This window comes from Canis lupus, chromosome 36 (assembly GCF_011100685.1).
Source record: "Canis lupus familiaris isolate Mischka breed German Shepherd chromosome 36, alternate assembly UU_Cfam_GSD_1.0, whole genome shotgun sequence".
Taxonomy (NCBI): domain Eukaryota; kingdom Metazoa; phylum Chordata; class Mammalia; order Carnivora; family Canidae; genus Canis; species Canis lupus.
In genome coordinates this window covers 20,040,030-20,158,786 of record NC_049257.1, presented here as the reverse complement: position 1 = coordinate 20,158,786, position 118,757 = coordinate 20,040,030, and the positions used below count along the sequence as shown (strand labels likewise).

General features: G+C 35.6%; 1 protein-coding gene, 1 long non-coding RNA gene and 1 pseudogene across 6 annotated transcripts; 2 read left to right on the top strand and 1 right to left on the bottom strand.

Annotated features, from left to right (window-relative positions):
* Positions 1-20,680: 20,680 nt before the first annotated feature.
* Positions 20,681-21,984, bottom strand: LOC111094301. Its single transcript, XR_005384766.1, has 3 exons — positions 21,492-21,984; positions 21,263-21,383; positions 20,681-20,867 (listed from the first exon to the last, which is right to left on the bottom strand). It is a non-coding gene; the product is annotated as an uncharacterized LOC111094301 (long non-coding RNA).
* Positions 21,775-99,657, top strand: LNPK (lunapark, ER junction formation factor). 5 transcript variants are annotated; one of them, XM_038584924.1, is made up of 14 exons: positions 21,775-21,866; positions 22,043-22,107; positions 28,455-28,543; positions 30,172-30,213; positions 31,228-31,415; positions 49,565-49,623; positions 57,121-57,161; positions 63,824-63,907; positions 63,986-64,037; positions 79,271-79,483; positions 88,238-88,343; positions 89,594-89,664; positions 90,475-90,645; positions 98,595-99,657. In XM_038584924.1, exons 3-14 carry the CDS (start codon positions 28,517-28,519, stop codon positions 98,828-98,830), a joined length of 1,290 nt encoding a protein of 429 aa, XP_038440852.1. In that variant the 5' UTR covers positions 21,775-21,866; positions 22,043-22,107; positions 28,455-28,516; the 3' UTR covers positions 98,831-99,657. The 5 variants fall into 5 exon arrangements, with proteins under 5 accessions (XP_038440852.1, XP_038440854.1, XP_038440853.1 ...); XM_038584926.1 differs by lacking the exons at positions 21,775-21,866; positions 22,043-22,107 and adding exons at positions 22,295-22,451; positions 92,187-92,269 and having other exon boundaries at positions 98,595-98,738; XM_038584925.1 differs by lacking the exons at positions 21,775-21,866; positions 22,043-22,107 and adding an exon at positions 22,295-22,451 and having other exon boundaries at positions 88,253-88,343.
* LOC106558278 lies at positions 36,763-41,095 on the top strand (annotated as a pseudogene).
* Positions 99,658-118,757: the final 19,100 nt, after the last annotated feature.

The following is a 118,757-nucleotide window of genomic DNA, read 5'->3' as shown; positions in this document are numbered from 1 at the left end:
ATAGTATAACAACTCATTTATTCTTAGTTTGAAGATTTATTTACATTCAATACAAAATTATCTTCAACTTCAAAATGTAGAATTAAGGCAATTCTAACTTTTTAAAAACTGCTCACACTTTCTGTATGGGTTATAATTATGCATTATAATTAATATTTAAAATATTAAATAAAATCTTAAAAAAAAAAGGGACACCTGGGTGGCTTGGTGGTTGTGCATCCGCCTTCAGCTCAGGGTGTGATCCCGGAGTTCTGGGATCGAGTCCCACATCGGGCTCCCTGCATGGAGCCTCCTTCTCCCTCTGCCTTCTCCCTCTTCTGTCTCTGCCTCTCTCTTTCTCTCTCTCTCTCTCTGTCTCTCATAAGTAAATAAATAAAATTTTAAAATATGAAAACACCACAAAACAATTTAAAAATATGCTCTATGTAAAGAGCACAAGAAATCATTCTTTTCTCCTTTATCCTTGAAGTATGAGATCCTTGAAGCCAGGAACCCTGTACCTGTTCACCTAGAAGGATAGAATGGGAAAAAAATGACTTCTTTAAAAAAGTATTTTAATTATAAAAGTAATATGTATTATACACATTTCAAATTTGGTAATTATTTTCAAATTGACCTTAAGCAACTGCCAGTTTATACTTCCACTAACAGTGTAATGAGCATGCACGTTACAGATCATACCTCAGGTAGACAATTCCAAGTGTTTTACTTCACCATCTCAGAGAAATAGTCATAAATAAATTTGGCTAAATAATTTAGATGGAAAATAAGAAACAACTTGCATATATATGGGAAGAATTCCTAAAGGAAGCATAAGGTCTCTGAAGTCCTCTGAAAGAGCCATTCTGCAAGAGATTGAGAGTGAAATTTAAACAGCGTCAGTATACAAAAAAATGGAGTAGCTCATTCTCCAGTGATATCATCTCAATGGAAATTATTGTAAGATTTCCAAAACAGGAAGTTACTTTTCAATTATACAAACACTATTTCTAAGATATGACAAAGGTAATTTGCTCATATTCATCTGTTGTGGAGGGTCAAGCTTTAATGCTAGAAACATTAATATTGGAGGCATTGAAAGATGGCATCTATGAAGACAACTGAATGTAACAATAATTTAAATTTTCTATGACTAATTATAAGGGGAAATAATATTCCAAAGTCTTCCATAAAATGTTTCTTTCTTTTCTTCCATCAGGTTTTGATCACCAGTACCAATGTGAGCCATACTGTAGCCTAAGGCAAAAGGAAAAATCAATAATACTGATCCTGTCCTTATTTAAAATTTTGATATTTTATTCATCGTGAATTCTTTTGGATTGATTTTTTTAAAATATTGAATTAAATTGTTATTTATATTGATTACTGGGTTCTTTAACACTTCTTTGTATTTTGGACCTGAGGCGAACATCTCACTTATTTCACTCTGGTCCTGATGATCACCCAAATCATAAAATGATGTCAGAAGAGAAATAAGTAATTTAAAACTTCTCTTAAGCACATTTTCTTCATGATCCCAATGTTCTATGGAAAATATTAAAATAAAAAATAGAATTAATAAAATGCTAATTAAAAAATTTATTTACTAAGTCAGGAAGGTATCCATATTTTATAGATGAAGAAATGGAGGCTCAAAAGAATTAGTAATTTGCTTGTGACACCCAAACAGTATGTGAACTCGCTACAACTGAAACCTAGATTTGTCTTTTACCAAAGCCCCGTTTCTTTCCAATGCACAAGGTTCTTTCTCAGGGAGAATTATTGACATTTGAATTAAGCCCTGGAAGAAGGATAGGGATTTGCCAGGAGCAGAAAAAGGGATAAGATAGTATAGGCAGTGGGAGAAAGTGTGGATAATGCCTGGAAGTAATTAGTGTCCATGGGCAGATTTACCATGAAGCTAAGGAGGCTGATGTGTCATGACTCTTTGGGAGAAACTGTTACAAAGAGAGGGACTGTGATGATGCGTTCGCAAGATCATATGTTTTCTGCGAGATTTGCCCAAGCAAGACATTTAATGTCATCAATGAAGATTGCTGTCTTTCCCTTCTGGTTTTCCCTCCAACACATTTCCCCTTGTATTAGGTGGCTTTGCAATAAATTGCTCAGGGATTTTTGGGGATCCAGCTTATGGATAGTTGGAGACATGCTTTTGGGGGTTAGTGGGATGAATTTACATTTTCTCTCTGTTTTGCTTCTTAAATTCCACAAATGACTGAAATCATATGGTATTTGTCTTTTTCTGACTTATTTTGCTTAGCATAATACTCTTTAGCTCCATTCATGTCATTGCAAATGGCAAGATTTCTTTTTATTTTATTTATTTTTAATTTTTTAAAAGATTTTATTTATTTATTCATGACAGAGAGAGAGAGAGAGAGAGAGAGATAGAGGCAGAGACAGGCAGAGGGAGAAGCAGGCTCCATGCAGGGAGCCCGACATGGGACTCGATCCTGGGTCTCCAGGATCAGGCCACGGGCTGAAGGCAGCGCTAAACCGCTGAGTCACCCGGGCTGCCCGATTTTTCTTTTTAAATGTTTTTTTTGTTGTTTGTTTTAGAGAGAGCAAGCATATTCAAGAGTGTAGGGGGAGGTGGAACAAAGGGAGAAGGAGAGATAGAATCTTAAGCAGGTCCCATTCCAATTGTGGAGCCCACCCTGGGGCTCAATCCCATGACCCTGAGTTCATCATCTGAGCCAACATCAAGAGTTAGATGCTTAGCCAACTGAACCACCCAGGCGCCCCAAGATTTCATTTGTTTTTATGGCTGACTAATCTCATCGTATGTATATACCACCTCTTCATCAGTCAATAGACACTCGGGCAGTTTCCACAGTTTGGCTGTTAAAGATGATGATGCTATAAACAGTAAGGTTCATGTATCACTTTGAATTTGTATTTTTGTATTATTTGGATAAACATGTAGTATTGTAATTGCCAGATCATAAGGTAGTTCTGTTTTTAACTTTTTGAGGAACCTCCATACTGTTTTCCAGTGAAGAGACATTTTTCCAAAGAAGTCATACAGATGGCCAATAGATACATGAAAAGATGCTCAACATCACCCATCATCAAGGAAATACAAATCAAAACTACAATGAAATATCACCTCACACCTATCAGAATGGCTAAACTCAACAACACAAGAAATGACAGGTTTTGGAGAAAATTTGGAGAAAATTTGGAGTAAGGGGAACACTCTTGCACTGCTGGTGGGAATGCAAACTGGTGCAGCCACTGTGGAAGACAGAATAGAGGTTCCTCAAAAAGTTAAGAATAGAACTACCCTATGATTCATTGATTAAAAAAAAAAAACTATTTATTCATGAGAGACAGAGAGAGAGAGAGGCAGAGACACAGGCAGATGGAGAACCAGGCTTCCTGCGGGGAGCCCAAAGTGGGACTTGATTCCAGGATCCCGGAATCACACCCTGAGCCGAAGGCAAACATTCAACCACTGAGCCACCCAGGTGCCCAGATTCATTGACTTTAATAAGGACTCTGGTCTTTTGTTATGGCCTGTTACAAAAGGAATGTCATTCAATACTTTAATTAAAGACTTTTTTTTCCCTTCAAAATTGTGATTCTAATAATATTTACATAGAATCAAACAGAATATAAAATGGGCAAAGAGATGTTTCTCAAAAGGATATTTTAAAAATATTTTAAATAGTCATACTCTTATGAGTTTATTCTAAGGCAAAAAAAGGTCATAAATATTGTTTTGCCTATAGATTATTTTCAAAAAGACAGACCTCACACTGGATGGATTTTCAGACTTAATGAATATGTTGAAAGCCCTCAAAAGCTGTGATTCTTCTATGTACCATAAGACAACTAGAGATAATAGGAAAATATATGCATAATGAAAGTGTTAATAGATAAATAAACCAGACAGCAAATACTGCTCCATTACCATGGAGTCTACGCTGGATGTGTCCAACGCTGACTAGCTGGCCATTGTTCTCTACCGCTGTGATTGAAAACTCTATGTATAGTTTTAAACTTTTTTACCAAGTGAAAACCAGGCTGTGGTTTTATTCAACAATGGGAAATAAATAACTTTTGGACAACAGTGACCTGTGGTCTAAAACACCCATGCCGCGCTGTCCCACAATATGGCTGCTATGAAAGGTGAGGAAAAGAGCTCCTAGCAGTCTTTAAAGGTATTAATAAGTGTGCAGGATGTACACCATGTGCAGCTCATTCCTTTAATCTGGGGAGAGAAAAACCTGCCTCCACAGTTGTTAACCACATTGGCATTTACAACAGTTATTTTCCTTTCAGGTTCCTCTCATAAATGGAGTATTTTACATACATATATCAACTTGGATTAAAAAAAAAGTCTAAGTATAATATAAGGAGTTATCCATTATACAGCTGTTTAAGCCTTGCAACACAGGACAAAGACATTTTATGCACTCTAAGACATTTTTTCTCAAAGATCGGGAAGAAAAACCTCAACACACACAAAAAAGCTAAATACTTATTCAAAAAGTTGATAAAAATAAAATATATAGTTTTAATTGTAAATCAGAAGGAAACTCTGAAATGTTTCCATGAGATATTCAAGAAATTGCAATCCCCTGGTGTGCCCGGGTGGCTCAGTATTGAGCATTTGACTCTTGATTTTAGCTCAGGTCATGATCTTAGGATGGTGAGATGGAGCCTCATGATGGGCTCCAGGCGCAGCGCAGAGTCTGCTTGTCCCTCTTCCTCTGCTCCTCCCCTTGCTCATGCTCTGTCCGTAAATAAATAAATAAATAAAATCTTAAAAAAGAAGAACTTGCCATCTTTTAAAAAAGATTTATTTGACAGAGAGAGAGAGAGAGAGCGCGCGCATGGGGGAGAGGACCAGGGAGAGAGAGTAGAGTCTTATGCAGACTCTCATGCTGAGCATGGAACCAGACATGGGACTCAATCCCATGACCCTTAGATCATGACCTGAGCCAAAACCAAGAGTCAATGGCTTAACCAACTATACCACCCAAGTGCCCCTGAAGGACACTATCTTTTGTCACCTTTAAATCTATTCATAAAAGAACAAAGAAAAATTTCAGATAAAAAATTACTGGAATATAAAACAGAAGTAAAAAACGGTATGCAATTAATCAATAGAAATTATTCTGACAAAAAATAAAAAAGATTTCAAATGCAGGAATTCACTAGAAGGAAGAGATACATTTCAAATAGATATATCTAGATACCAATATATACAAGAAGAGATACATTCAAATAGCATTGAATATGTTCTAGGATTGTCTGATAATCCAGTTAATGAGAGGAGGGAACTATATAAACACATTGAAAAAGGTTTTAAAGTTCTTCTTGATTTGACATGAAATGATTACTCTAAAAACATGATATAAAACTCATAATATGCCATTACAACAAGGACATCAAGGATGGGTAATAAGTGTCATTGATTAAAACAATATTTCAGATTAATTAGTGCACAAGGAAACTTTAAAGTCTAACAACCTGATAGTACTTTCTCCACGTTTGACAGCCATTCTAAAAATTTATGATGTTAACACAAAGCTGAAATATTTGCCTAAACTGTCAATAATACAAAGAAGTTTTTTAATCAACCAGAAGACTGAATTATCTTTCTACTTTTTATAGAAAATATTGAAAATCATTGTCACATGGAGAGGCAATTAAAAGTATACAGCCTGAACTGATGTGGCCAAAATGGAGAGACCCTACCAAATCTTTTTTTTTTTTTTTTGAGCCTACCAAATCTTATCCCTCTGATGATTACAACTAAAATCTCTCTCTAGACAAAATTAAAAAAGCAACTATCTAGGGACTTTGAAAAGTAAAAAGCAGACAGATTGGGGAAGAGAGTCAAAACCTGGAGAAGTAAGCTGTATGGGGGTTAGCTTCCCAGTTTTTCCTCTTTTTGCTCATAGTCCTAAGCCAAGGGTGGGCCCCCGGCAGACCTGGGGCATCCATACAGCTAAAACTTGGGAGAAATATTTCCTGTCTAGAAGATCAAGAAAGAGGATCTCTGTGGGCCGGAGAATGTGGGAGTAATATTTTTTGTTTCACATTTCCCCTTTTTTATTGTTTGTGACTTAAAGAGGGTTGGCCTATGGTGGAGCTAAAGCAGTAGGTTTCCTATCCTTCTATCCTTCTGTTCAGAGGAGTTGAGAAAAGGGGCCTGAGGGCCAGAGAAGGTAGAAAGAACTCCTGATTTGGTAATCTTTTTTTTTTTTTTTTTTTCTCCTCCCTGCCTTGCCCCATGGGCGGCCCCAATTGTGAGAACTGTGCAGCAGCATGGGCATCTACAAATCCAAGAGGAATCCCATCTTTCAGGATGGAATATCAGTAGGAAGGACCTCTGTGGTCTGGAGAATGTGGGGGAAGTTTTGGAAGTGAGACTCGGAGAAGACGATCTCCAAATTCTGTGATAAACCAGCATAATGCCAGGCTCACTGCTGAGCTGCACATGTTGGTGAGCTGCTTTTACGCACAATATTTCTGGCAGCTAATATGTGGGTTTTTCCTCACACCAACCAACTATTCATCTCTCTGGACATCGGTTAGGTGTTCTACAATTCAATTCAATTCTGACACTACCTACCTGGACTTAGTGTCAGACTCCATAGATGTCAGGACTCAATCCCATAAGACTGCCATCACTTCAGATGCCATCCACAAGTATTGGGTCCCCGGGTTACCCACTCTTCTGTCTGACTTAGCTACAAATCTGGAGTTCCCACAACCTGCTTCTCTCAAGTTCAGTAATTTGTTCTGACAGCTTGTGGGGGGGTGCCTGGTGGCTCAGTTGGTTAAGCAACTGACTCTTGATTTCAGCTCAGGTTATGATCTTGGGGTTGTAAAATTGAGCCCTAGGTCGGGCTCCATGCTCAGTGTGGAGTCCACTTATCCCTTTGCCTTCACTCCTCTCTCTCAAATAAGTAAGTAAGGAAGTAAAATAAATAAAATCTTAAGAACTGCTTGTAGAACTTAGGAAAGTAGTTTACTTTCTATGACTAGTTTATTATAAATGATACAACTCAAGATCAGCCAAAAGGGAGAGATGCATAGGGCAAAGTATGGGGCAGAGGAGATAGCACAGAGATGCCATGCCACCCTCCCAGCACCTCCATCTGTTCATCCATCTGGAAGCTCTCTGAACCCTGCAGTTTAGGGGTTTTTATGGAGGTTTCATTATGTAGGCACGATTGATTAAATCACTGGCCATTGGTGATTAACTCAATCTCCAGTTCCTCCTCTCTCCTTAGAGGATGGGGAATAGGGCTGTAAGTTCTAAACCTCTATTCAATGTTTGGTTTTTCTGGTGACCAGCTCCCATCCTGAAGCTAGCTAGGAGCCTCACAGCCAAGAGTCACTCCATTAGCATGCCAAAATCACTCTTATAGAAGTTTTCTGTTTTTTTTTTTTTTCTCTTATAGAAGTTTTCAAGGGTTTTAGTAGTTCTTTGCCAGGAACTAAGAACAAAAACAATATATATATATATATATATATTTTTTTTTTTTTTTTTAATTTTACCACACTGGAACAGACCTAAAGTTACATAGCCAAAGCTTTGAGAATGGAACTACAAATCTCAAATCTCAGACTAATCTTTATGTGGTACATGAGACAAATATAAAAGAGCCCAGCAAATAAATTTAAAACCAAGCAATTGGGGGCACCCGGGTGCCTCACCCAGGTAAGTGTCAGACTCTTGATTTTGGCTCAGGTCATGATCTCAGGGTCATGAGATTGTGCCTGAGTCAGGCTCCATGCTGGGGGGAGTCTGCTTAAGGTTGTCTCTTCCTGGGCAGCCCTGGTGGCTCAGTGGTTTGGCACCACCTTCAGCCCAGGGCCTGATCCTGGAGATCTAGGATCGAGTCCCACATCGGGCTCCCTGTGTGGAGTCTGCTTCTCCCTCTGCCTGTGTCTCTGCTTCTTTCTCTGTCTCTCTCATGAATAAATAAAATCTTAAAAAAAAAGATTGTCTCTTCCTTTCCCTCAGCTCCTCCCCCATCTCTCTCTCTCTTAAAAAAAATCAATCAAAACAAAAAAACCTTGAGCTAACCTTGGAACCATCGCCTACAGGAGAGATGAAACTTGTATTCCAAACCTACACAGATTGGTTGAATGTTACCTAGAATTAGCCAGACTCTGAAGTTTGAGGGTATAGTTCTCCAGACTGCTAAGTCCACCAAAGACATCTGACACCAGTTGACAGTTCAAAGGGGTTCTCAGAATCACACTCAGATTTGATAATTCACTAGAACGACTCATAGAACTCACTGAGAGTTGTTATACTCACGGTTACAGTTTATTACAGGATTCAAGACTTGAAAATCAAGATTATTTATATCAACTCACTAAAGAAGAAAACTACATGATCATCTCAATAGACTCAGAGAAAGCATTTGCTGGCATTCAACATTTATTCATGACAAATACTTAAATTTAGAACTAAGAAGGTACTTAAAAATAGCTTTATTGAGATATAACTCACATAACATATAATTTATCTGTTGAAAGTGTATACAATTCCTTGGTTGCAAGTATATTCACAGGATTGTGCAAACATCATCACAGTTAATTCTGGGACATTTTCATTATCCTCAAAAGAAACTCTGTACCCTTTAGTACTCACTCTAGTCCCAGGATCCCCTGGAAAGCACTAATTTGCTTTTGGTCTCTATGGATTTATCTACTCTGATCCACTCTGGGTATTTTATAGAAATAGAATAATACAATATGTGTCTTTTGTGACAGGCTCTTTTCACTTAGCATAATGTTTTCAGGCTTCCTCCATGTTGTTGAATGCATCAGCACCTCATTTCTTTTTCTAAAATTCTGGTAAAATTGGTACACCTGGGTGGCTCAGCAGTTGGGTGCCTGCCTTCAGCTCAGGTCATGATTCCGAGATCTGGGATGGAGTCCCGCATTAGGCTAGGATCAAGTTTCACATCGGGCTCCCTGTGAGGATCCTGCTTCTCCCTCTGCCTATGTCTCTGCCTCTCTCTTGAGTCTGTGTCTCTCATGAATAAATAAATCTAAAAAAAATAAAATTCTGGTAAAATATGCATAATATAATATTTACTACTTTCACCATTTTTTTAAAAGATTTTATTCATGAAAGACACACACAGAGAGAGGCAGAGACACAGGCAGAGGGAGAAGCAGGCTCCACGCCAGGAGCCCGATGTGGGACTCGATCCCAGGTCCCTAGGATCACGCCTGGGGCCAAAGGCAGGCACCAAATCGCTGAGTCACCCAGGGATCCCCCCACTTTCATCATTTTTAAGTGTACATTTCAGTGGTAGTAAATATTTTCATGATGTTATGCAACTTTCACCATTATCCATTCTCTAAACTTAAAATAATTCTTTTTTTAAAGATTTTATTTATTTATTAAAGACACAGAGAATGAGAGAGACAGAGACAGAGGCAGAGGGAGAAGCAGGCTCCATGCAGGGATCCCGACGCAGGACTCGATCCCAGGTCTCCAGGATTACACCCTGGGCCAAAGGCAGCGCTAAACCGCTAAGCCACTGGGGCTGCCAAAACTTAAAATAATTCTAAACAGAAACTCTATAGCATTACTCAATTCTTCTTCCTAGCCCATGCTGACCATTGTTCTACATTCTGTCTCCATGAATTCACCTATTCTAGGTACATGATATAAATGGAATCATTCAGTACTTTTTAAAAAGTTTTATTTATGAAACACATACATACACACACACACACACACAGAGAAAGAGAGAGAGAGAGAGACAGAGACACAGGCAGAGGGAGAAGCAGGCTCCACGCAGGGAGCCTGATGTGGGACTCGATCCTGTGTCTCCAAGATCAGGCCCTGGGCTGAAGCCTGCGCTAAACCGCTGAGCCACTCAGGCTGCCCCAGTATTTTTTTTTATCTGCCTTATTGCACTTAGCATTTCTTCAAGGCTGATCTGTTATAGCATTTATCAGAACTCAATTCCTTTTTAAGGCTGAATAATATTCCATTCCATGTATGTGCCACATTTTTCTTATGTATTCAACTGGTGATGAGCGCTTGGGTGGTTTTCCACTTTTTGGCTATGGAGAATAGTGGTGCTTTGAACATGGGCATACAAGTATCCATCTGAGCTCATGCTTTCCTTCTTATGGGTATATATATATACCTAGGAATAGTGATGATGTGTGTGTAATCTGGAGTGATAATAGCCATCTAGTAGGTGCAAGGTGGTATCCCATTGTGTTTTAATTTGTATTTTCCTAATGACTAGTGATGTTGAGCATCTTTTCATGCCTTTTTTTTTTAATTTTTATTTATTTATGATAGTCACAGAGAGAGAAAGAGAGAGAGGCAGAGACATAGGCAGAGGGAGAAGCAGGCTCCATGCACCGGGAGCCTGATGTGGGATTTGATCCCGGGTCTCCAGGATCGCGCCCCGGGCCAAAGGCAGGCACCAAACCGCTGTGCCACCCAGGGATCCCTCATGCTTTTTTTTGAAAAAATTTTTTAAAGTAATCTCTATACCCAGCATGGGGCTCAAAGTCACAACTTGGAGATCAGAAGTCACATATCTCCTGGTTGAGCCAGTCAGGCACCCCTGGACATTTGTATATGTTTTTTGGAAACATAACTATTTAAGACCTTAGACCCTTTTTTGAATTATGGTGCTCATCTTTTTTGTTCTTGAGTTTAGAATTTATATTTTCCATACATTAAACCCTTAAAAGATACATAATGTACACTTTCTCCATTCTATGGGTTGTTTTTTCACTCCTTCGATATTGTACTTTGACATACAAAAGTTTTATATTTGGACCATAGGTTTTCTTCTAAGAGTTGCATAATTTTAACCCTTAAGTTCTTTGATCCATTCTGAGTTTTTGAATGTTGTACAAAGTGAGGGTCCAAAGGCAGCACTTCTTTAACCTGATATTTACAAAATACTTACACCTAATATACTAAAACTGAAAAAAAAATGCTTTTCCCTAAGATTGGGAACAAGATGAGGGTGTCTGCTTTTACTATCCCTATTTGATAATGTGCTACAGGTATTAGATAGTGCAAGAAGACAAGAAACATAAAAGAAAAAAATACAGACTATAAAGGAAGAAATAAAACTCTGTTTCAACTATGTGATTTTCTGCATAGAAAATCCCAAGGAATTTATCAAAAGTTCCTATACCTCCTAAATCATTTTAGAAAATTCACATGATAGATCAACAAAAGTAATAGAAATTTTATTTCCACTTATCACCAACAAATATTTGGAAATTAAAATGTAAAGCATAGTATCATTTATAATAGTACCAAAACAATGAAATAAATCTAACAAAAATATGCAGAACCTGTATTTTAAAAATTATAAAATACTGAAAGAAATCAAAGACATAAATAAATGGAAAGAAATACTACATCCATGGATTGGAAGATTCAATATTGTTAATACATCAATTTCCCACAAACTGATCTATACATTTAATGCAATCCTTTTTAAAAAATAGTTGTAGAGGTTGTTTTTGAATAAGCATTCCAGGGGATCAGGTGGGGCAGAGATTCAGCTTTGCTCCATTAGGCAAATCACTATTTAATGCAATCTTTTTTTTTTATTTTTTTTATTTATGATAGTCACACACAGAGAGAGAGAGAGAGGCAGAGACACAGGCAGAGGGAGAAGCAGGCTCCATGCACCAGGAACCTGACGTGGGATTCGATCCCCGGTCTCCAGGATCGTGTCTTGGGCCAAAGGCAGGCGCCAAGCCGCTGCGCCACCAAGGGATCCCTATTTAATGCAATCCTAATAAAAATCCCAGTAAGATTTTTCTAGAAATTGCAGATTTAAAATTTCATATAGAACTAGGATAGCTGAAACAATTGGGAAAAAAAAAAACAAACAAAATTGGAGGACTCACACCATCTGACTTACTATAAAGGGATAGTAGTCAAGATGGGTGTGGCAATTAGAAATATAGAAGGTGGATCAATGGTAAAGAGTAGTCAACCCAGAAACAGACTGACAAATATATAGTGAATTGATTCTTGATGAAATTCCAAAGATAATTTACTAGAAAAAAGGATAATCTTTTCAATCCTTGGTGCCAAAACAGTTTGACATATATATGCAAAGAAAATTAAGAAAATGAATTTTACCTCATACTTTACACTGTATACAAAATTATTCATGATGGATCATAGACCTAAAAGCAAAACCTTAAGGCATAAAACGCATAGATGAAAACATTGGAGAAAATCTTTGTGATCTTGGGTTAAAGATTTCTTCGGTATGATACCAAAGGTGTAACCCATAAGAAAAAAAATTCCTTTCATCAAAATTAAGAACTTTTGTTGGTCTTTGACAGACAGTTGGGAAAATGAATAGACAAGTCATAGACTGGAGAAATATTCGAAAATCACATTTGTGGGGTGGCTGGGTTGCTCAGTCAGTTAAGTGTCTGCCTTCTACTGAGGTCATGATCCCGGCGTTCTGGGATTGAGCCCTGCTTCAGGCTCCCTGCTCAGCGAGGGGTCTGCTTCTCCCTTTCCCGTGCTTGTGCTTTCTCTCTCAGATAAATAAAATCTTAAAAAAAAAATCACATATTTGAAAATGAACAATATCTAGAATTTATAAAGAATATTCAAGACTCAATAAAAAGAGAATACCATTAAAAATGGGTAATTCCTTGACTATGACCTATTTGGGGAATATAGAAAAGTCTGTACAGCTGCCATGTCCACAAGGTAGTTCCTGGAAATGGTTTGAGCCCTGAATACACTATATAGGAAGTTGGTCTTGCAGGAAAATATTGGGTCTGAGTTCCGTATTGCTATAGCATCAGGACTCTTCTAGAATATATGCATATAAAGAAAAAACAAGTGCTTTTGAATATATCTTCTGAAGTGAAGTTCCTGCTACAGTAGAACCCCAAAATATCCTTAAACTTTTTTTTTTTTTTAAGATTTTGACAGAGAGCACCAGCCAACAGGAGAGGAACGGGGAGAGGCATATTCCCCGTTGAGCATGGAGCTCAACTCAGGGCTTTATCCGGGAGCCCTGAGATCATGACCCTAGCTGAAGGCAGACACTTAACTGACTGAACCACCCAGGCGCCCCTCCTTAAATTAAATTAAATTCTTTATGTTGTTCACAATTCAGCTGCATTTAGATTTACACGGGGTTTTATTTATATATTCCATCTGTTATAGATGGAATAATACGGCTTGGATGAGAGGTTTGGTTCAGTATCTACTGTTTGGGAAAATTAGCTCAAGTTTTATAAGAAATGAAATGAGTTGTATTTGCCAATCGTCTAATTTCAGAGGTTTGTCAAGGAAATCTATCCTACATTCTTTCTCATGCAGTGCTTCATGTCTCACAGCTGCAAGTCTTTCCCTCCATCTTCATCTTCATTTTCCCTCCTTCATTTCTTAGAACTTTTTCATTTCTCTCATCTTTCTATTCTTCCTTCAAACTTTTGCAATCTTCTTTCTCCCCACAAATTCCTGACATTTTCCAATTCTCTTGTTTTTTTCTATACCCAGTTTTCCTTTGGTAGTCACTTTATAAATCACGACTTAATATTTTTCCTGTTAGCTACTGCTTACACGTTTTATTAAGCTCCTGAGAGCAGAAAATTTGTCTTCCAATATTTTTTTGCTTTGTAAAACACCTTGTACTCTTATGACTCCTATTAACAATAAATCTCAGTATAAGTTAGCTAATGTTACATCTTCTTTATGTGTAAGCTTTAAGTGCATAAGAGCGAAGACTCAAGTTTCACCAGCTATGATTTGTCATGTGTATCATTAACTTTTAGGTAGCATTAGAATGCCACCTTTTGGAATTACCGGGCACCAAGACAAGAATTTATTTTAAACCACTTAGTTTATATATATTTTGTTCCAGAACAAGCAAAATAATTTTTTTCCATTCTAAGAAAATGCTCCTCTCTTTTTCAATAATTAGATTGAACTCACATGGAATTGTCTACGTGCCAGGATACCTGTTCTAGTCTTAAATCATGTTTTTCAGAACAAATGGTCTCTGGAATGATGTATTATTGATAATTGGAATCTTTATTATTAGACTTGGTAAGTGTATCAAAAGATATTGATATTTCCCAAGTTATTTCACACCAGCCTAGACTTTATTCCCTTCTTTTATTGGAACATGGGAACCACACTTAGCACACATTTACTTTAGAAAAGTGTGATGAACAAGTCTCACTCTGAAGTGAGCAGTTGAGGTGCACCTGCTATTCATTCTGCTGTACCCCGAGCTCTTGGCTTTTGGTGCTGTGCTTTCCCTGATTTGTTGTTGTCCCATTCCTCCCAAGTACTATTTATTTTGTCTACCAAACCCACCTTCAGGAGGTAGCTGAGAGTCCTTCCAGGGCCACCTCTCTCTTGGACACATTTAGTCTGGATTCTAGAAGGTGAAACAATCTCGGCCACAGGATTCGAAGCTGTGACCTTCCTCGTATCATTATCAAGGCTTACTTGAAGATCCACCAAAAATATTTTGCTTAATGAGAAAGGTGTGTATTAGCTTTCTTTTGATGCCATAAAACGTTACAACTTTAGCATCTCAACTTTCATTTATTCTCTCACTGTTCTGTAAGTCAGAAATCCAGGCACACTGTGACTCAGCTGGTCCTCTGCTCTGGGTTTTACAAGGTTGAAATCAAGGGATCAGCAGGTGTGTACCTTTCTGGAGACTCAACAGAGAATTTGTTTCTAGGTTCACTCAGGGTGTTGACAGAATTCACTTCCGTGTAGGTGCAGGACTGGGTTCTCAGGTGGCTTGCCAGCTGCCAGCCAGGAGGCATTCTCAGAATCTGGAGCCGGCCTACATTCCTTGGCTCATGCATCTTTTCCTCCATTTGCAAAGTCAGCCACAACAGGTCAAATCTTTCTTCTGCTCAGAATCTCTGACCTCCCCTTCTGCCTCATCTTTTGCCTCAGCTTCCCTTTTCTGCCAAATCTGATTCCACCTAGAGAAATTTCCCTTTGCAAGGGCTCAAGTTGTTAGATCGGACCCACCTAGGTTATTCAGGATAATTTTTCTTAATCTCTACACTCAGTGTGGGGCTTGAACTCATGACTCTGAGATCAATCTGAGATCAAGAGTCAGATGCTCTACCAACTGCGCCAGCCAGGTGCCCCTATTTAGAATAATTTATAACTTTAATTATGTCTGTAAATGTCTTTCACAGCAGTACCTGGGTTAGTGTTTTAATAACCAGGGGATGGGAATTTTGGAGGGCCGTTTAGAATTCTGCCCGCTGTAAGGTACAAGACCTGTATGATGAAAGGACTATTTTTGGAGAATGTGTAAAGACACTTGCACAAATATGGAGTTATACTATAGTCCAGGAAGGAAAGGCTCATGTGGAAGGAATTAATATACACAACTAAAGAAATTTTTATAAAAATCTCAATGGTATTTTGGGGGTGGGTGTTTCTTGATAATCTGATTTCAAAGAAAGGAAGAATGAATAAAAATGACATAGGGGTAGGAAAAAAAGTATATCCCCCAATTCATTTTATGAGGCTAATTAATATAACTTTTATGCCAACCCAAAGAAGGATATCACCAGAAAGAAAAACCACAGATCGATTTTATTCTTTCTCATCTATTGGTTGGTGTCTCACAGTAGCAATTCTTTTCCTGTCTTTCAGTGTTTTCCTCTTTCCTCAGTCCTTAAATATGAGATCTTCTCAGATCTTAAAAAGCAGGGATATACAAAAAAAGAAAATAGACCGTGGAACAGAATATCAAAGTCAGAAACAAACCAACACATAAGTGACTACTTACTTGGTTTATGACCAAGGTAGCACTGCAGGGTAGGGTAGAGAGGACCACCTGTCAATAAGTGGTGACAGTTTATTTTTCCACACTGAGGGTGGGGGTAAGGGAATGGGGACAATAGGTGCCTCTCTTTCTCCATTAATAAAAAAGTTGATTTTAGGTCTGCTTAGGAGTAGGATGTATCTCTTAAATGGGATACAGACACCACTACTTATAGAGGAAAAGTGATAAATTTGACTCCATTAAGAATTTTTCATCAAGAGACATTAAGAGAGTGAAAAAGGAAGTCAGAATTGAAAAAAAAAATTTGTAGCACAGGTAATCAACTATAGGCGTGTTTCCACATTATGTAATCAATTAATAGAAATCAGTAAGAAAAAGACAAAGAACCCAAAATAAAAATGGGAAAGCACCTGAGCTTATAAGCCAGTGCTTATATGAAAAGAGGCTATTCTTCACTAAAGTAAGGAAATGCATAACAGTAGCACAGTAAGTATTACATATCCATTGGATTGGCAAAAATTAAAATGTTGGACAACTCAAGTGTTGATGAGGATGGGAAGCAAAAGAAATGTTATATGTTATTGTTGGTTATATAAACTGGTAGAGTTTATTTAGCATGGCCTTGAAAAGCTAAAAATAAACATGTTCTATGAATCAGGACTTCCATGCCAAGGTAAAGATGCTATAGAAATCTGTGTTTATACACTCCAGGATAAACATACACACACAACATGCACACAGACACACGCAGACAGCAGCATTGTTTATAATAGCTCAAAGCTAGAAATAGCCTAAATCCATGGAGTAGATAAATTATATTTCCATGTAATATAGTAGCCTACAGCAATGAAAATGAATAGACACGTCTACATGGGTGAATCTTAAAACATAACCTTGATCAAAACAATTCAAGACATGAAAAAAACTTACCCTATGATTCTATTTACGTAGGAGTTCAAAAATAGGCATAAGGTGTATTTTTAAAGAATGAGTAGTTAGGCAGAAAGAACATGAAGAAAAGCAAGAAAGTGAATATGCTAATAAACACCATAGTGGTTATCTGCAGGCATTTGGGGGTTATAAGGGAACAGGTTCATTGGGGCCTTTTAGGGTATTGGTATTTTGACCCAGTGGGATCACATGAGTGTTTGGGTTATAGTCTTTAAGTAGTACCCTTCTTTTTTATGAGCTTTTCTGTTTGCTCTATTTCCCATCACAAAAAATAACTCCAATCTTCTTTCTTCCCCATACTTCCTGATTCTTCCTCTGGTGAGAAGCATCTATAGTGCCTCATAGAGACTTAGAGTTGTTACAGCAAGACAACAAAGAGAACCATGTAGTCTTCAAAAACGAAAATACTTCCAAAGTAGGTTCTCAAGAATAAAAAAAGCTCTGACAAGAGTAAAACATAGCATTTGACCCTATATCCTTTCTAGTCCTGCCTGGCCAGATTAGCTAAAAAACCCCCACAAAAAACAAAAAACGAACCCCTGAATTGGGAGGAGTATATGCAGCATAATTCTGAAGAAGGCTGGGCAGGGGTGGGCAGGGAAGGATGGGTTTGATGGCAGTGGTGGAAAAAGAGCAGTGTGGTGCCTGGGCAGCTCAGTTGGTTGAGCGTCTCACTCTTGATTTTGGCTCAGGTCATGATCTCAGGGTCGTGGAATGGAGCCCTGCATCAGGCTCCACCAGGTTTGAGATTCTCTCTCTCCTTCTGCCCCTCCCCCTACTTGCTCTAAGTAATAGTAATTACAAATTATCATTAATAGATTTTGTTTGAGAGAGGATGTATGAGCGGGAGTGAGGGGGTGAGAGGCAGACAGAGAGGAACAAGCAGACTCCCTACTGAACAGAGAGCCTGACATGGGGCTTGATCCCAAGACCCTGGGATCATGGTCTGAGCTGAAGGAAGATGCTTTTTTTTAATTTATTTAAAAAAAAATTTTTTTAAATATTTTATTTATTCATAGAGATGCAGAGACAGAGAGAGAGGCAGAGACACAGGCAGAGGGAGAAGCAGGCACTATGCAGAGAGCCTGACATGGGACTCAATCCAGGATCTCCAGGATCACGCCCTGGGCTGCAGGCAGCACTAAACTGCTGCGCCACCAGGGCTGCCCTGAAGGAAGATGCTTAACTGAACCACCCAGCTGCCTCTAAAATCTTAAATAAAAAAAAAAAAAAAAAAAAAAAAAAAAAAAAAAAAGAGCATCAGAGTTGGTGGAGTGCCATTTTGGTAGACACTGCAGGAAGCCTGGCCTAGGAGCAGGAAAGCTGTTATTCCGTGAATCACTTGGGACAGAAGCCTGCAAGGGCTGTCTGCTTCTACATATGTGTCATCTAGCAAAGGACACTAGCTGTCCTTGGAACTGCCTGGTGGAGAGCCTAGGACACCTGTCAGAGATGGAGGGTGAAATCTTAGAGCACCTGGTACTGTAGTATCTCCCTCCTTCCATTCCTTTCATCCCCTTTACCTCTAGGGACTTACTTTTTAAAAATATTTTGAGACAGAGAGCAAGAGAGACCATGAGCTAGGGGAGAGGCAGATGGAGGAGAGCCAGACTCCCACTGATGCAGGGCTCGATCCCAGGACTCAGGGATCATGATCCAAACCAAAGGCAGATGCTTAACCGACTGAGCCACCCAGGTCCCCCAACCCATAGGGTTTTTAGTATGCAAGGCCCTAGACCTTGTATTTTAATAAGCGCCTTGGTAACTCTTATGCAGGTGGCCTTTGGCACTGAGTAGCATTGCTCAGAGAAACTCCCTGGCAAGAATCACCAGAGGCACTTGTTAAAAATCCAAATTTCTGGGCTCCATACCAGACATGTGGAATCAGAATCTCCAGGGAAGGGGCCTGAGAATTTGTTTTTTTAACCAAGTCCCAAGTGATTCACAGGGAATTCTGGGGAAGAATTTTAAAGACTTCCACTTTTAATTTTGTTTTTTTCCATAGTGTATTTAAAAGCAAAATGTTTATAATAGTTTTTTTTTTTGCATTTTGATAAAAAGTAGGTACCTTGTTGTAAAGATTACAAACTGTAAAATATTTTTTTCCCTCTATACATATCCTCTCCTTGAAGTCACCAAAACATCTTAAACTCAACATGTTCAAGTTGAAATCCCCATCTTCCTTCAAAACCAACTCTATTCCAGTGTTCCCCATATCTCATTGATAGCATTACTATCCACCCGCCATGCCTGATCCCATCATCTCAGACTCCTTTTTCTTCAATTCCCAGTTCATCCCACTGATGTGGCAAACAAAAGCAGAAGAAAAATTAAGTTTCCTTACTACTTACAGCCCATTGAAACAGGCAGGGTGACCTTCCTCTGGGAGCTCAGCTGCCTCAGTGTTGGCACTTTGCTAAAGGCAATCTTAGCCCCCGCCCCAAGATCCTGTGTGTATACTTTATACAGAAATTCCTTTGGAAGCTTCCTTTATCTCTACCCCTCAACATATATGTTAGCAATCATACTCCAAGCATATGGCCCAATGATACACACCTGAAGGATCTCATGACTGAGTTTTTACTAAACAGTAATAACCTTTTCCTAACAATAGCTAGCCCCCTCAGAGTCCTGGAAACCTTGTTTGCAAAATACCTTGGAGGCTTGTGCTGTCTGTCCTTAATGCCCTCCCAACTTGAAAGTATATAATCAGCTATGACTCACAACCCCCCTGCGGCTCTTTCTGCCCATGGGTCCTGTCCCCATCCTTTAATAAAACCACCTTTTTGGTGGTCTGAAGATGTGTCAAGTTCTTTCTTGACCATTTGCTCCTAACCCCAACATTTCCAGATCACCCACCATATCTGAATCCATCCATCACCTAAATCTCCCATGTTACTTCCCAAATTGTTCCATTTCTCCCACTTGTCTCCATCTCCTTATTCCCAGCCCGATCCATTTGAAATACCACTAAATACCACCTGGGGACCCTAATTGGCTCTATTCATATTCTCACACTACAGTTGGAATGAACTTTTCAAAACACAGATATGATAGTTAAATCCCCTCTCTGCTTCTCAAGAAGATACAGGTTCTCAGTATGGCCAACAATGTCTGGTCTCCAGCGTACTGTGAACTCTGTATGGTCTACGTTCTAGCCACATTGGTCCTCTGTTCCTCAGGCTTGCAGTGTTCCCCTCTGACAAAAGGTCTTTACGCATGATGTTCCCGGTTTCCATTTCTACTTTTTTCAGTATCTCATTTTTCAGGTTTCCATTCCAGTAGGACCTCCTTTAGGGAGATTTCTCTCACCTTTCTGACCAGGTCAGTGAATGACCCTATTGTAAGCTCTCATAGCAACTATTTCTTGCAGCTTTCATTTATTCCTTTGAATAAATGTGGGTTTACTTATTTGTTGAATTAGACCTTTTAGCATTCCTTTGACTAGTTTATTTCCTTTGTCATCTTCTCTGGTGCTTTTCTGATTTCACTTCCTTAGAATCTATCACAGGAGAAATTTAGGATTAGTAGGCAATAATTCTTCAATATTTGGACTCGGCTAAAGCACCACCTTCACTGGCTTTCCCATACCCCTTCTGGCTGCTGTTGCCTTATCCTTCTCCAATCTCTTGAACACTTGCCTTTATCATGGTTATTTACCCTATTATTTTTGTGTGTTTTCTTGAAGGTTTCTCTCACTAGTGTCAGTTACTTTAGGACAGCTGTTTTATTTATCTGTATGTGTACATAGGGTCTTGTCCTCGAGAAATATTTGGTCTTCTCTTACTGTGCCTGACAAACTCTTACCAGGTAGTGGTACAGTGTTACCTTCAGCAATATACGTAATATTTCTAATCAATTTCCTCATTTCTAAAATGATACTTACCTTAAGAAGTTGTTTGGTAAAAAAAAAAAAAAAAAAAAAAAAAAAAAAAAAGAAGTTGTTTGGTTAAAAGAGTTAGTGATTCCATACATCTCACCCTCCAAGTGTCTCCTCTTCCAGAGTAATTATCTATGGAATTTTGTCTCAGGATCAGGTTTTTGGGATGCCTGGCACCTGGCTAGTTCTTGTCTTCTCCCTCCTGTTTTTTTTCCCCTTTACAACAGACCTTGATGGCCCAGTTAAAACTAGAGAACAAAATCAGTAGCAACTGGTAAACATTTCTTTCCTGTTCTCTTAGGAAAATATATTCCTGAGGTGAGGAGATATGTTTTGCATTAACTTCACAGGCCTTTTAAAAATATATACTTCGAAAGAGCAAAGGATGAAAAATGAAATGGTTAAATTTCTGTAATCAAAATAGATGAAATGTTTCTATTCATATTTTCTTCGATAGATTTTTTTTTTTTAAACAAGGCCAAGGGGATTCACAGGGAATTCTGGGATACAGAATTTCAATCTATAAAACTCTTCTATTTTCTACTAGACCCAGAGTGCACAAGTAAACTCTGGTTCCCTTGCCTTCGTCCTTTCAAGCTTACACAGCTGTAACGAAAGATTCTAACAGTGAGGACGATCTCACCTCACAGCGAATCACCTGGTAGCTTCCGGTACCCTATGCTCGGCTTCGTCAAAGTTTCCATGTAGCGCCTTAAAGCAATGACAGACACTCACGGATGCATTATTTTAAAACTCGGATGTAACTAAACAGAATAGAAAAATATCCCGTGAAAAATGTTTGCACAAGCAAGTCACGGAGGTAAGCCACTACCAAAGCTTTTGCTTGCTTTTCACCCCTTCTGCACGGTTACCTCACACGGGTTCACGTTATCTCTGGCTATTTAGACTGGTCACGTGCAGTGGACTAGGAAACGCTTTCAAATCTGAGGTGAACGCAGCCCGTGTGTGTGTGTGTGGGGTCATCCGTGGGCCCGGAGATCAGGACCTGGGAAGGGCGTATTCGCGAGGTGAGAGTTTTAAGAGAGAAAACTCGGCCTCTGTGACCTCCACGGGTTTGAGAACAACATCCTCCGGCGTGTGAAGCTCACCCCCCACGGGTGAGGTCAGCGTCCTGTCATCAAAATGACCCTTTTTGACGTTCAGCAGTGACGAAGGCCTCCGGCACTCAGTCTGCTGGATTTTCTCCACGGGCTCGTGTGGGGAGCGGGCCTTGGCTGCGCTGTGAGGTAGGGTTAAGTTCCTCCGCTGCCGGCCGCGGGAGGCTGACCCTGGGGCTCTTCAGGGCCGAGTCCTTTCCAGACGCAGCCATCTGCACCCTCAACCCCACCCGTCCCTCTCGCGGCGACCTAGCACCCCCCCTCCCCCCCCCCCAAGGGTCAATTTCGGGGTTTTCTTTCTCCAGTGAGAGTTGGCAGAACAGGCTTCAAAAGAACGAGAGGAGGCCGAGGAAAAGAAGTAGCCGTGCCGGTAAGCCTCCCAATCAATGGCAGTCCCGCCCCGCCCCGCCCCGAGATGCGACGACGAGCCCCCTACCGAGCCGCGGAAGCCCCAGGGCCGGCGTCCTCCGCCAACCGCCCGAGCGGCCCGCCCCAACTGCCCGCCCCCGGCGCAGTCACGTGACCGGGGAGCGGCGCGCGCCGGCCGTGGCGCTGATTGGCCGGCGGCGGGAGCGCGGGGTTTGATGGGAAGGAGTTGGCCGGGCCCACCGCTCTGTCAGTGGCGGCTGCCGCCTGCTGCGGAGACGGGCTGCGCGGTGGCGCCGAAGCTGGCAGACGTGGACGCAAGCGCCGGGCTTTGCCCGCTTCCTGCAGGTAAACCGTCGGAGTGAGGGCGGCAGGGAGGGCTCGGCGGAGGGGAAGCGCGCTGAGCCTTCCGCTGGGGCACGGGCTCCCGGGTTCCCCGCCCGCCTCTGCCCGGCGCGCCCGCCCCGGTGCCTGGTGGCCTAGGAGCTCCGCGGAGGTGGCGGGTCCCGGGCTCGCGCCGCGCCGCGCGCCGAGCAGCCTCGCCTCCTGCTGCCTCTGATTTCCCAGGGCCAGGGGCGACCCTGGAGTAACCGGGAGCCCGTTCGGCCACCTCCCCCCTCCACCCCCCGCGTGTCCTCGGGGAGTCCGGGGTGGGGAGGTGGCCGGGTGGAGCAGAGCATCGGCTCTTCGGCCGGCCCGTGTCAAGGCGGGGGGTCAGGAGGTTCGACGCTGAGCTGTCGCTGAGTGTTGTGTGTCCGTCTCTTTTTTTGCCCCCCCTCCGAGTTGTGCGGAGGCGCCACGAATTGGACAGATCGGGAGGACCGAAAACTGTCAGTGTCATGCTGGTCGGCCCAGGCATGTGGGCGTGGATTACGTGCTGCTTGCAGGAGCCTCTCCACCGACGTTGTCCTTGTTTGAGGGAAGGTGGGCGGTGTAAGGGGTGGAGGGAGCGAGGTTGCCGGGGTGACCGAGGCTCGGCCCGGGGGGGAAGAGCAGATCTGAACTGTTATCAATAGTTTTAATTCTTCGGCGTGCCTGGCTTGGCTCTCGGTTTGGAGGAGCCGTGCGACTCTTGGCCTGGGGGTTGTGAGTTCTGGCTGCATTGGATATGGAGATGACTTAAAAGGAAAATAAAAATCTTAAAAAAAAATTAGTTTGATTTTTTAATATTGTGTATGGAGATTGAGAAAGTTGGGATCACTGAACTCAGTTTTGCTGATGGTGCCCTCATGGTAATAAAACTGGTGACTCACTGAGTTTTTTCCATGTTCCGCCTTTTCCCAGTTGGCTTCTGGTTTATGTCAATTGTTTTCTATCTCTCTGGCCTGCGTGTCACCATCAACCTAAGTGACCCTGTTCAGCAGCAGCGTGTGGCAGGCGAGCAAGCTTGGCTTCAGGCATAGGTTCGGACTGGCAGGGAGTGCTCATCCCTTGTTCTCAGCAGCCCCCGTGGTTCCATTTTTGGAGGAAGTTGATCTTAAACACGTTTTTAAAAACAAAAGTGGTGCATTTAAAATCAGAATTTTTTAAAAAAAGATTTTATTTATTTATTCATAGACACACACACACACACAGATAAAATTAGAATTTTGTTTCTGTCACCTAAAATCCGCCCAACACTCTTTATAAGCTTAGTGTTTATATATTATTAACTTGACAAATAATATAAGCAGTTATAGAGCTATCCGCAAGGTATGATTTAATATAGAGATCTTTCTACCGAAATAGTCATTTCTTGGTAGTGTTTAGTTCAGATTGAACATCAGCTTACCATGAAGATCAGCTTTAGCATATAATAAAAGTGCTTTTAGAGGTGTACTTCTTTTCAGTAATTTTATTTTTGAGCAATAAATGTGGTGGTTTGGGATATTTCAAAATTGCCTTTTTGGCTAGAATATTTGAAAGAATTCTGGAGCAAAATCACTTTTAATTTTAAATTGAAGAGTACATTATAGAGCCTCTAAAAGGCCTGCAAGAACATTTTAATGGAAGAGTCTGAAGAATATTTTGTTTTTATTTTTTAATACTAGAGCAAATGAGGGCAATACAATTTCAGTTAAAATACAAATTGTAATTTATTTTTCCAAATTTAAAATTATGAAAATGGGTACTTTCTGAGAAGTTAGGTGTATGAGTAGTATTGTCTGCACTACATGTGCTTTCTGATAATAGTAATAATAATAATGGCTATAATTTATTATGTGCTCACTACTTGTTGGACACTGTGCCAAGTAATATATAATTTCATTTAGTTCATACAGCAGTTCTGTGAAGTGTTAAGTTTTTTCACCACTACATAAATGTGGAAACTGAGGTTAGAGAGTTTAATTTACCCAAGATCACATTGCTGGTATGCAGCAGAGGCATATTTTGATCCAGACCTTTTTTGACTCCATTATTCTATTTTTTTAAAAAGTTTTTATTTTAGAGAGAGAGAGTGGGGTGGAGGAGTGGGTTAGGAGCAGAGGAAGACAGAATCTTAAGCAGACTCCATACTGAGTGGCCCCACAGGGGCTTGATCTCATAACACTGAGATCATGACCTAGCTAAACCAAGAGTCAGATACTCAACTGACTGCACCACTCAGTGCCCCTCTATTATTTTAGTATGACTTGAAATGAGCTGAAAATTTAAGAACGACATGACCCAAGATTTTAAATTCTGACCCCCAAACCTGTGTGTGAATATCAGTCAATAGGAAACATTGAAATAATGTGGTGGGCATTATTATTTATTGAAAACACGGTAGATGCATCCAGCTCTTAAGGTCATGTCAGGTCCCGTTGTAATATCAGAGTGGAAAGACTGTACACATTCATGGAAGAGCTCTTGGGGACAAGCCACTTGAGATTGAGCAATCTGTCCACTCAAGGGCATACACTGATTTATGCTTCAGAGAGAAATGCTAGTTATTTGCTTCCCATATATTTTGCGTGTGTTAGAAGAGATGGACTAGGAAATGGCAATGACCACAGCAGTAAAAACAGTTTGTATTGAGAAATTAGTTATGTGTGGGGCACTGCTGAATTATCTCATTTAAGGCTTTCAACATTTAGAAGGTCCTTAACTATCCCTCTTTTGAAGATGAAGATAATGAATAACTGAGAGGTTAAGTAACTTATTTGCCCAAGGTTTCATAGTAAGTAATGGGCCACAGGAATTGGAGTTGAGATGTTTGTGTCAAGGAGGGTAAAAGTGTTTGAACATAGAAGAGGTATGAAATTAAAGCTATGTAGAAAAGTTGATTAATTTTGTTATGCTTTCATATCTCTTGGAAAGTACTACCATTACATGAGTATTAATAGCAAATCAGTTTCTTTGAACAAATACTGGAATTTGGAATTTTAGGAAAATTACTGGAACAATGAGGGTTAGCTCGTTCTTTGATTAGAGCCTGAAAGCATGGATAGGCATTTAATGACTGTTTACCCTAATGTTGTTTTAGAGGACAAATTTTAAAGCATAATACCCTGCTTCAGGGATCTTAAAGGTTAAGCATAGTTTGTTTCATTAACATCAAAACAAGTCTCCAAGCAAATAATTGATGTCAACATTGATATTAATTGCAATATTATGCATATATTTCATATTACATTTAAAAAGTGATGTGCAATGGACAAGTAAAGGCAGTGCTTGCAGACTTCCAGTCTGCCACTAGCTGAAGCTAGCTGCCAAAATGATTTGGCAAATCATTTAGCTGCTCTTCCATGCAGATTTAAGCATTCAGATTTAATCAAAGGAAGGAACTGGGCCACATGATACACTGTACCAACACTGTCTCTTGTGTTTATAACTTACTTTCCACTTCGGTAGCTCTGTTTACCAGCTATTTGAGAATGTCAGAGGTGTTTTCATGTATTTATATGTAAATATTCCAATCTTATTTATATAAAGCAGACTTTATTTCTGATTTTGTGTTATTGGGAATAACTACTTGCTTCATAAAAAAAAATCAAAACTAAAATACTGTGTCTGGCTATGCTACTTAATATTTCTGGGACCAAATTACTTCATTTCCCTAGCCTCAGTTTCTGACATTTATAAAATGGGATGATAGTAGTATCTAAATGAAATTCATGTAAAGCATTTGTTTTAGGGCCTACCAGAGATAAAGTATTTATCAAATATTTAACTGGTATCTTTATTGCTGTCATTACTTTTTTTAAATGTTATTTAAAAAATTATTTATTTATGCATTTTAAAAAAAGATTTATTATTTATTTATTCATAAAAGACAGAGAGAGAGGCAGAGACACAGGCAGAGGGAGAAGCAGGCTCCATGCAGGGAGCCCGATGTGGGAGTCGATCCCGGGACTCCAGGATCGCGCCCTGGGCCAAAGGCAGGCGCCAAACCGCTGAGCCACCCAGGGTTCCCCTATGCATTTATTTTTAAGTAATCTCTACCCCCAACATGTGGCTTGAGCTCACGACCCCAAGATCAAGAGTCCCATGCTCTATCAACTGAGCCAGCCAGGTACCCCCGTTGTTATCTTTAAATTATAAGAATTCTGAATTGTGATGGCTACAAACTTAACTCAGAGGCATATAAATGTTACAAACCAAAATGTGTAGGTCAGTTGTGTTCAAAACACTGTGCTAGACACTATACAATTAGGGAACTACTATATACTTTGAAAGTACCAAGTTAATGATTTGTATAAATCCTCCCTACCCAGTCACCTTTCTTGGTGAGTATTTTTAGCATCTTAAAACCTTAAGATAGGTTTAGAGACCTATTTGATGTTTTAACTAAGAAATTATACTTCTATTCATTAAAGTTCCTGGATTTCCTACAATTGCATCTTAGAAATTTGAATACTGACTTAATATTGAAGGATTAATAGTACTTAGGTTGCAACTTAATTGTGGCTTGTAACATTCATTTATAAACACCAGAATTTTTTAGGATAGCTTATAGGTATTTCTGGTCCTAGAAATCACTTTGTATGTGGAAATATTTTATAATATGGATCTTTGTTACTTCTCTAATCGAGAAAGTCCAAGATGGTATGCCTAATGCTAATTCCAATCTGTGACTAGTGTTGCAGAGTAGATGTATTTACTTGGTACTGGTGTCATTTTTGATTGCATTAATGGTTTAAAAAAATGTGAGAATTATCGCCTTTTTTGTGTGTGGGAGGAAGTAGTTTTATACACGGACAGTATGTAACTATTCCTGGTAAAAATATGTAAATTTGAAAGTATACTTTCACTATTTCAGGTTAAAAGAATAAGAACTTATATAATTATTGACTAATAAATTGATTTAGAATCTAAGATGGCTGATAACATTTTCATCCATATAGTAATATAATACATTTGAGAGTCATAGAGAAACAACTAAAAGAAGGACACAGCTAGCTGACATACACAGCTAGCTGACATGAAGGTCAGTTGACTTGAGGGACTTAGACACAATTTCAGAGAGAAATGTTTATTTGGGTATTGGAACAGTAGTGAACAGATTAGAAGTCTGAAGATAGCTTCGTGTTTTTTTGTTTGCTTTTTTTTTTTTTCTAATTAGAGAGGCAGAGGAAGAGGAAGAGAGAGAATCCCAAGCAGGCTCCACACCCAGCATAGAGTCCAACTCAGGGCTCTGTCTCACAACCCTGAGATCATGATCCAAGCTGAAATAGATGTTCAGCCCACTGAGCCACCCAGGTGTCCTTTAAGATAGTGTAGCTTTGACTCATGCACCATGAAGATAGAGTAGCTTTGAGTCATGTTTTTTCCGAGCTATTGGGCAAATCACTGAACGTCTTTTCTCTTAATTTTCTTATCTGTAAAATGGTAACAATGAAGACTATCCTGTGAAAAGTGCTGATATATTAAGTTTAATTTACAGAAAAGAAAATTAAAGCTCAGAAGCATTAAATGACTTGCACAAGGTCTATTGGTTTTCTGTTACTTTTAAAATATTATTCTAAACATTGTAAAACACCCCTAATTCCAAATAACTAGTTTAGTTGAGAGACAGCTGAATGATAGATATGTTGTATCTAAGCATGTAGAATGAAAGTAGTACAGTAAAACTTTTCTTAGGACATTAGGGGACCTACTTGAAAGAACAGTAAGTTGCAAAGCAATAAGAATATATACTGTTAAAATGCCTTGTCATTTAAAAGCCTTTCTAGCTTTATTTTCACTTTTAAATATGTACTGGTGTGGAAGAAGGGATTTGTTGAGGGGTAGACTCTGTCTCAAGAATATCTGAACTAAAATTCCATGTAAGTGGAGTTCAAATAAATTAATATTTTATAGTATTTTTAGGCAGTATTGCAACATCTACGTTTTATAGTGGGTATAGTATGTATTTAACCTAAAAATTTTAAATACTTGCTTTATTTCTAGCTGTGAATTCCTTTGGACGATTGATGATATTTATCATTGTGCCCAGTTTCTACACATAAAAGATGGGTGGATTATTTTCTCGATGGAGGGTAAGTTAGTTTTCTTTACAGCCAGTTCTTAGTCAAATATAAAGTGTCACATAAACCTACTTGTAAAAGTCTCCTTTGTGGTGTAGACTTGAGTATAGCTTGATATTATCCCTAATTCTATTTAATTTTCTTCCTCCTCATATGAATTAGTTGTATATTTGGACTTTAATATTCACTTGCTGTATAGGTATGCAATGTCTCTTTTTAATATCATTATTTCACTTTGACTTCTGAGTATTTTTATTTATTTATGCATTCATGTGTAAATGGTTATCTTTTCTTGTTTTCTTCTGCTTATTGCCTCTATTTCAATCTTATTTGAAGAATAGTTAAAATTATTGTTATTGAACTAATTGAAATTATAGTTGTATGCTATATAATACTTATGTTTTTATGGGCTATATCGTTTTGCTTATCATATGTATTTGTTGAAGTCATACTAAATATACTTTTAGGAATTAAACAAAATTTGGAATGCATTTTAATTTTATTGGGTAGAGCTTTAGAGGAAGTATCTCCAATTTAGTGCTATAAATTTAAAATATAGTGATAAATGTTCTATTCTAATATGAGAGGAGATAATGTAGTCTCAGACAAAGCTTATTTTTAACCTCTTTTGCCATATAATGGAGTCTAGCAATATTTGGTAGACTCATTTTTTGACTATTGCTGGAACTGCTTTGTTTTGGACTTTGTCCTCCCTTTAAAACTTTTTGATAGTTCTGCTTGAGGATCAAATTTATCTTTGTCTTTGTTAGGTTGAACCATATGAGGATTAATTTTGCTTTGTCTTTGTTAGATTGAACCATATGAAATTGCTTTTTATGTAAGTCAAAACAGTTGAATATTGGCAATTTCATATGGTTCAACCTAATGTTAACAACTTGTGGGAACTACAATGAATTGATTGATGTCCACTACTTTCTTACATTATTGAGTATGTAATTGGTAAGTACCTTCTCAAGTGTTGTAGGAGACATTTTGGCTGGTTTTTATTCTGGATATATAAAAAATATTTTTAACAAACAACTCTGCTATAATGAAGTATTCTTAGTTGCCTTTTAAAAATCTAATCTTCAGAAAAATACGTTAGGAATTCAAAATGAAGATAGCCTATGGATTTTGACTTTCAGAGTCCTAAGTGAACTTTTAGCAATAGTAAAGCAGACCATCTTTAGTCTTGATGTTCAACCACTGAGCCACCCAGGTATCCCTAGTCTTGAAATTTCTAATATATGATATGTTTTTGATAATCATATCTAAGAAAAGTTGTCTTGGAGGGAAAATTTCTCTATAAAATTTGATTAAGAATGATAGAAATAAAAAAACGTGGTAGAAATTGAGTGGTCAGAGTTGAAAGTACTTCTAAGACTAAAAAATCAAATAGGAAAATGCTTATTTCTTTAATCATGTAGTTCTGTTTGTAATTGTAATTTTATTTAAATCTAAATCTCATTAATAAATAGGAATACATATTGCTTGACATTTGAAAAAAATTTGAATTAAAATGTCCCTTTTTACTTTATTTTTATTTTTTGAGTTAAAATGTTCATTTATGGTTTTATAAATCAAGTGTTTCTAAGTTTTCAGGAACAAGTTTTAATGTCTCATATCTGTTTTGATAACAGACAAAACCTTCAACTGTAGAAGTTTTGGAAAATATAGATAAGGTATGTCTTTGGGCTCTGGGGTGTTTTAATTCATTTTAAGTATTGCATAAATATTATTATTTTAATTTTAGTATATGTATATTATTTTGGAGACTGGATCTGGTTTGGGAATTTAGAGATCAGATAGAGTAAGCCTGAGAAGTTTATTGTTGTATTATCTCAGAAAAATATCTGAAGTCTCTCAGTCACTTAAGTCTGTGTCAATAGAACCTGTTAGAATGAAAGTTGATGTATAGCATGGTGTAAAGGATAAAGTAGATTATAAGATAGTCTGCAACAGTTTTTATCAGTCTGAAAACTTCACAAACTTCATTATCAAAAATGGTTATTTCTTAGGAATACTGAGTGATGAATAGATTGAAAGAATCTAGTATGGTTATTGTTGCAATTTTTATTAATTCTTTTTATAGTCAGATTTAAAAAACGAATTAACTTATTTTTAGCCAGACTTTTTTTAGACCTTATACAGAGAGAATTATTTAGATTATTAAATACTATATATTGATGTCAATTTCATGCTTGATCTTTGCTAATTTGATAGTCGAAAAGGGTATCTTAAGTTTGCATTTATTTATTTATTTTTAAAGACTTTATTTTTATTTATTTGAGATAGAGAGAGAAAGAAGGAGAGACATCAGAAGCAGGGGGGAAAGTGCAGGGGGAGAAGCAGACTCCTCACTGAGCAGGGAGCTTGATGTGGGGCTCCATCCCAGGATCCTTGGGATCATGACCTGAGCCGAAGGCAGATGCTTAATGGACTGAGCCACTCAGGTGCCCTTTAATTTTGCATTTAAAAGACTGACTTGTCAGCATAGGCATTTTCATATGTTCTAACTTCATTTCTAATTTTTTTTCAAATTATGTTCTTTTTAAAATATTAAAGTATTATATTTAATTGACTTTTAAGAGTTCTTCCTATATAATCTATCATGTTAAAATTTTTTGTTGACATTTTGATTTCTTTATGAAATTTGAGATTCAATTAAATAATATAGAATAATTTTCTCTTAACAGGAAATTCAAGCATTGGAAGAATTTAGGGAAAAAAATCAGAGATTACAAAAATTATGGGTTGGAAGATTAATTCTCTACTCTTCAATTCTTTATCTGTTTACATGTTTAATTGTATACTTGTGGTATCTTCCTGATGAATTTACAGCAAGACTGGCCATGACACTTCCATTTTTTGCTTTCCCATTGATGTAAGTAAATTGTTCATTTAGTTGACCTTTCCTCTTTTTGGCCGGTTAAAATATAGTCAGTCTCTCTATATTGTGAAATAGTAATGTCTCAGATTGAGTAAATTTGCTTTTGTTTTCATTTTGCAAAGTTACTTCTTTAAAAAAGTAAACTAACTGTATTGAACCTTAATTTACAATTCAGCAGAGCTGAGGAATATCACTCAGTGACATTAGTAATAATGGCTCTATGTGGGAATCTTTTGTGATCCTCTAATAGATGATCACATTCCCCTAGGGATATAGGGCAAGGAGTAGGCATTTCAGATTGTGGGTAGTCGTAACTGAGGGAGGATTTGTAAAACAAACAAATAAAAAACCCAGCTGCCCCAATGATTCTGAATATGTTCCACTCATCCCATCTCTTTTCCCCCTTATTTTAATCACTGCTATAAAGCAATTGACTCTTATTATAGAAATATTTTATAATATAGCACTTTACTGAAGGTGTGTCATGATTGACAATTTTGAGAGACAATTTAATAAAAAAATTGGTTCATTCACTCTACAAACTTTTGTGGGTACATTCTGTAGATGTTGGATTTTGTAGATGTTGGAATATAATGGTGTATGGTATACAAAAATATAAAGTCTCTGTAGATTTTAGACTGTATATATTAAAATAAGTAATAAGTATGATGAATATTATCAAAGAGAAGTGTCAAATGCTATGGGAACATTTAACAGAGGCTCTGACACTATCTGTGGTGGAGGTGGGAGTCAGGGAAGAGTTTGTATTCATTTTCTGTTATTGTCACAAATTTAGCAGCTTAGAGCAAAACTCATGTTGTATCACAGTGTAGGTCAGAAGTCCAGGTGACTTGACTGGACTCTCTGCTTAAAGTCTAGCAGGCCTCAATCAAGGTAGCCATTCATCTGGACTAGGATCTTATCTGGTTTCTAGGGGGAGAATCTTTCAGGTTTAGTCAGGTCATTTGCTGATTGTGCTACATCTCTCTGACTTCTGATTCTGCCCTCAGCCCAGAGAAAGCTCTGCCTTTCAGGGTTTAACTGATTATATTAGACCCACCAAGATAATCCAGGATAATCTCCCTTGAATAAAGTCAGCCGAGTAATACTTAATTATATTTGCAGAGTCCCTTCATAGCAGTTCATAGATTACTGTTTGATTGTATTACCAGAGGATGGAAATCTTGGGGAAGAAGAGAGACAGCTTTAGAATTCTGCCTACCACAGCCTCCCTGAGGAAGTGACTTTGAATTTGAGACCCAAGGATGATTATGTGTTTTAAGAGTGGTGTGACGTGGTGGATAATCTTTTAGGCAGAAGGAACAGCATATATGAAGGCCCTGGGGGGAATAGAGCATGGTAGGTTTAAAAAATTGAAAGAAGGCCGAAGACTGATTTATAGGGAAAGTCTAGATAGTTAGGCATGGGGTATTCTTGTGGGCCTTATAATCCATGATAAGGATTTTAGGATTTAATCTAAGAGTAATGGGAAGCCACTGAAGATTTTTAAGAAGGAATATAATGTGATCATATTGTTATTTTGAGAATATTGAGGCTAGACCATGGAGAATAAATTAGAGGGGAGTAAGAGTGGATCTGAAGCAGCAAGTTAGAAGGTTGTTACAGTTGTCTAGGGGAAAAATGATTGGCGGTGATTTGCAATTTGGGTGGAGGTAGCAGAGTAGAAGAGAAGCAGATGGGCTGAATGAGGTGGATGTATTGAGATTTAGGAGACAGAACTGAGGTAATATGGAGATGCTCTTGGTGATTGGGTGGGTGTGAGGTGAGGGGGAATAGTTGTAACAAGGATAAAATTTAAGAGTATGGCTTGGGAAATTTGGTTGATGGTAGTCTCATTCATCTAAATAGGGAATCCCATGAGGAAGAGCAGGTTTGCTCACTAAGACTAAAATACCTGTGTTCTATCTAGAGAGAGCTGCCAAGTGGGATGGTTAAGTATGAGTATGAAGCTCAGGAGAGAAATTTGAATGGGAGATTTAAATTTAGGATTTGGCATTTTATAAATGTTAATCAGAACCAGCATCTGTTCATTCAGTAAATTTTGGGCATCTGCAATGTGTTAGGTACTGGGCTAGACCCTAGTGATTGAATGAGAAAGTAGTGACAAGATCTCTGCCTTCATGGAGCTTACATTCTGTTGGGACTAGACAGATAAAAGATGAGAGACCAATAAGCAAACAAGTGTAATGAAGAAAATAAACAGGGTGATGTGATAGAGAGGAACTGTCCTCTTTTGAGAAGGCAGTATTTGAGTTGAGAACTAATGTATGAGAAAGAACCAGCTTGGAAAGAGTTGGAATTTATGGAAGATTATTTTTATATATACAGTGTACAATAGCATATGTGTCTATAGAGAGATGTAGGAAAGGATTAACCTCAAAATATTAATGGAAATTCTCTTTGGTGGAATTTTTGTAGTTGTTTCTTTCCATTTTTTTTTTTTTTGTATTGTTTGAATTTTTTACCTCAGTGTGTTCTTCAAATCCTGAAAACAAAAACAAAAATCCAAGTGTTGAGAGGGAAGATCTCAGACAGGAAGAGAGAACAGAAAATAAAAGGACTGTGAGGTAGGAGAGATCATGACTTATTTAAGGTCAAAAAGATCATTATATATGGAATGTGTGATGTAGAGAGTGATAGGTGTGCTTGCACAATCAGATGGTATCTGGATCATGGGAAGTCATGGCTAAGGAGTTTGTGTTTCATTTTGGGTGAATTGGGAAGCTTGTAAAGGTTTTAGTGGAAGAATGTCATGATGAGATTTATTTTATTTTTTTAAAGATTTACTTATTTATTACTGAGAGACACACACAGAAAGAGAGAGAGAGAGAGAGAGAGAGAGAGAGGGGCACAGGCAGAGGGAGAAGCAGGCTCCATGCAGGGAGCCCAACGCAGGACTCGATCCCGGGTCTCCAGGATCAAGCCCTGGGCTGACAGGCGGCGCTAAACCGCTGAGCCACCGGGGCTGCCCTCACAATGAGATTTAAGTTAAGAGGATCACGTGTGTTGCCTGTGGAGATTGAGTAGAGGAGGACAAGAGTACAAAACAGGGAGGTCAGCTAGGATGCTGTTATAGGAGTTTAAAGGTAAAGATGGATTGGGCATCCCAGTGGCAGTGGAGATGTATAGATAGATGACTTGGTAGTATTTCAGAAGTACAACTGAGGCAACTTGATGGGAGAAATTGGGAAGGTAAGGGAAAAGAATGAATTGGGTGCTATTTAGGTTTTTTGGTTTGACATTTGGCAGGTGTAGGATCTCTTTTTTTGGGACTGCTAGAGTAAAATAATTGTGTTTAGTCTTTAGTACAGGACATATTTTCCAATTGGAACTCCTGGAGATCATAAAATTTTAGCTTTGTATGTAGGTAAAAAGCAAAAAATCGAGTCCATGCGTATTACCAAATAAAATCTCTGTCATTTTCTTTCTCTTTTTGGAATGTTTTGGAATGTTCTTATCCGAGGTGTAGCAGATTTTATAAAGCCGAGCTCCTTTCCCTTGTTCATTTCTGGTTTTTTATAAAAAGAGAGGAAATTTAGAAAGGGAATAAGTGTGATGTTTATTTGATTGAACATCTTTAAAAAACTTAAAGCTCACTTGACATCCATTTCTATATCAAAATTGATCTTTTGATTTTGAAAGATTTCTATCTAGTTACAAAAGAATGTCTGACCGGAAACTACTGTGCTAATTCTAATGGCTATTCAAAACTTGTGATCTATTGGATCTGCTATTATGCTGCAGACAACTTTGTTTTGGGGGGCAAATAAATCATATACTGATTGTTCTTAAAAGGAAAAACTTTAACTTCTTTAAAAATTTTGTTATTTTTTTCAGTTTGATCTTTCTCTTATTTTGAGTATGAGACTGTAGTATCCTCACTGTCCTGCCTCTTCTGCATCACCTGCATCCAGTATTTCTTGGTTTGTTAAGCTTCAGAGTCATTTCTCACTTTGTCTCACTCACATTTGTGACCTGGTTCTTGACTGCCGCTGCTTCTATTTCACTGAGCTCTCCACTTTTGGAAGCATAGACCAGTTATCAAACAAAGAATAGAATTGTCCTTCTGATTGATGACAATCAAAAAAGCATGAAATAAAATACAACAACGTGAAAGTGGATGTTGTGGTATGTAGAAGGAAGACTTACCGCAGGACATTTTCTTTTGTGTGAACTATTGCCTTAGTTTATTCCTGGACTTTTTTCCTTTGGAAACAAAAATTTTAAGGTCTGGACCAGGGTTTACTTAAAGAAATGGAAGCAGAAAGAACAATAAAATGTATTGTTTTTACTTATCACTGTCTACACTGATTATAAAGCTTAGAAATCTACCTGATAACTGCAAAAAGTGACTGTTATCTCTGCATTCCAAGTTTCCCAAATGCTTTTACTGGACAGAGAGGTCATGGAATCGGGACTGAGCATATACTACATAATCATAACTATCTTAAAATGATCTTTAATGATAGAATATCAATACCCTGTATAAGATGCTTTGATATTTTATTATATCTTTTCATGATGTAATATGGAGAAAGTTGGTATGATTCCAACCTATTATTTTTCTGCCTTTCAAATTCAATAATATTGATTATTGAATAAATGATTTTTCAACTATTACTGAAACAAATTATCTAAATGCTGAACTTATTTCATAGGAGTCATTAAGCCAATGTTCCATGGTGAAGGAAGGTTTGGATTATAGTTTAAAATTTGTATGTCTTGATTATGCTGTCAAGTATGCATTACCTTGGGAATAGGTTCATTTTCTGAGAGTGAACAACCATTAAGCTTTGTCTCTACCCTTAACTAACTCTGCAAGCAATCTTAGACTTCTATTCCTGGGTACTTTATTCTTACAGATGATAACTTTCTAGAAATTTCATTCTCTAGAAGATCATTTCAAAGGCTTATTAGTGTAAGACATTGACCTTCCCAGAGTACTTAATTAACCATATTTTCCTTCTGGGTTTCTTTTCTTTTTTTTTTTTAATTCCTGTTAAAATGGGGTTAGGGAGGGGGAAAAGTTAAGCAAAGAAACTGAGGAAGTTTGTCACCCAATTTTTTAATGTTTGTTTGTTTTCCTACTTAAATTGAAAGCCATTTGAGGATAGGGCTTTGATCTTACACAGTTTTAAAAGCCTTCTTCCCACTCCCCCACCTCCCAACTAACTGGTAAAAGATATTTCTTAGTCCACCTAGAAGAGTTGAAAAGCATACTTTGTAACCTTTTGAGGAAAGTTAAACATTTCTTTCATGGCACTCTGAATAAGAATACAAAGTATCTCTCATCAACTATAGTTGGCTCTTAAAGGAGATGATGTCTGAATATCTCTTGGTATTTACTCAAGGAGAATATTTACTAAGAGGTTTTGGTAGGTAAGAAATCATTTTGCAGGCATCCTTTTTGCAATGTTTATAGATATTTGAATAATCATAGTTATTCGATTTATAGAATTCTGTACTTAAAGAATGATGTACTGAGACATAATTAAGAGATCCTATTCTTGGTTGGGAAAATTTGGTATTGTTATGAGCTCAGTTCTCCCCAAATTAACATAAAAATGTGTGGTCACAATAAGAATACCAACAGTACTTTAAAGATTTTGGCACAGTTATCCTGTACTTAAAAAAAGGGGGTGGAGGATCCCTGGGTGGTGCAGCGGTTTAGCGCCTGCCTTTGGCCCAGGGCGCGATCCTGGAGACCCGGGATCGAATCCCACATCGGGCTCCCGGTGCATGGAGCTTGCTTCTCCCTCTGCCTGTGTCTCTGCCTCCCTCTCTCTCTCTGTGTGACTATCATAAATAAATAAAAAATTTTAAAAAAAGGGGGTGGATTTATTTATTTATTTGAGAGAAAAGCGGGGAAGGGACAGAGGGAGAAGGGAGAGAGAAAGAGAATCTCAAGCAGACTCCCTGTTGAGCATGGAGTCCAACTTGGGGCTTGATCTCAGGACCCTGAGATCCTGACTTGAGTTGAAATCAAGAGTCGGACACTCAACTGACTGAGCCACCCAGGTGTCCCTCCATACGTTTTAATGGAAAAGTAAACACATAAGAATAGTCCTGAAAATTCTAAAAAAGGAGAGGGATGAGAAGCAGAGGTCTGTCAGGCATCTGACATCTGGCTTTCAGACTAATAACAGTGATTTATTATAAGTAAATGCATTATAAAACTCCATTAATTAAAAGTTTGGCACAGTGTGTAACTAGTATATGAATTTAAGTTTGACACAAACCAAGAAGGACACAAGAATCCAGAAATAAATCCTAAAAGGAATTTTTATATATGATATGGTATGATATGTATGGTTTTTATTTATGATGACATTTCAAATCATTGGGGGAAAGTGGTGTTGAGTTATATATATAAAAAAATTAAAAGTCCATTCAATTAAAAAAAAAGTTTGATTCCTGCTTTATTCCTTATACCAAAGTAAATCACTGTTATTAGTTTGTCTGAATGTGAAGGTAATTCTCACTAAAGCCTTTGATAGTTAAATAAACTGACAAAGTAATCAACGTAGTTATTTGGTACATCTTTTCATTTTTAGCTTTATATATTGCTAAATCTCATCGAAAAACAATAAATTGGGTAGGGTTATGAGGTTGTTGGAAAGACAGCACTTAAGTTTGGCAGAAAATGTTTCATACATGAAGGTTGGTGAAAAACCTTCAGGTTTGGTTGGAAGTTTATGGAGTGTTAATCCTTTAGTTAAAAGTGATGAAGGTTTGATTATATTGATTGAGTTTTAGATATTCTGCTATATTTTAACTTTTAGCATTTTTTAATTTTAGTACAGTAAAACACCAAATATTAGGGTTTTAAAATATTTACCATAATTAAAATGTGATTCTGTTATATTGAGGTTCCAAGTATTTCCTCTTTGTATACCTTTAGAATTTTATGGTGCAAGTCACTAAATTATATTTAACAGAAATTCATACTGTACTACTGTTTCGAATAGTATCAGTTTCATTCAGAAAAGAACAGCTGGGATGATTTGATGAATTAGGTTAAGAGAGGGTTTTTAGTATGTTTTAGAACTGATTGCATATTTGAATTTATTGATTTTCCATACAATTTTGTATTCAACTGCAAGAATTATCTTGTTTTTAATAAATTTTTTGGTTGATTTTTTTGAGTTTACAAGTATTGGGGCACCTGGGTGGCTCAGTGGTTAAGTGTCTGCCTTTGGCTGAGGTCATGATCTCAAGGTCTTGGGATCAAGCCCAGGCTCCCTGCTCAAAAGAGTTTCTCCCACTCCCACTGCTCTTCCCTCTCTCTCTCTTGCTCATTTTGCTCTCTCAAATAAAAGTCTTAAAAAAAAAATTAAAGTATTTTTAAAGTATTCAGACATCATTTGTGAACAGCAATAATTTTACCACCTCCTTACATACTTTTTGTCTGATTTTTTTTTTTCTTTTGGCTAATTATGTAGGCTAATACTTTCAGGACAATGTTAAGTTATTAGAGAAAATAGTGGACATTCTGGACTTGTTCCTTGGGAATACTTCTAATATTTCCCTATTGAACATTTTTTGACTTTTGGATCAGAACATTTTATCATGTTAAGGAATTTTCCATTCACGTTTAGTTTTCTTTTAAGCCAAGAAAGATTGTTGAATTTTGTTAAATACTGTTTCATTATCTATGGAAATAGCCATTTGAGTTTTTCATCTTATATCCCTTAATATGGATTATATTAAGTTTTGTTTTTTTTTTTAATTTTTATTTATGATAGTCATACAGAGAGAGAGAGAGAGAGAGAGAGGCAGAGACACAGGCAGAGGGAGAAGCAGGCTCCATGCACCGGGAGCCCAATGTGGGATTCGATCCCGGGTCTCCAGGATTGCGCCCTGGGCCAAAGGCAGGTGCTAAACTGCTGCGCCACCCAGGGATCCCTATATTAAGTTTTGAATTCAAAGATTGAAATCCTGAATTCCAGGAAAAATTCTAATTTCATAGTTGTAATCATTTTATAAAAACATCTAAAAGCTTGTCTTTATTTTCTAATGCTCTAGAATACATTAAATAGAACTGTCATCTGTCCTTAATAAGTTTGGTAGTATTCTGTTGGATATCTTCTGAACATGGTGCTATTTTTGGAGGGTAGCTCTTAACTTTTTAAATTCAATAGTAGTTAATCTTTTTGGTTTTCTGTCTGTTCCAAGGGTAGTTTTGTTAAAAACTATATATATATAAAATATTATATATATAAAATATATTGTTTATCTTTAAGACATATTTATATTTATGTAAATTATATATAAAACTATAAAATTTTATATATATAATTCTGCAATTTAAAAGATCTATTTATTTTGTGTGTGTGTGAGAGAGAGAGAGAGAGAGAGAGAGGGAGCATGAGCAGGAGGGGGAGAGGGAGAATCTCAAACAGACTCCACACTGTGCCTGAAGCCTGATGTGGGGCTCATCCCACAACCCTGAGTTCATGAGCTTGAGATCATGACTGGAGCAGAAACCAAGAGTTGGACTGTCAATGGATTGCACCACTGAGAGGCCCACTCATTCTACAGTTTTAAAAATGAAGTAAGTGAAGAAAAGAAGAAGATGGAGATTCAGACTAAGAGAATTCAAGCTCCTTTAGATAATTTACAGAGGAAGTATGAGTTTTACAGAGATTGAAAGGAAGTTCACATGTTGCCAATGAAGTGAAAAGTTTAAAATAAGAAAAAAGTACCAGTCTCAGAAACTCACAAGGCACTATTTAATGCACAAGTTTATGAACTTTTAATTGTTTTCATTGACTGGATTTCAGATTACCTTAGTAAAATAAAAAGTAAAGAATCTGGAATGGACAATGGAAAGCTGCTACTCAACTTTGCGTGAAATGGAAATGATATTCAGAAGTGTATAAAGCTTTTGCCTGTGATAACAGAGCAGCTCCAGTGCATGCTATTTGTGAATACCAAACTTCGTGAGCCTTTTGTAAAATTTATATATTGGTCTCTAAGCTAGATGCAGGAACATAGCATTCGACCATGACATAACATTGAGGAGACTGGTAAACACATATTCAGAGGAGTAGTGACTAAGGGAATTCAGGATTCTTTACAACATTCAGTGGAAAACAGCTGCTTTCTTTAAGAGCTTCAATTTACCACTGAGGTTTTTATAAACTATATTTGTTCTCAAAATGGTTACTCAGGCTGACTACGTGCTCAGGCATTTGATTGTCTTTGGACTTGAAGACAGATGAAGGAAAAGTCTTGTTTTTGGACTGTCAAGCTGTCCCAGTAATACTAAATCATCTAAGAATATCCAGTAAAGGACTCCTCTCTACTGTCATTGATAGTTTGCTTCAGATGACAGTGGAATCTAAATCCTTGCAAGCCGTTCCTGGAAGCCTATAGCAACACTTTATTTTTTTGTACTTGCTCTGTGCTGCTTCAAACCCCTAAGCTTGATTTTAAGATACTAAAAAAGCTCAGTATCATTCTGCAAGAAGCTTTCCAAAATCAAGAGTAATAAGAAGCTCTTTGAACTTTTTACTATTCATCTGATGCTTCAAAAATTATGAAGGACAATACATCTAAAACTTGCTTTTCTCTGTATTAACCTAAATTCAACTCTGTTCAATTTGGGTTTGACAAAATGCAACTCCTTGGCCTCCAATGCAAGCGATTAAGCTACCTTGTTATTTTATTTTATTTTATTTTATTTTATTTTATTTTATTTTATTTTATTTTATTTTATTTTATTTTATTATTTTTATTTATTTTTAAATTTTTATTTATGATAGTCACACAGAGAGAGAGAGAGAGGCAGAGACATAGGCAGAGGGAGAAGCAGACCCCATGCACCGGGAGCCCGACGTGGGATTCGATCCCGGGTCTCCAGGATCGTGCCCTGGGCCAAAGGCAGGCGCCAAACCGCTGCGCCACCCAGGGATCCCTAGCTTGTTATTTTAGATATATTATGTATGTGTTGCTTATTTGTAAGAGTGTAAAAATTAGCAAACTAAAAGTCCACCAAGTAATCAGTAGCATCATTTATCATGAAAAGTAGAATTCTTTAAAACTTTTGAAATGAAGTCTATAAGAAGCTATGGAAGTTTTGGATTGTTTCAGTTCAACTAAGTACATTAGAACTACTAATGTACAAAATGGAATTTCCAGAATTAATGACACTGGGTTACTTTTTATATGAGTGTTTTAGGAAGATTTTAAAAATTATGTGATTATTTGGAATAAAGTTGGTGTTTGTGTGGGGAAAAAATGTATTTCTGTAGAGTGTTTAATAGTTGTAGTCATCACTACATCAGTCTTACTGATTTAAAAAAGATTTTTTTCGTGGGGCACCTGGGTGGCTCAGTTAGGCTTCTGACTCTTGATCTCATCTCCGGTCTTGATCTCAGGGCCATGAGTACAGGCCTTACATTGGGCTCCATGCTGGGTGTGGAGACTACTTAAAAAAAAAACAAAACTTTTTTTGTATCTATGATTATTTTTTTGTATATTCCTTATTCTTATTTTATATATTGTACATCTCTTTTGTGATTGTTTTTATTAGTTGTTTATATATCTTTTCTCTCAAAGAACCAGCTTTTAAAAAACTACTTCTTTTTTTTTTTTTCATCTTAGGCTTATTTTTATTTTATTCCTGAAACTTAAATTGGATACTTAATATATTTTTCATTCTTTTTTATTAACACAGTACACTGTATGTGTATTTGAGGTCATGCTATATTCTGATCACTGCTTAATTTTATTCCACAGGTCTTGATATGTAGTGACTTACTTTGGTTATTTTCTAGATATCATGTCTTTTTTTTTTTTTTTAATTTAGTGTTTGTAATTTAAGCATTATTTCCAGGTGACAAATGTGTGTTTGGATGTTTGGTTTCTGGTTTAGTTACTGTTTCTAGTTTTGTTGTATTGCTTTTATAGCATATTGCTTAAAAGTATTTCTATTACTTTGAATTTATTGAGTTTTTTTTTTTTTTTTTTTTGGTGCTGTGCTATTTGGTTAGTTGTTGCCTTTCACAAACACTTGAAGTTGTTTTTTTTTTGGTACATAGAATTTAATATCAATGAAAACTACTTTATTATGTTATATAGTTCTTCTGTATCCTAGTAATATATTTCAACTTCTCTGCTTTATGAATGTTTCTTTAAAAGAAACCCTTTTATTTTGAGATTAGATTCATGTGAAGTTGCAGAAAAAACACAAAAAATGTTCAAGCAGATCTCATGCATTCTTTACCTAGCTTTCCCCAGTGGTAACATCTTGCATAAAGTACAGTAAAATATCACAATTAGGAAACTGACATGCATTGGGCTCCATGCTGGGTGTGGAGACTCAATTCACAGAGTCTGTCAGATTTTACCAGTTTTACCTGCACTTTTGTGTGTGTGCTTTATATTTCCATGTAATTTTATCATATGTGTAGCTTCATGTCACTATCCCACAATTCAGATTCAGGACTGTTCTAAAACCACAAGACTTGGAGTTCCTTGGCTGGCTTGGTTGGTGGAGCATGTGGCTCTTGATCTCAGGGTCATGAGTTCAAGCCCCACATTGGGTGTAGAGATTACTTAAGTTAAATAAATAAAATAAACCACCAGGCTCCTTCTTGCCATCCCTTTGTAGTCATACCAACTCTCTTCCACCTACTCCATTCTTAACCCTTCCACCCACTAATCTGTTTTATATCTCTGTAATTTTATTATTTCAAGAATTATAAAATGAGATCACATAGCATATAACCTTTTGAAACTGGGTTTTTTCATTTACCATAATCTTGAGATCCTTTCAAGATGTTAAGTGTATTAATAGTTTCTTTGTGTTGTTGGGTAGTATTCCATGGTAATGACATACTTCAGTTTGTTTAACCGTACACTTGTTGAAGGACATTTGGATAGTTTCCAGTTTTTGGCTATTACAAATAAGACTTCAATAAGTCAATCGGAGAAGGACAAACATTATATGGTCTCATTCATTTGGGGAATATAAAAAATAGTGAAAGGGAATAAAGTGGAAAGGAGAAAAAATGAGTGGGAAATATCAGAAAGGGAAACAGAACATGAGAGACTCCTAACTCTGGGAAACGAACAAGGGGTGGTAGAAAGGGAGGTGGGCGGGGGGAGGGGGTGACTGGGTGACGGGCACCGTGGGGGGCACTTGATGGGATGAGCACTGGGTGTTATTCTATATGTTGGCAAATTGAACACCAATAAAAAATAAATTAAAAACAAAACAAAAAACAAGTAAGACTTCAATGAACATTTATATATAGGCATTTGTCTGAACATAAGTTTTTATTTCTTTGGGAGTATATCCCTAAGAATGTAATTTCTAAGGCATATGGTAAGTACATGTTTAGTTTTTAAAGAAACTGCTAAACATTTTTTCAGGGTAGATGTACCATTTTACATTTCTACTGGTTGCATATAAATGTGCCCTTGCCAGCATTTGGTATTTTGCTATTTCCTGTTTTGATTATTCTGATAGATATGTAGTGATATTTCATTGTGGTTTTAATTTACATTTCCCTAAGGGCTAATGATATTGAACTTTTTTTCATGTGTTTATTTGCCATTTATATCTCCTCTTCTGTGAAATGTCTGTTCATGTCTCCTAATTTTCTAATTGGATTTTTTACTCTTTTTGCTGTTGAGCTCTGAGAGTTCTTTTTATATTGTAGATACAAGTTATTTACTGGGCATGTGGTTTGCAAATATTTTTTCCCAGTCTGTAGTTTGTCTTTTATTCTCTTAATAGGGCTGTTGCAGAACAAAATTTATTTTTCCTTTTATGGATTGTGCTTTTGTTGTCAAGGTTCTCTAACTATAGGTTCTAAAGATTTTCTTCTTTCGCTTTTTTCTATGCTTTTTTTTTCTTCCAACATTTTTAAATTCATGAGCCATTTTGAGTTAATTTGTATATAAGGTGTGAGGTTCATGTTGAGATTCATTTATTTTTTTCTTTCCTTCATTTTGTCCATGGATGCTCAGTAGCTCTAACACCATTTGTTGGAAAGGAACTGCATCATTTTTAACACTATGAAATGACTTTCTTTTTCTAGTTTAAAACTTTCTTGGTGGTGGTGGGGGGTGTCTTGATTTCAACCTTGTGGGCTATTAAGATAACCTTGTTTTGTGAGTATTTACCTAGTATACTTTTGCCCATGGTTTTATTTTCTTCAACTTTGAAACACTCTTATTTTATTTTTTTATTTTATTTTATTTTATTTTATTTTTTATTTTATTTTATTTTATTTTGAAAAACTCTTATTTTATTTTATTTTATTTTTTATTTATTTATTTTTTTTGAAAAACTCTTATTTTAGATGTTAGTTTATATTATAGAGTTGGGTTTTGTTTTTATGATCCAGTCTGAAAGTTTTTTGCTCTGGTTAGTTTAGCTCACTTACATTTATTGAGAGGAAAGACATTGGTCTAGTTTTTGGAACATAATTTTGTATTTTGCTTTTTTTGTTTTAACTTAAAAATATAGATTTCTCTAGCTATGTGGTATTTTACTTTACTTTTGCCTGTTTTTTTGTAGGAGATTTGTGTGAGTATCAGGGCATATATTCCCACATTCCAGGCTATCTAGAATTTTCCTTATGATCCAGGATTGAATGTGCTAATTTGTTAGCTTTTATCTTTCCCCAGCCAATAGGGTTAGGCAACTGTGTGTTTTTTCCTAATACAAAACCTCTTTTCTCTCCTGCTGCCATAAAAACAATGTTCTTTGTAAACGGTATTTCCGAATGGTTTCTCTTTAAGCTCTGCCTTTTCTGTTTCATTGTTGGAACCAAATTGAGGAGTTTCTGCCTATAGCATGTGTGTCTTATTCTTGTTATAAACAGGGGCTTTAGGCTTTACACTTTGAGAAGTTTGTCTTGCTACCCCTTTGTGAGATAAATAGATTTCCTTCTGTGTTTGCACTTTTGATCTTCATGATCTCCATTACTTTTGGGAGTCTGCCCACACGTTTTGAGAGTTGGGTTTTAGCTATATCTTATTTTATACCAGGACAGGAATTTTTATTTTTCTTCTCCTTGTTGTTTGGAATATTTCTAAGAAGAGAAGAGGAAATGGAAATTAGGCAGCTATTGTCAAAATAGGAGTCAGTAATAGTATCTTTAATATCTTCACAAAACATGTTGCTCTATTTTCATAAATTATATTTATTAGGAGAGCAAAAACCTTCATTGGAATAACTAGAACTAGATTTATTTTCTCCCTAAATTTTGTTTTAAAAATACGAAAGAATTTCAGTTAATTTGGTCCTAAAGATTAACTATATATGTTCTGTCTCTTCAAGTCTTGAAGGAAATGTGTATTTTATGATAGCTCATTTTCTCCAGCAGTAGTTCTGATAAAAACCAAAAGAAGAACTTCTTGTCCACAAAGGGGGATTTCTGTGCTTTATTTTGGAGTAAGGGAGTATATTTCAATATTCTGCTTTTGTTTTCCTTCCCTTGGAGGCGTGTTCTAGCGAGTTGCTGTGACAGGTCAAAGAGCTTGCTGCCTGTGTTCTTTTCTTGGATTTTGATGAATTCTTGTCTCACATTTATGTCTTTCATTCATTTTGAGTTTATCTTTGTGTATGGTGTAAGAAAGTGGTCCAGTTTCATTCTTCCACATGTGTTTGTCCAATTTTTCCAACACCATTTGTTGAAGAGACTGTCTTTTTTTCCATTGGATATTCTTCCCTGCTTTGTCAAAGATTAGTTTACCATAGAGTCCATTTCTGGATTGTCTATTCTGTTCCGTTGATCCATGTGTCTGTTTTTGTGCCAGTACCATATTGTCTTGTTGATTACAGCTTTATAATACAGCTTGAAGTCCAGAATTGTGATGCCTCCCACTTTGGTTTTTTTCAACATTCCTTTGGGATCTTTCCTGGTTCCATACAAATTTAAGGATAGTTTGTTCCAACTCTGTGAGAAATGCTGCTGCTATTTTGATAGGGATTGCATTGAATGTGTAGATTGCTTTGGGTAGTATAGACATTTCAATAATATTTGTTCTTCCAATCCATGAGCATGGAGTGTTTTCCCATTTCTTGGTGTTTTCCTCAGTTTCTTTCATAAGTGTTCTCTAGTTTTCAGAGTATAGATCCTCCACCTCTCTGGTTAGGTTCGTTCCTAAGTATCTTAGGGGTTTTGGTGCAATTATAAATGGGATCGATTCCTTAATTTCTCTTTCTTCTGCTTCATTGTTAGTGTTTAGAAATGCACCTGACCTCTGTAAATTGATTTAATATTCTGCAGCTTTGCTGAATTCCTGTATCAGTTTTAGCAATTTTTGAGTAGAGTCTTTTGGGCTTGCTTTCTTTCTTTCTTTCTTTCTTTCTTTCTTTCTTTCTTTCTTTCTTTCTTTCATTCATTCATTCATTAATTTATTTGAGATGGAGAGAAAGAGCAAGTGTGTGTGTTGAGGCAGGAGGAGGGTTAGAGGGAGAGGGAGAAGCAGACTCTGCTGAGCAGGGAGCCCAATGCAGGGCTCGATCCAAGGACCCTGAGATCATGACCTGAGCCAAATGCAGATGCATAACCAACTGAGCCACCCAGTCTGTTGGGTTTTCCAGAGTATCATGTCGTCTGTGAAGAGTAAGTTTGACTTGATTTCTTCTTCTTCTTCTTTATTTTTTCTTAAGATTTTAGTTATTTATTTGACAGAGAGAGAGAGAGTACAAGCAGGAGGAGCAGCAGAGGGAGAGGGAGAAGTAGGACCCTGGGATCATGACCTGATCCGAAGGCAGCTGCTTAACTAACTGAACTACGCAATCTCCCCATAAAGTTGACTTCTTCTTTGCTGATTTGGATGCCTTTTATTGATTTTTGTTGTATGATTGCTGAGGCTAGGACTTCAAGTGCTATGTTAAACAACGGTGGTAAGAGTGGACATCCCTGCCATTTTCCTAACCTTAGAAGAAAAGCTCTCAGTTTTTCCCTGTTGAGGATGATGCTTGCTGTGGGTCTTTCATATATGGCTTTTATGATACTGAGGTATGTGCCCTCCATTGCTACACATGGAGAGGTTGTTTTTGTTGTTGTTTTTGTTTTATCAAGAAAAGATGCTGTATTTTGTCAAATGCTTTTTCTGCGTCTGTTAGAGGAACATCTAGTTCTTGTCCTTTCTTTTATTAATGTGTATCACATTGATTTGAGTATGTTGAACCACCCCTGTAGCCCAGGAATAAATCCCACTTGGTTGTGGTGAATAATTTTTTTAATGTACTGTTGGATCCTGTTAGCTAGTATCTTGGTGATAATTTTTGTATTCATGTTCATCAGGGATATTGATCTGTAATTCTCTTTTTTAGTGGGGTCTGTGTCTGGTTTTGAGATTAAGGTAATACTGGCTTCATAAAATGAGTTTGGAAGTTTTCCTTCCATTTCTATTTTTTTGGAACGGTTTCAGAAGAATAGACATTAATTCTTCTTTAAATGTTTGGTAGAATTCCCCTGGGAAGACATCTGACCCTGAACTCCTATTTTTTTTTTTTTTTTTTTTTAAACTAATTCAGTTTCTGTGCTGGTTATGGATCTGTTCAAGTTTTCTATTTCTTCCTGTTTCAGTTTTGGTAGTTCATATGTTTCTAGGAATTTATCCATTTCTTCCAGATTGCCTAATTTGTTGTCATATAATTACTCATAATACTCTCTTATAATTGTGTTTCTTGAGTGTTGGTTGTAATCTCTCCTCTTTCATTCATGATTTTATTTATTTGGGTCCTTTCTCTTTTCTATTTGGTAAGTCTGGCCAGGGCTTTATTGATCTTATTAATTCTTTCAAAGAACCAGCTCAGTTTCAGTCAGAACCAGGCCAGTTCATTGATCTCTTCTACTGTTTTTTTGATTTCTGTATCATCGATTTTTACTCTAATCTTTATTATTTCTCTTTTCCTGCTGGATTTAGGCTTTATTTGCTGTTCTTTTTCTAGTTCCTTTAAGTGTAAGGTTAGGTTGTGAATTTGAGACTTTTCTTGCTTCTTGAGGAAAGCCTGTATTGCTATGTACTTTCCTCTTAGGACCACTTTTGCTGTATCCCAAAGGTTTTGAACTGTTGTATTTTCATTTTCATTTGCTGCCATGTATTTTTTTTAATTCTTCTTTAATTTCCTGGTGTACTTGTTCATTCTTCAGTAGGATATTCTTTAACTTCCATATATTTGTGGTCCTTCCAGTTTTTTTCTTGTGGTTCATGTATTATAGCAGTGTGGTCTGAAAATATGCATGATATGATCTCAATCTTTTTGTACTAGTTGAGACCTGGTTTGTGAACCAGTATGTTATCTGTTTGGAGAATATTCCATGTGCACTTGAGATGCAGCACAAGAAAATATTTGGAAGGACCACAAAGGTACCCTTGCAATGTATTTCTTTTATAAAATTATGAATAATGTTTGTATATGTATTCTGCTATGTTCTTTGAAGAAAACTATTGTGCTGTATTTACATTGAATTTGAGAGATGACCTTGACAAGTTTGTGATTAGGATCATTCTTTGATTTACTTTTAATATCATTTCATGTCTTACTAATGTAAGGCCCAAAGAATTCTCATAAAATCTTTGAACGGAAGTGTTTAGCTAAGTTTACTTGTAAAGTACTTCCTTGAAGGTAAGTTTTTTTCTCTTCTAGATAGCTTATTCTGTTTAGTAGAGAGGATCCTTCCAGTGTTAAATAATAGGGAAGTAATAGCAGCTTATATTTGCACAATGTGCTGGATTTGTGAAATGTGCTTTTCTCTCAATGCATGGGAATAGACAAATTTTTGGAGTTGATGCTTACTTAGTAAGAAGGGATTCTATAATTTTTGGGGGGGCTGGTTTATAGACCCCTTTCAGAGTGATAAACACAGTGCTCTTTCCAGAGAAATGCACTTATACACAGAAAGGTAATTTCATAATTCTGGGGAACCCTCAGAAGGTCCATGTGTTTTATCTTGAGAACTCTTGAAAGCAGAGGTAGACCTCTGATAGTCTCAAACACAGAAATACTTTCTGATTTTCAAAATATAAAGGGAAGCAATGTACTGAACTCTAACTGGAAATGTATATTTGTTTTCATTTTATATGGCTTTTAATTCACTTACCCTAATGTTGGTTTTTGTTTCTGAATTTTGCTTCCTCTGTAGCATCTGGAGCATAAGAACAGTGCTTATTTTCTTCTTTTCCAAGAGAACAGAAAGAAATAGTAAGTTTAATTTCTAAGTTTTTATAAATACATTTTAAAAAACACCTTCTTATAGTACATTGGTTTGTAACTGAATGGCAGGTTGTGAAATGGTGTATTGAAATGACAATCTTGTAAATACTGAAGGGATTCTATTTACATTTGTGTTATGTTCATCTTGTTTATTCAGAATTTTTTTATACAAAATAGTTCCTTTCATTAATTCATCTTTTAAATTGAGAGAAATTATTTATTAATCTTCACACAAAACTTATGTTATTATAGAGTAGACATCTTTTAATTTGTTAATTAATTGCACCATTCTCTTTAACCTCACAGTTCCTAGGCTTTTGTTTTTATGAAAATATGCAAATTATGATGTTTCCTTCTGTATCTTGTGTACAGATTTTAAAGATTTTCAGGTATAAAAGTATGAGTTATAATTAAGCAAATATATGTGAATTTCATCATAAACGAACTTTGAATGTGACTTCTTTTTTTTTTGTTTTAACTTTTCATTGTCAAAAACTTCACATACAAAATTATATACACAAAAGGAAAGTGAATAGTATAAGTGCTCATATACTTATCACACAATGTAAATAACTATCAGCTCATGGTCAGCCTTGTTTAATTTTTATCCCCACCCTCTTATCTACATACTATATTTTTTTAAGTATATCCCAGTTATATCTATCCATGAAAGGCCTTTAAGAAAATACATTATACAATGATTATCATTAACGTAACGTAATATATTATCATATCATATCATACCTAATATCATAAAATATTAAATATATTTTGTTTGTTTGATTCAAATCCAAGTAAGGTTCATATATGACTTTCAAATTGCCCCCCTCACTTATGACTTCTCTTTAACCCAGTGTATGTTCATGGGTTAGCCCAGCGACCATTCCTTGCAGATACTCTTGACACCTTTGCCCCATTTTCCCATTCTATTTGGCAGAAACTGTACCTTATTTAAATACAATTATATTCTTAATCTATGACTGCAAAACTCTTCTGGTTAAAAACTTTTATAAGCTTGGTCTATCCCTGCATCAGAAAAGCTAAATTTCTTTCAAAAGAAATCATAGAAAGCATACTGACTAGACTTATTTTATTTTTAAAAAAGATTATTTATTTATTTATATAAGAGAGAGAGCAAGGAGGAGGGGAGAAGCAGAGGAAGGGGGAGAAGCATGGAGGCTGGATCCCAGGACCCCGGGTTCATCACCTGAGCCAAAGGCAGATGCTTAACTGGCCGAGCCACCCAGGTGTCCCTGACCAGACTTATTTTAAATCTATGATAGTAAATATTAAATGTATACTCTGTACTACTACATGGTCCTATTTCATAGTTCCCTAGAAAATTCACTTTTTTCTCTTTGAGAGTATTTCTTGATATTGTATTTCTCTTCAGATCACTAATACCTGCCTTCCTGCAAATAAACAAAAACCAAACCAAAATAAAACCAACCAATGAGTCAACTAAATAAAAATTCAAAATTCACAAACAAACAAAACCCACAAAAATCTACCTGGCAACTCATGGAGAAAATAGATGTAAATAGATGAGAGCTACCGCCACCACCAAATATATCCAGTTAGCTCCATCTGATACTCAGTATGTTAGCATCCTTCAGTGGTAGTCTGGAAGACTGAACTTGATGCCATCTATGGCTAAGCTCTCCATTTATGCTTTGGATTCTGGATACTCTGGCCATCTCAAGGACTTTGTTCTTGCAGTTATCTCTTCCTGCAATTACCTTCTTTTGTATTATCTCTTTCTCTTGGGTTGTCTCTATTGGTGTATAATCTCACTTCCACATAGTTGTGGGGGGAAGGGTGGGCAGGACTCGATTTTGACTTCATATTCCCTTTAATCTACTATGCATTTCTCTCTCCCCTTCAAAGTCCTATCATCTCTACCTCCACAATTATCTTGCATCTGACCACTTCTAATATGCTTTACTACTACTACTTTGTAATTCACGTCATTGTCCATCTCCTACCTGTAATAGGAATGACTTCCAAACCAGTCTATTTTTAAGGTATAAAATAGTTGTATCTTTACTGCTTCAAATTTTTATTTTTATTATTTTTTTTAAGATTTTATTTATTTACTCATGAGAGACACAGAGAGAGAGAGGCAGAGACAGGGAGAGGGAGAAGCAGGCTTCATGCAGGGAGCCCAATGTGGGACTTGATCCCAGGTTTCCTGGATCACACCCTGGGCTTAAGGCAGCGCTAAACCACTGAGCCACCTGGGCTGCCCATTGCTTCAAATTTTGTAACGGTTTCCCGTGACAGCCAGAGTAAATCTGAATTCTTTACTCCTACTTTCTGGCGTATGCCTATTCTCTAACTTCATCTCTTTCTACTCTTCGTCTTTCACTTATGCTCCACCACACTGGCTATCTTTTTGTCCTACAGACAAATTTTAATTCTCTGAACCTCAGTTTCCTAATTTGCAAAGTGGAAACATGTATTATCATCATCATCATACACATGAAATATTTGTTTTAGAAGGATTATTATGAGTACTAAGTGAAACTATGCCAACGTATATAAAAATTGCGAAGTGTTAACACACGAGGGCTGATGGTACTGATTTTTCTTTTCTATTCCTTATTCTTTTTTATTTTTCTTGTCTTTTTAATTTGTCTTGTTTTAATGGATTAGGACTCAGTATAATAGTGAGTTGAAGTGGAAATAGCAGATTCTTTGTCTAGTTTCTAATTCTCAGTGGAAAAGCTTTTATTTTTTTACCATAAAGTATGATATTTGCTGTGCTTTTAAAAAATATTGGTACTTACTATCATATTAAGGAAATTAAGCTTATGATGTTGTTTCCAGTGATATTTGGTAATACAGCAGAAGGACAGGAAGAAGTTTAAAACAAAATGTTCTCTGACCTCATGGAACTAACAAAATAGTGGAAAATACAAAAAAATCTCTTCTTAAAAGAGTGCTTGGAAACACTTCTCTAAGCAAATTAAATGTATGAATATTTTAACTTCTAAATAGACACATCAGGACATAGTTATTATATAAAAGGGTTGCTTTAAAAATTATTTCAGGGATCCTTTTATTTAAAAAAATTTAATTCATTTGAGTATGTATTACATGTACATTTAAAATAGAACTCATAAAAGATTATCTTACAGTCCTACATTTATTTTTTTAGCATAAAAACTCATAGCATAAAGTCAATTGTAGTATATATATATTTAAGCCTGAAGCTATTGATTGTGTTCTTGCTTTCTTTTTTTTTTTTTTTTTAAAGATTTTACTTATTTATTCATGAGAGACAGAGACAGAGAGAGAGAGAGAGGGGCAAAGACACAGGCAGAGGGAGAAGCAGGCTGCATGCAGGGAGCCTGATGTGGGACTCAATCCCAGGTCTCCAGGATCAGGCCCTGGGTTGAAGGTGGCGCTAAACCGCTGGGCCACCAGGGCTGCCCCTGTGTTCTTGCTTTTTGTTCTCTTTTAGTTTTATTTCCTTTTTTTCTATACCTTGGACCTAGTATAGAATAAGAGTTGGTAAACCATAGCCTGTGGGCCAAGTCCTGCCCACCACTTTTACATGTCATGATTTAAGAATGATTTTCAAATTTTTAGATCATTGAAAAATTCAAAAGAATATTTTGGGATATTACATTTATATTAAATTCAAATTTCTGTTTTTATTGGAGCAAAATGCTGCCCATTCACTTAAATGTTGTCTGTAACTCCTTTCATCCTACAATGGCAGAGTTAAGTAGTTGTGATAGACTATGTGGTGCTCTCAACACTTCAGACTGTTGCAGGATGTACTACAAATCACAGTGACACAATTATAACTTGACATTTCATGTGCCATATATAGTGACAATTTTATATTTTCAAAATTACCACTGTATACTCATCATGAAAAAAACAAAAGAAGAGAAGATTTAACTTTGAATGTTGCATTTTTAGGGCATAGTAGACCGTGGGTTGTTTTGTTATCAAAACATAAAGCATTGTGTTTATTATTCAATGACATTATAGTTGTGTTCGAAGAATAAAAATATACATTGATAGTACCAAACCAAGTACTCATAATATTCCCAACTCACAGAATAGCAATGGTCATAAGAATTAGAATTTTAAAAATGGAATATCTCATCATAGCTGAATTCTTCATAAAAATAAAAAGTGAGAGGTGCCTGGGTGGCTTCATACATTAAGTGACTGTCTTCTGCTCAGGTCATGATCCCAGGACTGTGAGCCCCGTATCAGGCTCCTGGCTCAGTGGGGAGCCTGCTTCTCCCTTACCTCTGCTACTCCCTCTGCTTGTACTCTCTCTCTCCTTCTCATAAACAAACAAACAAACAAACAAACAATCTTACCAAAAAAAAAAAAAAATGAAAATGGAGCTTCAACCAAATAAGTTTCTGATTGGCCTATTAGTGAAGCAGAGAAAGTCATTTATTTACCAATAGTGAATTAATTATTGTTTGATTACAGCAGCTGAAAAAAATATATTCAGAGAAAGTATATTTGCTTAGTTAGTAAGTAGCCTTTTGGCAAGAATAATTGCTTGAAGAACAGAATATTGGAAGCAAGATAGTTTAAAAATATGGCAAATGATTTTGAGTGATCTTTCTTGGATCTGATACTGCTTAATTGTAGTAGACACAGGAAAAAGACACAGGAAAAGATACTCAGCATCACCAATCATCAGGGAAATGCAAGTCAGAACTACAGTGAGATATCACCTCATATCTCTTAGAAAGGCTAAAATTAAAAAAGATAATTTGGTTAGGATGTGGAGAAAAAGGAACTTTTGTGTACTGTTAGCTGGAATGTAAATTAGTACAGCCACTGTTGAGAATAGTATGGAGATTTCTTGAAAAATTAAAAATAGAAATACCGTATGATCCAACAATTCAACTATTGGGTATTTACCCAGAAAAAATGAAAACACCAACTTAAAAACATATATGCACCTTGTGTTTATTGCAGCACTATTTACAATAACTGCAGAAGTAATCTAAGTGTCCATCAGTAGACAAATAGGTAACACACACAATGGGATATGAAGGATGAGATTGTGCTGAGACATTATGGATAGACTTAGAGGGTATTATGCTAAGTGAAATAAGTCAGACTGATAAAGACAAATAACATAATTCCATTCATAGGTGGAATCTAAGAAACATGAGTAAACAAAAAGCAGAATCAGATTTGTAAATACAGAGAATAAACTGATGATTGCCAGAGGAGAAAGGAGTCGGGGATTGGGCAAAATGGATGAAGAGGGGTGAGGGACATAGACCTCCAGTTATGGAATGAGTAGGTCATAGGACTAAAAGGCACAGAATAAAGAATACAGTCAATGAAATTGTATTAGTGATGTAATGGGACAGATGGTAGCTACACTTGTGAACATAGCATAATGTATAAACTTGTCAAATTAGTTTCAGTATACCTGAAACTAATGTAGCATTGTGTGTCAACTATAATAAAAAAAAAAATGCATGAAGCAGAAAAAGGCCTATTTGGATTAATTTGCAAACTTGTGAAACTGTAAGGTGTTTTCATTTTGTGGTTATTCATTGTGTTATGTGGCAGCAGGTACTTTTCCGAGCGTATTTGAACTACCATAAGTTAGTAGTGTCAATGGAGAATTTTATTTACTCTCAAGAACTTAACCATTGTCAGTTATGTGGACTTTAATCATAAATAGAAGCTGAATATCTTAACCTGCCAGTACAGTTTTATTGTGATGTTTTGAGCTCAGGGCATAGATTGTAGTATTTGTGTACGAGAAGAACCACCTTTAACCACTATGATTGAATGTTGACTGACTTTGGAAAATTAGCTTTTGTTGCAGAGTTGACAATGGTTCTTAAGGAGTTCAGCCTAAGATTGCAAGACAAACAATCCTTATATGCAAATCCTATAGTGCTATAAAGTCATTTAGAAAATAAATGTCATTGTATTGACACAAAATAATTTTTTTAAAAAGACTTGGGGGCAGCCCGGGTGGCTCAGCGTTCAGCGCCGCCTTCAGTCTAGGGCGTGATCCTGGAGACCCAGGATCCTGTCCCACGTCGGGCTCCCTGCATGGAGCCTGCTTTTCCCTCTGCCTGTGTCTCTGCCCCCCCCCACCCCCCCACCCCCGTGTCTCCCATGAATAAATAAATAAAAACATCTTAAAAAAGTAAAAAAGACTTGGAAAAGCAAGAAGCAAGATCCTCATTCCCCCTGAAATTTGTAGTAAATACATGATCTGAGCTGAAACTATAGTTCCAGCAGTGTTTTTCACACTTGATCTTAGCCAAAAGAGAAACGACCCAACAGTGTTTTTCAGACTTCAAGAAGTACAAAGGAAATTTCTGTATTTCAAAATTTGTTTAACTATACAATTGAGGAGCTTCCACTTATCTTCAATTGAAAGTGATTAATTTGCAATATAATGACAAGAAAAGGCGAATATCAATAGACGAGTTAAGTAGTCTATAAATGCCTTCCAAACAATGAATTTACTCAATTAAAATCATGGTCTTGTGGACTGCTTTCAGTATTTAGCAGTACCTATATGTCTGAAAAACCATTTTCAAAGAATCAAATGTATAAAATCTCATGACAGATCAACATCAACGTGCTAATATTTGCAATCATTTTTGATGATAGAGAACACTAACTTTGAACCTCATTTAAATGTTATCTCCCCACCCAAAAGAAAATAATTCGATTCTTTTAAGTGATAGATTTGTGTTACAAAAAAAAATTTAACTCAATTATTATCGTATTGAATTTTGTCAATAAAGATTTGTGGAAATCTGTTTACTTTCTTGTTTTATTTTTATTTTTATTTTTTTTACCTTTTTGTTTTAAAAAGTACTGACTTAGTTTTGCCTTTTGGCCCATAATGCCTAAAATATTTAACTGTCTGGCCCTTTTAGAAAAAGTTTGCTGACTTCTGGATTAAGGGATAAATATTTGGCTTGGCCTTATATAACTATAGATGTCTATTCTCTTTAAAGATGTTAGCAGGCTTTCCCCCCCCATTAGTAATAAGTCTGCTAGCACATTAAAAACTAAAATATTAAAATATAGTACAGTCTTTGTATAAGTTTGTATTTGTATTTTGCATAAATAATATACTTTGATTTGATTTGAGTATTCAGATATTTGCTACCCCAGAACTTAAATGAAGAAATAATAATTTTATCTATAAATTTAATTAAATTAAGAATAATTATTTAAATTCTATTTGATAAAATGTATAGGTCTTTTTAAAATTTGAAAGGTGTTTTATTCTATATAAAGTCAATTTTTTCTCTACTTGTAACATAGGCAACAATATGAAATATATATGTATAAAGTTTGAGATAATTTTTATCTGTACATGTCAGTAAAAAATTCTAAAAGTTTTCTTGTGGATGCTTAATGTATATCATTTGGCATACTATTTTTAAGATATCTAATCTTAATACCTGATTTAGCTTTGATTTATTAATTAAATCTTTTTTTTTCTAGATGAAGCACTGGATGATTTAAAATCCCAGAAGAAAAAAATAGTAAGTTAACTTATTTAAAATTAATTTACATAGGACAAATATATTGAGAACTGAATAAGTAATGTTTATCTGTTTAAGTAATGACGATCCAAGTAACAAGTATGCTTTTAGATAGTGTTTTAATGATGAAGCTAAATTCTGAATATTTTTGCTAGTTAATAATGATGGGAAAAGTAGTTATATGGACTTTTTTGAATTTGAGAATCTATGCAATTGGAAGTCAGAAGCAAGTAAATAATATTGGAGGACTCAATGAGGCACATGGGTAAAAAATGGGTATCCAGATTATTAGGATTGAAAAAGTATCAAACATCTACTTATGTCCCTTCTCAGGTTTTCTGGACAGAATAAGGCTAAGTAAGGCTAGGAGAGAGAGAGAATAAAAAAGATTGGTTGTAAAAGTCAAATTTTACATGAAAAGAGTGAAGAAAGGGTGAAAGAATTTTTTTCTTTCATTTTCTATAAGCAGCTCTGATCACATGGGTATCTCTTATGGGGCCAGTTATATGTGTTCTTAAGATGTTTGGAAAGGGGGCCAAGCATAAGAGAAGAAGGGCTTTAGATATTTAGAGGATGATATATCATACTCACTAATAAGCGAATTGAACTTGGTGTTTGACTTAAATTTACATTTTTTTAATATAATTATTTTTGAAGTATGAAAATGGTAATTGATAGCAAGGGCATGTTATGTAGAAACTTATTTAACAAAATTTAATCAGATGCATATGACCAATGTATTTTAGTGTAACATGTAATAAGTAACAATTATATATGAAACTAATAAAAATTATGAAATTTAAGATTAATGTTAAAAGTTGTTCTGTGAGGGTGCCTGGCTGGCTTGGTCAGTAGAACTGACTCTTGATCTTGGGGTTGTGAGTTCAACCTCCACATTGGACCTAGAGCTTACTTAAAAAAAAAAATGTTTTGTGAAATGGTAATAAAGACACTGGTCTTGAGGACTTAAGTACTTGAAAAGTATAGAACTTTAATCCCGAAATGATTTCTTACTTGTTTGAGCTTCTTCAGTGTTCAGTGAGTTATTTATAAACATTGCATTGACATTTTTCCTGGCTCTGAAACATGGAAATATTATATCTTACTATATTTCTTGCATTCTGTACATCATATAACAGCCAGAAATTCAAAGTGAGGAAATACCAATGGTTCTCAGTAATATAGAAGTTGTGATGTGATTGGTTTGGTTTGCTAATGTGATAAAAGGAAGAGCTGATAGAGGTGGTTGGAGCCAAGCTCCACTTTGTACCAAAATGGAGAATTTTTTATTAAAGTAGAAAATACAGGGAGGAAGACAAAGAAAAAAGAAGAAAATTAAAAAAAATTTAAGTGAGGAGAAGCTGACCAAATGTCAGTTCAATTATATCACTAGAAAGCGAATCTTGGAGAGCAGGTGATTGGGCAAAAACTTAATAGAGTAACAGAGCAGACTTGGAAAACTCTGTGAAAAGACAAGCCGAACAATCTGCTTCTTTAATAGCCTTTGAAGGAATCACGACATAAAGATGCTTCATCTAGGCCTAACAGTCGGAAAATTCAGTTCAGGTGTCAACACCTGTCTATATTTAAATGGTTCAAGAGGTGTCAATATTACAGAATAGTTTAGTATGTCATATTTCTTGCAGTATAATTAAAGAAAAAATAAATTGGTTGCTCCAACTCATTTTATTAATTAGGGAACACAATTTGCTTTGACTTGATTGTTGTTAGTTATAATACTGTTGCTACTGGGAACTAGTCCCTGGCCTTTCTTACTCAATCTCTTAACAGAGCTGCTTTGTTTGAGTTGCTTTATACTTTGTTTGTACTTTGTTTACACTTTGTTTAGAACAATAGGTGTTAAGGGTGAGTTAGTAAGGAGCACAATGCTTGTTTATGATTGTGCTGGTAATGAGAGGAAAAAGAAGGGGCACTCTGATCTTATTCATTGATATTTCATTTTAAACTCCACATTTTTTAGCTTTAAAAATACTTTTATTATTGAAATGCGTCTAAGAAAATAACTGTCAGTCTAAAATTGTCCAATTCCTATCCCTCCTCTTTCTTCCTTTTTAAAAATTTTTATTTATTTATTAGAGAGAGAGAGAGATCACCGAGAGAGGGGTAGAGGGAGAAACAGACTCCCCACTGAGCAGAGAACCCGATCAGGGGCTCAATCCCAGGACCCTGAGATCATGAGCTGAGCTGAAGGCAGATGCTTAACTGACCAAGCCAACCAGGCACTCCTATCCCTCTCTTTCAATAATAAAATGAATACAAATTATATTTATTACATGACATTTTATGAAAGGTCGTTTCCTTAGGGATCTATCTTTATTTTGAAAAGGTTTGCAATATGATTTGTGTAAGTGTAATGTGTAAGAATGAACATGAGTTATCAATTGATTAAAAAGTTAAATTATTTTAGGAAAATTGGTATCTTGACAATATTTTAAATTTAAGAACTTAATGTAAGTATTATTAAAATAAAGCTAGGAATTAATCTTTAATTAATCTTAAAAACTCCCAAGTCTAGATGTGTATATTTTGCTACTAAAACAAACATTCAGTTTTTTAAAATTACTGTTTAATAGATAATCCTTTTGCATCCGTGAGCATTTCATGAAAACAGTTCAAAATCGGATCCATCAGAACACATGAGTTTAAATTAAGTGGCTTCATGAAAATGCTGTACTTTGTCAAGCATAGTATTTCTTATTTTTTAAAGATTTTATTAATTTTTTTTTAGAAAGAGAGAAACTGCGCTCATGCATGCATGAGTGGGGGTGGGATGGGGAGTGGCAGACTAGCAGAGTGGGAGGGAGGAAAAGGAAGGGGAGAGAATCTCCAGCAGGCTCCAGAGGCGGGCTGGATCTCACAACCCTGAGATCATGACATGAGCAGAAACCAAGAGTCAGTCCCTCAACTGACTATGGCACCCAGGTGTACCTTAAGGAGAGTATTTTGCGTGGTAATTCCTTTCTGGCATTTCTCAGGAAATTCATGTTTTTCTAAATTCTGAAGGGCACCTTGGTGGCTCACTGGTTGAGCATCTGCCTTTAGCTCAGGCCGTGATCCTGGGGTCCTGAGATCCAATCTCCACATTGGGCTCCCTGCAGGGAGCCTGATTCTCCCTCTACCTATGTCTCTGCCTTTCTCTGTGTGTCTCGTGAATAAGTAAATCAAATCCATCAGTCAATCAATCAATCCTGAGAAAAATCAGTTGAGATATTAGAACACGGGAGGAAGTGTTATAATTCTGAGTATTATAGCTTAACAATTAACTACAAAATGTTACTGGTTCAAAGGAATCTACTAACGCTGGTTGAAGGAAAGAGCAAGAAATGCTGACATTCTGAGCTCTAGGTTAATATGGACATTTGTGGGAGCAGGACAGGAGCATGTAGTAGAGAAATCTTACAATCTAATTAATCTGTCTTGCTTTTGTGGCCATATTATGTTTTATGGGCCCTGTCTCTTGTTAATGGTGAAATTTTTTTGCAAATAAGTAATAATAACCTTATACTCATGGTATGTTTTATGTATAATCCTGTTAATGACATTACATGAAATAAATTTTGGAAGCAAAAAAGTCCTTAAATTAGCAAGTTCAGCATGTAATTCTGTGTAGTGCTGTTCACCTCACGAGAAGTTTCAAATGTTATATTTTTATATTACCCAATAATGTTTGCTGCCATTTTCTAGTATTTGAATATTCACTCTAGGCTCCAGATCTTTGTAAATACTTTAACAGAAGAAATGCAGAGAGAAAAGATGGGACTATTATTGTGGAATACTGCTGTATGAAATCAGAAAATGATATAAAATCTGAACTAGTAAAAACAGTATTGATTTCAGCAGTAGAACCAAAATCAGGGTAAGCAGACAGTATTTTCATAATTGTAAAAAGATGAGTTTAAATAATGCAACATGTACCCTAATGCTCTGAGTTGAATATGCTTTGGGGCACACTCCTAATAATTTGACCGAAGTTAATATATAACAAAATAAATTTTTCTAAATCTAGAGTTTTTGCCATGCAGCAAAGATGAAGAATATTGGATAGAACAATTGATGCTTTGTGTGTTTTAAAATTTTAAGAATGATAATTTAAATATTAAATATTTGTATGATTACCTTTTAAAATTAAAAATTTTTTTCTGACATTTGTGTTAATGTTCCCTTCTTTTAGTGTTGTCCATGATGGAATGTCTTAATCAAGTAGAAATAATTTTTACATGTTATTGAAATATATAATCTTGGCAAAATATTGATTCATAATGAAATGTGATTATTTTGTTTTTTAAATAAAAAGCTCAGAAACTTTTATTTTTTTATTTTTATTTTTTTTTCAGAAACTTTTAGTATAATGTATCACAGAAGAACAGTTCATTCGTTGTTATATCATTCATTACTATTTAACATATAAAAAATATTATGAAAAACAGAGTAATGTGTTTTAGGGGATTCTGAGTATCAAATTTTCATTCCTAAATCCTGGGATTAATATGTTGGGTATTTGGAAACACTGCTGTTTTCAGACCCATTCTGAATAATCTGAGTATATTAAACAAAGATTATGTGTTATTGTATTAGGTACTATTGTAGATTCTTTCTCTTACATTATTATATATTTAAGTGCCTAACAGTGCTATGAAGAAAATATTAATGTATTTGCTTTATAAAAAGAGAAACTGAGGCCACTTAAATTGCTCAAAATCTTTTTAAGTAATTAAGAATGGGGATGTGCTTTGAACCTAGATTTTTTTTTCTGACTTCAGAGTTTCAAGTTTTTTTTTTTTTTTTTATTCTATCAGAATGTCTCTATTTGAAACAAGTTATTCACTTAAAATGTATGGATGGATACATGTGTGTTAAGCTATTATGTGAAAAATTTTTGTTAGAAAAGGAGAATAGTTTACATCTTTTAGTGCTTTAGTTTATTGAAGATACTTTACATGAACATAGATATAAATATTTGCTGAATGATGTACCAGGTATTACATTCATTTGATGAAGTGGCATTTTGATTTTGAGTTTTGTGTGTTGTTTCAAAGATCACAGTTGTATCTAATCTTTTTAAGCCTAGCAGTCCTCTTCATCTAGAACTGTGCTGTCCACATCAGTAGCCAAAAGCCCCATGTATCTTTTGAATTACATTGTTTAAAATGGAATAAAACTACAATTCCATTCCTCAGTTGCATAAGCAACATTTGTTATATATGGCATAGTGGTTACTGTATTAAGAACATATAAACCATTTCCATCATTATGTAAAGTTCTATTGCTAAACATTGGCCTAAAACATCAAAAATTAATTTGTAGAGATCAGGGTTGTAGTTCATTGATATTCCATGTAGATTATGTTGATTTAGGGATATATGGTATCATGTCCTCTTTCTATCTTGATTCCCAGTTTTTTCTCAACTCTAAAGTGAACTGCAAACATTTCCTTTACATCAGAACATTAAACCTGTTTGTTTAGAGAATTTATCATGATTTTGAAATAATTAGGAAAATGTTTTAGTTTCACTAAACCAAGGTTAATAAATCATTCATCTAAGTACTTAGCTTCTTAAATGTTGAATTGAGTTTTTAATGAGGAATCCATTAACTATGATTGGGTAACATATTTTTAACTGTATTCTTAACTTGGTAAATGTGCTCTGTGTTGTATTCTAAAATAAATGACCTTTGGAATAAATATGACATTTAATGAATCTAAGTGGCTATCAGTGGTCACTGAGAAGGAAAAGATCCCATTCCAATTTTTGCAAAGCATTTTCTTCTATACATTAGCTATTTGTCATAATATGACTGCCTTGTACTAAAATTAAATTTTTTCTGATATTGGGCCATAACTGCTAAAATGATACTTTACTAGTTATTGCTTTTTAAATTAAACCCTGTATTTAGCCATAGAGTGACTTGTGTGTATTGTAAATAAAATGCTGTAACAATGAACTGTTTTAATTACAGTCCCTAGTGTGAGTATAGAACTCAGTAAAATTTTTACTTAAATTCTTACTGTGTTTTTTTTCCCTCTAAAGTTGTTTGAATCTAAGTAAAAAAGGGGGAGCTTCAGCTTTTAAAGTCATTTGTTCAAATTCCATGGCTGTTCTCCCAGCTAGTGAGTTTTCACTGCATTTGCAGCAAGCTAATTGCTTCTGCTAATAAATAATCTAAAATCGATGCTGACAGCAGTTAATTGGCACAGAGATTTTATTTTGTAAAGCTCTTGGCTAACGACCTTCTTTAAATTAATAGCATTAAGTGCTATGAGGAAATAAATCTGAGGAATTGCCTGTCATTTGCTTGTCATGTCTAATAACTTCCAATAATGATGGCTGATAGATTTTTGCACATTCCATTATTGAAGTTGGTGCATGTAATTATTCTCCTCATTATATGTAAACAATTAGCTGTATTTGGTATTTCCTTGCAGTAAAGCTGTTAAATACAAGTAACATATTAGGGGTTAGAAGCCATTTTAAAATCTGGATTTTAATTATTTGAATGTAGGAAGTATTTGATGCTGTCTGGATATATTATATGCTGTTTATTTTAACCATTGTACTTGAATACTTTCGGAATAGGACTTATAAAAATAAGTAGTGTGTATGTTTTCAAGTGTGACAATTTATGGAAATTTTTGTTCATAGCTTGAAGAAGTCATGGAAAAAGAAACTTATAAAACGGCTAAATTAATTCTTGAAAGGTTTGATCCAGACTCAAAGAAAGCAAAGGTAAGACTGTTATATCAGTGCTATTTATAAATAGTGCATTGTAGTAGGTCACTGTAATAACATTATTGTAATTGACAGGAGTTTGAGCCGCCATCTGCTGGAGCAGCTGTAACTGCAAGACCTGGACAAGGTAAATAACTTTGTAGAAACTGCTGCTGCTGTTGGAAAGATCCATATTTATCCAAGTGAGTTCAAAAGTGTGATAGAGGTGTGTAAAAACTTATGTAGAATGCTTTTATGTTAATTTATATTTGGTAATATGAGTTATGACTTGGAGTGGATGGCAATAAGTTCATTTCATTTTGATTTTTCAGGAATATGTTGATAAGTAAAAGATGTTATCCATTGAGATTAAATATTAAATATATAATTGGTTTTAAGCTTTTGAAATTAAAATAATTTCAACAGTATTTTATAAGTTTTTTTCCCCTGTTCAAATAAGGATCTTTTAGAATACCTTATGAAAATTCTTACAGGGCACCTCAGTGGCTCAGTCAGTTAAGTAGGATTTGGTTTATAAAAATATAAGCCTGATGTTTTGATGAGTGTAAAAGTTTATGTATGATTAAAATAAATTAGGCATAGATACTTGCACTGAACTCCTGCCTTCATAACCGATTTAAGTTTTTTACAATTTATACTTCTTTTTAGTAATTTTTAAAAGAGTTTGGTCTATAGGCCAGGTTTCTATCATTTTTACAGTATTTTGTATAACTGGCACTAACTTTTCAAAAATACTTTTTAAATAACTTTAGGAAATAATATTTTTTAAATGTGATATTTTGTGGAAAGCAGTTGCTGTTACTTAAAAAAAATCTGTTCTTTCAGTAAAAAAAAGAAAAGTATGACCTCTTTACTGACATTCTTTTTTTTTTTTTTTTTTTTTTACTGACATTCTTAAGTACTTATTAATATTTAGGCAACATCATTTCCTTGAAGAATTTAAATTCATTTTTCCTTAGAAGCTTTTGAAATCCAAATACATTTTTTCCTTCTGATGTCGTATTGTAGTTATAGAAAAACCATTGCTGGTCTCTCTGCTCTTGATCCCTGTGGCATTGCTTTTGGATATCCTTTTAGGGAGAATTAACTCTTAGCTATACCATAAATGAGCTATTCGTTTAAAAGAACGTGTTAAATAATTCTTAAGTGTAAACGCCATGGGGAACACAGAGATGAATATAATATGGTTTTTGACCTTAAGCTTATAAGCTTTTTTTTTCTTTAAAAAATATTTCTTCTGACATGAGAGACTCCTAAGTCTGGAAAACGAACAAGGGGTAGTGGAAGGGGAGGTGAGTGGGAGGAGGGGGTGACTGGATTATGGGCATTGAGGGGGGCACTTGATGGGATGAGCACTGGGTGTTATACTATATATTGGCAAATCAAACTCCAATAAAAAAATATACAAAAAAAAATTCTTCTGGAGTGTCCTATTCTAGTATTACTAGTTCTTCTAGGTCTGTAGTAATTAATTGCTGTTTGGAATTTTTTCCTTATTTTAAAAAATTCTAAACTATATCTCAACTTCATTCTCCTTTTTGAGAGTTATAATTGAGTTTTGTTGTTTAATCTTTTCAGATCTCTTTTAGGTTCCTTTCATTTTGTAGGTGACTTAGTCATACATTCTACTAATGTTTAAGTTCTGCATTCCTGTGAGTTTAGTCAAATATTTATGTCTTTGCTTGAACCATTGTTCATTTTTTCCTTCCTTCCCCTCTTTCTCTTCTCTCCCTCTCTTTTCCTTTTTTTCTTGTCTTGTTTTTGAACTGAAATAGAAAGGGGAAAAAAGGTACTAAATATATATATGTGTATGTATATGTATATATATATGTATCTCATGCAAGAAAGCTAGTAAAAATTATATATGTTCTTATTTTAATAACTCTTGCTTGATTGCTGAACCAGAACTGTGAATCATGTATAGACGATATCTTTTATTTTTTATTATGTAGTGTTAATGATATATTACATTGATATTGATTATAAAATTTGAAAATAGTATTCATCGATTTGCTTAAGTTTATTACTAAAAGGAGTATAATATGTACTGGAAATAATACTAACCTGACCATCTCTTCTTTTTTAATAAGGTTAATATTTTAGAATATTTTTAGATTTACAGAAAAATTGCAAAGCTAGTACAAAGAATTCCCATATAACCTTGTACCAAGTATCCTCTGTTACCATCTTACATTAACATTTGCTAAAATTAATGAACCGATATTGATTCACTGTTATTAACTTAAAGTCCAGTTTATTCAGATTTCCTTAGGTTTTTTTTTTTTTCCTTTTAAGATTGATTGATTGATTGATTGATTCATTCATTCATGAGAGACACACAGATAGAGACAGAGACATAAGCAGAGGAAGAAGCAGGCTCCCTGCCGGGAGCTGGATGTGGGACTCAATCATAGGACCCCAGGATCATGACCGGAGCCAAAGGCAGATGCTCAACCACTGAGCCACCCAGACACCCATTTCTGTAGTTTTTTTTTTCTTTAATTTTATGTCCTTTTTCTGCTTCAGTATCTCATCCAGGACACCATCTTACATTGAGTTGACATGTCTTCTTAGACTTTTTTGGCTGTGCCAGTTTCCCAGACTCCTTGTTTTTCATTGATCTACAGTGTAGCCCTGACTCCTTTTTAAATAATTTTTTCTTCTTAAATTCTTTTTAAAGAGTTTTTATCGGTGGGTGCTTAGTCTTAGAAAATCCGTGTTATCATTTAGTATGAAGGAATAAAAACATAAAAGTAGATATATGTGTATATATATATATTTACATTTAATAGAATGATATGGTGCTTAGGTGCATAGCATTTATTCTAGTTCTGGAGGAATCATAGACTGAGAGATGGGAAAGCTTTGTCCTTAGTAAATTAAAGAAATTTGGGGCATCTGTGTGGCTTAGTTGGTTAAGCATCTGACTCTTGGTCTCAGCTTGGGTCTTGATTTCAGGGTTCTGAGTTCAAGCTCTGTGTTGGGCTCCATGCCAAGCTTTTAAAAAAAAGTAATGAAGTTTGGATTTAATGAAAAAAGGTATTTGCCAGTAGAATTTTCTGAATAGATTCTATAGAATAAAGAAATTGAGATATTTGGGGTTGGTAAGAAATTACATTTCTTTTCAAAGTTTTAATTGGCATGCAGGAATAAATCTGACTTCAGTGTACTAATCTCGGATTTGTTTTTTTCTGTTTTTTCAATAAATGTTTACTTAAGTGTGTGCTCTCTGCCAGGCATTGTTTAGGCCCTAGGAACATAGTAGGGAACAAAACAGACAAAAAACTTTGTATGTGTGCATGCATATGTGTGTGTGTGAGAGAGAGAGAAATACATATATATATGTTATCTAACATATATATATTAGAGGAAGTAAATAACGGTGAATAGGGAGTGCCTTGAGTAAGGGTGGGTTGAAGTTTTAAATAAGGTTTATCAGGGAAGGCCACATTGGTAACTTGACATTTGATTAAAGATATGAAAGAAGTGAGGGAATGAGCCATGCAGATATCTGAAGGGGAGAACATTGTAGACAGAAGAATCGGCAAGTGCAAAGACTGAGTAGAGAGCATACCCAGATTGCTCTGGAAATAACAAGACCAGTATGGCTGCACTGGATTGAACAAAGGGAGGACTAGTAGGAGGGGCAGTAAGAGAGGAAAGAAAGGATCATACCTTGTACGGCCTTATGGAATGTAGACCATTTTAAGAATTTCAGTTTTCACTTTTTAAAAATTTTTGTTTTTTGTTTTGAGCAGAAGATTGACATGATCTGTATTATGTTTTAATTGGAAGGTTAGGGATGCCTGGGTGGCTCAGTGGTTGAGTATCTGCCTTCGGCTCAGGGCGTGATCCTGGAGTCCTGGGATTAAGTGCCACATTGAGCTCCCTGCATGGAGCCTGCTTCTCCCCTTGACTGTGTCTCCGCCTCTCTGTGTGTCTCTCATGAATAAATAAGTAAAATCTCAAATAAAATAATCGGAAGGTTACTTTGTTGAGGCTGTAAAGGGAGCAACGGTAGAAGCAGGGAGACTACTTGGGAACCTACTCTAGTAGTCTAGGAAAGCATTGATGTTGGCTTGGACCTTGGTTCAGTAACAGTGGAAGTGGTTTAAGAAGCAGTCATATTCTGCATATATTTTGAAGTTAGAACCCAAAAGATTTCCTGATGGGTTGGATATGGGGTAGGAGAAGGAAGGATCAGAGAACGTAGGATTTTGGCCTGAGTAATTGGGAAGATGGAGTTGCCATTTACTAAGATGTTAGAAATTGCAAGAGGAGCACTTTTTGGGGAAAAGGGAAAGTTTGAGGTGATATGAAGAACTGGGTTTGATTTTGGACATGTACATTTGAGATGCCAGACATTCAAGTAGAGATTTTAAGGAAGCAATAGAATATACGTCTGGCAAACAGGAAATATCTAGGTTGAAGATATAAATCTGGGTATCCTCAATATGTGGATGGTATCAAAACTGTGAGACTATTTGAGATTACCAAAGATGTAAATTTGGAGAAAAAAGAGAAAAGGACCAAGCCTGCCCTGGGGCACTCTAACCTTAAGATGTCAGGAGTAATGAGAAACCATAAAGAGACACTGAGAAGTGGTCAGTTAGAGGAAACCCAGGAGAATGTGGAGTCCTGAATGCTAACTAAAGAAAGTGTTTCAAGGTGTGATCACTGTGAGAAATACTGCTATGTAAGTTGAGAGTTGAGAATTGAACATTGATTTTTAACAATGTTGAGGCCCATAGTGACCTTGAAAATAATAGTTTTGGTGGAGGAATGAGGCAAGAGCCTGATTAGAGTGGGCTTAAGAAAATAGGGGAGTAGAGAAGTTGGAGACAGAAGAGACTCTTGAATAAGAGGGAGTAGAAAAATGGGTAGCTAGACAGGGAAGCTTTATGTGTATGTGGGTGAACATGCTGTATGAAAGAAATAACATGTTTGTATGCTACTGGAAGTGGCCTAGAGGACACAGAATAATTGATGATGGAGAGAGTGAACGTAATTGATGGAAAACTGTCCATGAGGAGGCAAGAAGGGATAGGATTTGGTATACAAGTGTGGAAGTTAGCTTTTGATGGGACTGTGCATAGTTTGTCAATAGTAAGGAGCGAAGACAGAGAACATGGACAGATACTGGTAATTGGTGGGAATTGTCTTTTGATTGTATTTATATTCTTAGAGTGAGAATGGGGAAGATCTTGTTGGGGGCCTGAAGAGAATGCATAAAATAAATCTCCAGGGATGTGAGAGAGCAAATGGATTAGGAAAATGTAGGAATGCCAGGGGATGCTAATGCCCACTTAAAGTTAACAGTCATAAATTTGGAATGCCCAGAAGGTTCAATTAGTTAAGCATCCAACTTTTGGTTTCAGCTCAGATCTTAATCTCGAGGTCATGAGTTCAAGCCCCACATTGGGCTCCACGCTGGGCATGGAGCCTACTTAAAAGTAAGCAAATAAATTAAAATTGACAGTCATCAATTTAAAATATGATTGTGCATGTTTTCTAGTTGTGTTTAGCTGTATGGGTACAGCTATGAAGTAGGAAGAGAGTTGGTTTTAACCAGGGTTGGGGTTTTACCTAATGGATTAAATAAAATGGTTAAGGTGCACGGGAAGTGAAAGTGTTTGCAAGGTAGTGATTGTAACAATGTATATAGAATCTAAGATGATCATGAGGGAAATAAGGACATGAGTGGAGGATGATGGACAAAGATGTTGATAGTATTAATATAGAAGTCTGCAAACTACAAGATCCGTTTTATATAGCTCTTGACCTTAGAATTGGTTTTACATTTTTAAAGTGTTGCAAGAAAATTAGAAGAATAAAAATATGCAAGAGAAACTGTATCCGGTCTGCAAAGCCTAAAATATTTACTGTGTAACCCTTTATAAAAGAAAGTTTGCTGACTCCTTTAATAACTAATGGATTATATAGATCCTCTTGGAGTTGAAAGAATAATAGAGGAATTAATCTGGAAAGATAACTTTTCAGAGTGGGATGCTTGAACTTGGAAAGGCTGCAGTTATCCTTAATGGCAAGGTCCTAGAATTGGGTTATGACTATAAATCCTTAACAGACTTCCCTATATTTGTTTCAAAAGGAAGCTACATATGCATTCTTTTTTACCTTTGTACATAACCCTGCATCTCTACTAATGAAATTAACAAAAGAAAAGTCAATTGTATCCTGCCACAGCTAAATTTGAAATCAATAAGTACTGCAGAAAATTTTAATGGCTCTAGAAAATGGATTATAGCTTCTTAAGTAGGTTTTTAGAGTTTACTCACTTGTGTTCCATGGTATATTTGGAAGATTAAAGTAGAAATCACTAATCTTTTTGATCTTGACAGCAAAGGGAATGATACTCCATATTTTGCTGTTTTTTGGGATGTAGGTTTGATTAAGAAAATATGGAAAACACTTGTAAAACAGTAAGCTCATTTTTGGGTGTTCTTAAGTGTCATATCTGTACTGTTTTTTTTTTTTTTTTTTTTTTTTTTAATTTTTTTTTTTTAATTTTTATTTATTTATGATAGTCACAGAGAGAGAGAGAGAGAGAGAGAGAGAGAGAGAGAGAGAGAGAGGCAGAGACATAGGCAGAGGGAGAAGCAGGCTCCATGCACCGGGAGCCTGATGTGGGATTCGATCCTGGGTCTCCAGGATCGCGCCCTGGGCCAAAGGCAGGCGCCAAACCACTGCGCCACCCAGGGATCCCCATATCTGTACTGTTAAATAATCTGTTATATAACAAACCACCCCAAAACTTAGTGGCTTAGAACAATATTAATTTGTTTTGCTCATGAATTTGCAGTGTTGGCAAGGTTTGGCAGAGACTGCTTATCTCTGCCTCACATCTGTTGGAGCTGGAAGATCTGCTACCAAGATAGCTTACACACATGGCTAACAAGTTGGTGCTAGCACTTAGTTACTCTCCACATAGACTTCTCTCATGGGGTCACTTGGACTTGCTCCACCATGGTGTCTGAGTTCTAAGAGGAAGAAGCCCAAGTGACAGTAGTTGGAAAACTGAGGCCCCTACATTTTCTTGGTCAAACAGTAACAGAGCACAGATTCAAGGGAGAAGACATAGACATCCTCCCAACCCCATTTGATGGGAGGCAAATCAAAGAATTTTAGACCTGTATTATAAAACTGCTACATGTACCTTAATACAGAAACAAAGGCGTTTAGATCCCCATCCATTTTTCAATATTCATCTTAAATACCACCATTACTATGAACCCTTCCTTCATTCCATCGCTGACTTTAATCGCTCTATGCTTGGACCCTCCATGGTACTTTGTTGGCTTCCTTTTTTTATGGCACTTACCTGGTGTTTCATGATTTTGTTTTATCTTTGCTTGCCACCTCTATATGTAACTCTGCATTCCATTCATTAGTGCTTTGCTCATAGTGGTTACTTAATAAATGTGTTGAGTTGAAGAAAATAAAACTTTTTTTAGAATGAATGAATTTAGTTAAATGTTGTAAAGTAGTAATTTACCAAATGGGACCTTGGTGAACTGCAAGGTGTAGGTTGTTTAAAACTGAAAGAGATAGGAGGCAGTTAAAGTAGAAATAAATCATGAAGGTGATGAAAAAATGTAAATGTTGAGATAAAGAACTATAAAGCAAAACATATTCTTTTTTTTAATTGAAGTATAATTGACATACAACATTAAATTAGTTTTAGGCAAGCAACATAGTGATTTGACAATTGTGTGCATTATAAAAGACTCTCCAAGCTAAGTGTAGTTACCATCTGTCACCATACAAAGTTATTGCAATATTGTTGACTATATTCCCTATGGTATACTTTTCATCCCAGTGACTTATTTGTTTTATAATTGTAAATTTGTGTCTCTTAATCCCCTTCACCTATTTTACCCATCCCTCTATTCTGGCCCCCTTTATGGCAACCACCACTTTGTTCTCTGTATTTATGAGTCTTTTTTATTTTTTATTTTTATTACTTTTTTATTTTTTTATTTTTTTAGATTCCACATATAAGTGAAATCATATGGTAACTTGTCTTTTTCCATATAACTTATTTCACTTAGTATAATACCCTCTAGGTCCATCCATGTTGTTGCAAAGGGCAAGATCTCATCCTTTTTGATGGCTGAGTAATATTCCATTGTATGTATATGTGTGTGTGTGGGTGTATATCTATCTATCTATATCACATATTGATTCATTCATCTGTTGATGGACACTTAGGTTTCTTTTATATCTTGTCTACTGTAAATAATGATACATTGAACATAAGGATGCATATAACTTTTCAGAAAATTGGTGTGTTTGTTTTTTTCCTAGTAAATACTCAGAAGTGGACGTTGTGTGGTATTTCTACTTTTATTTTTTTGAGGAACTTCCATACTGTTTTCCATAGTGACTGAACCAATTTACATTCCTACCAACAGTTTTCTAGGGTTTCCTTTCTTCCACCTCCTTGCCAACACTTGTTATTTCTTGTCTTTGATACTAGCCATTTTGACTAGTGTGAGGTGATCTCTCATTGTGGTGTTGATATTCATTTCCCTGATAATTAGTGACAGTGAGTTTCTTTTCATGTGTCTCTTGGCCATCTGTATGTCTTCTTTGGAAAAACATCTACTCAGGTCCTCTGCCCATTTTTAATTTGGATTATTTGTTTATAAATAATATAAGCAAAATGTATTATTAATTTAAAATATAGGACAACAAAAGAGTAAACTAAAGGCTGGCAAGTGGTATATATGACTAGCATATTTTCTGCTCGAAGGTGGCTTATTTGTATGGTCTGAAGTTAGGCTGAAATGTAGTAGGCAACACAAATTAAGCTGATTAACAATCTTAATTCTAGCTGCAGCCTTAATTTACTTTGCATGTAGCATAACATTTATAGGCTCTGAGTATGAGGATGTGGACATGTTTGGGAGCCCACTACACCATCTAAGTAGGTAGTTGGAAATTTGATATTGAAATGCAAGAGGAAAGAATTTATTTCATGGATGTTTATTAAGTTCATCTATGCTGGTTACTTGCCAAATCTTGGGGCTACAAAGATGCAGTTTTTCTTTAGGAGATCTTGGTTCAAAAGAGTACACACATGTAAATAATCTTAACACACTAAGGACCACAATGAAGGTAGGCACAAATCATAATGCATTATAAATTCTAGTAGCAATTTGCTTTGAGAACACATTGGGAAAGGACTCTTCAGGTCTACTTCACATGCAAAGATAAGAAGAGAGAAACCAGGTGGTACTCTGAGGGACTGCATATAGTGCTATCTGCCTGAACAAGGGAGTGTTTATGTGAGGGAGGGTAATTTTGCATGAAACATTATGGAGTTTGGGACTTTATCTTATATGCAACATGATAAGCCACTAGAGACTTTGCATTTTAGAAATAACACTTTTTTTTTTTTTTTTTTTGGTAATATGGAGAATGGATTGGAGAGAGCAAGGCTGAGGACAGCAGATTGATTAGGATATTATCTAATCCAGAAAAAGAAATAAAGGCTGGCACTACATAAAATTGTGGCAAAGGAGTCGAAAAAGGAGTGATTTAACAGATAATTAAGATTTAAGAGTAGAATGACAAGATTTGATGACAATTAGATTTGGATAGGGGAGAGTGGGAGGAGGGGTCTAGATATCATGTAGGTTTTTGGCAACTGGTTAGATGTTAGTGTTTTCAGCAAGATAAGAAACATAAGAATTGGAGTGGTAAGTTTATATAGAAGATAATAGATTTGCTTGTGGATTTGTTGAGTCAAGTGACATCCAGGTGGTATGGTTTATAGGTAATTGATTATTTTATACGGAGATCAGGAAAAAGGTTAAGGTTATAGGTACAGATTAGGAATCATTGGGATGTATAGATGATAGTTCTTTTTTTTTTTTTAAAGATTTTATTTATTCATGATAGACATAGAGAGAGAGAGAGAGAGAGAGGCAGAGACACAGGCAGAGAGAGAAGCAGGCTCCATGCCGGGAGCCCGACGCGGGACTCGATCCCGGGACTCCAGGATTGCGCCCTGGGCCAAAGGCAGGCGCTACACCTCTGAGCCACCCAGGGATCCCCTAGATGATAGTTCTTTAAACCATGGAATTGAGTGAAATTGCCCAGGAAAAGAAAATAGAGTAAGGTTTATGGCCAAACGCCAGGGAACATTGAGATTTAAGGATAGGAGAAAGGAGGAACCCAGGAAAAAGAAGAAATGCTTAGACTTGAAAGCAGAACTAAACTAGCATCTAGAAAGTTGAAGTGTAGTAGGGATGGCATCTGCTGTCATAGTCTACAAAGGGTCAAGTAGAAGACAAATGAGGTCATCAAATCTGAGGTTGAACAGAGTTGAGGACATTGTTATAATAACTGGAATTTGTGTCCTATGTCCATCTCTTAATTACTGTGAGACTTTTGGCAAGTTATTTAGCTTCTGAGCTTTGGTTTCTTTTGAAAACTGATGGTAGAAGTTACCTCAGAGTTGGTCTAAATATTAGATGACATTAGTAAACTCACATTAAGCATCTGTTATAGTTCCTAGCAGATAATAAGGATTTCATAAAGAGTAGCTATAACATTAGTGGTAACCAAAACAATGGTGCCTTCAGCAGTAAGTGATACTATGGTAGCTAAGAAGGAGGACGAAAAACAAATTGTGTTAAGTTGAGGAGTGAAATGTTGGGGAAGTTTTTTCTTTCTTTCTTTTTTTCTCTCTCTCTCTCTTTCTTTCTTTCTTTCCTCCCCAAGGCTTTGCCTCTATGAGAGGGAAGAGGTTATGGAGTCATTTTGATACTAAAAAGCCATCCACCTATTGAGAAAATTTACTTAGGGAAGTAGGGCAGAGGCTGAATTTAAAGTAGCTTATTATGAGTAGGATACGTAGAAGATTATACAGTGAATAAAGACCTTCAAAAAATTTTTAAAAGTAAAAAGAAGAGATGCAAGATGCAATAGTCTTTATTATTTTGATTATTTAAAGGAATCATATAAATTTAGACAATTGAGACCAGAATTTATATGAATTTAAAAATAGAAACTCTCCTGAAGATATCTCATGCCTCTTTTACCTACATTTAATAATCACTTATAAAGAGCCAAATACACCCTAAATTTAAGAATCTCCACATTTGTATATGTGAATCATTCAAAGACTTTTGCTTGATGCTTTTTCTTATGAGGCTTAGAGCTAGACATAATGTTGAGAAAAACTTTGACCAATACTAGGGAAAATATGAGGATTGTCTTTGTAGTTTTGCCAACACTCTTTAAAGAAATTTGAAACCCAGAGTGGATAAAAGACTTTAGTTTGCATAAGGAACTGGTGTTATCCCTAGGATGAAAATCCAAGTCTTCTAACTATAGTGTACTATTCTTCCCATTACAGCTTAATACCAAAAATGAAGACAAAACCCTCTTCAAGTAAACAGTCGGTATTTAAAAATCCAGTATATCAAGAGAATTATTTGTATTATAGAACATTTGTCTCAAGAATTATTTTAGAGCAAGCTAGAGTTAATGGATTTAAGTTTTTGCATAAATTGTGAATTTACACTAGGAAGCTCACAAATATATTTAGGAAAACATTTAATTGTACATTAATATCTACATTTTATTTTAATTTTTGCTTTAGAAATTCTAGATTGCTTAGCTTTTGATTTATTGTAATCTCTGGCCTTTAGTTGAATACTATTTCTAGTAGGTTTTATTTATTAAGTACTTGGTAAGTACCTGTGCTTTGGTTAAACCCTTTTTGTTGCTGATCTTATTTAATCTTTATAACAACTGTAAGAAGTAAGTATTCCTATTATAAGGAAGCTGAACTGAGACTTGTTATCAATTCAGAAAAGGTTGCATGCACCTCTAATAAACAGTGGAGCCGAAATTTAAATCAATAGAGCTTCATCCCAGAGTCTGCTTTTTTTCTTTGTAGTTTCAAGTTTTTATTTAAATACCTGTTAACATGTAGTGTAATATTAGTTTCATGTGTAGAGTTTAGTGATTCATCACTTACAACATCCTGTGCTCATCACAAGTGCCTTCCTCAATCCCCATCACCCATCCCCCCCATCTCCCTCCATCAACCCTTAGTTTGTTCTCTATAGTTAAGAGTCTGTTTTATGGATTGCCTCTTTTTTTCTCCATGTTCATCTGTTTTGTTTCTTAAATTCCACATGTGAGTGAAATCATATGGTATTTGTCTTTCTCTGACTGACTGACTTCAGGCAGAGTCTATGCTTTTTAACAACTATCTTGTTTTATCATTATTTTAACTGAGCCACCCAGGCGCCATTTTATTATTATTTTAAACTTTGTTTATTGTAATATAGAAGTTTTTTTAAATCTCATTTAGATTCTATTTCCTTCATTTTGAATTTAAAAATATAGATATGTACTCATACGTGGTGTGATTTTTTTATTGAATCAGTGACTGATCACTGATAAGGATTTTGAAAAATCCTCTAGTTCAAGAATTGAACTTATGGAAAACTTCTTATGATTCTTTACCAGATTGATGTTAAATGCTTGGTAAATCTTTTTTTGTGGGATGGTATTTTACATTTAAATGCAGGAAATGTTAAATATAACCAATATAATACTTTGTTGAATACCAGAAACTTTTTAGAGTAATACAAAGCATTCGTGAATGACAAGTAACTAAAAGTAGAGAAATCTTAGATGTTTTATTTTATTTATTTATTGGTTTTTTAAATCTTAGATATTTTAAGTTGAGACTACCAGAATATTTCATAACACCTTACCAAATATAGATTTGATGTTGTTGCTAGCTATTTTCATCTGTTGATATTGTAATTTTGTTACCTGCTTTTCCTTTGAAAATGATGAAACTTTCCTTCCTTTCCTCACCCTTATATAATTTTCTCCTTTTTTCTGCCTAAATTCATTTATTTATATATTTTAAAAGTTTTTATTTATTTATTCATGAGAGAGACAGAGACATATGCAGAGGGATGCTCCATGCAGGGAGCCTGATGTGGGACTTGATCCCCGGACTCTAGGATCACTTCCTGAGCCGAAGGCAGATGTGCTCAACCGCTGAGCCACCTGGGCGTCCCATTTTCTGTCTAAATACAGATTTAGAAATTATTAAACCAAATCTCTTTTATAGAATGCTAGATGTGGTGTCCTTTGTTAACCTAGCTAGTTATAGACCTCAGCTTTTAGTAGTTCATGAGTGATGTATGTTAAAATGGTACTTGAGTTAATTGTTGCAAAGTAGATGCACATTCAGAGGAAGCAGTTTCAAGTCTGTTTTTAAGAAGTGAAAGAGTAATAACTACTTTTAATACAGTCTGATACATGTTAAACTTTTATTTATCTGGAAGAAAAATGTCATTTTTTAAAGTTATGTTTTACCTGAAAATTGGCTAAAAAATGATTTATAGTATTTGATATCTTGTTTTGTAAAAATTAATTTAAATGACCAATCTTAATATAATTACATTGATCTTAATACCTTTTGCAGCATTTTAAAAATTTAAATTCAATTAACCAGCATATAGTACATCATTAGTTTCAGATACAGTGTTCAATAATTCATCATTTGCATATAATACCCAGTGCTTATCACATCACGTGCTCCACACCCAATGTGGGGCTTCAACTCCCAATTCTGAGATTGAGTTGCATGCTTTACCAACTGAGCCAGCCAGGCACCCCTCAATACCTTTTGCAGCATTTCATGCCTTTCCCTGTGTGTAACCAACCACCTTTTGAGATGTTCCTTGTGAGTAAAAGATAAGTAACCAGCTAATTTGCAGGAGATATTAGGTTACAATTAGTCCAGGTAAAATCTGAAAATTTCTAAATAAACTGCATGGAAAATAGCAAGATACAAAGACAGTTCCAGTTATATAATGATGATCTGCTTTTAATTTATTATTTCAGTGGCCAGATTAGAGACAATTAAAAACCAGAGGAAAATTACTTGGTTTCAGTAATTACAGTTCACTAATGGGTCATTTGAAAATACTTTGTGTGAAAACAGTGTCATCTGAAATATTATGCATTTGATAAATGTGGGCTATCAATACAGATATCATTTAATCCTTATAACAATTCTGTGAATTAATGTTATTATCCTAAATTTGCAGATAAAAGAGGTTTAGTGAAGTTAACCCATCTTAGGTCAAATAATGCTATAAGTTACAGCCAGGATTCTAAAGAAGTTTCTGCTAGATTGTAATGAACTGAAACCTGATGCTAGAGGTGTACTTTTAGTTCCAATGAACTCTTCATGAAAATCTTTTAGCTGTCATCCAAATTTAAAATATTTTGCTTCTGGAAGTATGCATTTTTACCAGTCATGCCAATTAAAATTTAATTTCTTGAGTTTCCGCCTACTGTTTGAGGATTTGTGATAATTTAAGGTGATACGTAGAATTAAAAAGCTATAAGCACTTCTTTTCTTGAGATCTTACCATCAACATTCAAGTAAGATATTGGTGGGAATGGGAAATGATAGCATTACATTTGTGTTATGGAGTTAGGAGATCATGAAACTTTCTGTAAAGGGCAAGATAGTAAATATAGTAAATGGCTCTGACAGCCATATGATCTCTTGCAAATGCTCAGCTTTTCTAAAGGAGCTATAGACAATATGTAAACAAAAGAGCATTGTGTTTTAAATAAAACTACAAAAAGGGGCAGGAGCCTGATTTGGCACATTTACCAGCCCCTGTTAGAGAATATCTTGTAATTTCTGCAACTAAAAGATATGATTTATTTATGATGATAACTGTTTATACAGAGAGGAAGTTTTCCTTTATTGAATGTATTGGGGAAAAAAAAATTACCAAAGAGACAGTAATAGTATAAAGGAGATTAGGAGTAGTTCCTAATAGTAAAGAGTACTTTTTCAGCATTTCTATGACTACTTAGATTAAGTACTTCATAAATCATTTGATAATTCCAGAATATACTTATTCACTCATTATCTTGAAAAAACAAGTCTGCCATTTTCATCAGTTTTCACTAATTCTGATAAACTTACTTTCCTTTATCATAAATTAGGAAGAATTAATGTAAAAAGACAGGACACATAATTGGGTGATGATTTTATTTTATTTGTATTTATTTTGAAAAGTGATATCTGTAGATAGACTTAAATCAAGGATTTTGTGTAAATATATGCAGTTGGAAATGTAGGGTCAGAAATGGAGTAAGTACCCTGTTATAGTCAGTTCTTAGTGTTACATTTTATGAATTTCTTATTACAAGAAGTTTTGACCCTACAGATGCTTTCTGGTGCCACAAAACTTTATTAAATGTGAGTCATTTTGTGGTATTGGCTAATATGGATATTAAATAAAAAATGCTCTTTTTAATTGTTATTCTCAGAGATTCGTCAGCGAACTGCAGTTCAGAGAAACCTTTCTCCAACACCAGCAAGCTCTAGCCAGGGCCCTCCTCCGCAAGTTCCAGTATCTCCTGGACCACCAAAGGACAGTTCAGCCCCTGGTGGACCCCCTGAAAGAACTGTTACTCCAGCCCTATCATCAAATGTGTTACCAAGACGTCTTGGATCCCCTGCTACTTCAGTGCCTGGAATGGGTAAACAGAGCACTTAATGTTATTTACAGTTTATATTGTTTTCTCTGGTTACCAATAAAACGGGCCATTTTCAGGCAGTATGGAAATGGCATTTCATTTGGAAATAGCAGAGCAGTTATCTGATTAAGCAGGAGTTCCATATTCAATTAGCCATAACTCTTTACAGCTGGCACCTTGTGATACTGAAACCTATTTCTTGAGCTCATTTAACTGTTATGGCTTCTTTGTTTAAATGGCAATAAAACTTTGTAGTAGTCCATAGTCAACAGTATAGCATATCTTTTTATATTCAGCTTTAGAATGGCTCCAGATTTATATAAAATGGGATAGAAGAGAACACTTTTGGAATATATTCATGCTTTTTGCTAAACTCTTCACATATATTTTTATTTATTTTATTTTTATTTTTTCCACATATATTTTTAAACATGACAACATATTCCAGGAAGACTATTTCTGCATTGTGGTGTATAATACTATTATTGTTAATATGGGCTGGTAGATTTTTTCTTTTATTAAGCCATTGAACCTTAGTATTTTCTGACAGGTACTTTAGCATCAAGTTCTATTAAATTAACATATTGCCTTTTCTATTTCATTTCTTTGGATTCTCTTTTTCAATGTGGTAGATCTCTAGGGGAAGACCCCGTTTGTGGAATATAATAGATTATATTACCCTGCAGCTTTCTTTTGGACTGTGGTGGAACACCCACAGTGAAGTCTACTGCTTCAGCAGATTACATTATTTTGTGTAAATTTCCATGTCAGATTCTTGAATATGATAATAAATTATTTATCTTATCTTAGGATATTTAATTCTAATTTAAATCACTTTGGTAATTCATGACTAATTACTAACATATAATTTATAATGATTTTGAGGCTAGTCAGTGGTCGATATCAGGTATTCAGGGCACTTATACAATAAAGGCAATCTAAATGTTATTATGACACTAGTTTTTTTCCCTCCTTTTCTTTCAAAAAAAAAAAAAGGGGAACATTAGATTTTAGGAAACTAGAAAACTGATAATTTATAAACAAATGAAAGCTGGCTACAAATGAAATGTATATAAATCATAACTTTAAAGGTAGTTATTGAAAAAATACTTCTAAAATTGACATAAAACGATATCATTTAAGGAAGCCATTAGTTTGTGAAGTTGAGAAAAATTAAATTGAGAATTATTTGTTTTATTTGATTGATTTGAGATACTTGTGATTTATAAGGTTCTTAGTTGTTTAATGAAAGAACTTTTTTGTGAGAATGCATGAATTATATACATTTGTGTATCTAAATTTTAAGAAAATAAAAGTTTAGCAACTTGTATAAAGTAATAAAAATTGTATTGCACCTATAAGAAATAGGGTTATAGAGGGAACAATAGCCTAAATTTCATGATTATGTAAATAAAACATATTTTGCTTAAGTTTTTAATTCACTTTCCATGTAGAAGACTATTTAAGTTGTGCATTGCCAAAAATATGAATGAGTTAAATGATTTCTTATAGAGAAGATTAATAATTCATTTTTTCATTATGCCATATTTGTGGAAGAGAATCAATTTAATGTGTATTACCACAGGGCTCCCATATGTTTGAAAATTAATAACCAGCAGGTACTTGATAATTTGCCAAGCTGTGTAAAAATGACCAGTATTCCTACAATGATTGCTCTTGATGTTTGTATTAATTGCTGTTACCTATAACAGCATAAATATGAAGATGTTTTATTTTAAAAGTTATTAGTATGTACAGCATTTAAGATATTTTTATGAAATCTGTTGTTTTATGTATCCAGATTCCTTTATGGACATACTCATTTTAAACATATAGAAGTAAAATATTCCAGCAAAAGTTAATTTGACCTAAATGCTTTCAAGATACTATTTGGCATACTTATTCAAGTTGAAAATTTGATACTGAGAGATGACATTTAATGTCTGTAATCAAATTTATGTTTTGATCATAAATGATCAAATATTGTTAATACAAGTAAGCCAATAACTTATGAAATCTGACGAATGTTCTTGATTTGTTACACTAAGAACTTATTCTAGAACCTAATTTCATTTGTTAATTGCTACAATTTTGACATCATTTGCCCTTTTTCAGATAGTAACAACCTTTAGGTTTGTGACCATTTACAAAGCAAATCTCTTTATTAGCCTTTAAAATATTAATACAGTATTGCTACTCTAAAGCTATTCTTTAATACTTTATAGTTTTTGTCACAATCATTTTGAAAACCTTGTATCCTTATACTGCAAGGCTTATTTCAGCAAGGCCTCATTTTGTTGCAGTCTTCTATGAGGTCTCCATGTGAACCTTCATTGCTGTCTATCTTATGCTTATGTTCATCCTGCCTTGCTTTACAAAGGCAAACATCACTTATTTTATTCTCTCACTTTCTTTTCAATGCTGCCTTCTGTGTTGTCTCTTCATTCAGAGTATATCCTACAAACAGTTCTCACAATTCATAACTTTTTATTTTTGTTATTAATGTTTTTATATAATGTAAGTCATTAATTAAAACTAGATTATTCTTCCACTCTCCATGTTTCTTCTGATACTGCTGTGTTTATATAATAAACACAGTTTTTTATATAATATTATATAAAACAGTGTTTTATATAATAAAACACAGTATATCTGTTTAGATCTTCAGTTTTTCTCAGCAACATTTTGTAGTGTGCAGCATACAGGTTTTGCACCTTTTTTTTGGATAAACGTATATGTATTATTTCCAATTTTTGAGTCTAAACGGCTCAAAATGGCTTTGTTTTACTACCTACAGTTGTTCATTGCTAATATACATAGAAATGCAGTTGATTTTTGTATATTGGCCTTCTATGATCTTGCTACACTTATTAGTTTTTTTTTTTTTTTAAAGATTTTATTTATTTATTCGGGAGAGACACAGAGGGAGAGGCAGAGGGAGAAGCAGGGTCCCCTCAGGGAGCCCAATGTGGGACTTGATCCTATGACCCCAGGATCACTACCTGAGCCAAAGGCAGATGTTTACCCACTGAGCCACCCAGGTGCCCCCTAGTTTTATGAGTTTTTTTAAATAGATTCGATAGTATTTTCCATAGGGTATCAACATTGTGAATAAAGATAATTCTCCTTTTCTAATCTGGGTTCCTTTTATTTCTTATTCTTGCTTATTATACAAGCTAGAACCTTTGGTACAATGTTGAATAGAAGTGGCAAAAGCAGGGGAGCCTGGCTAGCTCAGTTGGTGGAGCATGCAACTCTTGATTTTGGGGTTGTAAATTCAAGCCACACATTGGGTGTAGAGATTATTTAAAAATAAAATCCTTGGGATGCCTGGGTGGCTCAGCAGTTGAGTGTCTCAGGGCGTGATCCCGGATCCAGGATCGAGTCCCACGTAGGGCTCCTTGCATGGAGCCTGCTTCCTACTCAGCCTGTGTCTCTCATGAATAAATAAATAAAATCCTTAAAAAAAAATCCTTAAAAGAAAAGAAGTGGCAAAAGCAGACATTCTTCCTTATTGCTGATCTTAGGAGGAAAACAGTTATCTTTTCACCATTCAGCGTGGTATTAGCTGTACAGTCTTTTTGTTGTTGGTGTTTTATTTTATATAGATAGCTTTTATCACATTGAGGGAGTACCCTTCAATTTCTAGTTAGCTGAAGATTTTTATCGATAATGGATGATGGGTTTTATTAGATGCTTTTTCTGCATCTATTGAGATGCTCATATGAGGTTTTAGTTTATTTTTTGTTTTAACATCTGTTAATGTAGTGAAATACATTGACAGATTTTTAAAATGTTAGACTACCTTGCTTTCCTGGGATAAATCTGACTTAGTTGTGATGTTTTATTTTTTATATATACAGTTGGGTTTGATTTGCTAAAAGTTTGTTAAAAATGTTTACATCAAAAAATATTGTTTGCATCAATGTTCCTTAGAGATGTTGGTCTATAATATTATTTTTTTTCTTATAAAATCTTTGTCTGGTTTTGGTATCAAAGATATAGGAAGATATTCTCTCATCTTCAGTTTTATAGACAATTTTGTATAGAATTTATATTTCTTCCTTAAATATTTGGTAGAATTTACAGGGTGAAGCATTGAGGTCTGGTGTTTTCATTGTGGAAGGTGTTTGTTTTTTTTAACTAAAAATTTAGTTGAAGAAAATCTACACTTATCTCTCAGAAACATAGATATAAAAATTCTTAATACAATTTTAGCATATTGAATACTTATTTCTAGTTGAGTGATCTATGCTAATTTGGTAGTCTTTCAAAGTATTTGTCTATTTCATGTAACTTTTGAATTTATTGGCATAAAATTATTCATAATATGCTTTTATTATCCTTTTGTTATCTACAATTTAGATTTATGCCATTTCTCTCGTTCCTGATATTAGTATTTTGTATCTTCTCTTTTTTTCCTAATTAGTCTGCCTAGAGGTTTATCAGTTTTGATGTTCTCAAAAGAACCAGATTTTCTCTATTAGTTTTGTATTTTCTAGTTTATTAATTTATACTCTTTATTTACTTATTTTTAAGTTCTATCTTGGGTTTCACTTGCTCTTCCTTTTTAGTTTCTTAAGGTGGAAGCTGAATTCAGAAATTTAGATTTGCCCTCTTTTATAGATGTTTTAGTGTTACAAATTTTCCTCTACCCACTGCTTTGGCTGCATATCACAATTTTGATGTTTCTTTTTTCATTTTCATTCAATAAAAAATACTGTCTAACTTACATTTTGATTTTTTTGAACCTTCCTTTATTTAAATGTGTGTTAGTCTCCAAATATTTGGAGATTTTCTTGATGTCTTTCTGTTACTGATTTCTAATTTAATTTTGTTATGGTCAGAAAACATACTTTGTATTGTTTGAATCTTCATAAATATACTGAGGCTTTTATGTCTTACTATATCATCTGTCTTGGTAAATATTTTATATTCCACTTGAATATATATTCTGTTCCTGTTGGATAGAGTGACTATACATGTCAATTAGGACAAGTTGGTAGCACATAATGTTGTTTGAGTCTTCTATATATCATTACTGATTTCTGTGTTTATTCTATTAATTTTTGAGAGGAAGCTGTTGAAATCTCCAACTATTGTGTGTGCATGTATATAAATATGTATTTACCATTGTATTTATGTATATAAGTATAGTATACATATATATATACACGCACACTATGTATTTGTCTATTTCTTTTTGTAGTTCTGTTAGTTTTTTTTGCTTTATGTGTTTTGAAGCTCTGTTATGATGCATATAATATGTCTAGGATTATTATGTTCTCTTGATTTATTGGTTCCTTTGTCATTATAAAATTATCCCTGATAATATTCTTTGCTCTGACGTCTACTCTGTTTGATATTAATACTGTTATTCCAGATTTCTTTTGATTAGTGTTAGCATATTTATGTATATATTGTTCCTATTATTTATTTATTTGTTTATTTATTTATTTATTATTTTTAAAGGATTTATTTATTTTAGAGAGACAGAGAGCAGGGAAAGGGGCAGAGGGAGAGGGAGAGAGAGAATCCCGGACAGACTCCACACTGAGAGTGGAGTGTGATGGAACTCAATCCACAACCCCGAGGTCATGATCTGAGCTGAAACCAAGAGTTAGGATGCCTAACTGACTGAGCCACCCAGGTGCCCCCCATCATTTATTTTTAACCTATTTGTGTCTTTGTTTTTAATTTTTTTTCTTTATAAGCAATATTATCTGGTCTTATTTTTTTATTCTGACATTCTGTGGCTCATAGTGAGTGAGGATGTTCAGGCTACATAAACAGGATTGGGATGTTTGGGTTTGAGTTTAAATCTTCTATTGTGCCATTTTTTTTCTATTTGTCCCTCTCTTCTATTACTTTTCTCCCTGTTTTCTGTCTTCTTTCAAATTGAGTGTCTTTATCATTTTCTTTTTTCATTGCCTTACTAGCTATATTGCTTTTTCATGTTATTTTAATGGGTCTCTTGGGGTTTACAGTATGTATATTTAACTTAACATAGTTCAGCTTCAAGTGATATAATACCAGTTCACAAATAGTTTGAGAATCTAACAACAATATACTTAAATTTCTCCTGTTTTGGCCTTTGTGCTATTGTTGCCATGCAGTATAGTTCAATATATGTTATAAACTCTACAACAAGTGATAGATTTCCCTTTAAGCTGTCAGTTGTCTTTCAAGAAAGTTAAATGGTAATAATTTTGTTTACCCACATGGTAACCATTTCAGTTATTTCCTTTGTACTACCTCTTTCTGTCTGGTGTCATTTTTCTTCTGTCTTTTAACATTTTTATAGTGCAATTCTGCTAATAATGAATTCTTTCAGTTTTGTATGTCTGAAAAAGTCTTCATTTTGCTTTTATTTAAAAAAATAATAGTTTTTCTTTGAAAATATTGCTTCACTGTCTTTTGGTTTATTTTCTGATGAGAAATCTATCATTCTTATCTTTCTCTGTATATACTGTATCTTTTTTTTAAGATTTTATTTATTTATTCATGAGGGAGAGGAAGCGCACGCGTGCGAGAGAGAGAGAGAGAGAGAGAGAGAGAGGGGCAGAGACACAGCCAGAGGGAGAAGCAGGCTCCATGCAGGGAGCCTGATGTGGAACTTGATCCCGGCACTCCAGGATCACTCCCTGAGTGAAAGGCAGACACTCAACTGCTGAGCCACCCAGGCATCCCTAGTGTATCTTTTTCTGACTGGTTTGCCATTTTTTCTTAATCACTGGTTTTAAGCAATTTGATTGTCTGTGCCTGGTTGAAAATTATGTTTCTTGTGCTTAGGGTTTGTTGATATTTTTAGGTTTGTATGTTTATAGATTTCATCAAATTCAGAAAATTTTTGTGCATTATTTCTTCAAGTATTGTTTTCTTTTCTCCCTTCCTTCTTATGGACTCCAGTTATATGTATATTAGGCTGCTTGTAGTTGTTCCACAGCTTGCTGATAATTTGTTTATTTACAAAATTTTTAGATTCTTCTTTGTATTTCATTTTGTATGGTTTCTATTGCTTTATCTTCAAATTTACAACTCCCTCCCTCTGTAACGTCCAAACTACTATTCATCCCATCTGCAGATTTTTCATACTAAACATTGTAGTTTTCATTTGTAGAAGTTGAATCTGGTCTTTTAATTTTTTTCCATTTCTTGACTAAACACATTGAATTTTCCCTCTAGATTCTTAAGCATAGGGAATATAGTCATAATAAGTATTTTAATATATTTGTCTGCAAATTCTATAAACTCATTTTTAGGTCATTTTTGGTTCATTTTTCTCATTATGGGTTGTATTTTTCTCTTGTTTCCATGTCTAATAATTTTTTTATCTGATATCAGACATTAGAATTTTATCTTACTAAATGCTGGATGTTTTTATGTGCTTATACAAAAGTCCTCTGAATACTTAATCCAATAGCCTGTGACTTAGGAAGTTTTCCACTCTGGCTGGTGAGAGCATGCAATACTTTGGCTCCATGTGAACATTGTTACCTTTAATATTTGGGGGCAGTTTTTTTTTTCTATACTCAGATAGTTTCATGATATACATGGACAGTCAGTATTGTATTGAACAGTCTTGGAGATCCTTTGTAGATCTTTGGTGTTCTTGCTCTGTGCATTCTCTTCCTGTGAACCCAACTGCCTTGGTCTCCCAGAGTTCCAGCTTTTTCCTCCTCAAACGCAAGAATACTGATACATTTCAGCTGAATTTACCCTCCCTCAGCTGCTGGAAATTTTCTCCAGGCAACAAGCTTGGGCAATTGTAGGTCTCATCTTACTTGGTTTTGGTCTCTCAAGGATCTTTATCCTACATTGCCTGATACTTAATGTCTTTAAAACTATTTCATTATATATTTTGCATAGTATTTTAGTTGTTTTAGGTGGGAAGGTAAATCTGACTCCTGTTCTTTTTTTTAAAAGATTTTATTTATTTATTCATGAGAGACACAGAGAGAGAGGCAGAGACATAGACATAGAGGGAGAAACAGGCTCTTTGCAGGGAGCCCAATGCAGGACTCAATCCCGGACCCGGGATCATGTCCTTAGCTAAAGGCAAATGCTCAACTGCTGAGCCATCCCAATGTCCCAGTCTGACCCCTGTTCTTATACAAAGGTCCTCTGAATACTTAATCCAATCCAAATGGAGGTCTCCTAGTTTGTTATTACATAAATTTTAATATGTATTTTATTATTAAATTATTAAACATTAAGTTATTTTTCCTTTAAAATATTTTATTTTATATTTTATTTATATTTTATTACCTTTGTAATCCTACAAAAATCTATTTAGTTCTATCTATTCATACACACATATGTTTTTAAATTTTTAATTTATCTTTAAATTATTTTTTAAATTTAAGTTTTAGTTAATATACAGTGCAATATTGGTTTTAGGAGTAGAATTCAGTGATTCATCACTTATATTCAGCACCCAGTGCTCTTCACAAGTGCCCTCTTTAATAAGAGTCTGGACACTTAAAAAATTAGCTTGTGCAGAGACCAATATAGCTTGATTTCTAAATAGATTATATTGATGGTTTTGATATAGAACATAATTTAACATTTTTTTGGTGTAGTATTTTTACTGAAAACTTGAGTGCTCTGAAGAGATGTATAAGAATCACTATTATTTTTATTCTCTTAAAATCTCTTAAAAGTTCTGACAAACATGGGTAGTACTTGGTAACTAAATTAAAATGTTAGTATATTTTATACATATACATTTTTTTTATGCATTTATTTGTTTACTAGGTCTTCATCCTCCAGGTCCACCTTTAGCAAGACCCATTCTCCCCCGAGAACGAGGTGCTCTGGATAGAATTGTTGAATATTTAGTTGGTGATGGTCCACAGAACAGGTAATATTTATTAAGGTGGTAGGTAAATGAAAATGAGGAAAAAGTTTATTGATCAGGGTGTGTGTGTGTGTGTGTGTGTGTGTGTGTGTATGCACGGGATGTTCTACAATTTTGTTGCTCCTGTTTCCTGATTTTAGAACATAATAGAATATTTTATAGCCTTGCAGAGTAAATATTCAGTTGTTTTTCAGTAAGGGTTTGGATAAAATCTGGATAAAATACAGAAAAACATATAGAGAAAATAACATTGTCTAAGATTATTTTTAGGGACATTGCATCATTTCATTGAAACTTTTGAAGAGCAAACAAATAGTGAAAAAATGGTAGGTTGTAAGAAATGGAGTTTTATAGATGTCAGTGCTGGAATTGATTTTAACAACAATGAGGACAACTTTTTTTTTTTAACAATGAGGACAATTTACATATGACACTTTTAGTTTTCAAAATACTTATTCAGTTATTATATCATTTGATTTTTATGATAATCCTAGGAAGATAAACATGATGTGAGCAAAGTAACTGCCATAGTGTAAACTTTAAAAAAATACTTAGGAAAAAAAAAAATACTTGGGATAGTAGAGTAGATATTTGACAAGATTATGATTAATATTATCATTTTAATAAAAAGACTGAATTTGATGTTAATATAATAAATTGTATATTATTCAAAACAGACAAGTTATTATTTGATAGGGCCAAGTGTTTGTTAAGTACATACACAGAGAACAGAGAGAGTATATATTTATATATATATATAAATAGGAAATGAGGAAGATGTAGAACTAGGATAGATTTAGGAATCATCATGTATGAAATTAATCTTTGGATTTGACTAAACAAATTCATTTCTTTGTTACAGATTTCTCAGAGGTTTTAATAACATTCATTGTGAATCTCTAAGAGTTTCTAATTTTTCCTATCTTATCTGGCCACAGATTTGGGGTCTGTCATCTTCAGACATACATGTTAGGAAATACTGAAATTTAAGTGTTCTGTTATTGAATATATTTCTGTTAATTTGCTAAGGATATATTCATTTGACTGTTGCTTTGTTTTTTATTTGGTGTATAAATTATATTTTAAAAGGGTTGAAATTTTGGCTGTTGTTTAAAGAGTATTGTTTATTAAGTAACATTTAATTTGTTTTGACGTATTTCGTTATGTTAAATATAAGTTAGCTGTGATGGCTAAAGTAGCCTTTCCAGGGTTTGCATTTGTAACTGATATATTCATTTTTTCTTTTGGTATAGATATGCCCTTATATGTCAGCAGTGTTTTTCTCATAATGGCATGGCTTTGAAAGAAGAATTTGAATACATTGGTAAGAATTATTGAGCAGTTAGATTTAAATATTTTACTCTTAAATATTTCATTCTATGCCAACTTCTAGGTAAATGTCACTTTGTTTTAGGTACTATCCCTGTATGTATTTTTCAGACATGTTCTTATTTTACAACACAGAGCAAGCAGGAAAAACAATACAGATGTTTTCCTTATGCAGTGTACAACTTCTAGGTCAGTTTTCTTAAACTTCCCTGTGTATCTGAATCACCTGAAAAGCTTTTTAAAAATTATGCCCAGGATCCACCTATGAAGAGTCTGTTTTAATTGATCTGGGGTGGGGAGGCAGGTTTTTTTTTGTTTTTGTTTTTGTTTTTTTTAGAGCACCTCAGGTGATTCTCATGTGCAGCTACTATTTAAAAAATATTGTACTAAATTAATTATGCTTCGCAGATATGACATACTACATTTTCTTGGGCAAGTGAGCAAGGTTCTGGACTTGAAAACACTTAAGGATTCTAGTGACTAGAAATGTAATTTCTGTAAAACATTTTAGGTTATTATAGATTGTTTTGCTATTAGATAATCTGCCATGTAACTTATGATCTTTACTGTTTTAAAATTAATATTTCAATTCTAATAATAATTAGAAAGTGTGCTTGAAAATTAGCTTTTGTTAGAGCACCTGCAATATTGTTAAAACCAGAAGTACTTTCACAAGGGATAAATAATTTCTGAAGGGTTCTTTAACTACTTTGCAAAAGTAGTCAATTACTATCTGATTAGTCCATGAAAGTTTTTTTTTTGGTCTGTGGTTTTATTTTATTATTATTTTTTTAATTCTCTGCAGCTTTTCGATGTGCCTACTGTTTTTTCTTGAATCCTGCAAGAAAAACTAGACCTCAGGCTCCAAGGCTTCCAGAGTTTAGTTTTGAGAAGAGACAGGCAGTGGAAAGCTCAAGTTCACTTGGTCCCTTGCCCTCAGGAAGTGTGATTTCATCAGAGAACCAGATCACTGAAGGTATGAATATGTTAATTAAAAATTTTTATCTCTTAATGATATTTGCTATTTAACAATAAAAGCATAATGCTTTTAGATAAGAATGGATTAATTTATGAGATTTTGCAGCATGCATGTATCAGCTATTGCTCTGATACTCTAGCCTCCTGTGTGATGGGTCTGGTGTGTTTCCGTTTTAAAATACAGGTTATACTGTGTTAAGCAGCATCTAGCAACAGCTAGTTAAGCATTTGTTTATGGGTTGACATCTACGTGTAACTGTGGGAGATTTGACTCGTAATGTTTTCGTGGAATCATTTTTGCAATTTATTTAAGTGAAGCAGATTATAAGAATTATTCAACTACTTTAAAAGGGTTAAGTTCTGATAAGATTTGTAACTAACATTGATAAAATAGCTTTATGCCTACCACTGGAATTGGTAAGGTTACCAAGCAGGAAACTTTGGAATTGGAAAGTCATCCTTGCATTCTTTGGGTACTATGTTGATAGGACTGATATTCCCTTGCAACAATTTTTGGGGTCTTCAAGATTAATATTGCTAATGGATACCTTTGATGTAAGACAACCTTATTTTAGGGAAACAAAATTTATCAGAATTTATTGGTTTTTAGAACTCATCTTGTAATTGTTTTAGGACTTCTTGAGGAAGTTTCATGAAAAAATGGAAAAGATGAGATGCAAGATCTGACTATTGCCAACTATTTCTTGTTAATATTAGGTGGGGAGCTGTTTGTTAAGCAGCTCTGAATCATGAAGATGCTAAAAGTATGGCACAGGCCATGATATTTTGGTGCTATGTCTGATATAGAAAAAAAAAATCCATATTAGAAGTTTAGTTCACATAGTTTATTTAGCAGTCAGTATTCATTCTTTTAATTTCTAGGAATTCTCATTTACATATATTTGATTTCTTCTTTATATAACCACTGAGTAGTGAAAAAAACGGCTTTAACTAATAATAATATGAGACAGTGAATTTTCAGATGTGAGAAGTTTAGTATGAAAATTTGAGTACCTTTTTTGTTTTTTTAAACTTAGAATGAATGTAAAATATATGTATTGATTTGGGCTTGGCTTTTGGCTTACTAACATGTATTAAAATGAATTTGAACACAGATAGTCATGACAAGAAGCCTGTATACTATCAACATGGAATCAGTACCTTCACCTACTCCACTCCACGTCTGCAGCATCAACTCCAAACATAATCAGTTTTTTCTTTTGCTTAATTCATGCTCTGAGCTGCGTGCTGTCACATGCAAATCAGCTGCCTTGCTATTGTAGCCTCTTGGAACTGAAAACTAAAGAATTTCATACTGAAGATGCCTAAGAAAAATTGAAGTCCTTTCCATGAGTAACCTTGCTTATGAAAGCTAAAGTGAATATTTGAAAGCTAATAGTTGAGACAAAAAGGAAACAAAACAGCCAGCAAAATAAAAATCTTGATAATGAGTTCCATGCTTTAATATCTTCTGCTAAGGTTGAGATGGATAGTTAGCAAACAACACCCAGCTATACCTTTCCTTCTCATCAAATCTAGGAGGAGCAATACCTCAGATGTCTCATTTTCTATCTGAAATCTCCAGAACGAAGTCTAACTGGCTCAAACTCAGCCCTAATAAGGTAATGTTAATAGGTGAAGACAAAACCTGAGGCAAGGTCTAACAACTCTGTAGGGCTAGAAACTGAAACAACAATTCCATTTGGTTAAGATAGTCTTGGGTTTAGTAACCTTTTCATACTTCTCCTTGGATTCACCAAAATGGCTATGAGAACCTTATTTCTTTGGCTTTCCAGAAGATTGAAACTTTTCTCCAAGACTACTATCTCACCACTATGATATACAGTTACCATTTCCAATTGACTAGGAAGTGTTCAGGTGAAAGATGAAGCTGCATTTGTTTTAAACCCTGGTGGCATACCTTTAATGATTATATTGAGCTATTCAGTAACACCGTATTGTCACAATCATCTCTCTGTGCTGACAGCCATTGTATGTGAGGGCTTAGATTTCTGATTTCTATGTTCTTAATGTAAAAACTTGAGGTCTTAAAAAAAAAATCTTTCCTGCTTTAATTTTCATATTATTTAAAGTAGTGAAATAGCTCCTTGATAGTAGCAGAAATTGCAGAGATTAGGTATTGAATTCACAGAGGGAACCAAAAGGTAATTTTCTTCCATCTGAATTTTCCTTTCAAGAAATATTCTGTAACTATTTATATGAATAATCTTGAGTCATTAGAAGCAACTATTTTTTTTTTTTCAATCTGTGATGCAAGACTTTGAAATTGAGTTTTGTCTTGGTTCTGCTACTGGAAGATTTTGCTTTTAGGATGAGACACAAGGCTTTTGAAAACTTTTTGGATCAATCTTTAGAACAACATATGAAACCTTGGAAAGTTTTCATCAAAGAAGGAGACCTAGAAGGACTTTCTCTCATTAATTACTCATTTGGATTCCTAGACTTTTCTTCTAAAACTGTGTATCCAGGTGCTTTGGCAATGCTGTATTAAAGAAACATAAGAAATTAGGACTATGGATTATCTTTCTATCTAAGAGCATATTAGACATGGTATGCCAAAGTAATCAACTACTTTTAGGTTGCTCAGTTTCTTTTATGGCTAAATGAGTAGTGAATCTCTTCTAAGCCACATTAAAGTAGTTTATCAGTTTTGCTTTTTTAAAATGTGCTTTTCAAAATACTTGATGTGTAGCTTTTTTGTTGTTAACTATGATCAATATATAGAATAGGCGGTTTGTAGATTGTTAGTGTACCAGCAGAGTGATTTTAGGCTAGCATGTTTGAAAAATGTTGATATTGTTTTATTTATGTATGTATGTATGTATTTATTTATGTTAATATTGTTTTAATTTGTCTAGATCTTATGTAATTATTTTAATAAAATATAGTTTTTGTTCAACTGGCAATAACTTGCTAATAATAAAACATGGCTTTTAATCAATACCAAAAAAAGCATAAGTAACATTTAAATAAGATGAAATTTATTGGTAATCTGATTTCTTTTTTTTCTTTCTTTTAAGCAATATACTGTTACTGTAAGGTCATGTTGAACTAGAGAAAATTCTGTTTTTACTGTTGTTTGTTATGCTCTAGGAAATTGAACTATATGATAATGTAAATTTTGTTGAATCATGTATTTACCACATCCAAAAAGCTTGTACCTTTATTGATATTTAATTCCATACAGCTTCCTCAGGATGTAAACTTACCGATAGTATCTTTTTGCATGTTTGTTGTAGACCTAGAGATCTTTTGGCCTTTTGATTCTCTTTTCTTTTCTTTTTTTTTTTTTTAAAGATTTATTTATTTATGATAGACCTAGAGAGAGAGAGGGGCAGAGACACAGGAGGAGGGAGAAGCAGGCTCCATGCAGGAAGCCCGATGTGGGGCTCGATCCCGGAACTCCAGGATCGCGCCCTAGGCCAAAGGCAGGCGCTAAACCGCCGAGCCACCCAGGGATCCCCTTGATTCTCTTTTCTAAAACAATTTCTCCTAATGTTTTACATTTTGCCTAATAATGACATTTCTTACTCATCTAATGGATTTGTTCACCAGTGGTAGATAACAGTATTAGTATTACACAGTATTCTGTGTGTTCAGTATGAGTGATTTTTCTCATAGGTGGTTTTTATTTAATTGAATTTTAGTCATTGAGTCACTGGGTTAAGTTTTGAGATGAAATTCCTGTCTTTGTTCCTTAATATAAGTTGGCCATTTTCCTTAAGGCAAAAAGTCTTGTAAAAACTGCTTTAAGATCTGTGAATTCAAAGACAAACTGTCCATTTTAATAAAATAAATTCTCGGGATCCCTGGGTGGCGCAGCAGTTTGGCGCCTGCCTTTGGCCCAGGGCGCGGTCCTGGAGACCCGGGATCGAATCCCACGTCGGGCTCCCGGTGCATGGAGCCTGCTTCTCCCTCTGCCTTTGTCTCTGCCTCTCTCTATCTCTCTCACTGTGTGCCTATCATAAATAAATAAAATTAAAAAAAAATAAATTCTCCTTTGGGTAAGTTTTTAAGTCTACACATACAGTGGCTACTGATGTGTTAACACGGCAAAAGTTTGGTGCATTAGCAGGACAAATTTTTGTAATTGTTATTATAAAAAGAAATAAAAAACAAGAATCTAAATGAATTCGCCAAAATATGAAGGATTTTCAAAGGTATAAACTAGATAGAATTATGTTTTGTTTTTTTTTCTGTGGAAATTATAGATTTCTAGAGGAAATATATGAATTTGTTTTGCTAGACTATTATTTAATTTTCTTAGAAAATTATTCTTTCAAGAGCTAGAATAAAACCCAAAAGGTAATGTGACGTTTTAACATGTTTTTGCATGTGTGTGGTTTATAGATAAGACAGTGGTATTTGTTACACAGTTATACTCAGTTTTATGAGTTTGAGTTGTCTGGCTGAGTTAAGGCTTTGCCCAAACAACTGGAAACCAATTATTACAATTGGGTAGAAAAAGCTTTTTCTCTCAAGAACATTAGGGAGAGGGGGCAGGGGGCAGGAGTGGGGAAAGGAAAATTCTGTAGGTCATTTTTGTTTTATCACATTATGATATATTGTTTTCTTAGCATTGTGGATGCCAATGTTGATTTTGAAAATTATCTTACGGATGGTATTGATCATTCAGGTAACTTTATTTTAACTTTAGTCTTAAACTGGTGTTGCACAGGGGAGAAAAGGCCTGTTTAATGAGTGTGAACACAAGGATTGGTTTCTTTTTTAGTATTTATGCCCAAATATTGACATCTTCTATAATGTATTTTTATATTACCAAGCTATTTTTATATTTTTTGTATATTTTTTAATTGGAGTTCAATTTGCCAACATATAGCATAACACCCAGTGCTCATCCTGCCAAGTGCCCCCCTCAATGCCTGTCACTCAGTCACCCCATACCCCCACCCACCTCCCTTTCCACTACCCCTTGTTCGTTTCCCAGAGTTAGGAGTCTCTCATGTCCTGTTACCCTCACTGATATTTCCCACTTATTTTCTCTCCTTTCCCCTTTATTCCCTTTCACTATTTTTTATATTCCTCAAATGAATGAGACCATATAATGTTTGTCCTTCTCTGATTGACACTTCACTCAGCATAATACCCTCCAGTTCCATCCACATCGAAGCAACTGGTGGTATTTGTCATCTCTAATGGTTGAGTAATATTCCATTGTATACATAGACCACATCTTTATCCATTCATCTGTCGATGGACACCGAGGCTCCTTCCACAGTTTGGCTATTGTGGACATTGCTGCTATAAACATTCCACCAAGCTATTCTAAACTGCAACTTCACAGAAAAAAATAGCTATTTTTATTAAAATAGGCAAATGATATTCTCCCATAGAAGTAAAGTAAATACTTCTGGAATATATTTAATAATCTTATTATAAAGTTTTGTGGTTTACTTCTTAAACATGTAATTCTGTTATTTTTGCATACCTAATCCACTTAAATCTTGTTTGGATGACTTTTCACAAAATGGCATTTGGCATCCAAAAATCAATTCTCTGTGTCGTTTAGACTGATGTCTGCATTATAGGCATTATGACACCTAGCAGTTTTTCTGTAGTATTACTGCTCTTAAAATTACTTTTCCACAAATTAACCTGGGGGAAGAAAAGTAGTCATCAATAGGCTTTTTGATTATTTTCAAGCCCTACCCATCATTTCACCAGTTTTTAAGGCTTCTTTATATTCTTTGAAATACAGTCAAGTATTGACAAGCAAGCTTTGTGTATGATGTCATTTTCTAATTGTGATAACCCATGGTGCTTCTTAGAGTTCATCTTTATGCATTTAAGAGTTAAAGTATTGTAGTACTTCTTTTTGTGTTATCTGCTTCAAGACCCCAGAGTTTAATTAAATTGGATTTGACCAATGATGTGTCTCTTTCTGAAAATAGTTACATCACAAAGCTTAAATGTGATAAACTATGAACTTGAGTACTTCTCCCATTTAAGTTCAGTACTAAAGTGATTGGTCATACAGAATATGACAAATTATCTGAGCCTATATTCACTTAAATATGTTTATTGGTGAGTTGAGTCCTAAACCCTGAGCTCTTTGTCTTTTCATTTCGTGTGGCTTTATTGATTTGTTCAGAAGGCTTTCTAAAATAAAACAAATTATAAAGTTCTTGGCAAGTAGGTGTTGCTCAATGGCCAGAGAGTTGTGGAAAACCGTGACTCTGGGAGGGTAGAATTACAAATGGTTGGCAACTCCTGAAACTTTCCACTGAAGCACTTGTTTGCCCTTGTGGCAGAAATGATCTGTACATGTCCAGAGAGTTTCATTTGCACTTTCTGCTCTTCATTTGTGTACTGGATCGTTCAGATAACAAAACTCACCTACTGTCTTTCTAGCTTGATTTTTGTAGATTCCAAGTGGTACTACAATGCCATTTTCAGTTCCTTTTAAGATAAAAATAGCATTTTTGTGGCACAAATGGGATTTGTGAACAATTCCTCACTATGTTTTGTGATTGTATGAATTTTCATATATTAAGACCTCATTAAATTGGATGTCCCTAACTGGAATTTTAGACTTGCATTCTATGTATGAAAGAAGGAAAGAGGTTTTAATTGATTCTGTAAACTAGAGTCCAGGATATCTATTTAAAGAAATAATTACTTTTAAATATTTTAAAGTCTTGGTATGAGTGTGTGAGATATAGATAATTTGTATTTATTAAAACTGATTATGGTAAAACCATGAATTTGTAAGACCTCCATTTCCATTGTGCATATACACATAATTTCTTTGCAAAACTATTAATTCATTTTATTTATTTAGCAAGACTCTGACATGTACTGTAAAGGAGCTAAACTTGAACTTTTTACTAATGTAGATTGGCTTTTCCTTCAGATTTTTTGAGTTAATAACACTTGTAGTATATCATAAGGGATCTTTTACGAGATTAGTAAAATTTGCTTATTTGTTGGGCCAATGTGGTTTAGCCATATTTCTCCTAACAAGAATATTTGTTACTATTTATTACAAAAACAAAAGCTAGATTTTTATTTTTGACTTGAAAATTAGGAGGCCCAAAGCTTTCTGCTTCTGACAATCTGTCTCTCATTTCATTGTTTAAACTTTAAAAAATTAAAGAGACTTTACTGAACAAAATTATTATTATTATTATTATTATTAAGGGATTTTAATTTAATGAAACTCAAGAGAACTTAAAGGGAATACATTTTTAGATAGGAACCAAGACCCTCACTTAGCTTCCTCTATGGAGAGAGGGGCAAAAGACTCTTAACTTTCGCTTCCTTGTGTTCTAGGTATATAGGATATTCTGACCCAGTAGTTTAAATCCTGAGAACTTGTTTTGTAGAGGGATGGGGGGAGACTTGTCATGCCTTTGGAAAAGGTGGATCCAGACCATCTTAGTGTTTCAATAATAGAAAGGTAAATCAATGTGGGAAATAGCACTACACATACACACACACATGCACACACACACACATTTATTGCTTACAGAGTTGCCTGTGTGCAAGGGAGACAATTCCTTCAGGAAATGTAATCTGGGGGGTCAGTACATTGGCTTTATTTGCTGGGCTGTTGTCTTACAGCACATCAATCTGTTGGGACTTCATCTGATATATTTGGCATTTAACTTTCAAATGCATCTTTAGGAAGGCTCTTAAATACTGTGAAAATTCCCTAATTTCAGGAAAACTTTGGATAAAAGTATGTTTATGGGTTGGTTTTCCCCAAATTATTTTTTCCCCTTCATTCATACCAATTCCTATATGTAATAGGGCATTACGTATATATTTTAAAAGATTTTAAGGATAATGTTGGCCAGTTCTCTTGTTTCTTTGTCCGTGTATGTGTGTACTTACCTTTTGTTTATCTATCTAGCAGTTTTAATGTTTGAATATACCTAAAGTCTTGACCCTTTATCTTTTCAGAATCTGTAGAAGAACAAGATGTTCTTGATAACAGTACAGAGCAGACAGAGGAGAAAATATCAGACACAGAGCAGACAAACCAAGGGACTGAAAAAGTATCTGGCACAGAGGAACCAGAGGAGAAGCAAGAGGCTGAGAATGAGGACACCTCAATGAATGAAGCCAAATCAGTAGTCCCCAGAGCCGATCCTATTCCTAATCCTGAACTCAGTGGAGAGTCTCTGATGGCCATGTAGTAAATGCTTTCACGTGCCTTCAACTGGATATTTGTAGTCTTGATGATGATGTCAGTCATTGCTTTCTAGGTGGTGCTTTCTTTCTTTCTTTTTTTTTTTTTTTTCCTTTCTCTCTCCCTCTAAGGATGTGTTTGATATCATTTGAATTCAAATTGCTTGACTATTTCAATATATCAGAGTTGTAGCTCCTGGGTGTTAAATTAAAGGCGAGTGATATCAGTAAAGTAAGATCCTTTGGAAATTATAAAGACCCACACTATTTAGCCCGCTTTTAGATGTTTTCTTCCATTCTAAAAGTAAACAAAGTAGCATTCTCATTTTCTCTATGTGTGACCTGTAAATAATACCATTTTGACATAGGAAGAACTTTGGTTATGAATAAGTTCTAATGGTATTCATTTTAAGGAATGAAACAATTAAGATTTTTAATAATTATTCGTTAAAAATGGGTAGAATTTTAATTCTTGAGATATTTGTGTGTGTGGGATGTCTATTTAGGCATTTCCATTAAGTGGTAGGAAAGTTCTAACTGTAACTATATAGGCATTGGTACAAATTCTCAGTAAGAATGCAACTGAACAGTCAAGTGCAGTGTTTCTTTTTTGATGTTTCTTATTTTGCAGCTGGGCCAAAGGCACTTGATGTATATAACTAGCTTATGTTTACATATTAACATATAGGAAATATCTCTGCACTTGACTGTACTTGAATTCTGAGCATTATTTATACTTGTAAAATAATGGTGATATATAAGTGAATTTTGTGCTCTTGTGTGTATTTTGTTAAGGAAAATAAAGATGATCTGGCAGCAGTTTCTTTTTGTTAAATATCTAGACTTCTTCAGACAGTGTCTTGGTGGATGACGTGGCTACCTGAAAAATCTTAGGAAGAGCGCACAAAACAATTAATCTATAGACTCCTGAGAGCAAATTATGATGCTTCTGTTCAGACTAATTGCTTTTCAAATTCAGAGAAATAGTGACATTTAGAGGTTCTAATCAGAGATTAGAGTTTCCTGATCCAGGAAAACCTGAAACCATTTGTAATTTTTAATTTTGGGAGACAAATAGGTATTGTGAGAATAGATAGTTACTAGTAGTTCATTGGATTTAATAGATGTTTTAAGGATTGGGAAAAATTTTCATCCAGAATGATAATTCTTGGACCTTAAATACAGCGTGGTTATCCTTTTCATCTTCCTTTTATCATTCTTCTCCATTATTAAAAAAATTGAAATCAAAGGGAGACATATATAGGAATGGTGTATATGGCAAATATTTCTAAGTTGTACATAATTTATTAAAAATTTGATAAAATAACATTTGTTATTTAAAAATTCATCTTTATGATCTAATATCTTATATCTGATAGGTATTTTAATGAATCTAATCTGTTAATAGTCTGAGGCATTATGGTATAGGGACCAGAGTTTTTGAGATCACAAAACTGGGTTTAAATTCTAGCTCTGCAGTCTTGGGCAAGTCACCCAACCTCTCTGAGACTGTTTTTTTAACTGTAAAATGGGAAATATAATACCTACTCTTTGGGGTATAGGGATGATTAAAAATTATTTACATAATTTTTATGCCTAGCTCACTGCCTGATAATAATTAAGTAAATAGCAACATTTTATATTATAGATATCCTTGTGAAATATGGAAGGGCTGTAATTCTTCCTCTTGCAAATAAGGAAATTAAAAAATAATATGAACATATAATTCAGCTGCTCAGAATCAAGCCAGAGTTTTCTGCATCAACTTTTCTCTATCAAATGCATGTATATAAATAAATACATAGATTAAAGAAATAGGAACCTGAAACTATGGAATATAATCTTTTATGGGGAGGGTGAATCTCAGGTTTTATACATTATTGACCCATAAACATTTTAGTAGCATCATGCTGAAGTCTTCTTGTTTTTTGTTTTTGTTTGTTTGTTTATTTATTTATTTATGGTATGAGTGGAAGGGCAGAGGAAGAGAGAGGAAATCTCAAGCAGATTCCCTGTTGAGCATGGAGCCTGACACGGGACTCATTCTCACCCTCCTGAGATGATTCCCTGTTGAGCATGGAGCCTGACACGGGACTCATTCTCACCCTCCTGAGATGACCTGAGTCAAAATCAGTAGTCAGGCGCTTAACCAACTGAGCCACTCAGGTGCCCCGAGTCTTCTTGTTTTGAAACGTTCAAATTCTGATGTACATTGCTTGAAAATGAAGAGTACTTCAGAGAAATATAATTGCATGATAGAATCAAATATTATGAGAAATATCTTTGAAAGAAATATGGAAGAAGATTAAAAGGGGATTAGTAAAATGAATGCAACAAGTGACGTGCTGTAATTGTATAGTACCCTTTAAAATAGAAAAGGTTATTCTGATACTGTAGTAAATAGTTAATGGTTTTAAGGAGTGGTGAAATGTTCTATTTCTGATTATTAAGACTAGTGTAAATGAGGAAAAACAAACTACTAAGTGCTATTGGCTAAAGTGACCTTTACTTTCCTACTTAGAAATGCTCAACAGATATTTTCTAAACTCTTCTGTGACCTCAGCATGATCTATAAACATGGTCTGGCTTCGACCTCTTCATCCCTCCTCCACCATAATGCTGTAGCCTCCAGGCCTCTTCCAGTTCTGTGACTACACTAAACCCATTCCTACATTAAGTCCCATCTGAAATATTCTCTTCTCAGAGAGATAGGCTCCTAAGTTCCCTATCTAAAGCTGGCCTCTATTACTCTCTCTCTGTCACGTCACTTTACTAATGGTCCTTACCGCAGTTTAAGTATTTTATTTGTTTACAAGCTGTCTATCTTTACAACATAAAATCTGTGTGTGCAAGGCTCTTTTTTGTCTTTTTTTTTTTTAAGATTTTATTTATTTATTTATTTATTTATTTATTTATTTATTTATTTATTTATTTATTTATTCATGAGAGACACAGAGAGAGGCAGAGACACAGGCAGAGGGAGAAGCAGGCTCCATGCAGAGAGCCTGACGTGGGGCTCGATCCCGGGTCTCCAGGATCACGCCCTGGGCTGAAGGCCACACTAAACCGCTGAGCCACCTGGGCTGCCCTCTTTTTTGTCTTATTTACCTGTATCTGCGGGTCTAGCACGCTGCTTGACCCGTTTATTATGTAAATGAATAATATAGTTGCTAAATCCAGTGAAAACTCTCAGTACTTAACTTATTTCACTGCTTTTCAGTATTGACATTGTTGAACACTCCTTTGGTTTGAAACACTTCTTTTTTCTTTTGACTTTCGAGCTTTCACACTCTAGTGCCTTTCTTTCAGTGTCCTTTTCAGGCTTCTCTTCCCCTGCCCACCCATTAAATACTGGTGTTCCATAGCTTCTGCCTCGTGCCAGCATTTCTTTACTCTGCAAATTCTCTCTCTGAAGGATCTCATCAACCCAATGGATTTCATTAACATTCGTTTCTCTGATTCTCCCATCTCCAGCCTTGATCTGTTTGCTTCACTTCAGACTGAATAATCACCTGCCTTCTAAATGTCTTTCACAATCAGAATATTAAAAAATGAACACTATTTTCTCCTTGAAACCTACAAAACTTAAAAATATTGTGTTTTTGAACTACTGTGTCCCCTCATTCTCTTCCCCCTTTTTCCCATATCTTCACTATCCATTTCTGTCTCCAAAACCATCTTCTCGTTTTTTCATTTCTCCATCCCATTAACATTAGTAATGATAATACACATTTGCCTTCTTACTCTGTGCCAGGTAACATGCTAACTGTTGTTATGTGTCTTATTTTATTCTTAGGTGTAACCTTGTGAGGATTTTAATTTCTGGATTATAGATGAGAAAACTGAGCTATAGAGAGTAAGTTTGGTCATTGGAAAATCTGGGATTTGAATGCAGACAATAAAGTCTTGCTCTTAATTACTGTCTAACTGCCTTCTCATCATTCAGGCCTCTATTGATAATAATCTCAGAACTCTCTTCATTGGTTTCTGCCTCCAATCTTGCCTACTTGGCTATTTATTTTGTGCACTATAGCCTGAATGAGTTTTCAGAATTGGAAAAGGAATCCTGGTACACCATTGTTTAAACCCTTCAATGATTCCTCATTGTTCTTGGGATGAGGTCCAAACTTACTACTGATAGGGCCTATATAATTTTGCTTCTAGTTACTTCTGGCATTTCTGACCACAACTATTGCCACCATTCCCACCCCACTTTTAATGTAGCTATCATAATGTTTTCTGTAGTTCATAATGCAAAAGTTTTTCTAATCCCCCAGGTTCCTCTTCCTCTTCCTGGGATATCCTCCTACTCACAAAGACACAGGGACACACAGTAAATAGTTGCTGAATTGCACTGAAATAGTAGTACGAACCCAAATTTGGAAATGTTGTTGGTAGTTGTTACTATGCCTTTTATTCTTAAATCTTTCTCAGCCTATTCATTAGATACAAACAGTATTGTTATGGAGAACACGATTGAGTCATGAGAGTTATAGCTTTGTATGTGGGTGAGAGAGAAAGGTAAAAGGGAGAGGTATTCTAATTATATAATGATTTCCATTAAGTATTGTATGCTGAGTGTCAGAAAAGCTGAATGACTTACACAGGTCATAGGGATAGCTGGCATCTGAACCAAGCAAAAACTCAGATCTCAACTCTTAATGCAGGATGCTTTATACTGAACCACCAATTTTACACTGCCAATCAAAATTAATGTTAAGAGTTTAAGATTACTTTAAAAATGTGCAAGTTTTCTATTTTTTTCTAATATTACTTTGAAAAATTACAGTATTCTCTGTTGGATTATGTGCAAATCAAAGGGTCAAAGAATGGGAATAATTTATGGAATTATGAATAGCTATTTTGAAACAACCGTAAAGAACAGAGCTGCTTTAGAAAATCAAAAGAAAATAATATAAGTTATTATGTAGCATAGCCTTAATTCATTGTTAAAAAGTGTAGAAGACATTTAGATATAGTTTAATGGACTCCCAAAGAGCTATTATAAATAATTCAAGTACTTATGTAAAGTTGAAGCAAGATAAAGATGATTGTAAACTGATGATCTGCTAAATCTTTGTAATTTGACTTGTTTCAAAGTTATTGAAGATCTAAATATATTAACTCCACCCAGCTAATAAGTAAATGTATCAGGCTCTGAATTTAGACAATTTATAAATAAAGCAAAGTACATTTATTAGAATTCAAACATAAGAATAAAAATTTAAAAATACAGAATAAAAGCCTCATTAAATTCTATCAGTCCATAAACTATTAATTTGTCTCAACCTAATTTCTTTCCTTCTCAGAAACAAATCTATATTTTTTACTTCAATACTATTTAAAATTGTCTTTTTAAAAACTGTTGAATTTATTCAATAGTAGTTACTCTCCCAAGTGCCCTTTGGTTTGCCTTTGTGTGAAACTTAGATTCCACTTACTTTTCCATTCTGTCTCCTCCAGAGGTCCTGTTATGTGGCTTAATTTATACTACTTGTGGACTTTAGAAGAAAACACTATCCACTTATATAGCTCTATATTATTTGATGTTTTTTACAACCTAGATTTTCTGCTTTATGCATTTTTCTCTAGGTTTCCCCCCCCCCTAATATTTATACCTTCCTGTTTTTCTTTGGCAGCAAAAATGGTAGAAGTTGGAAGCACTCTGAGAAGATTAAAAAGTGTTCTCAAAAAATCTCCTTCATAAATTAGTTTTTTAAAGTTCTTATTCCAGGATTATATGAGAACAGGCCAGATTTTTAGCTGCCAAAGACTTTTACCAGATCCTTGGCATTTGTTTTAGGAAAATGGGGAAAATCATTTATTTTTGTGAAAATAAATATTTTTATCTTAGTCTGATATTGAAGGGTGAAGAAAGGGGGGAATTAAATGAACATTTTTTGAATACCTGCTCCTGGTCAGGCACTGTGCTCTAGATAATTTCACATTTCTCTTACAACCATGTGAGGAAGTGGAATCCTATTAAGCAGGAATTAATTCCCCAAGACCATTTAGTTTATGGAGGTTGTAAATGGAATCAGAACCTAGGATCTTTAGGTCCTTGTCCTGTTTGCTATCTGTGAGCCTTCTCTTTTGATAGCTAAAAGAATAGACTAGTGCTTTTTTGGATTTCTCCTATTTTTGTGATAATTCCAAGTGTTGCTTCAGGGCAGTTTTCTCAGCTGAACACTTGTCAGACTCTCTACACACTCTCCCCATGAAATGCTCTCATAATTTATCTCCAACATCAGACTATGAACTCCTTGAAGGCAGAGCCATATCTATTTTTACTTCTCACTATATTTCTAATGTCTGGCATGTAGAAGGCACCCTGAGTGAGCTGTTGAATAGGTAGTTAATATGCACACAGGTGCAGGCACATATGTGCACACACACTCAATGAAAAATACTGCTGTGCAGATTTTGTAGTGTGAGCAATTTTGTAAACCTCAAATTTGAATTATTGTGTAGGGAAATTATTTGATCCTCACAACCTTGGGGAGCTCTGATTGACTCCTTTGTCATCTTTTCTTTTTTGGATCTATCATCCATATTGCTGTAGGAGCTTTCTGAAACAAGCTGGAGGGGAAATGGTGGAGGGATGAGGTCACTGGATGACTGGCATTAAGGATAGGGTGCTTGATGGAATGAGCACTGAGTATTGTATGCAACTGATGAAGCACTGAACTCTACCTCTGAAACTAATAAGACTCTCTTATGTTAATTGAATAAAAATAAAAATAAAAGAAGTTTAAAAATATTCTAAGGTTCATTTGTATGTGGCTGACTCCCTAGGTGGCTTTTAAGGATCCCCTTCTCTAGCTTTCTCTTAAACTACTCTCTTATGTGCTGACCACAGGCTTATGTGGTGCTATTCTTGTTGAAATCTCATTTCCTTAAGACCCAGCTTTATCTACAATCTTCTGAGTGACACCTTTCTCAGCTTTCTTTCCTAAGCAGTTACTTGCTTTTTATTCTCATTGTGCTTAATACATTATATATAATGTTGTCTCCTGACCTCTTGTTACTCTCTGCCTCCCTCGTTTGGTTGTGAACACTGAAGACAGGCTGTGTTTCTCAGTTTTATTTTCTCTCTCTTGCTCTCCTTAAACCAAAAGTAAGACATGGGATGATGTCTGCTACATGTATGTTTAGAGAGTGGACTCGTAAATAAGTGATGGACCTGACGTGGTCAGCTCTGGTGGCTTGTGCCACTTCCATCTGAAACGCCTATAATTAAAGTAATTGTGGCCAGAAAGTGAGAAAGACTAGCTCATGATTTGAAGCTATGCAAACTGACAGCACACTAAGGGAGGAGGATTTGTTTGTTTTTGTATTCTTAGTGCCCAACATAGATGCTCAATAACTGGATGAACTGAACTGCACATGACCTAAGGGCCAATGTGCTCGGGTGGGATTAGAGCACAGAGGGTCTTCTCTCATTCACGTGAATCCATTATTTGGCCAAGGTTTCTAAATTGTATATAAAATGATTTGGTTTAATAAACTCCCATTCTTAAAAAATATTCTTAGTTTCATTTGTATGTGAACCATACAGATACAGAATTTGTATCTATATTCCTCAACCTCTGATCTCATACTCTACTCACACATAGAATGGGGTATTTTAAAATATTTTTTTGTTTTTTTGTTTATTTTTTAAATTTCATTTCTGACCCATTTAATGTTATAATTCATGTTAACTTAGGAGTTTTCTGGGTTAAGTAGGTGCTCTTTTGACACTATCTGGTGGAGTCTCAATACACATAATACATATTTCCTCTTTCAGTAAATGCACCATTGGAAATTAGACCTTAAAATTGTGTATTTGCCTCAAAAATATATCAAAAGGTACTGTATATTGCACATGACAGGTATAATTAAAACTTGCATTAATATGATATGTTTTATGAATTATAGTCAGCTAAGTTATTTTTTTCTAAAAATGAAATAGGCATTTTGTGCTTTATTGTTGATAGCAAGAATGCTAAAGGCTTTGCCTACCTGTCAAGAGTTGATACATTTTATTGAATTATAGTGGTTTGCTTTTTAAAAAAATATTTTTCCCTAGAAACCAAAAGGAATCAAATTTTGGAATGATCTTGTGTTCTTCATTATGAGTGTTCATACCAAATAATATATGAATTTTTAGAATAGGATGCAATGAATTTTATAAGCTGAGTACAGGCTGAAATAAAATTGATATGCTTGAAACATGTTTTGGGTGGATGTTGTAGATTCTTTTCAGCACATTTTTTTTTTCCTTCTGGTTTTTGAAGACCTGGATTCTTTTTGTGTGTTTGTATGATCTTGCTTTTTTTCCAATAGTCCATCTCCTGTAATTGGGCTTGATGAAATTAGATAGTATTTTATTTATTTAAAGATAATGCAATCATTACTGAAGAGTGGGCGATTTTATTCTCTCTTTCCTGCTGTCTTCTACCTCTCCCTACCCTTCCACACAACACCCCCAACCACCATAGGAGAGAGCAGCAGGTTTTAGTAGATTTGGTTATGAGCAATTTATCCACCCAGCAAATAACTGTAAGCAGCAGTTTGAAGCAAGTGTGAATGTCCAGCACTCCTTTTACCGTAGGATGATCCAAAACTACTAAATTGTGTTTTGGGACAGTAGTGCTATGTATTTGGAGTTGGAAGAGGAGAAGTGGGGAGCATATGACTTGCCTTAATAAAGAAGCTGAATTCAGGGCCTGCTGTATTCCAGATAAGTAACAAGAGCATGGCAGTCAACACTTAGGTTTTTAACAGTGCTTCCAATACACATGTAAACAATTCAATTTGTGCATTATAGGCTTTATTGTCTCTAAAGAGTGATTTATATCCGTATTTCTGCATTATCGTCCACAAGGTACTGCCCTCTGTCAGAGGGCCTGTGCTATCTAATTTTTTAGACCTTTGTCTTCATTAGTACAGCAATTTTAGCTTGTGATCATTGTACTAGACCTCATTGATAAGCTAAGACAGTATGAGATTCATAGGGCTGACATCTAACCTTGCCACTGGCTTCTTTGACCCCTCTGCTTCCGAAACATGGGTTCATTTTTTTTAAAAAAGCCCAAGGTAGAACTCCATCTATTTTTCACACGCATTGTGGGCAGTTTAAAGGTTGGTCAGAATCAAATACTGTGCTTTCAAATTTGATAATGTATGAGTACAGAAGGATGACCTTTGATACATAGTCATACATCAACATGACATGAGCAGTAAATGCTGCAATTACCTTTACTACGTTGAAATGGCGCTTTAGTTTTCATCCTCAGAGCAATTATTGCAAAAGCAAAAAAATGCATTTGAGTTCTTTTTATGAATTTTGTAAAATTAAGTATCTTTAGAAAGAGTCCTAATTTATACACCTATTTGCCAGCGTGAATTTGATTTTTATACTATGCGGTTGTTCGCTACCGGAAGATTCTAATTGCTGACCTGATCATTTTAGGCAGATTGTGGTAAAGCAGTTTTGTGTTTTGTGAGTAGGTTATTTTTCAGAAGGATTAAATGCTGTTTCTTTACAAAAGAATTTTACCACGTGTATTTTCAAATATATTCAAGTCTGCTCCTAGTCGTCATTTAAACGAATATTTAGCGATGTCAGGGACGTCTGTGTCGTGGCAACACACAGCCTGCATATTATGACCCCTGCCATCCTTCATGGGATTGTTGCCCTGGGTGTTGATCCACACATTCATTTCTCCTTTAATGAGTGCCTTCTGTGTGCCAGGCACAGGAGATGGAAAAAGAATGAGGCATGGGCCCTATTCTCAGGGGGTTCCCAGGCTAGCGGCTAACACTTTAGTTCTCTCCTGAGAAGTCCTAAGATGGGAAAGCAGTAAGTTGACTCAGTAAGTGTTAAGTGAAATGTATGCTGGACTTGGAAAGGCGGAGACCAGGTTTACATTTGGACTTCTGCCTCTTTCCAGCAGTGTGACCTTGGGGAAGTTACATAACCTCTCTGAACCTTAGTTTCCTGGGCTATACAAAAATAATATGTCGTGCACAGAGCTGCTGCGAAAAGTAGAGAAGAGGGAAGTCTAGGCCAAGTGTGGCCCAGGACAGAAACTACTTCCTTTTCTACTTCCCATCCTCCTTTTCTCTCCCCTTACACTTCTCAATTAGCCAGTTTACTATTTCTCTATGAATTTTTTTTTCCTGGTATACAGGTGGGTAATAGGGTCCAAGGGCCTCCAGAAATTTCCTACACAATTTTGTATGTGTGAATGCACATTTTTCCAGGGAGAGAATACATAGCCCTTATCTCATTTTCAAAGTTGGACTGTGAGTCAATAGAGCAGGAGTGCTACAGCTCTCTTCCAGGAGAACAGCTCACTAATCAAAGAGATTACTTAACATTACTGTAATATTTGGATTAATGATGTAAAAAAATCAATTGAATCTCAAGTACCTTTTCTCTGGGCCTTAAAGAATCCCTCAAATTATCTCTGTGGACAGAAGCCATATGCCAGGTACAAAGCAGCAATGCCATGCTAGTGGCAAAATTAATGTAAAATGGAACTCCAGTTTAGTGTGTGGGTCTTGCATGGTTTTAGACTGCTGGTAGGTTTATCAATGATCATATGTAGACACGAGAGATGCTTAAAACTTGTCAGTGAAGTTGAATTTTTAAAATAAGGTGGGAGTACTGTAAGGGATCACACGGTGTCTTACTGGATTTTGATATTATAAATATTTAGTTCCACCTCTCCGATTGCTCTTTAATTATTCCTGCCCCCCAAACCTCCTGCTTATGCAATGATGTCATGAAGTTAAGGATTTTTTCCACCAACACCTGCTTATTCTTTTCTCTTTTGTTTTTAAAAACATATATTTTTTAAAGATTTATTTATTTTAGAGAGAGAGAGAGAATGTGGGGGTATAAGGTGGAGAGGCAGAGAGAGAGGGTCCTAAGCAGGCTCCATGCTGAGCACAGAGCCCGAGGCTGGCTGGATCCCACAACCCTGAGATTATGACCTGAGCCAAAACCAAGAGTTGGCTGCTTAACTGACCACACCAACCAGGCGCCCCTCTTGGTTTGTAATATAAGAAATCGAAAACACAGTGGTAAATTTAAAAAGCTGTTCACTACATTAATGCATTGTAATGCATTAACTGTTTTTTCTTCCTTAGGTTTCCTTTTAGTCTCTAGTCCTTTTAGCCTATATGCTTTATAAATTGATATGTGCACAGTTGTATTCTCAAACCCAGCTGAGTGAGGTGCTCCGTGTAGTGTCCCACTTGCCACTTGTAACTTCCTTCACATGGGCTCTTGTCAGGCTGTGAGTCAATTACTGTCCATTCTGAAGCACCTGAAGGCACAGAGCTGCTGTCAGGTGATGAGTTTCCCCCTTGTACTCAGGCAAACACGGACTGGGGGCTTGGGGGTCTGGTTCTACTCCTTCCCCTAATGTCTCTTCTCCCGTGTCTCCTTCAGGATAGAGTTCAAGTTTGTGCATTTGCTTTGGAGGTCTAAACATACTGCATTGTAAAATGAAGTTCATCACAATTATTTTTGATAGTGACAAAAAATAGGTGAGCAAAATGTTCAGGATGGGAGACTGTTTAATGCACTTAAATATTTTTGAAGTGTTTTTAATAATGTGAGAAAATGTTCATGATTTAATATTGAGAGAAAAGTGGTTATAAGTTTGCACAGTATTGTATTATAGCCTGATATTGTGTGCAAAATAATATATATGTAAAGGGACTGGAAAGAAATAAAACAAATTTTAATTAATTATATTTGGGCTGTAGTATATGGCTTACTTTTTTCCTTCACCTTCTTTTCCTGTATTTTCCAAATTGAATATTAAGAATGTGTATTACTTTCAGCATTTCTGATTTTTTAAATAAAATTTAAAAAAATCTGGAATAATGATCTATAGCAACGCATTGTGTTACAGAAAGATGTTTAAATTTAAGTTGATAATTCAGTTATTCCCAAATTCAGAACATTTTCACATGTGCAAAGTCATGGGAAAGTGTTGATTTTATTTATTTTATTTGTAGATTTATTTAAAAGATTTTATTTATTTGTGTGAGAGAGAGAGGGAGAGAGGAAGCACCAGCAAGGGGAGAGGAGGGACAGAGGGCAAAGCAGACTCTCCACTGAGTGGGGAGCCTGACATGGGGCTCAATCCCAGGACCCTGAGATGATGACCCAAGCTAAAGGCAGATGCTTAATTGACTGAGCCACCCAGGCACCCTGAAAGAATTGACTTTAGTTTGACTTCAAAAAAGAAAAAAATGAGTTTTTTTGAGCAGTAAAAATATAAAGACCTTGGTTACCTTGGAATAAAGGAGAGAAATGAATGCTTTATGAATGATATGGACTTAAAAATGAGGAAGGTATCTGAGACACTTAAATAATTTTCTTTTTCTTGTAACAGCTTAAAGCACACTCAGCTTTTGAGTGGTATGAAAGCCTCTCCCACATTTACATATTTTCTCCACCTACCTTTATGTGCACATATATATAGACATACACAGCTCATTAATTCCCTTAATAGGAATGAACCAAAGGTTTTGTCTTATAATAAGTAGTTGGTCTGTTATAAGCAACATGGCACCATAATTTTTGATCTTCCCTTAAAATATTTCTTTGGAAATCTCACAACTATTGAGACTGCTTTATGGATATTCATATAATTTCCTAAATCTGGGTTCTCATAAACATTTAGAAATAATCACAATGTGGTATATAGTAATGCAGCCTAGTACAGTTTGGTCTAGTTGCCTTGTGATAGCAATTATAGCCGAATCTGATTATAGCATCCCAAATTGAGAGTGTGTGGTAATTTGTGATAGGGATAAGAATGAATTTCCTGAGTTAGAAGACAAAATAAGTAAATTTATAGTATATGTAAGATTTTGTATTTTAAATATCTGATTATGTATAGCAGCGTATCTGGAGGACACTCTGATGTGCTGGTTCCCTACTTGGAAAATCGTTATTGACGGAATGCTTAATATGTGCCCAGGCTGCTATGAGACATCTTATATACACAGTGTTATTTGATCCTTAGAAGGATTCTTTGAAATAAATAATTTTCATCTCCATCCTATAGATAAGCAAACTGAAGTTCAAAGCAATTGAGTAATTCACCTAAGGTCAAACAGTTAGCAAGTCTTGAAGGCAGGGTGTGAAGCTAGGTTTATCCATACGTGTTCCACTGATCACACCCCCTCCCATCTTATCCATTTGTTAAAAATGGCTTTTTACTAGCCACATTTTCCTTACCTTTTGTACTTTAAAGTGATTAAAATATCATGTAAAAATGTTCTATACTTTTACTATTCCGAAGAAGATTTTCTTCGGAAAATCTTTAGGTTGCCCTGATTTTCCAAAACACTATTAGAGATGTTACAATTATTTTAGAAGCTGGAAAGAAGTATTATAGTGCTTGTTGGCTTCTCCTCCCATTTATAAGGAACAGTGTAAATTCTTTCTGCTTTTATCATTGGCTCTGTTTCTTCTGTGATGTCACCCAGAGTTGATTTGCAACAGTGGAAAAGATGATTATAAGTTGCTCTGTATATAAATTTCTTTTCTTGGTCTAAAGCCCACATCTAAATTCTTTGATTCTGTGTCTCTTAAAAAAAAATGGTCTTTCCAATGAGATTTTTACTGAACGCACTCTAATATTTTTTGTCTACCAAAAGGTTTTCCTGAGCACACGTCAAAGGCTGGTTTGGTTTATACAAAGGATGCAGACTTCTTCCTGGACTTCACAGTCACTGAGAGATTACGTGTTCTCTTACGTACCTTCAAGTCTCCACATAGATCAGTGCTTGGCAAACAGTATGTTCTCCATGCATGTGTGTTAAATTGTTTCTTAGCAGGACACTGTGCCCCATTACAGATGCTTACCCCTGAAGTTTGGAACTCTTGACTGGGTTGAAGAAGCCTTAATTTTGGATTTCCTTGCACCTCCATGTCTTCCCCTGAAGCCAGGGAGGGAAAGGTATGGACTGCTACTCTCCATAGCTCCCATCCCCTTGGGCTTTACCTGGAGGCTCAGGCATTGATGACTGGCCACCTTTTTTTCACCTAACCTTTGATTAGAGGTGCTGGCCCCAGAAAGGGCCGCACACTAGTCAGCTGCCTTGTCTGGACCTTCCTCTCCCCTTGCTCTGTGGTCACCCTGTGCTCGCCCACCACCAGCACCACCATACTTCAAATGCCCCACTCTTCAAGTTGAGGTTATCAACCTTTACCTTCATCCCTGATGGCTTTCCCATGCAGTCTTCATGACTCCTGTTTATTACGTGTAACTCATGTGTTGTGGTGGGGCTATTCACAAAGAGCATGCTTTCCACAAACTTCTACTAACACGTTTTGCTGTCAAACATTTTCGCCGGTCGTTTGGTAAGGCAGGGAAGGAACTTGCTGAGGGCTGTGAGCCTCTGGCCCTCCAAGGAGAGCGAGGGGAAGTGGGCTGCCCTATGCTTCCGAGCACTTGGACAGCCTCCACCTCTCCTAACACCTCCCGAGAGCAGCCTGGGGCCACCTTCATCAGTCTTCACAGCGCCTGGTGTCTTTCCCAGCAGCCCACGGGGCTCTAGTTTTCATGCCATGTTCCACGGAACCCTGAGATTCCACGAGGGTCCTCCTGTCGTGCCTCAAACATTTGACACCATTTTTAGTATGAATGTGTAGAAACTTTAAAGGATGCACACATCAGTCTGTGTTATAACAAATTTTAACTCCAGAGGCAACTAATTTGTGTTCCTTCTGATGGATTGACTTCATAATACACAAATGCTATGAATTAGAATTTGTGAATAAAATCCTCTGTAACCTAGATGTTGGTCATCCCTGTAGGCAGCCCCCATTCTCACTCCATGCTCCATGCATTCCAGAAAAGGACCCTGCTCTCAGGCCCCAGCCCCTCTCAGCTCTCCTCTGGGTTATTGTAGCAGGCGCTCTTCTGTGGTCCTTACAACCCATTCCCACCAGCAGCCAGAGTGAGCCTGCTCCCCGGGTCTGACCACTCCTACTGAAAACCCTTCCCATAGCTCCCCATCCTTTTTTGTTCTCACTGTTGTTTCATTTGTGCCCCCCTACCCCACCCCAGGTTTATTGAGATATAACTGACATATAGCACTGTGTAAGTTTAGAGTATACAATGTGTTGATTTGACACATTTATAAACTGCAGCATTTTACCACCATGTAGTAGCAGCTACTACCTCCATCCCGCCAGATAGTTACCCCCCCACCCTTTTTTCTTGTGGTGAGAATGCTAAGATCTGTTCTCTTGGCAACATTCAGGTATATGATGTAGTATTATTGGCTATAATCACCATGCTGTACATTAGATCCCAAACTTGTTAATCTTATAACTGGTTTGTACCCTTTGACCAATATTTCCCCTTTCCCCCCACTTCCCACCCTACTTTCTTTTGCTCTGAGTTTGTCTTTTTAAGATTCCATATATAAATGATATCACATGGTATTTGTCTTTCTCTGAAATTTCACTTAGCATAATGCCTTCAAGGTTCATTCAGGTTGTTGCAAATGGACCATTGCTGAATAATAGTCCGCTGTGTATGGATAGATAGATAGATATCTCACATCTTCGTTATCTATTCATCTGTTGACAGTCACTTAGGTTTATAGTTGAGATCCATAGTTCCCCACCTTATATAGGGTAAAAGCCCAAGCCATTGCAATGGTCTACAATGTCCTGTACTAATCACCTTCACTCCTTGCTTGATGCTTCTGCTCTTATTATCCCATCTCTCTTTGGCCTCCCTGGATTCCTTTGCATTCCTCCAACATGTCAGCTATATTCCTGCCTCAGAGTCTTTTCTCTTAATGGTCCCTCTGCCTAAACATATTTGCTTAGCTGGACCCCCCCACCCCATCCTGAGGGAAATATTGGCTTGTCTTTTTCCCTGACCTAAAAATACCCTCCTTAAAATATCCCTCTATTTTCCTTGCCTGCTTTTTTCCTCCACTAAAATTCTGTAAAAGTTCTCTATTATCACTAATATTCAATAGCAGTGTTACCACCATCTAACACTGTGTATTTTGTTTCTTTGTTTACTATACTCCTACCTCCGGTAGAAAGTAACCCACGTTGCCAGACATTTCTGAATGTTTTGTCCCCTGCTGTATTCTCAGTATGTAGCAGCTGGTAGATTGTCAGCAAATATTTGAATTCTCTCGAAATAAACCATGAGCCCCAGAACGTTATTAAATAGGCTAGACTTTCCTGGGACTTTTGCGGGAGAGATGGACAGGATGGTTTATATCCAAGAGAAGATCCTTCTTTCAACTATTTTCTCCTGTCAATTATTCCTTTCCTGGAATAGAGACTGAATTGTTTTGACTTAAGAGAGCTGCTCTCGGGATCCCTGGGTGGTGCAGCGGTTTAGCGCCTGCCTTTGGCCCAGGGCGCGATCCTGGAGACCCGGGATCGAGTCCCACGTCGGGCTCCCGGTGCATGGAGCCTGCTTCTCCCTCTGCCTGTGTCTCTGCCTCTCTCTCTCTCTGTGACTATCATAAATAAATAAAAATTAAAAAAAAAAAAAGAGAGCTGCTCTCCTAGAGCCTTGGATACCTCTAATACACAGAATCTTTTTAGGTTAGTACAACATGTAATCAGGCAAACAAGGCAATAATGTTCATGAGAATCTCAGAGTGAGATGTGCCATAATACAAAAGGATTTTGATGGAGAAAAGATTTATGAAAATTCTTTTTAATATTACCTTTAAATGCAATGACCTATATAAGCCTAAATAAGTGACTTAATTTATCCTCTCTATTTTTCCTAACCTTCAACCATGAACCACCTTCTCCTTCACCTCTACCACCACCCTACTGATGAGGTAAAGCTAAATGTATTGTCCAAATAAGATTATTCAAGCCATTTGCTTTTTCTTGTTCCTATTTTATTTTTTGGCCATTTCGCTGTCATTATTTTTCCCATCTGGATGACAGTATAAGAAGATATGATGAAGGTAGTCAATGTTATCACTTATGATAAAAAGTTGGGTGGGGGAGAAAAGAACAATTATTGGCCAAAAGGAAATTTAAAGGGTCCATAAGGATTGGACCTCCATGTATTTCATTAGTACACATAATTGACAGCAATACGAATGCATGAGAAATGATGTTCTTTGCTTCCCTGTTTCACTATTAGCACACATGTATTTCATTAACACACATACGCAAGAGCAATACACATGTGGTAACAAATGAGTTTTCTTAACCAGCCATTTTGCAAAGTTAGTGAGTGCCTTTGTGTGTGTGTGTGTGTCTATTTTTAAGGCTGATCCACTGGTATATGTAAATGTAAACACCTCTGTACGCTATGGTGACATCTTTAAGTAATTGAAAGCTCAGCATGAAAGTTGTGTCCAGCCTTAAGACCACTCTCAGTTAAAAGGTTAATCCTTCTAACAGTTGAGTAGGCTGCCCTCTCAGACATATCTCAGAGTAGAGAATTTATTATATAAGGTACAACCTCATTGGGTATGCGAGGTAAATAACCTCATTAAGAATGGAATGTGAAGGAGATACAGTGCTATTCAAATAGGGTGAAAGGGGGCCAACAAGGTAAAACAGAAGGCAGTTATGGAAGTCAACCACTGCTTTTATTTTGTGTTTCATATTTTGTGCTGAATAAAGCAGGTTAAAAGGGCAAGCTGCTTAGCATTGAGAAGGGTCTCAAGGAAAGAGGGCTGGGCAATTCTTTGGGTGAAAAGCAATAGAGTAAAAAAAAAAAAAAAAAGAAAAGAAAAGCAATAGAGTAGAACATAGCTTGTTGGTCATTGATTAATTGAAGAATCCCAGAGGTTGGAAAATGTTGACTACTGTGAGGACTGTAATAAAGAGATGCTTCTGGATCTAAAAACCCCGATAGACCTTGGGCACTTGTTTCCCAGAGGCATGGATAGCTTCAGATTGATGGCTTGATTAAAGCTCCTCTTGTTTGACTGAGCTCTTTTGTAATGCTGCTCTAAAAAATTCCTCTCCTACTTGAGGTGCTGAGCAATGGTCTCCTGCCAGTTAGTGTCTACACTTACTGTCATCTACATCTATATCATCCACAGTTACAGCATTTACCTATTATCAAAAAAGTTAAATTGCTCTTGAGCCTCCAGAATTAAGTATTCCTAAAATGAAAGGGTTGATGGGTGTTGGAGGTTCTTTGGTTCAGGCTTCTGTCTATAGATTGTTAAAGGAGTAATGGATATAGAACACCTTGATATCTTCTATTTTCTCAAAAATACCATGTCAACACTCGGGCAACAACTTTTCCAGGAGGGTCTGCAGTATGTTTCTACAACATGAATTAGCTCTTATGCAAAAAGCTCTTAGGAGAATGAGGTCAGTAAAACTCAGAAGTCCTGTCGGTCAGACATGATTTTTCTCAGATCATTAAGGCTTTGCATCACCAAACAGCAGCTGAATACAGCAAGCCGTGGAAGAACAGAAAATATAGAACCTCCAGCCAAACTAACTTAGGAAAAAGACCATGCTGTGAACAGTTGGCTCTGTGTGTTGTCTTGGAAGTGCTTAGCGTGTGGTTCTCGCTGATCTCTTGGTATTTTGTTCTTGTCTCCACTAATCAGCAGCCTCGATCCTTTATTGTATCCCTTCTGTCAAGCTGTCTTCTCTCTCTCTCTCTCTCTTTTTTATTGTGATAAAATGTACATTTTTTTAAAAAGTAAAAATTCCTGTGTTACCAGTTCTTTCAAGTCAGGAAGTTAACTTGACACAGTTTTTTTTTTTTTTTTTTTTTAACTGTTAGAATGTTTTTATTAGTTTTATTATTCTTTTTGTTGGTGTTTTTGTTACAACATTGCCTAAGTTTTGAGTGATCTGCTTCTAACTCTATCTTTCCTTTAAATAAATAAAATAAAATAAAATTTTAATAAAATTTAATAAAAAGTCCTGTGATTTTGTGGAATGCAGGTATTTTTTGAAACAGATATGTCTCTTAGAGCAGAAGAGCCTGCATTGCATTTCCTTAATGCATGTCATATGGCTGTTATAGCTGATCATCTTTGAGGCTTGTCTTAGGAAGCTAGACTCAGGTTGGAGCAGGATTATCTATAAAGAGCCAATAAGAGGTTCTAAGATCAGCCAGGAGACTTGTTGAAATTTTTGTAAGCTCTTTAGTGTCAACGTTCAGAAGTCTCACAACTCATCAGTCTTAACTGCAATGTTTTTATTCCATATGCTGCTTCTACTTTCAGTGAGTGAGAATGTATGAAATGTTGCCCTAACTTATTGTAATGGGAACTTCTCTGAACTTTCTTGTGACCACTAGAAACAATTTTTGGTGTCAAGAATATAGTTTACTCAGCACACAATGAAGTTCCTTCCTTTTTTTTTTTTTTTAAAGATTTTTATTTATTTATTCATGAAAGATACAGAGACGGAGAGAGGCAGGGACACAGGCAGACGGCGAAGCAGGCTCCATGCAGGGAACCTGATGTGGGACTCGATCCCGGAACTCCAGGTCACGCCCTGGGACGAAGGCAGGCGCTAAACCACTGAGCCACCCAGGGATCCCCATAAAGTCCCTTTCTAAACCCTTTTTAGTTACATAAGAATTATGAATTTTCAGGGACGCCTGGGCAGCTCAGTGGGTGAGCATCTGCCTTTGGCTCAGGTTGTGATCCGGGGTCCTGCGATAGAGTCCCACGTTGGCTCCCCGCAGGGAGCCTGCTTCTCCCTCTGACTCTGTCTCTGCCTCTGTCTGTTTGTCCTGAATAAATAAATAAATCTTTAAAAAAAGAATTCTGAATTTTCAGATGGGATATTTATTTTCTACTGTCTCCTCTGCCCCTCACCCAGCACTTAGGACTCTTGTTCTGTCCTCTTCTGCTTCTGCTCATAATTAATTGGACAAATCACATGGAGGTGATCTTAAGGATGCTATTTCAACTCAATAAGCATGCACT

What these genes read in the sequence shown, in the direction of transcription:
- LNPK (XM_038584924.1), top strand. Translation starts at nt 28,517, where the DNA reads ATGGGTGGATTATTTTCTCGATGGAGG. An exon ending in CAGACTCAAAGAAAGCAAAG is followed by an intron (nt 63,908 to 63,985) that starts GTAAGACTGTTA and finishes TGTAATTGACAG; the next exon opens with GAGTTTGAGCCGCCATCTGC. An exon ending in AGAAGAATTTGAATACATTG is followed by an intron (nt 89,665 to 90,474) that starts GTAAGAATTATT and finishes AATTCTCTGCAG; the next exon opens with CTTTTCGATGTGCCTACTGT.